This window comes from Ictidomys tridecemlineatus, unplaced genomic scaffold (assembly GCF_052094955.1).
Source record: "Ictidomys tridecemlineatus isolate mIctTri1 unplaced genomic scaffold, mIctTri1.hap1 Scaffold_64, whole genome shotgun sequence".
Lineage (NCBI taxonomy): Eukaryota > Metazoa > Chordata > Mammalia > Rodentia > Sciuridae > Ictidomys > Ictidomys tridecemlineatus.
This window is the reverse complement of record NW_027524440.1, coordinates 574,237-718,415: the sequence shown is the minus strand read 5'-3', so window position 1 is coordinate 718,415 and position 144,179 is coordinate 574,237. Positions and strand designations below refer to the sequence as shown.

At 41.3% G+C, this 144,179-nt stretch overlaps 2 long non-coding RNA genes, 1 other non-coding gene and 2 pseudogenes across 6 annotated transcripts; 3 read left to right on the top strand and 2 right to left on the bottom strand.

Moving 5' to 3' along the window:
- The first annotated feature begins 12,669 nt into the window (after positions 1 to 12,669).
- On the top strand, positions 12,670 to 21,673 carry LOC144374330 (dynein regulatory complex subunit 4-like; annotated as a pseudogene).
- A 5,925-nt stretch (positions 21,674 to 27,598) lies between these two features.
- Positions 27,599 to 29,890, top strand: LOC144374327 (uncharacterized). Its single transcript, XR_013433771.1, has 2 exons — positions 27,599 to 27,752; positions 28,898 to 29,890. It is a non-coding gene; the product is annotated as an uncharacterized LOC144374327 (long non-coding RNA).
- Positions 29,891 to 57,884: 27,994 nt separating this feature from the next.
- Positions 57,885 to 118,436, top strand: LOC144374326 (uncharacterized). Of its 3 annotated transcripts, XR_013433769.1 has the most exons (6): positions 57,885 to 58,188; positions 80,950 to 81,116; positions 107,914 to 107,998; positions 111,334 to 111,384; positions 114,153 to 114,267; positions 115,071 to 118,436. It is a non-coding gene; the product is annotated as an uncharacterized LOC144374326 (long non-coding RNA). The 3 variants fall into 3 exon arrangements; XR_013433768.1 differs by lacking the exon at positions 115,071 to 118,436 and having other exon boundaries at positions 57,899 to 58,188; positions 114,153 to 114,282; XR_013433770.1 differs by lacking the exons at positions 107,914 to 107,998; positions 111,334 to 111,384; positions 114,153 to 114,267; positions 115,071 to 118,436 and adding an exon at positions 89,986 to 90,286 and having other exon boundaries at positions 57,957 to 58,188.
- LOC144374340 (U6 spliceosomal RNA) lies at positions 74,706 to 74,811 on the bottom strand. Its single transcript, XR_013433784.1, has one exon. It is a non-coding gene; the product is annotated as a U6 spliceosomal RNA (small nuclear RNA).
- A 596-nt stretch (positions 118,437 to 119,032) lies between the features above and the next one.
- LOC144374325 (isocitrate dehydrogenase [NADP] cytoplasmic-like) lies at positions 119,033 to 135,997 on the bottom strand (annotated as a pseudogene). The gene is made up of 10 exons (XR_013433767.1): positions 135,840 to 135,997; positions 135,618 to 135,687; positions 133,100 to 133,238; positions 130,389 to 130,680; positions 127,928 to 128,033; positions 126,376 to 126,553; positions 125,087 to 125,238; positions 122,481 to 122,621; positions 121,509 to 121,671; positions 119,033 to 119,959 (listed from the first exon to the last, which is right to left on the bottom strand). The product of XR_013433767.1 is annotated as an isocitrate dehydrogenase [NADP] cytoplasmic-like (transcript).
- Positions 135,998 to 144,179: the final 8,182 nt, after the last annotated feature.

The following is a 144,179-nucleotide window of genomic DNA, read 5'->3' as shown; positions in this document are numbered from 1 at the left end:
AACTCAGAAATAAGTTGTAGAACAGGTCTAAAAATACTAGTCTTTTGTATTGTAAAATAACCATGAATAGCTTTTTCCTTTTTCAAAGGTTATGTTTTGGGGAGCTGTTTGATTTTTTGTTTGTTTTGCTTTGCAACAGCTTAGGAGCTACCTGGAAAATGAAAAATAAAGGGTTAAACAAATTGGAGCAGTAGACCAATATATGGACAATGTCATCAGTGGTAATCTTGCCACGGGGGCCTTTGCCCACACAATTTGAAAACAACCATTGAAACCACATTACTCTTGCTTTTCCTTCAGGAAACTTGGCTGAATCCAGCTTAAAACTGCACTCAGAGAATCCTCTAACATGTTGACTGAGGGGTGACCTGGAGGTCACACTGGGGTCAGGAGTAGGGCAATGTGGTGAAATTTCCAATTCATTGCCAACCATGCATGTGAATGAAGTTCTTTGTTTATAGACAGAGTAAGAGCTAAAGGCCAGTAGGGATACCCTGGGTTGTCAATTACTGAGTGTTTTATGTCTGGAATCATTGGCCCTAAAACCTGAAGAACTCTTTCTGTCTGTTTGTTTGCTAAGAATTGACCCAAGAGCCTCCCTCTCACCCTTGAATAGGCAGTCAACTTCAGGGTCACTATCTATGTTATAATTATGATCACTACTCCCAATGTCATTCTGCTTACATATTGCTTTTAAGATTTTTATCACCCTCACCTCTAATCCATTTGACTTTTCACAATAGTCCTGGGTTGGTCTTTCCATTTGACAGATGAAAAACATACTTGGTGGTTTATTTAAAAAAAAACTGTAAGTCAGACATATTTTTTCTATTTCAGTACAGGAGTTTTCTGTGAGTTCCAGAAAAATTCAACTGTTCTTAATTATATATGCCCCTACTCTACATCTTGCAGACAAATTAAAGGCCTATATTTGGTCAGGTCTGTGTCTGATCACTTTACTCCTAGCTGAACATTAGCACAAGAATGGACTAATGGCAGTGTGGTTGGTTAATAGGCAGTTTTTCCCAGAGAAATTAATATAGTTTATAGCTCATCAGATGGATTCTAGATGATACAGGATTAGGATCCTGAATCAAATTAGAAATTCAGCAAATATCCATCAGGGACTTTTTATGGACAAGGCATTATCCTAGGCACTGGAGAATTTATAATAAATAAGACAGAGCTTTTATATTTGCTATGTTTACAAATCCACTAAAAGAAATGTGTTAGTTTATTAAAGCTCAAATAGGACCTGTTCATTAAGATTCCACTCTAATCTAAGCATTTCCGGGGGAGGAGGGGCAAAAAAGTTCTGTATTCAAAGTTGAACTGAGACTATACAATACCTATATGACACATATATGGAGATAATGATAATTAATATTCTCTGAATTGAATTCAATGGGTGGAAGCTCATAATGTTCTCTAAACATCATTTGGGGAAAACATTAAATCCAAAGCTATATAGTGGAATAAAAATGGTTTACTGAAGAGAATTCCCCGGGTCTAGCTTGGTTCTGTTATAAATTACTTTGATCAAATTACTTAACTTCATCTTTAAAAGTGATGGTGGAGTTGAGGTATGGGGACTTAGGCTTCATAAGTTTAAAACTTATTAAATGTTTATTGACTTATTAATAGCAATCATGAGGAGATCTATGAACACATCCCACCAATGGTAAACAAGGTTCATAGTACCTGGTTTCCACTGTAGGAGGCAAACTGTGAATTGCTGTGCTCAGATTTGCTGAGAGTTTTCTTATAGGCTGATACTGGGCAGGGGTGACCAGCTTTCATTGCCACACACATTAGAATAGGTGATACTAGAAGTGGTAAAAAAAAAAAAACATGGTGGAGGAGAGATGTGAAAGAGCTTCTAGAGAGGTTTTGTTTTTCAGCCCATAATGACATAATTTTAGCCTTTTTCAAACTCCTCAAGTCAAAGCAACAAATACACAGGTGCTAGCTTAACTTTCCTGATAAAAAGAGGGACTGCTACATCATTACATTGAAGTGGAGATATAAAACAGTTAACTGTTCTATAAATTAAAACAGTCTTCACAACAAATATTTGCTAAAGCATCATGAAGTATTGCATTGGTGTCTAAGACAACTCATGGGGATTTTTCAACTTTGCTTGGTTTAGTTCTTTGTTGGAGACAAAAACCAAAACGTAGTGAAATATCAGCAAGAGCACTAAGCCTGAGACCACAAAGGGATCTTTATCTCAATTGCTTTTAAATGGCATTAGGCGTGCCCGGGTAGAGGCACCAAGGTGAAGCATCTTGTGTGGATTGACTGTCGGGCCAGACTGGTAATTCCTACTGAGATACACTTCAATGCCAGCCCACAACACAATGCTGGGATTGGATTTAGAGCCAATGTAAGCTCTAAATGGAGTTTTACTGTGAAACAAAACACCTATCTTTCATCCCAAGCTAAATTGACAAGCAATAATTTAGATGTCTAAACTGAGAGCTTTCAGGATTCCAAACTGCATAATGTCAAAAGACAATGTATAAAGTTGCACTTGGAAGTTCAAAGGTATAGCGCCATGTAGGCAAACATATTAAATGACTGGTCTTACACCTCTCCCTTGAGTTCTTTCTTTCTGTTCCCTCTCCCTCCCAGTTTCTTTTGCTACCTTTGCTTTAGGGGAAAGAGGACAAGGGGAGGAGTAGAGAAAGTTTGTATCTATAAAAATCGAATGAGTGTATGACAAAGGAAACCCTAAAAGTACCCATTTCTTCCCTCACGCACCCTGCAAGGTCAACATTTAGTATAGTTAATGGAATTAATTAGCCATTACATCAACTGCAATATCAATAGGAGAAAGCATGCTTGGGGAGATTGCTAGATTCTTCCACCATCTTCCCCCAGAAATGCAAAATAATATAGCCTATGTTTTGTGGCACTTTTTTTTTCCACACAAATTACTCTGCTTTTTCTAACTTCCACTTCAGTTGTGTTCATTAAATTTGGGTGCCTGGCATCAGAAATGTCAAATGTAGACATCTACCCTTGACTATATCTCACCCACATTTCTAAAGAATACATGTATGCACATTCTCATTTTTTAGGATAAATAGTAAAAATAGCCATGGTCGTTATTTCCCACAAACTTCACAGACACACACACACACACACACACACACACACACACACACAGAATTTCTTTTCTTTCTTCATTTTTTCAATCCTTTCCTCTGTCCTCTTTTCCAAAAGAACAAGTGAGAGAAGCAGGGTCAATTAGCAAAATGAAACAGATGCTCCAAAAGTAGTTAGTTAGTTGTCTGCAGAGATATCTGATTGGACTCTGCCAGCTGTCAATTAGCATTTCCGTGTTTTGTTGATAAAGTGGTATTTACTCTTCTGGACTGCCATTGGCTGAGATAGTTAGTGTAATGAATGCTAAACTGAGCCTAGATCATTCTTTAAGTCATAGCTTGGGGCTTAACAGCACTTTAAATGAATTGTATAAACAAGATAGTTGTTAATTCTCAATCAATTAATCATTAATCATCAAGTAGTATTAAAAAGGAACTGTTTTTTAAAAACTCAATAAATCCTATTAAAGTTACTAAGTTATCCATTCAGGGGCTATTTTTCTCTTTCAAGGGAGTATCACAGTTTTAACAGAGCTATATTTTGAAGGTACATATTTCTGTGGTCTAGTAACTGAGGTGTGTGTGTGTGTGTGTGTGTGTGTGTGTGTGTGTGTGTATTTGTCTTCATAAATTAATATGGCCTCAATAAATTAGGAACTATTATAGCCTTAAATCTGTAATCACTAATATAAATGGAAGTCATATCCCACAGTGAGTTCCATATGTCTTTAGATTATTGAGACCCACTAGCAAGCGTTGCACTAATCACAGGAGAGGAGGCTAAGAATGGCAAGGACTAGACAACTGAAAGCTATTCTTTCCTGTACTCTGTGTTTAAATGCATCTCTGATCCCATAGACTCAATACATGGGAATAATGATTGCAGCTGCCCTATCTCTTCTATTTTAGTGCAACTCTGCCTCACTAGTTCATGAGATCCTAGCAAAGTGCCTGACATACCATACACAGAAAATATTCATTTCATATTGAACAAATACAGGCAGGGGATATCAAGGCAAATGATATTTATTTGTCTTTTTTATTTCTTGCTGTTAAGCTGTATACTTGGTACTCATATGACCCTAGTAACATTTTCATCTAGGTAAAGTTATTTTCCCATGTAATTTAATTTTAGTATATATTTATATATAAGCAAGTACTTATTCTAATATTTATTTATATAAAAATAATTATTTAATATTCTTATTTGTAGTAATTAATTAATATAATCAATTATATATAGTCATATTTCACATATTGTAGCCATAGTCCTCTGCTGTTTTCTTTTTCTCCTCTGGGACATTATTATTACTTTTTTGGGCAGGGGGCCAGGTACCAGGGACTGAAGTCAGGGGCACTCAACCACTGAGCCACATCCCCAGCTTTATTTTGTATTTTTGTTTATAGATAGGGTCTCATTAAGTTACTAATGCCTAGCTTTTTGCAGAGGCTGGCTTTGAATTCTCTATCCTCCCGTCTCAGCCTCCTGAGCTGAAGGAAGATCAAGTTCATACTTTAGGAAGATTTAGCAACATTGTGGAGAATGGATTGGGAAGCCAAGGAATCAGAATCCAGCCCACTGCTTAGGAGGCTGTAACTGCAGTCATCCACAGGACACTCACTGAAGACCTGATTTACAAATATAAACTTATCCTTATCACTGTTGTGACCCTCCCTCAAAAGCCCAACTCTCACCCTATCATTGGCAACTGAATTCCACTTGTGTTCATGCATCCATGTGCTAGTGAGCCCCTCACACCTCCAGTTCAGGGACAGATCCTGATTTAGTCTAAGGCCATCAGAGGAAACCCATTTACTTCATTAGTGACCAGGGAGGCAGGTCATGCATGTAAACCAGTATGGATGATAGGATGTGAGGAGAGTCTTGCAGGGAGATTTGAAATGTTTCTTTCATTTGATAAAATGACACTGAGCTAGACAGCTTGCCTAGTAGATCTTTTCATGTTCAGATGCAATATTTTAAACTGCAGCAAAATGTCTGACCATGTGAGAGTGCAGAAAGAAAGAACCCGGACATTTCATTACATTGTTGTACTACTGTATTAATTCTTATTCTTCCTGTTGTACAAGGTAATAAATTTTACTTTACTCAAATTGGTACACCTTAAATCCTCCCCACTCCCCACCTTCCTCCTCTTCCTTCTTCTTCAAATTACACCATGTGTTTAGGGACTATTACCACGTACCAAGCACCATCTAAATCTAGCCTGTAAAACAGATTCCATGGTTATCCCTATCTACTGATGCAGACACAAGTTCACTAAGGTTAAGTCCTTTTCTGAATGTCACAAAGCTATTGAGGAGTAAGGCCAGCCAGAATTTGAATCCGCATTTATATGCAGACTACCGTGTCACCTCCCAATGGATAAAAGTAGAAAAAGACAGGGTGTAATTTTCAGAAATGTGCAAGAGGTAATATCTAGAAGCTTAGGATAAGAGTTAGGTATCAAAGATAAGAACGATCATTTGTCTTTTAATTAAGTGATATTGGTACATGGTGCCCAGACTGAGGTTGCAAATAGGAGCAAAGGTTTGAGGTTAGGAATTAGAAATGCTATGTAGTTGAGTTTGGAACTTACTAAAAGAAGAGTATCTGGAATATGTTCAATAGATATTTGGGAATGTAGAACCAGGATTTTTATTTACTGCTGCAATGTTTTGTCCATGGTGAGTATATAGCAAATGCTTATTTAATAGAATCAATTAATAAGTAAACTATCTCTGAAGATGTATATAAGTAATCTCTTTTCCTCACTTCAAGTGTCCGCCTCCTCACTCAGATGGATATATAATCAAACATTAATGTAACAAGGAGAGAGGTAGAATATAAAACATCTCTTCTGAAGCAGGCTGTCTTATACATATATAGGTAATAAATAGCAACGATGAAATCCTTTATTTTCTAAAGATTCATTGGTCACACTTTTTACCTGCACATCTTCAAATAGGAATCTGAGGTCAAAAACAAATCATAAATATTTTTATTCCTTTACTAGTAGTTTCTGTTATCCAGCTAACAATTAGATCATCCCACAAAGTAGTTCTTCAAGTGTTTTATAGAATTTTCCCCTGAAAGCATTGACAGCAAGGGTCAGTAGCCCTATGATGCTTTGGGAATGACAGCCAAGTAACTCAAAGCACTGCCTCGATTCATCCAAGCCTTCCTTATGTTTTAGGTGCAAGTGCAGAGGTGTCAGTGCAATTACTAAGCAATGTGCTCTTGAATAGTGAAATGTTTTCTTGAAGTAAGCTAACTTGTTGGAATGGTAGAGTTAAATGGAGGTTTGTTTTTTTTTTTTGTTTTGTTTTTTTTTTGTTTTTTTTTTTTTTAGAAATAAGACACTTACCCAAGTTTTAATGGTGATAACAAAGTGGAAAGTAACTACATTAAAATCCCCAGCTAACTGCTTTGCCCAGGTATTCATATTTCCAGGTATTTGTTTATTCAGGGAAGTCAGATTGACTGAGGCACTCCATATCCTCCAATTGTTTTAAGCTTAACAAACATGTACATAGATAGGGAGCTGAGCTCATTGCAGATAATAAATGGTGCCTGAATAAACAAATAACTGGAAATATGAATACCTGGGCAAAACAGGTATTCATAAAGAGAGACTCAGATGAGATAATGGATGAGGATTGCTAAGCATGACCTGGGTACCAAGCAAGTGCTCCACTGAGGATAGGGCATGCAGTCCTTGTGTGTTGCTGTCACATGGGTGCAGTCTGCCTTAATCCTCATGTACACTGCAGTTGACCAAGGATTCCTGGTGGCTGTTCACTGCCATCTTTGTTATATCTTATCCTTTATGGATAATAACTAATAGTGGTTTTGATTTTTACCATTGCTTTTCAGTTACTATTCTAAATAAGCAAGGACTTTGAAGGAAAAGTTTAGGGCAGTAACTCAAAAATGTCATTAGGATGTAAGGAATTTCATTTCTCAGTGCTTTGTCCTCTTTAATTGGTTTGAGGGATTGTGTCCTATGGTTGCTGTCTTATGATTATAAAGTGGCTACTACAGCTCCAGGCTTTATTTCTGTTTTCCAGGCACAGAAATGACCAAAGATTTAACATTTGCAGCTTTGTGTTTTTATTCCAGGTATGCTAGATCCCTCCTGCACTAACATAGACTCCTTGACAGTCTTTCAATTATATCCTATAGGCCAGAAGTGGGTCAGTCAAATATGCCATTTGCTGATAAAATCAATGAGATTTCAATTATTAAACTAGATAAAGAGGACACTTATCCAGATTTTCACCTCCTACCTGAATTCACAAGGAAGAGAAAGTTCCACATTTCATTTTAAATACTCAAAAGACCTTATGAGAAATTGAGTTTAAAATTAAGGACAACAAAGACATTTTCATGACAAATGGGACAAGTTTGGGCAAGGGACTGAGCCACTGAGAGCATTGGTAGCATAGGAAAAATGAAATCAACCTGAGAGGTTGCCATATTTCTGGCCCAGTCCCTAGCTGATGGTAACTTCTCAATAAATGTCAATCTCTACTGTGATGTTGGCCAAGTTTACTTTAAAATTCAAATCTCAGTTTCTTCATCAGTAATATGGGCACGCTAGTGCTGGGACGGATGATGCTTGTCCCACTTTCAATGGACCTTTGAAAGACTTCAGCTCATGACTGTAACTCAAGGTATGAGAAAATGGCATAGATAATGACCAGATGGTCTACCTGTGTGTTCTCTGAGACACTAAAGAAAAATATGAATTTCTTCATCACATTCTACAGGGGCATTGAAGGTGGGCAGTTTGTTAACTGTTGCTAGCTGACACTCTCAAAGAGATGGGTGAGAAGTGTCCAGGTCTTTCCAGTAACTGTTAATAACTGGGTTGGTAAAGAGAGAGAATATACCTCATCTCTCCCACTCTGATCCCTTCGGCCCAATTGCTGCCCACAGCTACAAGAAAACTCATTTATAGGTGCTCCAGTTCATCAGACGGCTTTGGATCCAACTTTTCTTTTATGATTTTAAGAATTAGTTTCAGTGGCCCAGCAGGACTGGCTTCTGCTTCAGGCTAGACAAGCCCACCCAGAATGGTCACAGGTTAAGCTCTTGCCGGTAAACTCCTGCCAGAGTGGAATTTGGCAACAATGGATAAAAGCTCTGCCTTCCTGAGGGAGTGCCCCAGAGTCTCTGCTTCTCACTTCTGGGGAGTTCTGGAGAGTGTTTGATTTCCTCCCTTCTCCCTGTTCTCTCCTCCTCTCCCAACAGTTATTTCATTGTTGAAATATTCCAAATAAACAGACCCTTTTCATTTGTTTTGGAGACAGACGTCCTTGTCTTCCCATGGGGGAGCTCTGGAAGCCCAGAAGGTGGTGGAGGATGTTTCTAAATAAAATCCACCTGCAGAAGGGAGCCCATCAACTCCAAGCCCAGCTGACCTGACTTCTAACAGTGGGGTCACCGACCCGCTCCCTCCTGCACTCACATAGACCCCAAACCTGCATGGCCTTTGCCTGTGCCTCTTCCTACTCTTCCAGCCAATGTCCTGTTCATAAGCTCCACCTGACTTATGAACCATCTCATTTAAAGTTGTAGTCCTGCTCTGTCCCCACAGTCCAGATTCCCTTACCAGGCTCTACTTTTATTTGTTCTCTATAGCACTTGTCACCCTATAACCTCCTTCATTCATTCTGCCTGTGGCTGGCTGCTTGTCTTCTCCACACACAGCTCAGAGACTATGAGCTCCTTGAGGCTGGGAGTCTGCATGCACTGACTGCAGGTGGGTGAGGGAAGAAGCTAGCTGATTATGTCTTTATTGAACATATACTTCTAGGACCCTGACCACATGCCAGGCAGGCACTATTCCAGACACTTGCCAGCCTCCATTTACTTAATCTTAGCAGTGAACCCATAAGGAAAGTTCTCTTATTAACTCTACTGTGCAGGTGAGGAAATCAGGACATGAAGATGCAAACTGGCCCACCAGGATACCTAGCCAGGAGGCAGATGCCACAGTCTTTACTCTTTACTACTATGCTATGCTGAATGAATATTGGCATGCTAGTGCCAATAAAGGGGTGCTTTTCAAACTGGCCTCCAATTTGAAATTTTTAAAAATATATATATTTATTTTTAACTGATACATAAAAACATAAAATTGTACATATTTATGAAATATCATGTGCTATTCTGATACATAAATATACTGGGTTATATTTAAATTGGGTTAGACACATCCATCTTTTCAAACATTTTTTCATTTCTTAATAGTGACAACATTCAAACTCCTTTCTTCTAGCTTTTTGAAATATGTAGTATGTTATTGCTACCTATATTCATCCTAACTTGCAATAGCCCATGAAACTTCTAAAGCACCCTTCACCACCTTTTCCCATTCAGAGTTAGCTCTTCCTCCTTACTACTTACACTGCATTATTCACCTTCTCCACCTGTAGGCTGTATGTCCTTTGAGAGTGATGGCCTACCTCAGGAACTGGCTGAGCAGATGCCTATCAACATTTGCTGGACCAGTGGGGTTGAAAGAGAACAGACTCATGCACTGTTTGTGATATGAACGTTACAGACTATGGAGTCCAGAATACTCCAAGATCAAGATCAGATATATATATACTTTTTTTTTGAGAGAGAGAGAGAGAGAGAGAGAGAGAGAGAGGGTTTTTTAATATTTATTTTTTAGTTTTCGATGGACACAACATCTTTATTTTATTTTTATGTGGTGCTGAGGATCGAACCCAGAGCCCTGCACATGCCAGGTGAGTGCGCTACCCCTTGGTAGCACTTGAGCCACATCCCCAGCCCCAAGATCAGCTATTTTTAAAGGTAATCTTTTTGCTGGTACCCCCCCAATAGATGTTTCCTTGCTTGTCTGATAATATTTGCAGATATTTTATCACCATAAATACAAGTTTTCTAAAAGTTGGATATGCCTAAATAGTAGAATTGTCACTGATTAAAAAGATAAAGCATAAAAGAGTTAATTTCTTCAGTAGTAAACATCTTAACTTTTCTTCTTGTTGTAAGTCCATATCTATATTAGACATATGTTCAATATTCTCAAGAAACATAGAATGGCCGACCATAAGACACACTGTTATTTCATTTTTTTTCCTATTCAGCCAACCTGTAGGAGGCACTGTGCTGTACACTGTGGGGTTACAGAGAGTCTGGCTGTGTGGCATTACACACAGGATGTTGGCCATCTATAGGGAAGGTGTAACTAATAGGCATCAAAACAGATAGAGGGAATTCAAATAATAATATCAATAACAGTAGTAATGGCCACTATAATAATAGCTAACAGTTTAAAACTCTTCCAACTTATCAGACATTTTGCTAAAGGTTTCATTTTAGTTTGATTTTTTTAAAATTAGTAGACAGTAGAATGCACTTTGATACATCACATATAATAGAGTATAATTTCTCATTCTTCAGGTTGTACATGATGTAGCATCCTACCTGACGTATATAGTTTTATATGTATAGGGTATAGAGGGTAATAATATCTGATTCATTCTACTATCCTTCTTACCCCCATATCCTCCTTCCCTCCCCTCTCCCTAATCTAAAATAATTCTATTCTTCTCTAACCCCCCCCCACCTGGCCTTATTGTGAATTAGCATCCACATATAAAAGAAAACATTTGACATTTGGTTTTGAGGGATTGGCTTATTTTGCTTACTATGATATTCTCCAACTTCATCAATTTACTAGCAAATGCCAACATTATGCTAAAAATTTTATATGCAGTGTTTCTGTTTAATTTTCATAGGGAACCCATAAAGATATTATTTGTGTTCCCATTTTGTGGAGAAAAAGTCTGAGATGTTACACAACGTATGCAATTTACCTGGTTACATAGTTTCAGAGCTGGAAATCGACCCCAGGTTTATTTAACACCCAATTTTATATCCTGAGATTGAATCTAATAATGAAAAACCCAGGACCTAGAAAAGGGAAGGTTGCTAGGCCATGAAATATGTATCAAACCTAGGCAAAGTCACAGTTAAGGAGGTTAATGGGAATATTATTATTGTTGTTATTAATTCTAAACGGTGATGATAATGTTGAAAAAGTGAACCTGCACCTTTTCCATTCCCACTATGTTAAAGGGAAGGTGTTTGGAGTCATAGTCTAGATGATTTCTTTTAGATTCTTTTATTATTCTTTTCCTCTAGCTTTCTTTTTTCCTTCCCTTTTACTGCCTAATATTGATGCATCGTACTTCCATATCAGATCAAAAGCATATGGGATTTTGAACTTATTGACACTGTTCTGTTAAAAATTACATTTAGAAGCATGTTAAAAGGTCACTTCTATGGTTACTTATTTCTTGACACTTTGCTAGCACGGACTGTAGCCTTGGTTCATTAGTCAAGGATATTAACAGCCAGGGTTCGGCTTTCTGAGGTCACGTGGTACAGTCTGGGCCCACACATATTTCTAAGGCTTGTTAGAGTCTTTATTCTTTAAGAATTGCCCATTAATCTCTGCCCAAGAAGTGCAATAATAGGTTAGTTAGTCATCAGATACAAATCAAAATCATTTCTACAAGTACCTTTAATAGCATTCATTAGTTCTGTGCTTATGTTTTAAGGGAAATGAAGGTGGGGGTGGAAAGTGCCCCCTAGCCAACACACAACCTTTTCTTCTTCAAGAGGATCTCATTTTGGAATCACTTAAATTAAGAAAGACAAGTTCTCCCTCCTCATGGAGCTGGAGTTCTAGTGGCGGGGACCAGCGATCAACGAAAGGCGCTAGTTCAGGGGCGTCAGGTAGTCAGGTGTCTCGGGGACACAGCAACCATCCAATTTCCGCCACTCTGGCCACCTGGAACCTTCCCCAGCGCGTTGCTAGGGACGCACTCCCGCCGGGCTGCAGGCATAGTCTCACGAGAGTCTCCGTGCGGGATCTCGCACTGTTGCCGGGAGACTGGGCAGCCTCTGCGGGGCAGGAGGGCTGGGCGGCGGGTGGCGGTGGCTCTGGTCAGCCGGCGCCATGGTGAGGCTGGCGGGGGCCTGGGCCTGGGCCTGGGCCTGGGGGCCTGGGGTCCCGGGCCGACCTGCGCTCAGAGACCCCGGGATGGGCTGTTCCTGGGATCGAGGACTGGATGCCCTCGTAGGGTTCTGGGGAAAGCCCGGGGTGCAGGGGTCTGCGCCCTCGGAGCTGAGAGGCTTGGGTTCTTCAGGATGCCATGCTCCCTGGTGGGCTTAGAATTGCCGAGACCTCAGGCGCGGGGCGCGGGGTGTCCAGAAGACAGAACCTGGGTGTCTCCGATCCTCGGAACCCGTGGTTTCACTTCTTAGGAGTTCTGGGGCACGCAGAGGCCCCATGGAGGAGAGTCGGGGACAGGGGTATCTTAGGACTGTCCCCCACCTGGAGGCTCCTCTCCTCCAGCACGCCCTGATAGAAGGCTGGTGCCCAGGAGTGCCAGGGCATCAGCTGGGGGTTCAGAATCTGTTCCCTTGGAGAGCCTGGTCGGAGCCAGACCCTAGTAGGAGAAGCCATGCGGGACCTCGCTGCTTCATCTGGGCTCTCTCCCTTCTTTTCTCATGGAACAAGACCCGCCCCTTTGTAATTTAGGAGTCGTCAGTAACCGAGTTTTTGGCAGCAGCGTGGTATCAGCTGGTGGGGAGGATGCCTCACCTTGGAAGAGCTCCAGGAGCCCCACTAAGCCCCTTCAGCTGACTGTGAACATCCCAAATGCTAACTGGTGCTGAATCTGCCTCCAAGGCTTATGACCTTCCAGGGAGGTGCCATTCCTAGAGTAGAGAGGAGTACCTTAGGAGTTAAGGTTTCTGCGTGCATCATTTGAAAACCAACTGGGAAGGGGGACCAAAGTACTTATCATGAGGTTGTGGGAATATTTTTTTTTTAAAGAGACAAGGTCTTGCTATGTTGAGTGTTCTGCCTGCCTTGCCTCCCAAGTTGCTGGGACAACAGGCACCTGCACCACTTCATCTGGCTCTTTTTTCCAACTGTTTTTCTAAGATTTTTATGTAAAACTGGTTATCATAACGTGAAAGCATAAACAGGAGAGCGTTGGCAGAAGGATAGGGCTTCGAAAATTGTATCTGTTTGAATGGCATGCATGAAATGAATGGGGTAGAAGCTACCTCTCTCAGCCTTGTAAAAGCTATTAAAATGAAACATGACCCCATGACCAGTCCTTCTGCTGACCCCATTTACAGATCATCCATAGTGGATACCTTTTGATCAATAGTTCTTGGTTAGTGTTCCTTGAAGGAGTTTTATATTTTGAAGAAAAGAATCCTTATATTTTCAGGATTAGTTATTGCTATGTAGTCATTTCTCCCTACATTTATTTAACAGTTTCTTTAAGGGGTGGTTACCAAGCATTTAGGCAACATGATAACTTTTGGCAGAGTGGTATTGTGGGCTTCCTTTCTGACTCAAGTAAATTTTCCATTCTCATCAGTGAAATATGCCATATACCATGGAGTGAATGGATTTGGAACAGATTCCTCCATTCCTTTTATAAAGAGAAAATGTATTTTTCTGGAAAGGGAGATGTCTCCTTTGTGCTTATACAAATGTGTTGACAGGGTTGTGTGTGGTTAATGGTGGGAAAACCCAGTGCAGAGTGATGTGTTCCAGTTGAGTGCTCTTGTGGCGGGGGAGAGGGGGGTTAGAGTGAGCCTTAGGGGTAGAAGTTCCAAACAGATATTCACTTCCTCCTAAAATGCCCCATGGGAGCAGATCAGAGCCAGCAAAAAAGGGAAAGCCATTAGAGTGTCCTTTACTTACCCAATTGTCTCTTCAACCAAAGGCACCCAAAAAGAAATGGAGGAAAGGCAAAGCCAAAGGCACTCCAATTGTCGATGGGCTGGCTCCGGAGGACATGACCAAGGAGCAGGTGAGCAGGCCTGGGCTGTCCAGTCCTGGCTAGGGTGGATACCGCTCCAGGTACCTTGGTGTGCGTTTCATCACTACCCAATTCAATCTTCTCCCCTCAATCTGGATCTTCCATTTCTGTCCATAATTCCCATCAACTCTGCAGTTGCAGGTGCATTACATATTTTAAAACAGTAAAATATAGCCACATTAAGGAACTTTCTAATAGAGTGGTTGGAATTTGGAAGAAAATATTTTTCTGAAATAATAACTTTTAACTCTGTTACCTATCAGTCTTGCACTCTTATGCATCTGATGTTCATAGAGCTATTAGTATGCACGTGTATGCCATTCTCCTTTATTTACCATTAAGCATCATAGCAGAAAGAAAATTTTTGAAAGGAACATGATTTACCTAAAATCACATTTTCTCAATCTTATTAATTATTCGTCTTTTTTTTAGAGAGAGAGATAGAGAGAGAGAGAGAGAGAGAGAGAATTTTTTAATATTTATTTTTTAGTTTTCAGCAGATACAACATCTTTATTTTATTTGTATGTGATGCTGAGGATCGAACCTAGCGCCCCACACATGCCAGGTGAGCACAATACTGCCGGGGTCCTGCCCCAGCGGGGTCCAGGGAGTACTGAAGGATGAGTGGAGTCGGCGAAAAGATGAGACAGGAGTCGTTCCGTTTGAGCAATCTTCAGAGAGAGAGCTAAAGCAGCTTTCTTTGGGTCCCCCTTTTATTACAATTTTTCTCATCATTATAGATTCACAATACGTCATTAATTATATCATTTAAAACTTTGCCAAGACATGACATTTCCTTAACCATGATTGAGGGCACACCAATCTACATCCTTCCAGGATATGACCCCCAGCCATACAATCATCAAAAGTACAGAATCATCAATAAAACATGTCACCAATTTACACCTTCAGATTTTCCCAAGAATTACTGTTTTTCCCAAGATATGTTATTTTCTTATTAACTAATGCCAAACTACGTAATCAGACTCTAAGTCTCCTAACCAATCATTAACCTAAAGTACACTTGTACTTTATTTTTAATCTAAAATTCCCATCTAAAAAAGTCCCTTTAAATCTTATATTTAAAATATCCTAAAGTTTATGAATCATCCTTAAAACATATTAGAAACCTATACAACTAAAGACTTAAGAATTTCTAAACTTAAGAATCTAAATAAAATAATATTTCTAACATTCTAAAACTGTGTTTTATAAAGCTATTTTAATTAATTCCTAAATTTATTCTCATAAAACTGGTTGAGCTGCTGTCTCAAAGAGTTTCTTTGTTTCTCAGTCAAGGTACACTAGTTCTCAAAGAGTTTGTTTCTCAGTCAAGGTGCACTAGTTCTCATGACCTTTCAGAGGATGATTGTTGTCCGTTATTAGGTTTGTCCACAATGTACTAAGATAGAAGAATAGCCTTTTACTTTGTCCTAGATATGCTGAGGGGTATTAGAACAGCCTCCAAGGCATGAACTACCTGTTTTGTTCTAGCCATCTGAAATTTAATTTGTTTGGCATTTAACATACTCATGCCTCCTGTGAGAAACATAAGCATGAAAATGCAAAGTCCCAATTACATAAAAAAGGGTCTCATGGTTTTGGTTACCCACCAACCAGTGTGGCTTTCCCAGCATTCATCCTCACTGTGACCCTGTCAAGACAGTGGGAGAGTGGCTTTGCCAACACTTTTTCTCACTGTGACCCTGTCAAGACAGTGAGTGGGGGATCGCCTTCACCACACTACTGCTTGAGCTACATCCCCAGCCCCTTATTTGTCATTTTTGACAAACATTCGAATAAGGAGTAACAGTGTCAGGGCTTACTTTTTGTTACTGCCTGTGCTTAGTTTGGAGAGGTAGTGAAGTCTTTATAGTTTCTTTGTGGTAATTATTATTTTTTCTTTTATTGGTACATTATAGTTGTATATAAGAGTTGAGTTCATTTTGAGTTAATCAGACATCTAGTAATCATTTTAAGCTACTTGTTTATTTTGATGTAAAGGGCTAGTGAACTTAATTATGTGATGACAATTTCATTTAAAAGGCTCCTGACAACTATAGAATGTGGCAATCATGGTGGACCTGTGGCCTCTGTGTTGATGGATGATGGCCCTGTGAGCATATGACAGGGGACCTGTGTGATAGTATTAATAAACCTTACTTTCTTTTTTAATATTTATTTTTTAGTTTTTTTGGTGGACACAACATCTTTGTATATGGTGCTGAGGATTGAACCCGGGCTGCACGCATGCCAGGCGAGCACGCTACCGCTTGAGCCACATACCCAGCTCCTTACTTTCTTTTGATAGTTTTAAGATTGAAAAATAAAGAGTCATGTGAGCTGAAGTGGTGATATGTGCTGTATTTTAAGTGCAAGGAAACCATTGGCAGTTTAAGCAGAGGTGTGGTGGGATCAACTTGTGTTTTAGAAGGATCAGTGGGGTGATGGGTGGAGAGTGGATTGAATGTTGTATTGCCCCAATGTATAAGTTGTTTCTTGTACCTGTGTATGCCCCTCCCTGTAGAAGTGGAATTTTGATGTAGCACTGGTCCTAACTGGATTGTCTGCAGAGAGCGGGCTGGCCATGTATACTGAACACTTGAGCACAGAAGCCTGCAGGGTCAAGCAGGAGAGTAGAGACTGGGGGGGTGATCTGGAGAATTGTGCCCTCCCCTGGCAGAGAGCATCTGCAGTCACTTCACTGGGTGGTTTCCTTGAGGCATTAGACTTCATTGCTGTTTGTTTTCTGATTTTTCAAGAGAAGCTTGAAATTGGGTATTTACAAGAAATCTAAATATTGAGTGATGGCAAAATCTAGCACCACGTGAGCCCAACAGAGCAGATTGGTTTCGGCTGTTTGAGTGACACTAATGGACTGTGATGGAAGACATTTGGTATTTTGCTGAGTCAGAATCTGTGGGGTCCCAGACTCCTGCCCAGTGTCTTCACCTCAGAGGCCCCTGGTTGGCTCTCTTGAAGTAAGAAGTGTGCTTTCCCTGTGTTTTGGGAGAGAAAAAAAAATGTACAATAAGTAGCCTGGGGTTGTGCTCAAAGATAACCAGTTCTCAAGAGAAATGAGATCCCAAGAAACCTGTAAGCCTGACCAGCTTTTCTCCTTAACCTATTTGCTGATTTGTGATTGGCTCTGGGCCAAAACCTGTTGAGTGTTAGAAATCTACTGGTTTTGTGTATTTCTGCTTAACACTGTGTCTTTAACGGTGAAGTTTTTTCATTTTCTAGACATGTTTACATGCTGCTATATTATTTTCATATGTATTTTGTGTAAAATTGTCCTATCTCATTTTCTTTTTAATATTTTTGTAGTTCTAATAATGGCAAGGCTAATATCTTTGAGCAAAAAGCTTTTATGTTTCTTTTAAGAAATTTCTTTAGTATAAATTCCCAGGAACTGCTGTAAAAATAGAATTATTGTGTGAATACTGACCAAATTTGAGAAACTTTTGCCATGTACTGGATGTACCCTGTCCTGATAGCCCCTAACATCATGGTTTAACTTTTACTGTTAGTGCTTATTATTTTGGTAAGTGGCCCCTCCCTCTTTCTTTCTTGCCCTTCTTCATCCACCTGCCTCTGCTGTGGGTGTGTGCCTGGTCAGGTGGAAGAGCATGTCAACCGTATCCGTGAGGAGCAGGACCATGAGCGGGAAGAGCGCAACTACTTCCAGCTGGAGCGCGATAAGATCCACACATTCTGGGAGATCACATGGAGGCAACTGGAGGAGAAGAAGGCTGAGCTTCGAAACAAAGACTGGGAGATGGAGGAAGCTGAGGAGAGGCACCAGGTGGATATCAAAGTGAGTAAGGCTGGCCTGCCTGTGCCCATTGGGCTCACCTGCAGCAACAGAGCAGCTGAACTAGGTGGTAGGGTGGGGACGTTTTCCCCTTGGCTTTGGGATCTAACTTTTTTATACTGGAAACCTGAAGGTGTCTTTTTCCTAAAAGAGCTTCACTTGAAGAGAAAGAAGCTTCATCCCTCCAGTGGCAGGAGAGGCTCTGCAGAGCCTGTATTTGAATCCCAGCCTCCATAGTGTGGAAGGAGCACAAGCTCTGGGGAAGGTTGACCTCCTTGCAGTTGGTGTTCCCTCTCGGCCCCATGTAAGCTGGCAGGTGTCTCACCACTGGCTGAGGTGGTGTCCTGTTCTGTGCCTCAGAGCACGAGTGAGCAGATGGCCTCCCCCATCCCATAGGTGTACAAGCAGAAGGTGAAGCACCCGCTGTAGGAGCACCAGAACAACCTGACAGAGATGAAAGCTGAGGGCACTGTGGTCATGAAGCTGGCTCAGAAGGGGCACGGCTCGCAAGAGGTTGCTCTGCGCAAGGACATGAGAACATTGAAGGTGGAGTTGAAGGAGCAGGAACTGGCCAATGAGGTGGTGTGAAGAACCTGAGGCTGGTAGGTATGAGGAGCGGGCACCAGAGTTAAAAAGAATGCAGCCCAACAAACCATATTTCAGGGCTGAGTGCAGATTTCTGTCTTAAGCCCAGTCTACAGGTTGTCTTCTCCAAAGGAAAATCCAGCTCAGGATCTAATCCTAGTACTGCTAATCTCTGACACAAAGGGAACAGTATTGGCTGCTTTAGAGAACCAACCCTTATATGCCTGTGATCCAGTGACTGGGGAGACTGAGGTAGGAGGATCTCAAGTTCAAGGCCAATCTGGGCAACTTAGTGAGACCCTCAAAATAAAAGTAAATAAATAAAAAAAGGACTGGGGATGTACATTAATGGTAGAGCATTCCTGGTTGCAATCTCCAGTCTGCAAAAAAAAAAAAAAAACAGAAAAGAAAAAGAAAAATCAACATGCAAGATATCCTGGGCAGCAGTTCTTCAGTAACTGCTGGCCTTTGACTCTTGGGGTTTCCAGGTAGAGACTGAAATTCATTTGCTGAGTGTCCATTAGATGTCAGGCCCTGATCACGATCTCTGTCAGAATGCCTTCCCAAGTGGGGCTAAATGTTCAGGAAAGAGAGAGTCAACACATAGGAGAGAAGACAAAATAAATGTGCGAAGTGCATACAGCAAAGCTGTTAGGGGTGAACATTATAGGAAGAGCAAAGTGGGGTGAGTGTAGGGAGCTAGAGTTGCAGGGAGGCTGCAGTTTTTATAAGAGTTCTAGCATTACCTCATTGAGAAGGTAACATTTGGGTAAAGGCTGGAAGGAGATAGATGTCTGGGCTGGGGGAATTCCATCCTAGAGAAGGGATGGGCCAGAGGGAAGACCCAGAGACTAGAGGAGCAAGGAATAGAAAGGCTGGAGGGATGATCAGGGCTTGTTAGCCTGGAAAGCCCTGGTGAGGATGAGGGCTTTGGTACAGGTCAGTAGGGAGCCCTCTGAGAATTGAGGAGAGGAAGGATGTGTCTGACTTTAGTTTTCAGAGGTTCTTCTGTGTGCTGGGTAGAGGGGCCTTCTTAACACATCTGCCTCATGCTGGGAGCAGCCCAGCTTCCACTGTAGGATGTAACTCAGTGGCATTGCAGGCTGCAGCAAAGCACGGGGAGCTGAGGGCCTCCAGAATTGCATGGTCTTTCCTGAGAACCACAGAGTGGCTGGTTTCAGATCAAGTCAGTGTGCTTAACCTGAAGTGTGGGTATGTGTTACATGTTCAGAATGCTCCTTCATGTAAAAATACTGCCTTAAAAATAATTTAAGTTTGTAATTAAAAATTGTACTATATAATAAATTGTTTTTAAAGAATATTTATTTATGGGCTGGGGATGTGGCTAAAGCAGTAGCGCACTTACCTGGCATGAGTGCGGCCCGGGTTCAATCCTCAGCACCATATACCAACAAAGATGTTGTATCCGCCAAAAAATAAAAAAAAGTAAATTTTAAAAATTCTCTCTCTCTCTCTCTCTCTCTCTCTCTCTCTCTCTCTCTCTCTCTCTCCTCTCTCTCTCTCTCTCTCTCTTTAAAAAAAGATGCTTTAAAATATTTATTTATTTATTTCAATATACTAGTAATTGAATCCAGGGATGCTGTACCATTGAACTACATCCCAGACCTTTTTAGATTTTTTTTTCTTTCAAGACAGGGTCTCACTAAGTTGCTCAGGATAGCCTTGAACTTGTGATTGTCCTACCTTAATCTCCTGAGTCACTGGGATTATAGGTGTGTGCCTCTGTGCCTGGCATAATAATTGTTTATGAAAATAATTTTTGAATGTTGCTCTGAGCAACAGTGAGGTGGGTTTGCAGGAGCTATTTGAGGCTCCTGGGAAGAGCTGTAGCTCTGTGTAGAAGTGGCTGTTCTCCAGCCTATGGGAAGGCACCAGGAGGAAACCAAGCTGTCCAGTACTCAGATCTGTTATATCTTCCAGACTCAGAGGTGATCTTGCTCAGGGAGATGACTTATGAAATATGGAGATTACCAAAACCATGTTATTCTGGGCAGATTCCATGAACGTAGAGGGGAGGGGAACCCAGCAACCAGTAGCATGAGCAGCATGGGGTTTACTGAGCTGAACTTTTCTTAGGGGGGAGGAACAGGGTTGGCCTGAAGGGTATGCACCCCTCTCTGCTTCACTGTCTAGTAACTTGCTATTCTGCACCTGCCAGAAACATGCTGAGGAGATCACCAAGATGCGGAATGACTTTGAGAGGCAAGTTCGAGGTCAGTTCCTAATATGCACATTGGTAAGATGGTGTCAGAGACCTACCTTCATCAGAAAGTAATTTGCCTCCAGAGCTTGTTAATTCAGAGCATGATAAGCAGATTAAAATAGCCCTCCCCCACACACACAGGGAGAGAATGGACCCACTCAGAATCCCAGAACAACTATTTCTGTGTGTTTGGGAGGATGTGGATACCTCACACTTCCCCACTCCTGTCTAAAATCAGTAGTTAACAGCAGGCATGAGTTATTCAGTCTTGTGGGCAGCATTTTTCAAATAGTCTTCTGACCTAGAAGCCTCAGATTTCAGAAGTCCATGAGGTTTACTGAGTAAGCCCTGTAGTCTGTGGCAAGGTGTTGAATGCCCATTGGGGTCAGCTAACAGTGTTGGGAGCCCCAGTGCAGGCATTGATATGCCTGTCACTGGAAAAGGAGGGCCAACAGTGGCCCTTGCACTGAGTGTGTCCCCTTGAGCGTTAGCAGGAAAAGCTCACCTAAGCCTTTCCTGTTCTTTGGCAGAGCTTGTTTACACAACCTTTGTTCTGACCATCATGGCAGTTCTGGGGCCCTATTATCAGGTTTCATCTATTCTTGTAGCCACACGGCATTTGTTTTTCCTTTGTTAAGCTGCTGGATGTGCTGCTTCCTTTCAGAAATTGAGGCCAAGTATGATAAAAAGATGAAGGTGCTAAGGGATGAGCTTGACCTGGGGAGAAAGACTGAGATCCACAAGGTGGAGGAGAGGTAGAACGGCCAGATCAACACACTGATGTGGCATCATGAGGAGGCCTTCACTGACATCAAGAACTACTACAACGATATCACGTTCAACAACCTGGCCCTCATCAACTCCCTCAAGTTGCTCACCTGGGTTGGACTCTTTGCCTGTCCTTGTTGTGGGCTGCAGACTCCAGCTCTCACAGTCCCCTGGACCCAACACTGCTTTCTGTAAATGCACTGGACAGAGCCCCTCTGCTACCCTCAATTGAAATATGTAAGTAATGTAACTTATCTCCACCCATAATTGAGAATAAGCAGGCAAGGTGTAGTGGTGCATGTCTATAATCCTAGCTACTTGCGAGACTAAGGCAGGAAGATCACAAGTTTGAGGCCAGCCTGGACAATTTAGCAAGATCCTATATCAAAATAAAAAATAAAAAGAGCTGGGGATGTAGTACAGTGGTGGAGCACCCCTGGGTTCAATCACCAGCACCACAAATAAACAAACAAAATTCCAGTTTCCCTAACTTCTGTGAAGCAGTAACAGGGTATCCTGACACATCAACACCCAGGCACCATGCCATGGCTGCAGTGTGGCCAGAGTGGGCAGTTGTCATGGTCCCTCAGATGCTGGCAGTGGCAGGGTTTCCATGGTGAAGAGCAGCCCCGGTAGAGTCCTGAACAAAGTGCAGGCTCTCATTTTGTATGGAAGCTGCATTCCTAGAAAATTCAGAATAAGTTTAGACTTTGCAAAATACAGTTTATACACAAAGCAAGCCTAAGTCCCCAGCGTATGTGATACTGGAAGGACATGTGTGGTCAGGAGAGCACCCAGTCTCTGCTCCACAGGCTGAGCCCCTCCTGCACCTGCACCTGAGCCCATAGGAGCAGATGGAGGAAGAAGGAAGAACACCTGGAGAGGGAAATGGCAGAGGTGTCTATGCAGAACAGGTGTCTGGCAGACCCTCTGCAAAAGGCACGGGAGGAGATGAATGAGATGCAGAGGAAGCTTGGGAAGTGTGAGAGGGACAAGCAGATCCTGGTGGTGAGTTCCCTGCTGAGTTCCTCTTTGGCACATGCATTCCTGGCCTCAGGAAAGTGGGCACATCTGGGGGCATCTCCTGAAGGCGGGAAGGGAAAGGGAGGCTGGACTCTTTACTTCCATTGAGGGTGCTAAGAGAGATGAGGCCCTAGTCTTCCACTATCCTACCAGCAAGCCTAGGTGGGGCCCGGCTGTTGGAAGTTTTCCAGCCAATTGTTCCTGGAGATTATTTCTGGCCTTGCTGTATTCCAGAAGCTTGTGGTACATGGATACTTGTGAATCTGAATGCTTTCTGTCCCTACTCCCTGTATTCTCTCTAGAGCACAACAGCATGTTTGAAGGTTACTGAGAAAGAGCTGAAAGACCTGCAGTGGGAGCATGAGGTGCTGGAGCAGCGGTTCATCAAGGTTGGTGAGGCTTGAGGCCCTGGCTGTCTCTGGGACTGGGAGCTGGAGATTCTCTTGCCTACTTCTCAGTCCACTCAGCTTTTATGAGTCAAAAGACTATGGTGGTGTTGGTGTGTGACACTTGTCTGCAACTCTGGAGGCGGCTGAAACAGGTTCAGGTTAGCCTGGACAACTTAGTGAGACTGTGTAAGAATAAAAATAAGAAGGTCTGGGGATGTAGATCAATCATCTCCAGCACCACAGAATACAAAAAGAAAAACAAAAAGCCATCCTGGCATTGTACAAGGCCTGGGGCCTCAAGGGGAGTGCCTCCCTGTCCCTTCAGAAGCTGACTTTGCAGTACATGGAGGAGACCTGGCCCAGGCAGCAACTATTTCCTACTGCATGAGTGTGTTTCTGAGCATTAGCCTGTTACATGCTCGTTGTTCAGAAATACTGGGATCCTGAGGGTAAGTGAACCAGCTGCTCAGTGCTGTCCCCATAAGAGCGGATGGTTTTGTGAGCCACTTTCCAGGCTTCTTCCTGCATCTGTTAGCATAGATGTGGCTCTGTGGTTTACAAAGTGGGAGCATGTCAACAGCAACCTGCATTTTAATCTCACGGTTTGTCCAGGCTGCACACACACAGCAGCCTCATTCTTTGTGATAGCTGCATCTGCTAGTTTATAGTTCCCCTTGAGGAGCTGTTCTTTGTTTCCAGTCTTTTGTTCTTACTACATTGTTGTTGCAATTACCCTTTCCATTTCATTCTGCTCTGTGTGATCAGTCCTTGCAGTGGAGTGCTGGGTCAGAGGGGTCTGTGCTAGAATGCTGATGAGTCACTAAGAGGGCTGCTCTGGGTGATGCTCCTGACAGCACTGCCTGAGGGCCAATTCCTGCCTACTCTAGAGCTGATGAACTTCCTCCTTTGCTGATAGGATTTGGCAGACACTTCTCATGGATAGTGCAGGTATGATGTCTCTTGCAATGTTACTTCCTGCCTCTGTGATTTGAACGTCTGGCCAAGGATCACCCTGCATCACAGGACCCTTATGCTGAGTCTGTGGCTCACGTGGCTGAGCATTTCATCATAAGCCATAGTCACTAGAGAGTTCACAGATGCAGACCAATAATGAATTGGCCCCATCTCCCCATAGCAGACCTCTCAGGAGCCTCGCATCTGTGTCAGATCTTAGTTCACCTTCATAGGTGCTGAGGGTTTCACAGGGTGTGGATCACTGGGCTCTGCCACTGGCAGCCAATGACCTGCACAGACAGTCCCTTGACCCCTAGGTTTGTCTGAGTACTGCTATTTCCTTCTTCCTTCCTGTGAATTTGGTGGCCAGCATTAATGGGAGGTACAGAGCAGAAACATGTCTGGGTTGCATCCTATTCTCTGCTGCATCTTGCACATGAATATGGCTCATGATGTGTGCCAGTCAGTGTCTCAGAGAAGCAGGAATTCAGATTTGTTGGCAAAATCTAGAGGCTAATGATCCACAGGTTTCTGACAGGGAATTGAATATAGGCAGATCCATGGGACTCGGCACAGTAGTTGGGGAGGATATGGTATTCTCTGCTTAGAAGGCTGTAGGGTATGCTGCTATGTGGAAAGTTGCAATGATGTAGCATGATCCTCCTTTACTAACAGTGATGAGAACATTCTGGAAGGAGTCATACCAAATGATCACACTTGTGGCCTCTGGGAATTGGGGTTAAACAAGTGTTTACTGGGGCTGGGGTTGTGGCTTAGCGGTAGAACGCTCACCTAGCATGTGCGAGGCCCTGGGTTTGATCCTCAGCACCACATAATAATAAATAAATAAAATGAAGGTCCATTAATAACTAAAAAATACCCAAAAAAAGTGCTGGTGATGTGGCTCAGTGTTTAAGTAACCTTAGGTTCAATTCCTGGTACCAAAGAAAAAAAAAGAAATAGAAGGGGAGAAGAGACATTTTTACTTATTGGTTGACAGACTGCTGCTGCAAGGCTTGCTTTAGACCTGTCTTGTAGGACATATTAATGGCAAGGAATCAATATGTCAATATGTAGGAAACTCCAAGGGCTGTCCTGCAAATATTGCCTACTTACAGATGGACAGGCTCTCACATGGGGGCAATCAGGGGTACATCTCCTCTGAGCCCACAGCCCTAACTCAGGCAAAGCTGGGCCTGACCCACCTATGGAGCAGATTTTAGAGTGGGGCTATTCCTGCTGTTAGCACACCCCATTACTTCTGCTGCTTCTGCCTCCTCCTCCTTCCTCTTCCCTCTCTTCCCCCTCCTTCCCCTTTTTGACTCCTTTTTTTGCAGTCCTAGGGATTAAACTCAGGGTGCTCTACCACTGAGGCACATCCCTAACACTTTTTATTTTTATATTTTGAGACAGAGTCCTGTTAAGCTGCTGAGGCTGGCCTCAAATTTGTGAACCTCCTGCCTCAGCCTCTGGTTACAGGTGTGCACCACTGTGCCCAGCCCCATTGCTTCTTGAGGGGGTTCATGCTGCTATTTCTCTCTTGCATTCCTCTGTGTAGATAGTTGCATACCTTTAACTCTGCACAGAAGATGGGGTTTTAGGCAGTGGATGGCACATAGACCATGTATTCTAGGTGTGGTCACCAGTGTAAGTGAACTTTTGTAGTAACAGTGTGCTCCACAAAGGGGCAGGGTAGGAGGTGGCTTCTCCCCAGTGAGATGTCCCAGTGGGGGACTTTGTTGCTCACCCCAGTCTCCTTGCAGGTACAGCAAGAGTGGGATGAGCTCTACCAGAAGTTCACTGCAGCCATCCAGGAAGTGCAGCAGAAGACAGGCTTCAAGAACCTGGTGCTGGAATGCAAGCTGCAGACATTGAATGCTGCCATGGAGAAGAGGGAGGAGCAGTTCAATGAGGTGCTGGCGGCCTCCAACCTGGACCCTCCAGCATTGACACTGTGTCCCGCAAACTTGAGGTAGGCCCAGGGGATCCAGGGGCAGGGCTGGTGGCTGCCCCAACTCTTACCTACAGTGGGCAGCCTAGTCTCCTGTGGTGGGACCCTTTGGTCTTGCACTGTGCCTCCTGAGCCAGAGGCAACGTCAATTACCCACGGGGAGGGGGAGTGGGGCGGGTTTCCTGCAGGTGTCTGTGCCTCAGGCCTGCATGGGCCTGCAGTTTCCTTTGAGGGGTTTTGCTTATGTTGCTGTTGGCTCTTGCTTGACCCTCCTTAACCGCATGGCACCTCATAACTTCTGAGCCTTGCCATTCCAGTTCTCCTGTGGCTCATCATGATGCACCAAGTAGAACTGAGGATATTCTAGAAACAGAAAAGCTGCTCTGGGAATCTGCAGGACTGAGTCCCTCAGTCACTTGACAGTGGACTCAGAGACAGGCCTGGGGACAGCCTGGGAGTGGAAAAGCCATGTTCAGCACCCATGCGCCTGTATTATAGGCAGCTCTTCTACGATGGCTCATCACAGTTTAAAACTCTAGGCCCAAAGAATGAGCTTTGTGTCTAGGCACCTCATCTCTATTTATGACACTCCATCCTGGTTTGCTTCACTGCCTGTCTCCCCTCCCATCCTGACCTGATGCTGCATGCAATACTAGGCCTCACACTGAGCACCCCAAGCTGCCTAGGGAGCAGGAGACCCAGAACACCCAGGGTTTGTTGGAAACCCAGGACTAAGGGCAACTGCAGGCTGTCAGCTGTCAGTGTAGGGTTGGTCAGGAACCACAACTCTGTTCTGGGCACAGAGGCCTGATCACAGAGAGGCCCATCTGCCTCAGATGGAGAATGCATGGCCAGAGATAGCAGATAATGTCAGTGCAAGACAAGGAACAGAGATTCAAGAGCTACTAAAGACCAGCTCCACAGGACTTATCCTGATTTAGGAGGGGCTGGGAGGATCCAAGGTGACAGGCTGTTTCTGGACAGGGAGACCGAGTGTTTACAGGAGAGCAGCAGGGCCCTGGTTGTACCTGTGGGACCAGGATACTGGGAGAGGCCAGATCTTGGGCCTGGGGTGGTGTAACAACACAAAAGGGGAGGGGCCATGTTGGGACTGGCAATAACCTGTCTCTGGGATTGGAGGCTCACCTGCAACATGGGTAGGTGTGAGAAGTGAAGTCCTGCTGTTTGGACACAGAAAAGGGACAGTTCCACCTCTGTGGATGGGTAAGCCTGAGATGGCAATGATAAGAATCAGTCCTGTCCACCACAATCAGGTGAATACTAACTAACTGTGGGTTACAGTTGGTACTAAATGTGGGTTAGCTCTTGTTTTCCCTGGTTATTCTTATCCCAATTTATAGCAAGTAGCCTTGCAGTGAAGTGACAGCCGTGCCCATAGGATCTCTCTTAAGAGAGGCGAGAGAGGGTTTGGGGAGCTTCTCTGAGCCAGGCTAGGTCCAACTCTTAGTCTGGCACCTTACAGCGCTCCTCAGGTGGGAGCATCCCAAGGGGCTTGGGTCCTGCAGATCTGGGCCCATTATTTTTGGTTCAACACTTAAGGTTTTAAAAGTTACACAGACTACTCTTTGTGTTTAAAAATTGGATAATAATGCCACATGATTCAAGAAGTTTAAAAGTGTAAGTTTTTTTGTTTAGTGCCAGGCTGTTGCAAAGTGAGATCTTTGGTGTCCCTGGTAACCCATGTTTATTACTTACCATCAAGACAGTTTCTCCATGGGGTGTGGATGGCACCGGGACATACTCCGGTTCTCCCCTTCCTCCCATTCTGTTTTCTCTCAACCCGTGGGGACCTTCTCCTGCTGATATACCCTTGTCTAGATGCATACATATATTGAGCCAGGACTTTATTCCCTTATCTTCTTGGGACCCCCAAGGGAGCTCCCAGACCATCATCCACCTCCTTCACCTTGGCCAAAAGACCTGTCCTAAATTCACCTCTGCCTCTGTCCTCAGGATGTTCTGGAGTCAAAGAATAGTACCATCAAGGACCTGCAGTATGAGCTGGCCCGAGTCTGTAAGGTATGCACCTGCCTCCCTGCCTCCTCCCTTGGCTATGACCTGGCATCTGGCTTCAGCCTGTAGACAGTGTGACTGCTGACCATCTCTGAGGACCCATCCATTTCCCATTCACATGTCATTTGATGAGGCTGGTGGACCATCCCCATGTGAGGGGCAGACACGGCATGAGGTCATCTGTACCTGCCTAGGACTGAGCCGACTGCTCTGTCTGCAGAGGAATTCACCAAGAGCAGCTGCCCCACCAGTGCAACTCAGTTACACCCTTAACTCTGAGGGGTGGATATCACTTCTTGGTTCTGTTGTTTGGGGACAAGTCCAGATGTTTCTGTCATCCTGTTTCTTTAAGACCCCTGGGTGCAGGCACTGTCCTCCACAGTTCCCAGGTTCCATGGCACCCACATGATCCTGGTTTCCTGACCCTCCCAGCCCCTTGCCTGCTTTCTCTGCACATGCTGGTATTTGTCTGTGCAGAGCTAGGGCCATTTGCTGTAAACCTCAAGGGTCTACACCCCAGTTCTCTCTAGAGCCTATCTTTGCCCACACTGGAGTCATTTCTGAGCCATAGTGAGGACAGCTGCCCTTTTGAGCATTTGCAGAGTCAGGCCAGGCCTGAAGCATTTCACATATATCAATTCATTGAGCTTTTAAAACCACCCAGTGAAATATGAACCCTTCTAAAAATGTGCACTTTCTACAGTTGGAAGCAGGCACCTCTGGCATGGTAGCTGTGTTAGGCCCACCAGCATTGTCTCCCAGGCCTTGTCTCTTGGGACAGATCAGGGGTGACCAGGACTCTTCTCCAGGCAGGCCCTGCCCCTGGTGAAGATGCAGAGTTCCTAGGAGATGCAGGGTGCTGTGCCCATGAGAGCAGAGAATAGAGGCCATTGACAAGGGTAGGAGGGAACAGTGGACCTCACTGAGACATGCTTGCTGAGGAGCTGGGGGGCACACTCAGGCCACAGTTCTGCTGAGTTCCTCCCTTTGCCTCAGCATACCTTCACGTGTTAACACAGCTGCAGCTGTGTTAGCACGGGGCTGGCCTAAAGTGACCACTAACAGATGCTGGCCCTGCCCTCTATGGAGTAGGGGTCAGCTCTGGGTGGGTCAACTCCTTGTTCCTCCCTGACACTGCCTTGTTCCTACAGGCTCATAATGACCTCCTGCGCACATACGAGGCAAAGCTGCTGGCCTTTGAAATCCCTCTGGACAATGTGGGCTTCAAGCCTCTGGAGGCAGCGGTGATTGGGCAGATGCTGGGTCAGGTCCCTGTAGGACTTGTGGATACCCTAACCTAGCTACATGCTTGGGGCTGCAGCCCACAGAACTGATTAGGGACACTCCCCAGGTGACCCCCTCTTTCCAGGCAGTAAGTTTTTAAATTTTAGATTATCATCAGTGAATGAAAATTTTTCCACATTTCCTTTGTGTCCTCTTGCTGGGCTCTGTAGGGGAGAACCACCTGCAGGAGAATCTCCTTCCCTGGGGCATGTCCAGCTTGTGCCACACCACACCTGAGTCCTCCAACTTCAGCAGCACTTTCTCTGACAGCCCCCTTGTTCACCTGGGGGCCATGGTGGCAGAGATCTAGCCACCCATAAATTGCTCCTGTCCCAAAGATGGGAGCAGTTCTGCAGATGCAGCGCTGTCATTAGAGACCTGAGTGATTCATAGCTGCCCACTTCTGCAGATGTAGCACTGATTTTATTGACCCAAGTCATAGCTGCCCACTGAGAAACTCCAGAGGGGGGCCAGAAGGAGTTGGTGACCCCAAGGAAGTGGGTGACCACTGAGTGTGGCTGGGCAGGCATCCCAGCCAGAGCAAGGGTAGGTAAATAGCTCCTCCAGCCAGGCTGGGCTCTAGCTACCTCTGTAGGTGGTGTAGGACCACGGGCTCAGCAGCAGAGGCACATGGAACTTCTGGGTCTCCTTTGTGATGGTGAAAACAACCTGAGAGAAGCAGAGAAAGCACCAGAAGACAGTGAGGGACCACAACCCGGGAGCTACCTGACCCCATGACTCCCTGGGAAAGCAGCCCAAATGGTGGGGCAGGGTCAGCTGGAGCCAAGTGGTGGACTGCAACCTCCCTGAGGGCTGAGGATGGGCAGAAATCCTCCTCTGGGCATGCTGGATGTGGAAAAGGCCAGATGATTGGAGAGAGGGGGAGCAGTCAGAGAAGGCCCAGGAGTTGGAGGGGGGGCAGATGAAAAACTGTCTATGAAGAGGAGATGAGTCACCCAAAGCCTGCCTCCCCCAAGCCTGACTGGGACAGTTCATGGATGGGCATATCAACACGGAGTCTCATGACACCCGAGGTCCTAGGGTCCCCTTTCTTGTGGGAGCTCAAAGCAGGCAAGCTCAGGTGCCTGCCACCTCCCTGAGAGAGGTGGGACCAGTCTGTCCTTGAGGCCAGGCCGAAGACCTGGCCTGCAGGTCAGTGAGTCAGGGTCTCCAACCTCTCCATCCCCCATGGCAATCATCTCTATGTATGGATAGAAGCTCTCCTGACCCCTCTCCTTCCAGTAGCCCTGGGTTTCAAAGGATAGCTTATAGGTGCCAGGCTTCATCTGGCCTGTCCTCAGGAGCCCAGGGCAGCAGCCATCTAGGTCTGTGTAGCTGGGGAGAGGATGGGCTGAGATCAGATGCAGAGCCAGCTTCCCTCAGCCCTCCTGGGTCAGACCCCCGTGGGGGTCAGACACTCCACAGCCTGACTCAGACATGGCTGAGCAGGTAGTGGGGCAATTGTAGGGACGCTGCTACACTGCCTATTTAGGAAATCAACACAGAAGCAAAAAGGGAAAACTTCTTCCATAGTCTACCACTTTGTATTTGACATATGTTTCTAGATTTTATTCTATGTTTATATGTTTGTTTACACGTTTTGTTTTGTTTTGTTTTCAAATGCACCATAGATTATGATTCATGAAGTTTTCTGTGTTTTTAATATAGTTTACTGATCATGGCTTTCTGGGTCAATAACAATACATCTATGTGGTGGCCTGTTTCCAACTGGATGGAAGGTCCATGTTGAGCGGGCTGATCCCTCATGGAGTGTTTTGAAGGCCTGAACTTTTGCCTTATCACCTCTAATTTCCCCACATTCTACATACCAGCTGGACCTAAAGAGTGTCCCACAGCGTTTAGGAAAGGAACTGCAAGTATGGCGTGCATGGTTCCCTCTAACCCTGCAGTAGCTCCTGGCCAGAGCTTTTCACAAGATATTTCTCAGAAATATTCATTTTCTTGACATCCATATTCATTTCTGAATACTCAAAATGAACTTCAGTGAATATTGAGTACTAACCCTCATGTTTCCATAGTAAGTGACCCAGTTTAACATCAATGAAAGTATATTCATATGGGACATGATGTGTATTTTGAAGTAAATTTCCATTCAAAATTGTTAAATTCCTATTTCTTCAAAAATGATACTTCTTAAAATGTATCATTTCATCCAATATTCACAAATTGATATGAATATGATTCACTTACATTTACTCCCTGTATCAGAACCCATGTATTTCTCCATGTTGCTTTCCTTGCTTTTTCATGAGATTTCTTTTATAACACATTACTTTTGAATTCCATCATCATTTTCGAAGCAAAACTCAAACAGAGTTTGGTATAATTAGCAACTTAATATTACCACTAGATGTATAACTACATGGATTGAATGTTTGTATGTGAATAACAGATTTCATGTATTTTTTAAAATATCAATTCAATCCATTACTTAAAATAGTAAACTGTTATATTTTTTATACACTGTATGGTCTATTCTTGCATCATCTCTATATACGTAGACCCAGGGTACACCAATTTTAATCCCCAAACTCTAAATGATAGGGTTTCAAAACAAGCTCCCAGAAATGGTGGAAGAAATACACATGTCACCTGCTCCATGTATTCCTTCCATCACATCATCTTCTGGACACAAAATACAAAACTCACACTTATGATTCTTCCAAAGCCTAATTTTAATGAGAGCATGGATTACTAAAATCATCTACGTCTGCATTGCCTATTGTTTTTAAATTTCAATCCTATGGTGAGTATACACTTGTTTCTTTCTAGGATAGTGTATTCAACCACCCCCCTGTTGAAAATATCCCTGATCTTATCACTCATTTTGTACTTTGCCCTATCTCCTAACATCCCTCTTGATATCTATTTCTCTAAGTGCCTTGTTGTGACTGACTCTTCATGTCTACTGACATTCCCATTTACACTCTAATAGAAATTCATTCGATTGTGAAAGGGGCCTTTTGCCCAAATCCTAAACTCACTCTTCTTCCTTACCCTACACTGGAATCCTGCCTACTATCTCAATTTCACTGGAAATTTTCTTTTACATTCAGTAGTCCCAGGTACAAGATCTTATGCCATTGTATATGGATTTAGAGGATTCATCTCTGCAGAACATAATTCAAAACTATGTATCCAAATCAGGGGCCCAACATCCTTGTGTGCTTCAGATCTTACCTAGGTTTCTATTTTCATACTTACATTTCACCTTAGATTCTTATAAATATCCCAGTTGCCCAATACCCGTATTCATCCAGCAGAATGACTGCTAACCCAAATCAAACCTGATATGACCCTTAACCATACTCTGTTCCCTCCATCTATTTTCACAGAACAGCAGGTCCTGAGTTGGTCTTGCCATACAGGTATGTAGGGAATCCTACAGCTGCTGAGAAGCTCAAAGGTAGTTGCAGAAATGATCCGTGGAGCAAATGTAGGCAGCTAGGTAGGACCTGTGAGGTCTAAAGTCATCTTCCATGGCCAACAACCCAGTCAGGATGAAGGGATGTGGCTGAATCAGCCTCTCTCTTCTCAATGCAGGGAAGATGGACAGAAGCAGGCCTGTGTGGGTTGCTGATCCTGGGCTCCTAGGGTATATAGACCTTTATGTCTTGTGAAAATGTCACAGGAAGGTGGGGCATCCTCCATCTCATGGGACCCTTGGAAACAACTGTTAGGACAAAGTGGTTACCAAGGCAGTGACCTCATTCACTTCCCTGAAGGAAGTGACCTCACTTCACTTCCTTGGTGATGGAACTCTCTGAACTTGGGATCTAGGAGGCGAGGCACCCAGAGGCAGTTCCGGTCCCAGTGGGCTCACTTGTTTGTCCGAACCAAGGCCAGAGTCATTCGTTCTTGGCACCTAGTGATGTGTGGATAGCCAAATGCCTTGAATGGTCTGAACAGGGGCCTTTCCTGAGAAGTGTTGTCTCATTGCTGGCTCCTGACAACTACACAGAGATGGCCAAGGAGACCAGAGCTGAGACAGGACAGGCCACTGCTGGGGAACATATTTTCACCCAACAGTCAGAGGACAGAGTGGATAGATGCAGACCAAATACAGGGGTGGTTTGTGTGTCTTAGTGGGTGTGTTTCAATTGGTCATTTTGTTTCAGGTTCTGAGAACATGAAGGAAAATCGTTTTGTTGTGGTTGTTGTTGTTGTTGCTGCTGGTTTGAAATGGACTGTTAACTAGTGAGTCTTTCTATGTCAGTGTATCCCACTAGGTTTGTGGTTAAAAAGAGTAGAGAGAAGAATGCCACCATGAATGTGTCCTGTCTAGTGAAAATCTTTGCAGGACTCCTCATGGCCAATTGAGGAATGGACTGCTGTTTGCCTTGCAGATGGGCAACACCTACCAAGATCCTAAGTTCCTGAATTCTTCCTGAATTTTGGCCACTCTCTGAAGGGGTTCGTGTATTTGTGTCCAAGATGTATACCACCTTCAAGCTCTGTGACATGGCCATGGACTGGATTCCTGATGGGAATGCCAAGCATCTCAGAAAAGTCAACAAGTAGCATGACTGCTAAGGATCTCTCTGGAGAATCCCTGCTTGCATAGATAGCCACCCAAGTTGCAGGATTAGGAGCTGTCAGTGCCACAGTGTTCAATTAAAGAAAAGTTTTTCTCCAGGCTTCTTTCCTCCATATTGTTCTGTTCCCCTGAATGTCAGGGAGGTGTTTGCCTTGGGGCACTCCATTGAAAATCCACAAGAAAACAGTTTCAAATGGAAATGAAGAGGCCCAATCTGTGCCTTTTAGGTAAATTGCTTTGTAAACTCTGTGTCTGAATCAGACTCTTGGCCCTGTGTGTGGCTGTGAGTGACATTCTCAGCACCCCAGGAAACTCAAGAAAAATCCCATGTGTCCATCCAAGTCTAAAAGGATGAAAAAGAAGTGTAATATTGGATGAAGTCTCTTGCCTTCCTCTGGTCAGGCTCATGACCCCTATGAAGTAAGAACAGGGATCCTCTGGGTCAAATGAGTTGTTGCAAGCCCTCCAGAAACTAGCACACAGGTGTTTGGGTTTTTCATGAGTCCAGTACGCATCAAGAATCTACCCCTGGCAGGCAGAAGGCCTCTAATTTGAGAAGCAGAGCAGTATTAACAACAGGCCCATTTTATCTATCCTGTTTCTCAGGAAGGGTGTCCAGGCCACCATGACATTGGGCATATGATGGGCATGAGAGCTTACTTTGCACACCATCTTAGACTGCTCCCCCTATGGAAACCCCCAGCCAGAAGGTTATGATGCGTGTCTGTATGGAAGAAGATGAGGGCCATGTGGGAGTGTTTTTGTTAGAATAGTGGTCTTTTGTGTGGTGGTTGGAAAAGATGACTGGGTCCACCTCAGCTTGAACTTTGGTGTGATGCCATTAGAGACTGAGTTCTGGAACTGATCTCAGAGAACTCTTGCCATGAATTGTGTTGGGATTTTACAAGGCCAGGCATCAGAGGAGCCTTTGGAAACTGAGATCTGGGCCGAGGGTGGCTTTCTCCACAGCACTGGGAATTTCTGCCAGGATTTCACATGATTTTGCTGTTAAAGCCTTTTCAGCTCTAGTTGAGAGCCAAAACTCACATGAACCTCATAGTTTATACCCCAATGGGCCTGGATTCCAGTGACCTTTCGCCACTTCTTGAAAAGCCATGCCTGCATGCCATCTCCAGAGCTTTTACTGACAGGAGATTCCTCAACACTTAATGGCTCCTGAATGAATCAAAACCCACAGTGCCCATTTCTTCATTCTTGAAATATAGCTAGGCCAGTACCATGAAGTTTTTGAGAATTCCATGACCAGAAATCCCTGGAGAACCTTTAGATCTCCTGTTGCTCATCATGACTGAATCAGCGAGTGCCCTCTTTGACTGAGTGGAATTCATGACCATGGTGAAGAACAGAGATGCCAGTGAGTAGGAGCCAGCAGGGAACTGGGCCTGGAGCAATGGAGTGCAGGTGTGTGACCAACATCTGTGGTGGGCCCCTGTGCTTCTGTCATTGGCTTCCAAATGACATGTGACTGACAAGGTGCAGCCAGCAGACCCTAAACTATAAAGGCATGTTGTTGTGGGAGTGGATTTGGTGCGATGCTCAGAATCAAGTTGCTATGCTCAAGTGGGAAAGAGATATGGGGTAGCAGCCCAGTTTGTGTTTTCTCCTTCAGACCTTGACTCACCCCACGTGACAGAGCTCCCTCTAGCACTGTGTCCCGCTTGACATTTATGTATTTCAAAAACAAACACCAATTTTCCAGGGAAGCTGCAAGAAATGCCATTAAAACTGGAGGGTGAACCAAAGGCTTCACAACCCACCCAGGGCGACATTCATACCCCAATGGCCACAGTTACCTACAAAGAGAGGATTCAGCTCTGCTGCCTCCTGTTCGTATTGGAAAATATGAAACCATGTCCTCCTGTTCACATAGACTGAGACCAAGCTTTCATGGTCTCACTGCAAAGGAAGCTAAAGCACAAAGCTATATTTCTAGAGCACAAATGTCAGAGGCAGATAGTCAAGAAGTCATTAGGCCAGCAAAGTTCCATGTTTGCAGAATGTTTACCCTGTCCCCTACTTTGGGGATCTCTTCTGCCACACCCGAGTTTGTGAGCTCCTCAGAATTTCCAATTTGAGATATGTATTCTCAGATTTTTTTTCCTCTTCTCCTCTCATTGTGTCTTATTTGGGGTGATAGTAATTTCAAGGGATTGTGGTGGATGACAATGGAAGATTTTTATGTGGCACCTGTTTGCATATATATTAGACTCATTTTCCATTTTGCCATTTGAAATATTGAATCTCTGACACAAACCCATAACCTACTGGACTCTGACTATTTATCATAACATCGATAAAATAATCCTAAAGTAATAGAAGTAGAGGCATTTGATAGGAAGCATGGTGTATACTTGGACTTGCCTTACGCTTCATCAGAGATACATGTTATAAAACCTGTCACACATTTTTCTCCTTTTATTTCTTTATGAATTTTCAAAATTAACAAATATGTAACTTCCTGACTCCATGTCTCTGTCACCTGGGTCACAATGTATATTTTTATATACACATATATAATCCTACTGCCATCACAGGTATATTCTTGAGAGGACTCTGATTTTGGAAAATACAAATTTCATGAAGAGGTCACTGCCCCCCAATACACTGAGGTAACTGAAAATTCAATCTGTGGTGTGCTTATTCTGCAACAGGTTTATACATCAAACAACATAGAGAAAAATGAATATTTTGGGTACATATGTGAAGGATATACGTCCCCTTAGGAATTTCAATTGGCATTCGTACTATTACATTTCAATATATTAAATATATAGTATGGATTTGCAAACATGAAATATATGTGTCATATACTACCTTGAATCTTTCATGTCCATCTGTGTGGATTTATAATCAACTTTTCACAAGATATTTCTCAGAAATATTAATTTTCTTGAAATCCATATTCATTTCTGAATACTCAAAATGAACTTCAGTGAATATTGAGTACTAACCCTCATATTTCTACAGTAAGTGACCCAGTTTAACATCAATGAAAGTATATTCAAATGGGACATGATGTGTATTTTGAAGTAAATTTTCATTCAAAATTGTTAAATTTTTATTTCAGAAATGATATTTCATATGGTGTATCATTTCATCCAATATTCACAAATTGATATGCATGTGATTCACTTACATTCACTCCTTGTATCAGAACCCATGTGTTTCTCCATGTTGCTTTACTTGTTTTTTATGAGATTTCTTTTATAACCAATTACTTTTGAATTCCATCATCATATTCAAAGCAAAACTCAAACACAGTTTGGTATAATTAGCAACCTAATATTACCACTAGATGTATAACTACTTGGGTTGAATGTTTCTATGTGAATACCAGATTTCATGTATTTTTTAAAATATCAATTCAATCCATTATTTAAAATAGTAACCTGTTATAGTTTTTATTCATTGTATGGTCTATTCATGCATCATCTGTATATAGGTAGACCCAGGGTCCACCTCTTTTTCTCCCAAAACTCTAAATGATAGGGTTTCAAAACATGCTCCCAGAAATGGTGGAAGAAATACACATGTCACCTGCTCCATGTATTCCTCTCATCATATCATCTTTTGGACACAAAATGCAAAACTCACACTAATCTTATGATTCTTCCAAATCCTAATTTTAATGAGAGCATGGATTACTAAAATCATCTACGTCTGCATTGCCTATTGTTTTCAAATTTCAATCCTATGGTGAGTATACACTTGTTTCTTTCTAGGATAGTGTATTCAACCAACCCCCTGTTGAAAATATCCCTGATCTTATCACTCATTTTGTACTTTGCCCTATCTCCTAACATCCCTCTTGATATCTATTTCCCCAAGTGCCTTGTTGTGACTGACTCTTCATGTCTGCTGACATTCCCATTTACACTCTAATAGAAATTCATTTGATTGTGAAAGGGCCTTTTGCCCAAATCCTAAACTCACTCTTCTTCCTTACCCTACTCTGGAATCCTCCCTACTATCTCAATTTCACTGGAAGTTCTCTTTTACATTCAGTAGTCCCAGGTACAAAATCTTATGCCATTGTATAAGGATTTAGAGGATTCACCTCTGCAGAACATAATTCAAAACTATGTATCCAAATCAGGGGCCCAACATCCTTGTGTGCTTCAGATCTTACCTAGGTTTCTATTTTCATACTTACATTTCACCTTAGATTCTTATAAATATCCCAGTTGCCCAATACCCGTATTCATTCAGCAGAATGACTCCTAACCCAAATCGAACCTGATATGACCCTTAACCAGGCTCTGTTTCCTCAATCTGTTTTCACATAACAACAGGTCCTGAGTTGATCTTGCCATACAGGTATGTAGGGAATCCTACAGCTGCTGAGAAGCTCAAAGGTAGATGCAGAAATGATCCGTGGAGCAAATGTAGGCAGCTAGGTAGGACCTGTGAGGTCTAAAGTCATCTTCCATGGCCAACAACCCAGTCAGGATGAAGGGATGTGGCTGAATCAGCCTCTCTCTTCTCAATGCAGGGAAGATGGACAGAAGCAGGCCTGTGTGGGTTGCTGATCCCGGGCTCCTAGGGTATATAGACCTTTATGTCTTGTGAAAATGTTACAGGAAGGTGGGGCAGTCTCCATCTCGTGGGACCCTTGGAAACAACTGTTAGGACAAAGTGGTTGCCAAGGCAGTGACCTCATTCACTTCCCTGAAGGAAGTGACCTCACCTCACTTCTTTGGTGATGGAATTCTCTGAACTTGAGATTTAGGAGGCTAGGCACCCAGAGGCATTTCCAGTCCCAGTGGGCTCACTTGTTTGTCCGAACCAAGGCCAGAGTCATTCTTTCTTGGCACCTAGTGATGTGTGAAATGCCAAATGCCTTGAATGGTCTCAACAGGAGCCTTTCCAGAGAAAGAATTGTTGGCTCATTGCTGGCTCCTGACAACTACACAGAGATGGCCAAAGAAACCAGAGCTGAGACAGGAGAGGCCACTGCTGGGGAACATATTTTCACCCAACAGTCAGAGGACAGAGTGGATAGTTGCAGACCAAATACAGGGGTGGTTTTTGTGTCTTAGTGGTTGTGTGTTTCAATTGGTCGTTTTGTCTCATGTTATGAGAACATGAAGGAAAAACGTTTGGGTTTTTTTGTTGTTGTTGCTGGTTTGAAATGGACTGTTAACTAGTTAGTCTTTCTATGTCAGTGGATCCCACTGGGTTTGTGGTTAAAGGGAGTAGAGAGAAGAATGCAGCCGTGAATGTGTCCTGTCTAGTGGAAATGTTTGCAGGACTCCTCATGGCCAATTGATAAATCCACTGCTGCTATCCTTGAAGATGGGCAACACCTACAAAGATCCTAATTCCTGTATTCTTCCTGAATTTTGGCCACTCTCTGAAGGGGTTCGTGGTTTTGTGTCCAAGATGGGTACCACCTTCAAGCTCTGTGACATGGCCATTGACTGGATTTCTGATTGGAATGCCAAGCATCTCAGAAAAGTCAAAAACTAGCATGACTGGTAAGGATCTCTCTGGAGAATCCCTGCTTGCATAGATAGCCACCCAAGTTGCAGGATTAGGAGCTGTCAGTGCCACAGTGTTCAATTAAAGAAAAGTTTTTCTCCAGGCTTCTATCCTCCCTATTGTTCTGTTCCCCTGAATGTCAGGGAGGTGTTTGCCTTGGGGCACTCCTTTGGGAATCCACAAGAAAACAGTTTCAAATAAAAATGAAGAGGCCCAATCTGTGCCTTTTAGGTAAATTGCTTTGTAAACTCTGTGTCTGAATCAGACTCTTGGCCCTGTGTGTGGCTGTGAATTACATTCTCAGCACCCCAGGGAACTCATGAAAAATCTTATGTGTCCATCCAAATCTTAAAAGGATGAAAAAGAAGTGTAATATTGGATGAAGTCTCTTGCCTTCCTTAGGTCAGGCTCCTGACCCCGATGAAGTAATGTTGAGAGCCACAACCAAAGGGGCCCCAGCAAACTTCCAGCTACCAGCAAACTTCCAGGTGCCGGCTGATGATTGGCTCACAGCGGCCCCAGCAACATCTTGCTGATTGGCTCCTCTGTGGTGATGTTCATTGGGCTGTTTCCCTGCCCTTCAGACTGCCAGCTGATGATTGGCTCACAGTGGCCCCAGCAACATCTAGCTGATTGGCTCCTTCTCGGAGCTGCTCATTGGGCTGTTTCTCTGCCCTTTCAGACCACGGAACTGCTCATTGGGGGAATTCTTTGTCTCTGCCCACGCGACCCAGCCAATCATCCTCAAGAGCAGGAGGATTGTGGGAGGTGGTGAGGTGTGTGTGGGATAGAGGCTTGTGGAAGCCGGTGGTGGCACTTGGGCTTTGAGGGGTTTTTTTCCCTGAGGAGCTGTTTTGCTTGGCGTTTGTAGTTCCAAAAATAAAGTTAGTTTCTTTTGACAAGTGGCTCCTGAATTGTGCCCAGCCAGATTGCGGCATTTGGTGGCTCGCACGGGGAGCGACTGTGGGTAAGTAAACTGCTCGCCCCTGAGGGAAGGGTGAGAGGATGGGTAGCCATTCTAAGTTTTCTCTTTTGTTTTGCTTCATTTTTGTTTTAGGTCGCCTCTCCCTGGAGATGAGTGAGTCGGAAGAAAAACCGCTCACATCTGAGAAAAAAACTATTTGAGTCTGAGGAACAGATAGGGAGAAAGGACGGATGCACATGTCAGGAGTTTAGAAAGGGTATAATGAATTTTTGTTGTTCCATTTTTATTGGATTCTGTCTCGGCTTGGTTTGGTGTTATCTTGTTGGGTTGTATTATAGTAGAAATACGGGATCAGCAATTAGTAAAAAACAAACCAAAAGAGTGTTAAGTAAATTGTTAGAGGAAGGAGGCATTTTAGTAAAATCAAGAACAGTCAGGGCATACGTTGATACAATACAAAAATATAGCCCATTGCTTTTTAAGGAAGAGTTGTTAGATAATCACAATGGAAGCATCATGGTGAAGATTTAAAAAGAATAGAAAAGAACAACCCAAAGACTCTGCCAGTTGGCATATTGATATTGTGGGCACTGGTATCTGGTTTGCTTAGTCCAATGCCTTCAGTTCAGACAAAGGTAGAGGAAGGAGAAGACATAAAGATTTAAGTAAAAGAGAAGGTCTTTTGAGCTAGTGAGACAGAGGAAGGAAGTTTAGAGCATAAAAAGCCATCAGGGGAAAAGTTACAACAGGAGACTGCTAATAACACCTTTCTATCAGAGAGCGTAAGTGTCCAACCAACAGCACCACCTCTACAGGAGACTGCTACTAACAGCATTCTATCACCAGAGGGCATAAGTGTCCAATCAACAGCACCACCTCCATATGCTAGGAGACTCCCAACCCCCGCAGTTGATAGTTGGGATCCTGAGACAGAATCTCAAGTATGCCCTGTATTTGAGGTAGGAGGGCAGCGAATTTACCAGGGTTTAAATTTCAAATCAGTGAAGGAGCTAAAAGAGGCTGTAACAACCTATGGTCCTCAAGCACCCTTCACTGTAAGCTTGGTCGAATCCATTACCAACTTAAACATGACGCCAGCAGATTGGGCTAATATTTGTAAAGCTGTGCTAACTGGAGGACAATACCTGTTATGGAAGGTTGCCAATGAGGAATTTTGCAAGGAGACGGCTAGGCGAAATGCAACAGCTGGTTATCCTCAGAGAAATCTAGATATGTTGTTAGGAAAGGGACCTTATGAGGATCAGCAGCAAAAAATTACATATGATCCTAGTGTATATTTACAAATTGCTGTAGATGCAGTTAAGGCATGGAAGACTTTACAAGGACATGGAGGTTTACAAGGTCAATTATCTAAGATAATACAAGGAGCTAATGAACCTTATGCTGAATTTGTAGATAGGCTTATTCAAACAGCTACCAGAGTTTTTGGGAATACAGAACAAGCAATGCCATTAATAAAACAACTGGCTTATGACCAAGCGAATTGTTGGTGCAGAGATATCATTAGACCATGGAAACAGGAAGATTTAAACACATATATTAAATTATGTAGAGACATTAATGAACAAGAGCAAGTCATGGCAGCTGCAGTAAAACAGGCTTTAGATGCCAGAGACATTAATGAACAAGGGCAAATTGTGGCAGCTGCAGTAAAACAGGCTTTATATGCCAGGCCAAGAACATGCTACAATTGTCAACAAACAGGACATTTTAAAAGGAATTGCCCCATAGGAAGAGGGTTTAACAAAACTAGGTATCAAACGAGTAGAATACTGGGTATTTGCCCACGATGCCATAGAGGAAGACATTGGGCTAACGAATGCCGTTCTCAAACCACCATAGAGGGTACTCCATTACATTGGGCTAATGAATGCCATTCTCAAGCCACCATAGAGGGTACTCCATTATCAAAAAAAGAACAAGGACAAGGTGTTTATCCACAATATCATGGACAAAGGCATCGGGCTCCGTTGCCAAAAAATGGACAGGGGGCCCCAATGCTCCGGGGCCCCAAACCACAATTATATGGAGCACTGGAGGAACCCAGCAACCCCAGCAACCCCATCAGGGTAGTGCCCAGGACATCAGATCCCTCATCAGACAAACCAGAGGGAGCGCAGGGTTGGACATCTGCACCTCTGCCAAATCAGTACTAACTCCAGAGATGGGAGTTCACCCACAGGGGAAAAAGGACCTCTTCCCAAAGGAACAGTAGGCTTATTATTGGGACACAGCTCTTCTACTCTAAAAGGACTTTTGATAAGTCCTGGGGTAATTGATCCCGATTATGAAGGTGAAATAAAAATTATAGCCAGTTCTCCAAAGGGTATATCAGTAATTTCACCAGGAGATAGAATAGCACAGTTACTAATAATACCAATCCTACATGATAAATTTTCCAGTCATGCTGTAGAAAGAGGTTCCAATGGATTAGGCTCCACAGGTGTAGATTGAGCTATGCTTTCTTTAAATTTAGATTCTCACCCCATGCTAAAACTAAATATTCAAGGACATGAATTTAATGGGCTACTGGATACAGGTGCAGACCTTAGCATCATCTCTCGTCAAGAATGGCCAAAACATTGGCCATGACATCAAGCCACTCAAATGCTTCGAGGCCTAGGAGTGGCGACTAATCCCGATAGAAGTGCAATGGTATTTTTGGTGTGTATATACACAGCAAATAATCAGGGGATATTGTTATTTTCCAAATGAGAAATCTAGGAATTTACCATCTCTCCCAAGAGAGTAAGGTGGGAAAAATACTTTTTCTCTTCAGTTTTCTTACAGAGGCATCAAAGTTTAGTTCCTCATGTTTGAATAGTTCATTGTCATACTTGAATTGTAGATAGTTCCTCTCTATGTGTACAGTAATGAAAATCAAGTATTATTAATGATATGTAATTAGGAAAGTAAAGTTTTCAAAGCCAAATAAAAATGATATTTTTGGATTATTCTCATTTGGTATAGGTAATAATGATAAATTTAAGAATTGAATTAATTCTCTAAAATTCCTATAATGTCTCATTTGTTCAATAAACCAGTCACTACACTAGTTATGTCAGTTTAGTAGAAAATACCGAGTAGACATCCTGCCACTTTTTATGATTTGGTCAAGTAAAGACCAAGATGAGTAGAAGTAGGGTTGGTAGCCATTTGAGAGTTCAGGAAGGAATAATGATGATTTTCTTAACTGTCTCTTTTCTCTCCTTTTATAAAATAATCATAAGAGCAGTACAGATTAAAATGAATATGATATATATATGTATATATATATATATCTGTCCCAAAAAAGCTCAAAGTTCAGTATATGAATAATTATAACAATAATACACAATTTGATTTTATTCTTTATTGTAAGACTGACCAAATAATTCAAAATGATAATGAAGATAACCTTAAAAACATTCCAAGTTGGTAGGAGATATAGACTTACAAATAAGTTGACAGCAAAAGATTATGGTTAGCTGCTTTTATCAGGTATGTATATAATACTGTAGTGACAGAAAAAAGGAGTAGTCAGTTAGTATTCAGTTAGTTTTAGGGACACAAAGTGTTTTACAGAGAACAGGCTTGAATTGGACCTCGAAAAATGAGTCAAAGTCTCTCAGGGTTACTTCATTTCATTCTATACTATTATTATCTTCCATAGACATATATAGTGGGAGAAGCAATTTTAAATGTCTACTTACAAGTTTTAAGTTCCAGAGCCACATTTCTGACTCTTGCTAGATATCTCCACTTTTCATGATCCTAAGCACCTGGAACTTACTCTGTTCAAAATTGTAGAGAATCAAATGTGACTGCGTTACTATTACTGTCCTTGATGGAGTTTGCCTGCAAACAGGATATTCTGTCAATATATAGAAAGGCAACAGCGGACATGCTTAAAAACGAGATGTTTGCTGTCCCTGGGAGAGTCTGCTCGCAAACGAGAGGCTTCTACAAGGTTTAGATAGGTAACAACAGACATGCTTGAAAACGAGGTGTCTGCTGACCTTGGGAGAACTTGCCTGCAAACGGGATGTTCTGCCGAGTGGGCTTGGAGGGCGCTAAGAAAAAATTTTCATCTGTTCTAAACAAAGAGCAAAGCTCAGCATACTCCAGGCCGAGAGTAGATTAGCCATGAGAGGCGGGTCACTTCTGATTAGAAAGTAAAACTTCTGTGTGCTATGTTTAATTAGCTGAAAGACCTGATTTATTGATGTTGGAAGGCTGCCTTCTTTGTTCACAATACTATAAAAAGATTGCTTGTACACAATAAAGGACTTTTTTTCTGCTGCTGCTTTGCTTGCTCTGCTTCTTCTTTTTCTTTCTTTTCCCATGCTGACCTGCAAGTGAATTACTGCAACAAAAATGAAACTAATTACCTTCTTCTAGTAGTTTTCCTTTCATTATCTCACAATCTATTAATGATATCTAACTTCTATACTAGAAATCTTTATTTGTTTATATCTCTTTTATTTCCCTTTTATTCTCCAAACAATTGACCCTCAAATTATATTGATTTACCCTCAAAAATTATCTTTGTTCCATCCTAACTTTTGATTTTAACATTTGCTATACCATATTCAGGCCTTTGATATCTCTTTCTGAGGCTATTGCTACAGTGTCCTAAATGATTTTTCTTCCTCTAATACTTCTAGTACATTCTCTCCCTTTACTGTATTAAAAAATGGTACTCAAACTTATTGGACTTAGGAATTTTAACACAAATTACTGAACATCTTAAGTAGCTTGAACTTTTTTATTGTATTCATCATTATTGTCAGACTAGAAATTAAGCATAAATTTCAAAAATTATTAATTTTAAAAAGTGACAATAAAGCCATTACATATTTCTATAGGCTGCATTGTGTTCCCAAAATTCATATGTTGAAACTCCAACTTCCAATGTAATAGTATTTGGAGATAGAAATTTTAGGAAGTAATTAAGATTAAATAAGGTCATAAGGGTGGGTTCTTAATCTGATAAAATTGTCAGCCTTACAAGATAGGATGGTGTCCACCACACAAGAGCAGAGCATAAATGCTACTGTCTGCAAGCTAGGAAGAGAATCATCACCAGAATCCAACCATACTAGCACCTTGGTCTTGGACTTCCATCTCCATATTATGAGAAAATCAATTTCTGTTGTTTAAGCTACCTAGTATATGATATATTTTTTTATGGCATCCTGAATTGAATTGATATTTTGATACTAAGAAGTATGGTACCACTGTAACAAATTCCTCAATATGTATAAGTGACTTTGGAACTGGGTAATGGGCAGAGGCTAGGAGGGTTTTTAGGTGAAAGTCCAGAAATATGGACATTCAAGGCAATTCTGGTGCTATCTTAGAAGAAATTGAGGAACATGTTATTGGAAACCAGAAGAAAAGTGATTCTTGTTATACAGTAGAAAAGAATTTGACTGAACTGTGTTTAGCATTTTATGAAAGGTAAAATTTGACACTGTGAAATTGGATATTTAGCTGAGAATATTTCTAAACAAGGTATTGATGGAGTAGCTCATTTCCTCCTGCTTTATAGTGAAACGTAAAAGAGGAGAGATGAATTCAAGAAGGAATTCCTAAGCAAAAACTGAAGCAGAACCAGAATTTGAAGATTTGGAAAATTCTCAGCCTATCTGTATTGTCAAAAATGAGAAAACTTATTCTAAAAAGAACTCCAAAGACGTGACTGAACAGCCTTTTGAGATAATATGTCCAACTCATGGACTTGATCAACTATCAGCAGAATTCAGGAATAGAAGTGGATTTATTCCACAAAGACATTGCCAGTTTGTACTAATGGAGACAAAAAAAAATGAAGGACAATGTTAGACTGCTTGGATTCTGCAGGATTGTAACATAAAACTACATAGCTGCAAGATACTGCCTTCAAAAAAGATCAACCCCTCAAGGGGGTTTATTTTCATATGTTTCTGCACTGTCTGTTGTGATGTTTTAATTAAAACATATGAAGAAAATCTAGGCTTGCACAGGTATGGAGTTGGAAAGGGGGAAAATATTTTAATACATGTTTCAGAAAATTGTAGATATTCTTTTTTTGGGTACTACATTAAAACTTGCTGAAGGGTGCTTTCTGAAATTGTAGTTTAATATGGAATTTGAACATTGTATTCTCTGTTAAAATCTGTTCATTTTGAATGGATCTTTTTCCCATAGTTTTAAAATATTACATGTGTTATTTGGAAAATCCTTGTTCTCTGTGTTATGCTTATTTTAAATGTTAAAACATTTTATTGCATAACATAAGAAAAATCACATTTGTTAATATCAGTACTAATTCTTACAAAAAAGTCTTTAGTATCATGAAATTACCAAACTCACATTTGGAGATACAAATTTCTCAAGCTTTTAACGTTACTTGAAAAATTTTATCTTTTGCAGCCAATACTGTTAGTTTTCTTCCTTGAGGTTGACATCCTCACTTTTTCATTTTTAAGAAAATGTCTTTTAGGTACCAATTTGAATAATCACCAATTTGTCTTCTTGTGGATTTTTCAAGTAAAAGTATTATATGACAAAAGTGACCAGTTCAACTTACAAAATAATTGATTTTATTGGAGCTAACAGTCATAGCTGATATAATGTTTAAAAAGTTGCCTTGGTTCCCCAACACTGAAAAGAGAAGGTTGAGGAGGGGAAGGAAGGAAATAAATTTGCCAGTGGGGATGCTTCTCAGTGTTAAGAGTACTTGCGTAGCAGGCATGAGGCCCTGGGTTCATAGCAATGTGGAGGTCACCTTGCCTGGCAGGGAAAGGCACCATTTGATTTCTGCTTCCCAAGGTCATTTTGGCCAGGATATAGAGGTATGGGTAGCAAGGAAAGGAGATCAGTTAGAAGAAAAATATAATGGTCCTGGGGAGGGATAATAAGTCTATAATGAAGTCAGTGACATCAGCAATGAAGAAGTCTTCAACAGCAGAAAATAAAATGGGCAGGAATTTCTGGCTACCCAAAGGAGAAAAATTATATTTTATAGTATCACACAGGCCTAAATTTGAGCACTAGTCATGTCACTTACTAAGCTTGAACACATGGTCCTTTGGTGGTCTCCCATCTATAGAGTGGAGAAAATAATATAAGAGATGGTCCTGCTAGGCTATGTAATGCTCCATCATAATGTTCCAATGACTGTGAGCTCCTTGAAGGCAGGCACTGGGCCTGACTATTCCTTGTATTGCCAGCACCCAGCACTGAGCCTGGAGCACATATGTGCTCAACGCTGTGCCTTTGAATGAACACTAGATGGTTAAGGTTGAGGAAGGGGAAGAATCGAGGATGAGCTCAGGCTCTGCCTTTGGCTAACTGATTTACTATTCACCAAAACTACAAGTATGGAAGGAAGGGGGCACATTTGAGGGGGCAAGATCTGCAGCTTTGTTTTAAATAGAGATAAATAACAGCAATCACTGGATGAGAGAGTTCAGGGAATTGCTGTAGGAGTGAGTGGGTGATTGTGGGTGATTAAGGAAGTGAAACTTTAACGTGTTGAAAAAGTTGTCCACACAAATGTTAAACAGACTTTTTTTTTTACCACTGAGTTACATCCCCAACCCTGTTTAATTTTTATTTTGAGAATGGATCACAGTTATTTAGGGTATTGCTAACTGGTTGAGGCTGGCCTCAAACTTGTGATCTTCTTGGGTCAGTCTTCCTGTCCCTGGAATTAGAGATGGGCATCACTGTGCCTTGCTAGAAGCTGAACTTTTCAAAATCATACATTCCTGTCTCACCTGGACCTGTGACTTTCTTTCTAATAGCCTCTTTGATTTGCTGCCTCCAATTCAGCCTCTATACTGCTGCCCAATAGATCCTAAAAAACAGAAATCAGATCATGCCAGATTCATGTAGACTCTACAAGGCACTGAAGAGCAAGAAAAATACAATACTATTTTGTATAAAAACAGCAATGTGTGTTGTGCATTGAATTGTGTCCCTCAAAAAAGATATGTTCATGTCCTTATTTGGAGATAGAGTTTTTGTACATATAATAAAGTTAAAATGAGGTCATGCTGGACTAGAATGGGCCCTGAATCCAATGATTTATAATTCCTTATAAGAAGAGGAAAATTTAGACACAGAAACTATGTCAAAGGCCATGGAATGATGGAAGCAGAGATTGGGATAATTGAGTTACAAACCAAGATGGTTTCCAGCAACCACCAGAAACTAAGAAAAGGCAAGCAATGATTCTTCCTGGAGCCTTCATAGAGAATGTGATGTGTCAACACCTACCAATTCTGGACTTCAAGCCTCCAGAACAGTGAAATAACAAATTTCTGTTTTTTCAAGCCAATTTGTTTGTGGTACTTCATTACCACTATCCTAGGAATATAATAGACAGGGAAATAGGAATATATACATAGGATTGCTTATGTTCTAAATACTAACAAAAGAAGGAACAACTAGATGATGGGTGATCTCAGTTAGTCTTGCTGGAATGACTGGCGGAGGGTTACTCTCTCTCTCCTTCTTTATATATATATATATATATATATATATATATATATATATATATATCTTCTTCTTTATATATATATATATATATATATCTTCTTCTATATATATATATATATATATATATATATATATATATATATATATATATAAAGGAGAGAGAGAGAGAGCAGTTTTTTTTTTGATCACCCAGTAAATGGGTCAGAGCAACACATCCAAATGAAGAATCCGATATCTTTCAAGTGCAGAGGTGCCCACTAGGCACCATGCTGCTTTCTTGGATGTAGGGGTACCAGATGGAGCAACTATAGAAGGGTATCTCAGCAAACCCACACTGCTGGACCCCTAGATATTTTGCTGAGGTAGAAGGCTCTGAATTCCAGCTGGACTTCCTCCCCCTACCCCTCACATGCACGTGGATCACCGAGTGTAGGACAGTCACCACTTCAGCGTGACATTGTCCATGGTCCATGTAATTGGCCAGGTGGTACCTCGTGGAAGAGGAAGGTCATCGAGATCTCTGTGAACTAAGTTGGGACGTTGGCCTAGAGAGTTGATACACTCCTGAGGCAGGACAATGAAGGTGTCTTGCTGTCTTTTCCAGATCTAAGAAAGTCCCTTGTGATGGCCATGATGGACAGGGAAGGGGAAGGAAGGCAATTTGCAGATCAGTAGCTGCGTGCCAGAATTGGGGATTGGAGTGTGTCATTTGATGGTGTAGGATGGAGGTGAGCATGTCACATGGTGGCTTACGATGGGTTTGAGTGTGTCACATGATGGTTTGGGACCGTGGGACCAGATCATGACACTGTATCTAGATGGTGGCTGCAATAGAGTCACTGACCTTATAATAACCCACACTCATCCCCCTGAGCCTTCTGTACAGACCAAACAGATGGGAGGGGGATGGTATGTGGTGGGAATCACCACTCCTGTGTCTTTCAAGTCCTGACGGTGACAGTGACCTCTGAAATCCCTCTGGAAATGCAGTGTGCTTTTGGTTTATGAATTTTTAAGGTAGAGGTGTCCTAGTGGCTTGAATAAGGCACTGGGTTCAATCCTCAGCACCATATAAAAATAAATAAAACAAAGGTATTGTGTCCATCTACAATTAAAAATTTTTTAAAAGAAGATTTCATAGAGTACAGGTCTGGTAGTAATGAATTCTCTCAGCTTTTATTAATCTGAAGAAGTCTTTGTTTGACCACATTTTTAGAAATTTATGTATGATAATATTGACTTTTTGTATGTACAGTTTAATGAGTTTTGAGACGTGTATAGAATCATGTAACCACAATCAGGATACAGAAAAATTGTGCTTTCATTTTAAAGAATCCTTATTTTAAAATAATTATAGTGTGCATGTATGAACGTGTAACAATAAATCCCACTATTATGTATGATTATAATGCACCAATAGACAAATTTTAAAAAATAAAATAATTATAGACTCATAGGAAGTTGAAGAAACTTGCATAAAGATTCCTATGTACCCTTTACCTATCCTGCATAAATATAGCCAATGTCAAAACTGGATATAATCACCTCAAAAAACTGTACCAGTATAATGCTGTTAAGCAGAATACAGACATTATTCAGATGTCACTAGTTTTTGTATGCATTCTTTTTTTTTAATAGCCTTATAGTAAGGTTTTTATTTTTATTTATTTGTTTTGTTAAGCACTAGGAATTGAACCCAGGAACACTTAACCACTGAGCAACATCCCCAGCCCTTTTTTTATTTTTTATTTTGAGACAGGGTCTTGCTAAGTGGCTTAGGGACCTGTTAAATTACTGAGGCTGGCTTTGAACTTTTGATCCTCCTACCTCAGCTTCTCATAACACTGGGATTACATGCATGATTCACCATGCCCAGCAATGGATGCATTACGATTTTTGTTGTTGTTGTTGGTTGGTTGGTTTTTGTACCAGGGTTTGGATTGAACCAAGATGCGCTTAACCACTGAGTCATATCTCCAACCATTTTTTATGTTTTATGTTGAGACAGGGTCTCGCTAAATTGCTTAAGGCCTCAATAAATTGCCGAGGCTGGCTTTGAACTTGCAATCCTCCTGCCTCAACTTCCCAAATTTCTGTGAATACAGGCGTGTGCCACAGTGCCTGGTCAGGCTCAAATGATCCTCCTGCCTCAATCCTCTGATTGGCTGAAACTACAGGAACGTGTCATTATGCCCCACCAGTTTAAAATTTCAGAGTCTGTTTCTGCACCTGTAAGATGAAGCTAATAATGGCCATGTCATAGCTCATGTGAGGTAATGGTTATAAGGGCTTTTCTTTTGGCACAGTGGCTTGTGCCTGTAATCCCAGTGACTCAGGAGGCTGAGGCAGAAGGATCACTTGTTCAAAGCCAGCCTGGGCAACTTATAGAGACCCTGACTCAAAAAAAGAGGGGCGTTCTGGGGATGCAGGTCAGTGGTAGAGCACCCCTGGGTTCATTCCCCAGTTGTGTGTGCACGCGCGCGTACACACACACACACATACACACACACATAATTTAGAGTACTTTGTGGTATATAGAGCTTACTAAGTATCAGGTTTTTCCTTTGCTTAATTTTAATCCATTAATTAATTTAACAAATATTGAGAAGCTACATGTCTAGGAATTGTGCCTGGTGCTGGGTGTGCCCCATTGAGTGAGATTGAGTGAGATGGGGTTCTTGTTAACTACAATAAAGGCAGTCATTGCATAAGTAACTGCAAGTCCAAAAAGCACTCTGGGAGTGGCATTGCAGGGGAATATAAAAGTGCATTCTTGGGCTGGGGGTGCAGTTCAGGGTAGAGTACTTGCCTAGCAAGGGTCAGGCCGAGGTTCAAAACAGTGCGTCTCTGAGGCAGTCGTCTTTCAGCTTCACAAGCAGAAACTTAGCAATTTTCCAGGTACAGGGTAGGGAATTGGCTAGGTGTGGGGATGTGTGTATAAAGGCTGACTTAGGAAGTGGCTCAGACAGACACAAGCAATTGGAAGAAGATGAGGAGGCTGAAGATCAGAGAGAGACAGGGTGGAGGCAGGGAGAGAGAGAGGTGGGGACCATTGACTGTGTCCTGCAGTCCATAAGGAGGATGGACTTCATCCTCAGAAAATGGACTCTAGAGAGAGTATAGGGGCTGAGGATATAGCTGGTTGGTAAAGCACTTGCCTTACATGCACTAGGCCGTGAGTTCAATCCCCAGCACCACCACCAAAAAAAAAAAAAAAAAACACTATGGGGAGTATAAGCAGGGAGTGGAGTGAATAACATGGTTCATTTTGGGTTCTCTGGCTGGTTATGCAGAGAACAGACTGGAGGAGGCTGGAATGGAGTCAGGGAGGCCAGTCAGGAAGCTGAGAAAAAAGAGAGTGTGGCACATCCGTTCAGGACAGCAAGGAGCCTATGCTTGGACCTAAGCACCAGTTCTATTTCCTTCCAGAGAACTAGAGCAAACAACTGGTTCCAAAGAGGGCTTGGGCTGGTTCATTAGTTAGGTCTGATGCAGTTTAGGATATTACCACTAGGAGGCGCAAGAACCCAAAGAGACACTTAGAATCAGCAGAGCACTTGGGGGAACTGAGTCCTGGGAGGCAAAGACAGCCAGAAGGGGGTCCCCTTCCTTTGCCCAGTCAGATGGCTGACTCTCGAAAGCAGGAAGGAAACTGGAAGGAATCCTGGACTGTGTGTCCGAAAATGTGAGTTCAAGTCCTTCCTACACAGCTTCCTGTCTTAGGCGAGTTATTTTGGAGCCCTCAACATCTGCAAGAAGGCAGCTAATTATCCTTGGCAGTGGATTTAGAGAGAGGTCCTGAGTTTAATTTCCCCCTTCGACTGCATACTGACTCTATAACTTGGTGTCAAGTGATGTCACCTCTTGGATAAACAGTTTGCATCTATGTTAAATGCATTTTGTGTGTGTGTGTGTGTGTGTGTGTGTGTGTGCCAGGGATTGGACCCAAGGGCACTTCTACTATTGAGCCACATCCCCAGCCTTTTTGTATTTTATTTAGAGAAAGAGTCTGCTAAGTTGCTTAGGGCCTTGCTAAGTTGCTAAGACTGGCTTTGAACTTCTGATTCCTTTGCCTCAGCCTCCTGAGCTGCTGGGATTATAGGCATGCACCACCACCCCTGGCTTCAATGGGAATTTTAACCTATCCCTTGGGTGGGTGCAAATTTTAAATGAGATACTGTCTGCATGTAGTTAATGCAGGGCTGACAGATAATAATTGTTCAATACATGTGTATTATTATAGAAATTTAACTCATATTTATTAAGTATATCATGAATTTCTAGGCCTGGGTCTATGCTACTATCCTCTGCCAATAATTCTGTTGGGGCAGAAGAGAGGAAGAATCCTTCTTTTCTGAGCCTCAGTTTCTCCAACAGAAACACAGGGAGTAAGATGGGATTGGATACTCAGTAGGAGCCTTCCCAGCCCTGATATTCCAGGCTTTTCTTCTCCCTCCCTCCCTCCTTCCTTTTCTTTTCTTCCATTTATCCATCATTTATTCATTCCTTCAACAATTATTTATTGACAATCTACTATATTCTGGGTGCAGGAACCAAAACAGACCCACATTAAAACAGTTGGGCATCACTGGGAGCCAGTCCACTGGAAAAATCTTGGTTCAAAAAGCTTTGTTCTCCCTTCCAGCCATCAATCCTTGCGAGTTATTTTGTGTCTGGAATAGGAAAAAATCATGCCAAGAGTTTATTTCCGTGCCTCTCTGTGTGGCTATGTACACACACAGGAGCGCACAGACTCATTTATATAGAACATTTGCAGCCCGTTGTCATGGGAACCATTTTTTTTTTCAGTGTCTCTGGGCATGAGGGCTGCCTGTGAGTAGAGGAGCTTTTATGGAACACTCCCTGCATGCACTTTTGTGTGGTGTGAGATCCTGCTGCGAGAGCTGCCTCCAGAGCCAGTGTGGGCCCTTTTGATCATTGCTGCCTGCTTCCCTTATTGATCTTGTCAGATATGAGTGAATTTGACTGAGGGAACCGAATGTCTAACTCAGTGACTAGTGGTCAAGATCCTCTGGGACATTTGCCAACTTGGTGGGACACAGAGGTCAGAGTTTGAGGTTTTTTTTTTTTTGTGTGTGTGTGTGTGTGTGTGTTTTGAAACCTCCAATTTGAGACTGTTTAAGGATTTGGGAAAGACTTGGATGAAAAGACAGAAAGCAGCCAGGGAATGTATTTTCAGAAACGACAGCTGCAGCAGCCACTTTTGAACTCAGTGGGCAGTGCCAGAGCCAGGAAGGGGCAGACCGCCAGCCCAGAAGGTGGGGCAGGGAACCACTCTCCCCTGAGCCTCCACTCTGGGGGGGGGGCTGGCTCCTTTGTCAGGGCTTTGCATGTGGGATCCTCTGTAATCCTCAAATCAGCTCTGTGAGAGGGACATTGTCATTCCTAGTGGGAAACTGGGATCTGGAGGGTAAAGGAGCCAGGAAGTGGTGGAACAGACTCAGACCTACTTTGAGTCTGACCTCACAGTCCACTGTCCTGGTCCATTTTCTATTGCTGCAACTGAGTGCCACCGACTGGGTAATTTATAAGAAAAATAAATGTATTTCTTATAGTCCAAGAGCCTGGCACTGGCATCTGGTGAGGGCCTCCTGCTGCAGGAGAACATGGCGGAGTGCCTTACACAGTAAGGCAGAGCAAGCAGGCTAACTCCAGTCTCTGTTCCTCTTTTAATAAAGCTATTACTGCCATCCTAGGGGCCCCACCCTTGTGACCTCATCTAATTCTAATCACTGCAAGACAAGGGATCTTCATATATTGATCTCCACCTCTAATTACCATTATCAAGATTTCTGGAGATGAAATTTCCAGAACATTGGAGGCTTATTTAAACCATGGTACCCAGTACACTGAGCCACCTCTGCAGTCAGGTTTCTCCTCACCTCCAGGCCAGGAGTGGAGTGAGGGTCAGCCAGGAATGGTAATCAGAGATTCTAGTCCTTACAGACCTCAAGTCATGGTGGCAGGTCCTGTCATGGGGCAGCTATGAGGCTGACCAGACCAAGTATAGCAGGAGACTTCTTGAACACAAGAGCTGGCTTGCATTCTAGTCTCTTGAGAGCTTCCTATCTATCGGGAACTCTGATTTATTTTGGTGCTGGGGGTGGAACACAGGGCCTCATGCAGTCTAAGCACACACTCTACCACTGACCTTTACCCCCAATGGGTGCTTTCCACTTTTTCATTTATAAAGTCTTAGGAGATCAAGGCTGGTATCATCATGACTACACCACAGATAGAAGCTGAAGTTCAGATCACACCGCTAGTAAGCTGAGATGGGAACCCAAGTAACCTAGCCCCCGAGGCCGGGACTCTTAACCACTGTGCCCTTCTGGCCCATGATTTAGAGCTCCGCGCTGCTACCACAGAGCCGTGTGGCATTTCCCCTCCCCAAAGAGCTTCAGCTGTATGAGAGATCAGGAAGAGCTGAAGAGGTAGGGGGATCCCCATTGATTGAGAGTCTCCTGTGTGTCCAGAACTGTGCTGGATCTTTCCACCTTGCAACTTCCTGGGAACATTGGAACTATCATCATGTCCTACGCACAGAGGAGAGGAATTGAGGTCCAGAGGGTGAAGCAATTCAACTAAGGTCTCGATCAGTCTGGGAGGCCCGTCCTGACTGCCCTGAGCAGGGGCCAGTTGGTCTGAAGCCGGTGCCCTCCCCTGCCAGCCTCTTCGTGGACTCCTCCTCATGTCTTCCTGACTACGTCCTCTCAGCCAAGCTAGTGCCAGTCCCTGGACAGTCCAGTGATTTCCCCAGGAGCCCTTGACTATAGTTTCATTTAAGTTATGAAAACAAAAAATTAAAATCTCCTCTGCGTCTCACTCTGCCTGCACACCTTGGGCTGCCCAGGTTGGCCAGGAGATGACTGACTTGGCACACATGTGGCATCGGTTAAAAAAAAATCAGCCAACCAAAAGGGAGGCCTTGAGGACCCACTGTGTACTACAGTCCCAAGCACCTATTTCGTACAGGGTAACAGAGGCCAAGCAGAGTTAGAATGATACCAATATCAGCTGTCACCACGTACTGACCAGTAAGCCTCTTTGCAAATTCTTGGGCTATTCCTTATGGATCCTGGTGAGTGTTAAGGCTGGGAAAGCTAGAAACTGGACCCCAACCAGAGCACGGGCTAGGTCACCTCAGACGGTCCGACTCTGAGTGGTCTGACCTATCAGAACCCTTGGTCCTGGTGATTGACCAAAGAACTGACACATGTCTCAATGAGAGCCAATGAGTCTTGGATTGGGGAATGTGGTTGAAACTATTGGGAACAATGAATCCGTATTTCTGTTGGAGGTGCTGAGGCAGTAGGGTGTGAGCCTGGTATTGCTGGCAGCCACCTTGTCATCATGAGGCGAGAACTGCCAAAAACAGGCCAGGAGAAAAGGAAACTGTTCTGAGAGATGGAGTGAAGGATATTGAATCCTAATGGCATTGTCTGAGCTCCTCAAGGAGCCATGCCTAAAGCTAGCTTTCCCCCTGTACTTTGTAGTTATATAGGCAAAAGAGTTCTTTGTTTTTGGTTGGCCAGATTAAATTGGCTTTTCTGCCACTTTGAGCCCTGATGTTCTATGACTGAGCAATCGCTGTGATCAGAGGCTGGAGTAGCTCTCCATCTCTAGGAGTCTAACCAGGGAAACATGTTCTCCCAACCACAATCACCATGTGTCAGTCAGAGAGGGCATGAATGTTGTGCAGAAGCAGGAGGCCAGTAGATGAGAATCCCTTCAGAATAGCTGTGCCTCCTGGAGCAAATAACTTTCCCTCTCTGAATACTGATTTTCCCACCCTCAGTGTGGACGTGGGTGGCCATGGGATATTACGGGAATCATAACATCTGTAATATAGAATTGTCAGAATTACTAAGAAAATGCCGCAAAGCACCTACCAAATGATAAATGTCTGGCACACATTAAATGACCAGTGCTTACTACAGCTGGTGTTCCCAGAGAGCTTGGGAGAGATGACCTCTGAGGATCCCAAGGAGACAGAGGTAAGCATTGGAGTTGGCAGCAAACTTCAAGTGCTTCCCCTTGAGCCGCGTAAGACCAGGGGCTGCGTCTCCCAGGGCAGTCTGGGGGATGGAAGAGACTTGGCTTGGTGTTGGGAGGCCCTGGTTCTGCTGCCAGCCCAGTGAGTGGCTTGGGTGGCCCTCTGCTCTTCACCTTGCTCCCTACCTGTGGCACTCCACACGCCTCCTGGCCATCCTCCCTATGTCCCTCCCTCTACAGTGAAGAATTCTGAGCACTGTCAAACAAAGGGGGCCAGTGCTGCAGAGAGTTATTTGCTCAGAGCCCCTCCCCACCCTCCGGGTCCTCATACCAGCTTCCCAGGACTCTGCACCTAGCTCTTCTCTCCCTGGTATTCCCAGGGTCACTCTGAGCTAGTTCCTGGACAAGGGTCCAGCCAACTGCTTCTACTGTTCCCTCCCAGTGGTAGGTTCTCTTTTCTCCTCAGTCCATTGTCATCCCCAGCCAGTTCAACCCTTTGTCCCCTGTGGGGAGTAGGCAAGACTTCCCAGGTCTTTCCTTGGGAGCTCACAAACTCTTAGTCATGCTTCAAAACCCAAGTCCCAATTCCTCCAGGCTGCCTTTGCTTTCCTTAACAGGTACTCATCATGCCAGCTCCACATTAGTTCCTTAACCCAAACATAGAGGATGGTGAAACAGACACAATAAATGCTCAACGCTTTCACGGCACACACAGTGCTTTTCTCCCTCTGTCTCACAAATTGGGCCACACACAAAGTTGTAGCAAATCCTAACCACATCCCTCTCCTGTGCACACATACACACATGCACAAGAGACACCAAAAAAACCCCACAGGGATTTGCTCTCTTCTTGATTATAAAAGAGACACAAAGTCTCTTTCCACCACACCCTCGTGCATACACAACATAAATGCAAATGTACAAATTACACATCATAAAAACATACAGAGAGGCATGTTTTCTGTTTTATTTTTCCTGCTTCACCCGCACCTCCACAATATACATGTAGAGACAGTTTCTCTGCTGAATCTACCAATGCACACGCCTGGAGATCCCGCGCTCCTCTCTGCTTCCCTCCCACACCCACTCGTCCCTCTCTCTCTCTCTCTCTCTCTCTCTCACACACACACACACACACACACACACACACACACATACACACATACACACACACACACACGCAGCTGCAGAGCCCTGGGTCATACTCCAGTGCAGGCGCCAGGCAGGAAACAAAGTTCGCCAAGACTCCCGCGCCCCGCACCGGACACCACACAGCCTCTCCCGACTCCTCCTACCCTCAAAGCCAGTCTTGGCAGGTCTGGACTCTGCACCCCGAAGCCCGAGGCTGGAGACCGCCCGCACCGGCCCCTCCGAGGTCCCCAGGCAGCCCTGGCCTCGAGCTCCCGGCGTGTGATTGGCTGCGCCGCCAGGGCCCGGGCTCCCGCGCCCCGCCATTGGCTCGCGGCGGACCCCGCCTTCCTGGGAGTGGGCGCCAGAGCTGCACGCTCGCCGTCGGGGAGCTAGGCGCACGCGGCTGGGGTCAGCCAGCCGCGCTGTCCAGCTGCACAGAGCGCTGGGAGCCAGAGCCCGAGTCGGAGCCGGAGCCGCCAGCCGGAAGCCGCGAGCCTGGAGCTCGAGCCGGGCCGGAGCCGAGCACGCGCGCTATGGTGAGTGCGGTTCTAGCCTGCGCACTGTTCCGGTCCAGCCTCCGCGGTCTCTGCCGGCCGCCGCGGTTGGCACCCGGGCCCGCCCGACTCGCGGGGGCTGGGCGCCCGCTGCAGTGCAGCCCCCGCTCGGCCCTCGGGAGCGTGGAGCGGAGGGGCGCCCGGGCAGGGCTCGGCTCGCCCCGGTCCCCACGCCCCGCGCTGGCTTCATGGCCTGAGGCCGGTCGTGCGGAGCTTGGTTCTGGGCAGTTGGGCCGGGCTGGGTGGGGAGGACTCGCGGTGGCCGGTTCGGCTTGGGGACCGTTGGTGCGGCCTGATTTGGGGCATCTGGAGGTCCTTTCACCCTGCTTGGCGTACAGACCCTTGGCAGCGGGCTGGGTCGGGTTTGAGGGTGGTGGTGATTCCGAGGCTCTGAATCCACCTGGACCTGAGTGTCTGGAAAGCTGGGGGCGTTCTGGGGCTCCATTGGGAAGTGGTGTGTGGCTGCACCGTGAGATTCGCAGGGCTAGACTGGGACACTCCGAGACTGCTGATCCCGCTGTGGCATAAGGGTTGGTGATTGTGGCCAGGCCAGGATGGAGGCTGCCAGAGACCAGGGGCACTTGGAGGCTCCACGTCCAGAGGTCTGGTCTCCCCAGCGTCTCCCAGCAAGTCTTCAGAGGAGGGGCCAGGTGCTGGCAGGGATGGGCAGAGGCACCAGAGAAAAGGGGGACCCAGGGGAGGAAGTTTCATGGGGGTCTCTGAAGCCCTCAGGGAAATCCTTTTGGTCCAGGCTGATCCAACATGGTCCTTGACTGGAGGGAGTTGGCTCCGCCCAGAGCCAAGGCCTCTGGTCACCTCTCCAGGGCCTGGAGATTTCCTCTCCATTACCAGGAAGAGGCCACCTACTTCTCTTTGGCCCTTTTCCAATGGACAAGTCCCTCTGATTCTGTCGCCTACCAGTAGATTCTGTGCCTTCTGCAGTAGTCACAAGGCAACAGATCAGGCCCCAGGAGAGCAGGTGCCAGTGATGATGGATGCCAGTCCCAGGGATGCAGCTCTTCTATTTCTCTTGTGATGCTGCTGCCAAGACTGAGGGGCACATTGGGAATAGCTGAAGAGCCCCCAGTTACTACCCAGGACCACTCCCTGCTCTGCTCAGCTCCAAGAGACTCCTTACAAACTCCCTTTCCCTGTCAGTCACTTCTAGAATTTTCTTCCTTATGCACCAACTAGAATCTTCCTCCTGTGTACCACCACCTACCTCTTTAGAGAACTGTGGCTTTATTCTACCTGCCAGAGCACCCAGACACGGTCTTGGACTCCACGTACCTCTGATTTAAGATTCCCACAGGAATGCTCTGCTTGGTCAGTTTCACTGTTAGGGTGCATTACCCGGGGACCAGCACTTGATTCAAAGTCTTAAAATATGAGTCATAAAAGAGGGTAAGTCTGTGAGATCATGTCACCCATTGTGCCTTCAAGCCCACTCTGACCTAAGTTACATGGAAGGAAGTCTTTTTTCCTCCTTAAAAACCATCATAAAGAGGAAGAGGGAGAGGTCCCCACCTTATCTTGGTGACACTTTCTAGAACCTCACATCTGAGAAGCCTCCCAGCCCATCAGGAAGATTCCAGATTCTGGCATCAAACAGTTCTGGGTTCGAGTTCCAGCTCCTCTACTTCCCCACAGGGACTTTGGTCAAGTTGCACCATTTTCCCTGGGTTACAACTTGGCTCATCAATGACACGAGATGATAAGTCTTATCTTCTAGGGATGACTTGGAAATTGGTTGAGATAACCCAAGTGAGAATGTTTTGCTTGGATATAGCTTAGTTTCCTTACTTTTACAACCTTGAGCTCAGGTTGGGAAGTTCTACCTAATGTCTGACCTGTTTGAAAGTCTGGAAGAAGGATTAATGTTTATCATGATATGAGGAGAAGAGTACAGTGATATGTAGATAATATTTTGTGTGTCATTCAACAGAGATTTATTGAGCACTTATTATATACCAAACCTTGTGCAGGGGAAGAAAAAACTGAAATACCATGTTAAGAGAGCGTCCACGAGTCCTTCAATGTCTATCTGGTCCTCAGGCTATGTGGCATGTCCTTAGGAGAGGTGGCAGTATCACACCAGGAGAGGGCTGACTTCTGGCTGGAGAGATGAGAGAAGGCATCACTGAGCAGGTGGCATGTGAATTGGAAAATTCATCCCAGTTCAGGGACCTGGGTGACATAGGAGCTGAGTGACATGGAACTCTGAAAGCCCAGGATGGAGCTGGCCTGGCAAGTGTGTGAGGGAGCCGGGAAGAGGGGGGGAAACAGGTAGAGGGGCACAGGGGCAGAGAGCAGGCTGCAGCAGGCTGAGTGGAGGCCCCAGGGTGGATCCTTGACACACCACCTGTGATTGGGGTGGGGCTGATGCCAGGCTTCCTTGGCCCCTGTCATTTAGCTTTCCCCCAAACAGGGGTCCCTGGGCCGTCATTCCTGAGGTGGGGGCAATTCAGGACTGCCAGAGCGTTTGCCCCTGATCTCCTGCTCTGTGGACACTGAAGTCTACTGCCCTTCCCCTCCAGTGTGGCCAAGGTCCCCCTGGCCCCTGGGTCCTGATGGGGCTCCTTGGCAGACCGTGTGGGCTGCTTCCTGCTCTGCTGCCCGACTCCCCCAAGCTCCGCTCCCCACCAGATCTCTCCCCCGTGGCAGGGAGTCAGCACTGATCTTAAAACTCAGTGGAGGGCCTGGGCTGGGGCTCCCCGGGTTCCAGCCTCAGCACCACCTAAAAATAAATAAAATACAGGCATAAAAATATAATAACAGTATTAAAAAGGAAAAAAAACCAGTGGACCCACCTCACCTCCGTGCAGGCTGGGGATGAGGTGGCTTTTTGTACCCCCTGCCTCTTGCTGTCCTCAGACCACCCAACATCAGGCACAGAGAGGTGTGTGAGGCTGCCAGGGCACAGTGCCAGGACAGGCACCCATCGCCTGGATGTTTGAGACGTGAGCCAGACAGGCAGGCTCTGGGGAAGGAGACCAGCCCAGCTTCCCCTCTGCCCGCACGGTGCCTTCCCGTTCCCAGCGGGAGCCTGAGAGCTGCAGGTCATCTTTACTCCCAGTGGTGGAATTGAGGACAGGTCCAGGTCCCAAGTTTGAATCCTGTTGAACTACCAACTTGCTGTGTGACCTTGGGTCAGCCACCCTCCCTGTCTGTGCACCTTCCCTACCAAGGGGGGCAGATTGCTCCATTTCTTGGGGTACCATTGTGAGGACACAATGGGTGCGGACACCATTAAAAACACGAGGGGCAAGGTTATCATTTGCAGGTAGGAGGACGGCTGCACGCCAGGCCACAGTCGCGCCTCAGCCACTTGGATGGCCAGCACCTGTCTGGTAACCGGGTTACTCATGTTTCCTTGCATTGCTAGGTTTGGGGTAAGTAAGGATGTTGTCGCTTTGTGTCGAGGGGTGAGCCCTCGTTTCCTGCCAGCAGCCGAGGGCTCACCCCTGGCAGACGAGGAGCAGGGCTCCGGTGCGAAGCCCTGGGGTCAGCGGCAGTGCCCTGGCCTGAGCTGAGATCGTGGCTTAGCTGAAGTCCACGCTCTGGGGTTTATAGGGAGGGGGACCTTCAGCAAATGGTGACGACCTTTTGTGCCTCTGCTCAGTGTCTTTTCAGCTGGGAAGGCCAGTGCCCGGGCCACGGCCAAGGAGCTTTGTTCCTATATATACCCAACAAGTGCCTGGCTCAAATGGCGCTGGGGCCGGGGTCAGCATGGAGGGCAGCAGGGTCTCTCTGCCACAGCTGGGGACAGGCCGATGTGGGCAGGAAATGACCAGTGTAGTTACAGTTGCCAAGGAGACATGCGGAGCCAGGGGAGCAGAGAGGGTACCTGAAGGCAGGAATGGTAGGGGGCAGTTAGGAGGCCACGAGAGGGGCCTGGGGGGACACCGGTGGTCGGTCGCTGGGCACTGCCCTGCACCCCCAGGCCACTCCATCACGCTGCCTAGAGGGTCACGAAGACGAGGAGCTGAGGGCCCCTGCAGCCCCTTCCCCTGTGGGCCCCGGCCTCCCCCCCCCCCAACCTTCCTCCCACCAGGACAACACCAAGCGCCAACCAGGGTGTGATGCAGGCCTCCTGCCAGGGTGCGCGCATCAGGGAAGCCATCCCGGGGAGGTGGCGGCTGGCGGCAGTGCCCCTAGGTGCTTCACTCATCCACAGATAAGAATGGGGGGCTGTCCGTCCTTCCAGAGCCATGTCAGCAGGCAGTGAGGAGTGGCACCAGTCTCCGCCTGGGCTGCCACCCTGTCTCGGGGCCCTGCAGGTCAGGGTGGCTGGGGTGTCTGCAGGCCTGTCCTGGCCCCTGACAAGCTTAGGAATGGCTCCCCCCCCAGGGCTTGGGGGGATAATATACAGAGGAGCAGATTTCTGGAGAAAATTCAGGGAATCAGCTGAGGGAGGGGCTGCCATCAGGGCCCAAGAGGGAGCTAAGCCCAGAATGCTTCTGCTAAAGGGGGATTGGGAGCCATGGGATGTGTATGGGGGAAGACTGAGGCGTGAAATGAGCACCTACTACACGCCTGCCTGGCACCTGAATGTGCCCTTTGCTGGGCGTGGTGGTGCACTCTATCATCCTGGTGACTTGGGAAGCTGAAGTAGGAGGATCGCAAGTTTGAGGCCAGCTTCTGCAACTAAGCAAGGAACTGTCTCAAAATAAAAACTGAAAAGGGCTGGGATGAGGATCAGCAGTAGAGGGGCCCTGGGTTGGATTCTCAATCCCTCAAAACAAACAAACAAACAAACGTAATCTCCCTGATCTTTGCACCACCCCCAGGCAGCAGCCACTTTTTGAGTTGTGGAAGCCAAAGGCAAGGCTCAGGAGCCTCTCAGGAGCCAGGGGCTGGCGTGAGGCAGCGCCTGCCACCCCATTCTTCAGAGCTGTGGCCTCACCCCAGGGTGCCACTAGATTTAGTGAAACTCCACTTTCCTGGGAAAGCCCCCCACCCCCACCAGGGGTGAAGCTCTCAGAAGCTAACGGGGTGGACAGGGTGGACGCTGGCCATGCTGAGCTGCTGATTATTTATCTTTGACCTTTGTGCTTGTGACAGTTAGAAAGCCCTTTCGTCTCCATTCACTAAGTGTCTTGGAACCCACTAGCAGGGCCAGGACTCAAACCCAGGCCTGTGACCCCCATCTCCCGGACTCCAGGCCCCCCCAGCTGTGGATGTCCCGGGCTTTCTGACCCCATGACCCTGGCCCACAAGCCTCCTCTCCCCACAGACTCCTTCCCTCCTTGGCTGGGAGAAAGGAGGCGGCAGCCAGGAGGAGTCCAGTTACCGTGTAAACACAGTCATATCAATATTTACCTCTGGCTGGAACCCCAGCCTCCCACCTCCCTGCTGCCTCCCACACCCAGCCAGGTGCACGTGGCCTGCTCCTGGCTCAGGTCTGGCCACTGAGAGTGAGGCCAAGGGTGGGGACCTGCCTTCCAGCCCAAGATGGGCCACTCACCTTTGATGTGACCCTGAACCAAGCACTCTCCCTTCCCGGGCCTCAGTCTTCCCATCTGTAAAATGACACAGCTGGGACGGACCAACGCAAGGGCTGTTTTCAGCAGTGACATGTAGGGGGACGAGCCCAGTGCTGTGGCACAGACTCGAAGCTACGCAGACTGGAGTTGGCCTCGGACCCTGCTGCTTCCTTGCGCTGAGGCTGCGCGCACGCGCTTGACCCCTGGAGACTCGGTGTTCTCATCTGTAAGTGGGATCCCGACGGCACCTGCTTTGGAGGCTGTCGGCTACTTGCCGTACCCAGCAGAGCTCTTGGCACAGGAGAGGAGAGGGACAAATGGTCGTGGTGGTAGTTGTTATTCCAAATAAACATTTTATGACTCTCTGAATCCAGACGCTGGGTTGCGTCACTTGGGAATCAGAGCCAAGGGTGGGGACTCTAACCTCAAGCCCTCCTGCCTCTCTGGGACCACAGGCTGGGCTAGGGGATCCCAGGGGTGGAGAAAGACCCCTAGTCAGCACCGCCCCTTTCCCCAGCTGCCCTGTGTTTGGAGTTCCTTCTTATCGGGCTGAGGTCCAGGGCTGAAATGACCTCAGAGATGTGCCCTGAGAGGAGCGAGGGAGGGTGGAGGGAGCGGGAAGGGGAGGAAGGATGCATTTCCTAAGCTGCTATTTCGCGCAAGCTCCTGTTCCCAGGCCTGGAGCGGAGGGTAGCTGTGGGGAGGGACTGGCAGCCCAGAGTGTGGACAGGGCAGGATGGGGACAGGGGACTGCCGAGGTAGTAGGAGTGGGCCTTGGAGGTCTTTTGCAATGGGCCCAAATTCAAACCTGGCTGCGTCACTTTTTGCTGTGTCACTTGGGAAAAACGTGTCCCCTCTCTGAATGGTTGCCGCCTGTTTTGTTGGGAGGGTTTCATCTGAAGTGCTTCAGAAGAGCCAGGCTCTGGCTGGCACACGGAGGCTCCATGGCAGTCTGCTGCTGTGGCTGGCGGCCTGCACCTTCCCCAGGGTGGAGTGGTGCGTTCTGCCGGAGAGAGAGGGTACGTCGCAGGCAGCTTGACTGTCCCAAGGGCACACCTGCACGCCACTGGACCAAAGTGCAGATCATGTCCCCAATCCCCACGTGGCCCTTCGCCAGTCCCCTGCCCTTGCTGTCCCCTTGGCTGGCCTGGTTTGAAGCGCTGTCTGCCTGGTCCATGCAGCGCACCGTTTGTGCCTGGTTTCCTTCGGCGGCAGGTGGCACTGTTTCTGAGGCCCATCCCGGGGGTGTGGGCTCCGGCCTCTGGTCTCTTTAGGCTGAGTGTGTTGGGGGATGGACGTGGCAGTGTCCATGGATGACATTGGGTTGGCCCAGTCTGGTGCTGCTGTGGCCTTCTCGGAGGTCTCCACAGACCTGTAACCCCCGTCTCCTGGCACATAGCCAGGAGCAGAAACTGGCCGTTGTGCGAGTGGCCTGAGTCTGACCCTCCCAGGAGCTGCCCAGGATCCCAAGGGGCCATCCATTCTCAGAGCATATGGGTCTCCTCTCTCCTCAGCTAAGTGGGTGCTTGGAGGCAGGCGGGACTCTGAGGGCCTTCCCTGCCCCAGGGCCTCAACCCCACTCCGGCCTTCCTGTCCCCAGTGCCTGGCAGCTCCCAGCTGCATTCTGTCCCATGCTGAGCCTCTGCTTCACCTGGCGCTCTCAGGGGTCCTGGCGCTAGAGTCCCCAGCATGGGGCCTACCACTGTTAGGCTCTGTGGCCTTGGGCTGTCCTTCCCCCTCCCCATCCTTGGTCTCCTCCCACCAGGAGGCTGAGGAGTCCCTGGTGTCTGGTGGCCTCCCTCCCTTGGTGCCGATGGCTCCTGCTGACTGCATTCTTCCGCCGCAGGCTGGAGCAGGTGGCAGGTCCTTAGGAAGTGTGAGCAGTGGACCTGCGGCCTCCCGGGACGCAGCCTGGTGAATGGCTGCCTCCTCACTGTGCTGCTGCTAGGCCTGCGGAGCCCGGGAGGTGAGGGTGGAGCCAGCCAGTCTCTTCAGGAGGACCGCTGGGACAGTGGGGCGGGGCTCAAATCCTGGTACCCTCCCTGAGAGCGTCATTGTGGGCCAGTGTCCTGTGGGCAAGAGCCCCCGGATGTGGACACTGCCTTGTGAGGCTCTCCGGAGACCGCCTGGGCACCAGGCCACCTTGGGTTTGAATCCTGCCACCCTCTTGGCCGGGCCCAAGCAGTCCTCTCCACTTCCCTGAGCGACAGCATCCCCTTCTGCCAGGCTGTGGGGACCCAACAAGGCCGCGACTCATTGCTGAGACCAGCAAGTGGGCAGCCAGGTCCCTGCCCCTGGGGAGCTCCATTCCAGGGGAGGAAGCAGGAGGTTAAACGGGAACATCGGCCAGCCAGAAAGAGCACGTCGGAGAGGACAGGACGGTGCCTAGTGAGTTGCAGTGAGGGACGGAGCTGCTCCAGGCGGTGCCAGGGCAGGAGCCAGCGCCTAAGCTGAGAGCCAAGGTCGTGGGACTTCCCAGCAGGAAAAACAGCAAGTGCAGAAGGACGGACTGGGAGCCTGGGTGTTATGGGCGGCAGGAAGGCCCACACAACCAGGCAGAAGAAGTGAGGGGCAGGGAGTGGGAAGAGGTGGGCATGGCGGGGGACCATCAGGGAGGGCCTTCCTTGGAATTGGGGGCGGTGGCATTTTGTTCTGAGTGATGGGAAATCACTGGAGGGCGCCAGGGAGATGACTCAGTGTGGACTGTTCCGAGGCCCTGGCTGCCGTGTGGAGCGTGGACTTCAGGGGGCAGCAGTGAGGCGGGGAGGCTGGTGGAGTGAGGGGTGAGCCTGACCTCCACTGTGCACCTGTCTCCAGGGCCAGGAGGCTCCAGCATCTGGGATTTTAGCTACTTCAGGGACAGGAGTGAGGGGACAGGGCCTCCCTCCCAGATGCCTCCAGACATTCCCAGCAACAGGGCAGAGTGGGCAGAAGTTCCCTCCAGAGCCACAGACCTGTCCCCAGACCTCCCCTTGAACTCAGCCTCAGGACTCTTCTAGAGTGACCTCCATCCCACCCTCTCAGCCCCCAGAGACCCGGAGAGCACAGAGCCTGATCCTGCCTCCTCTGCTCCTGTGCACCCTGCCTGCTGGGAAGTGGGGAGAGGAAGTCCTGACTGCATGGGGTGGCTGTCCCCTCTGCTCTCTGGGCTACTACTCCCATGACCAGGGGCAAGGAAATCCTTTGGTTTTGTGGTTCCTGGTGTCCTGGGCTGGTTTGGGCAAAAACCAGTACTTCGTCTTTCCTTGCCTCTGAGTGTCCGGGGTGGTGACTTGGTGTCCTGCTGGGCTTTGGAGAGCAGTGGGCAGGGGAGGGTGGCAGGGGCCACAAGGGCTCACAGGCCTGAGTGGAAATGAGCTTTGGCATCACCCACACTAACTTACTCCTGGAGAGGCTGAGACTCAAAAGGAGAAAGGGACTCTGTCTGAGGCCACATGGCAGGTTAGATGCAGCCAGAAAGTGCCACTTAGTCCCAGCTGGCTGAAGCAGGTGTCCATCTCTGACCCTCAGTTTCCTCCTCTGTGGCCAAGATGAAGCTAAAGCCCTCCTCAGGGTGGCGCTGTGAGCAGTGGCGGGTGGCTTGTGTGGAGTTGAGAAGCTCATGGGCTGGTATGTGCAGCAGGTGCTCAGTGAATGGGAGCTGAGAATACCAGGGAGGGTCTGTCACCTGAAGCCTGGGAAGAGCTGGGAGGGTGGCTGCCTGCTCGCTCTCCAGTCCCGAGGAGCGCAGGGAGGGCGGGAGGGAGTGAGATCTCTGTCCCTGGCCCATCTGCAGCAGTTTGTTCTGTTTGCTTCCCCGTTATAGGGGGCAGGCCCTTTGCCCAGGCCCTTGACTGCCTCCGTCACCCAGAACATGCACACACGCTCATGTGAGCTGGAGCTATACCCTCAGCGTGAGGCAGACAGGCAAAACTGTCACCCCAGGTAAAGACCGGGTGGCTCTTCTCTTTCTGCATTGGTCCCTCCCTCTTGTCCCCAGTACCCGTTTGTGATCAAGTGGTTAAGATCAGGGACCATGGGGCCAACTTGAACTTCAGCCCTAGATTCCCACTTATCAGCGGGCAGGTGAGTCTCCCTCTGAGCCTGCGGTTTCCCGTCTGTGAAGTGAGGTTGATGGCTTCCCTTGGGGATTGCAAATGTTAAATGAGAAAATATGCCCAGACAGGCCTGGTGCGCTTGGACTCAAAAAAGTGGGCGGCACTAATGACAGATTGGATCCTAAACTCCCTAGGCCCATTCTTCTTTCCATAGCTGCTCTCCCAAGCTTTCTGGGTCACCTCCTGGACCCTCGTGCATTTCTGCACCGCCCCAGCCTGTCTCCTCCCAGCTCTTTCGCATTCTCTGTGCTCTGGCAGATGAGGAGCTGGAGCTCTGGCCCAGCAGCCCCCGTCTGAACTCCCAGATCCCGGGTACCTGAGCAGCCATCGGCAAATTGCTTAAGCCTTGGCCTCTGTTGCTGCATGAACAAAATAGGATCAAACTCAGAGTTGTTTAAATAAGTGATCGAAATCTTGTAAGGTGCTAGGATGGGTGCCTGCCCTACAACAAGTGCCTAATAAATGTTAAGTTATTTGACACTAGGCAGTTTTTCGCTGGACAGAGCCCCTTGCCTTTTTACTCTGATCCCCAGCACCTGGGAAGGGTGGTATCGGCTCACTAGGGATCTGCACTGTGGGCAGTGGAGAATCCATTCCAATAAGACTATGTTTGAGACTTTGGTCAAGGTCACACTGTGAACTTATCTAGTGGGTGGATTGACAGGCTTTTCCCACAACCCTGCACCACTGTGTGCTGGGGACAGGCAGGGGAGGGTGCTGCCCTTACTAAGCTCATATTCTGTGGAGGGATGTAGGGCAGAATGGCCCTGACACCGTTAGAAATGACCAGCCCAGAGTGGGTCAGGTTGCTTCAGATTGGTCTTCCTAGGACCAGTGACACTTGATTCCTAGGTGACACCAACTCTGACTACACTGGGTTTTCCTGCCTCTAGTGTTTATTGGTCTTGGCAGTAATAGAATGGTGTCTGTTCAGTGTTTGCCAAGTACAGAGATAAATATTCTGTAATAAAGTCACTTAATCTTCCCATCAGTCCTACAAGGTGTTTTTTATTATCCTTCCTTTCTTGGTGGGAAACTGAGGGACAGAGCAATTAGTAGAACCTTCTGTCTGTGGGCAGCAGACCCAGACAGGTCCTTAACCCCATGCTCCCACGCCTTCTCTGCAACTGAGCTTTTCATCGTCCCTGATGACGGCCTCGCAGGGACTCTAGAGAGCACTTCACCTGGAGAGATTCCACAGGGTCTTTCTGAGGCCTCCATCTCGGCTCTGTGGTGAGCTGACGTAGAACTCAGGAAAGGGAGTCTGACATTCAAACACTGGAAGATAGAGAGAGGGTGCAAAGCGCCTAGCTGGGGGAAGGGGAGCTCAGAAGGGGAACGGCTGGGATTCCAGTTGAACCAATACCAGGCACGGGGGTGCCTGGGTCCCCCAGGAAGGCCCAGCCTGTGGGAGAGGTGAACAAGTCAGGGGGGGCATTGCCAAATGGTATTTGGTAAGCAGTGGACAGGAGCCCTCGTGAGGCCCAGTGAGACTGGACAACTAACTGGCGCAGGGAGTCCACGAGTTGGGTCTTGAAGGATGAATAGGGGTTTACCATTCAGGGCAGTTTATCCCAGGGGACTCTGGTCTGTGTTCCTACTCACAGCGGGTGCTCCGCTCCACTGCCCTGCAATGTCTGATCTTGGGAAATGTGACTTCTGTGTCACTCAGTGGGAGCCAAAAGCAGTCCCTGTTCTGTGCCTCATGAATTCCACTCCCAGCGCCGTCTGGCTCACAGGTGTGAGGCACTGGGTTCAATCCTCAGCACAACCTAAAAATAAAAAAATAAACATAAAAAACATTTTTTAAAAGTTAAAAAAAAAATACCCAAGACTGAGGTGTCCCGAGCACACAGGGCCCTCACCCCTGACGTGCCTGTGGCAGGGAGACCCCAGAGCATTGAGAAATCACTGGTGGCATAGCAAAAGCCTATTTTCTGTGAGTACTAATTATTTAGACAAGAATTTGAACAATATATGAATCTCTTGAAAGAAAGATTTAGAAAAGTGGTAATTTTTAGCTTATTGACATAAGAAATGTTCATATTATGGGGTACCATGTAAAGTTTCAGTATATTCAACACTGTATCATATTACCATCAGGACAGATTTTGAAGCATATTGACCTTATGTCATGACTTGGATCTATATTGTCCCCTAAGACTAATGTGTTGAAGGCTTGGTTCCTAATGCAGCAATGACCAGAGGTAGGCATTTAAAAAGTGATTGGATCATGAGGACTTTGACCTCCTCATTGATGGATTCATAATTTGATGGCATTTTCTGGGAAGTGGTGGACACCTTAGGAGGTGAGGCCTTGTCGGAGGAAGTGGGTCACTAGGTGTGTCCTTAAAGAGTATACCCTGTCCCTCTCTTACTCTTGTTTTATTTGCTTCCCCATGACTGTAAGACAAGCAGTTATGAACTATCACATTCTCTCTGTTATGACATTCAGTCTTGCCTCCCGTCAAAGAGGTGGGACCAAGTGACCAGGGACTGAAATGTCTGAAACCATGATCCAAAAGGAATCGTTAGTTGTTTTTCTCAGTCATGTTGTCACAGTGATGAAAACCTCCCCAGCACAGCTGAATTTTAAATAAAAGAAATCAAATAAAAGATGTCTGATTTCCCCAAATATTAAAGCAGGTTTTCTGTTCAGTAGCAGATAACATTTAACTTATAAATCATTGTTGGATATTCCTGTTTCAGGTGCTAATTAAATTTGAATCCCAATACAAATTCATAATATAATAAAAGGTAGTTAGAAAAAGTAAAATGAATCTTAACATGATGCTAATATTTTGAAGCATTGGAAACTTTTGCTGCAAACAGAAGCTTGATGTATATAAAATAAATCTGACTTGGTATCCTGACTATGATGCCAGTGGATCAAGAGCTTAAATACCTTAACACTGATGATGAAGATAATAACTGGTTGGTTGTCTTTAAAAAAGAAAGGGTCCTGAGTGTGGCCAGTTACCCTTCCAACTATGAACTGGCATCCTTTCCTTGTTATGGAGGAAGAACAAACAATTGGTTCTCTTAAGTTGGTTCTCTTTGGCATTTGGGACTGGTAATGTCAATGTAAGTCTATTTTCAGATTTAATTTGCCCCAACCACATGTTATTAGAGTGGTAAATAGTGGCGGTTAGTAAATTAACTTCTTTCAGTATAGATAAACACAATCTGATTTCAGTTAACGCCTTTCCAATGGAAAAATCTGTTTAAAAGTCATGGTATTTCCTCCATGCTGTGCCATAAAAGGAGAAAGTATTGGCTTTCTTTGATGGCTTCAGTTCCAGTCCTGCTTCATTTGGGACAAATAGAGATCATTCCCTAGTTCTTTATCCATTAAGTGAGAGGAATCAAAATGTTCTGTCTGATTTCATGTCTTCAGAGTGAACTTATCACTGGATGCTCACATAGCAGAAGCTAAACAGTCCCAGTTAATTTGATCTGTCTTTCAGGCTCCCTACCTGCCCTGTTACACAGTTCTCCTCTCATTGACCCTTTAAAATTTATTATGATCTTTAACCCAGTCTGGTCAATGGCTCCCCTGATTTAATCCATGCACTGTGTCTTTGCTCTCTCCCTGAGTCCTTGCTCCAGTAACTACTTGTATCAATAAGACCACTTACCTATCAATGACAAAATTATTTCAAATTGTTCTAATGAAAAAAAAAATCAGGGAATATTGGTCAATAAGATTTTAAATTTCAAAAGCAATGTTCACTGCAGGACTACTGAGATCCAGCAGCTCAACAATGTCAGTAAGTCTCCTATTGTCTTCTCTTCCTCATTTTCATCTCTGTCATATTAACAATATAAACCCAGGGCTTCCTAAGTTGTAGAGGAGATGGCCACTGTCTGCTCCAGGTGTGTAAACTACTAGCTTACTAGCTCCTTATAGTTCCAACAAAGTTGTAGGCTGGAGGATCATTGGTTCTTATTGGCTTAGTTAAATCACACGATGCTACTTAAAGCACATAGATCATTACTGTCGTATATCAGATACAATTAGGTTGTTCTAACCATAAAAGGCAAACTGGATTCTAGATAATCATAAACATCTACCTACCATCCACCACATGCCTTGTAGGAGAGAGTGTCCTACTCAGCATAGACACTAGATGTGCTCAGTGTTCCTGGGTGTCAATATTTTCAGCTTGAAGAACAAGGAAAAGTGTGTATACTAATGTATGTAGAGACACAGATCTATAAACTTTTTTATATAACTGTATATAAATTAAGCTAAATGTGAGTTCATATCGTTGTCTTCTACTCTAATTAATTAATTCATGGGACATTACAGTGACTTCCTTTTGCTTACCTGGCACTGAAAAATGTAACCCCCAAATCCACCATCCATATACTTATTTGTTGAATTCCAGCTTTTATATATGATAACATCACAGTCATTAATACATGCACTATATTGGACTGCAGTGCTTATATACAGTTCCTCTTTTCTTTGGTCTTATAGACTTTATTCATTTCCACAGTTACATAGGATAGCACATTTCCCTCACATCAATGAGTTGTTTCATATATTTATGCCACAGTTAGCTTGTTAATTTATAATTTCATCCTGGATCTCTTTTCCTCCCAAATGATTTTTTTTGTACCAGAAATTGAATCCTGGGGCACTGAGCCACTGATCTACATCCCCAGTCCCCAGGCACTTTTTTGTAGCACCACTGAGCCCAGCCCTCCCTAGTGATTTTTGGATTTGCATACATTAAGGTTTGCTCTTTCCTTTTTTTTTTTTTTTGATATTAGGGATTGAACCTAGAGGCACTTTAAAACTGAGCCATATCCCCAGCCATTTTTATTTTATCTTTTTTATTTTGAAGTGAGAGTAGGATTTCACTAATTTGCTGAGTATCTCTCCAAATTAGCCAGGTGGCCTGGAACTTGTGATCCCCCTGCCTTTCAACCGCATAGTGCCATGTGTGTGCAACTGCAGTATCATACAGACTACATTCATTGCCATAAAACTTTGCCCGTAGGCAGCCTATTCATCCATCCTCTGAATGCTTGGCAATCCATAGTTTTTATTATCTTCGCAATAGTTTTGTCTTTTCTGAGAGGTTTCAAATTGTCTTTCTAGACAGGCATCTTTCACTTAGCAATATACATTTAGGATTGATACATGTATTTAATTTTTGTTTCCTTGTCACTTTAAAGATTTCTACTTTTTTTCTATTTATCTCAAATGAGATTTAGCATCTTGAGTATGTGTCTAGGTGATAATTTGGAAGCTTTTCCTGACCAGATTTTACTCAACTTCCTGAACATGTAGGGTAATATTTTGTGATGAAAATATTTTGGGATATTTTCTCACTATTATCTTTTTCAATAATTGTATGTACTTCCTCTATATCTTTTTGGACTCCAATTATATGTACGTTGTGGTGTTTAATATTATCCTATGTGTCTCTGAGGCTTTCCATTTTTTATCAATATTTCTATTATTTGAACTATAATTTTCTCTTATTCTTAATTTGATTTCCTACTTTTTCTTCTCTATTAAATATGCCCTCGAGTTCATCTGATATATTTTTCAATTTAATTACTGCATTTTTTAGATCTAATTTTTCCATTGTTGTCTTTTTTTGTAGTTTTCATTTCTCTCTCACAATTTTTCATTCATTCATTATTTGAATGTATCTCTTAGATTACCTTAACATGTTCCTTGTAACATATCTGTATCATGTGCACAGAAATATTTGCTCTAGCTAATATGTGGTCCCCCTTAGAACCATTTTCTATTGCTTTCTTATTTCTAAAGCAGATAAAACATTTTCCTGCATCTCTAAATTCTCAAAAATTTTTGGTTTTGAACTATGCATTACAGAGAGCACATTGTTACAACTTTGCATTCTGTCTTAAAAAAAGTACTTTTCCTATCTATGAAAAATTTTCATTTATTTTCTTGTTTGTTTATTATTTCCTTAGTTTTTCTATATAATTAGTAGTCAACCAATGATTTGAAGTTAAGTATTTTACACTTTTGTTGCTTGAATTTTGTGGAAGTTGAAGAATACATGTAGATGTATAGGGGATTCATGTTTCCTAGTGCATTCAATATTGCCAGACTCTTTTCCCCTGCATACATGTAATTTAGAAGTCAGATAGAAATGTGTGAAGAGTATATGGCCAGAGCTCTTCTGCAGATCTCCTCTCTCCATGTCCGTGATTTAAGTTTCTTACTGTTCTACTACCTGACCCAAACTGAGTCCACCACCTCTTGCTAGCAAATATTTTGAGTTTTTATTGCTCAAGCTGAGAGAGAGACATTCATCAGACAAGAAAGTTATAAATCTGCTATTCCTGTTTAGAATAACAATGACACAATGTGTAGTAAAGACATAAACCAATATGTTTATGTCAGTAAATTACTTATCTTTCTAAAAACATTTTATGTATGTACACACACATTTTGCTTAACAACGTGGATACACTCTGAGACGTGTTGTTAAGTGAACTTGTCCACACATGGACATGATATTCTGCACTTTCCAAAACCTAAATGGTGTGGCCTACTACATGCCTAAGCTAATTAGTCTGTATGGCATGGCCTACTGTTCCTAGGGCCATGATGAACAAAACAACATGAGATTGTATAAAGCACAAGAGAAAGTGATGCCATCAAGAGATGCAATACACATGGAATGTATAAGGCACCACCATCAGAGCTTGCAGAATGTCTTACAGTACACATTTTTTTAAAAAAATGTTTCTATTAGTGCATAATATTTACCCATAATAGTGTTTTGACCTACTCATATATGCATGGAACGTGATTTGCTCCACTTCAGTCCCCAGTGCTTCCTCTCCTTCCCTCCTTCTTCCCCCTATTCCCCTTTCTCTACACTACTAGTATTTTTTCTATTTATTTATTGTTTCTTTAATTAAAAACGTGGAATACTTTACAAATTTGCATGTCATCCTTGTGCAGGGCCCATGTAATCTTCTCTGTATCATTTCAATTTTAGTATATGTGCTGCCAAAGTGAGGATGATGGTCGACATTTTAATGTAAGCAGAAGAGGTACTCTCTAAAATAATGACAACATGCATAGTAAATACATTAGCCAGTAGCATAGTTATTTGTTGTCATTATCAAGTGTTTTTTTTATTATGCTTTATGTATTGTGCTCTTGTATGACTGACAGCACAGTAGGTCTGTTACCTTGAGCACTACCACAACATGAGCAATGTTTTGTGCTGTGACCTTGTGATGGCTACAGAGTCACTAGGTGACAGAAATTTTACAGTTCCATGATGATCTTATGGCCCTACCTGGATCATGATTGACCCAGACATTGCAATGTGGCACATGATCATAATAGCAGTGTGGACATGTTAATTTCAATCTGCAAATTTTTCTGCATCTTTCTTTTTCTGTAAGAAATATTTTACACGCACAAAGACAATTCTAAATTTCTTTGTGTATTTATTTTATCCAATAAATATTAATTAAATTTATGTATTTGATACTTACATATTTAATATTTTTAAAATATTTTGTTATCAAGAAAAATGCCACAACTAGCAACTCACCCCCAATTTTAGCAGCAGTTTTTGAATCAAAAGTTCATAAGTAGTTTGGCTGTTGGTTCTAAGAAGCTGTAGAAGTAATTAGTTCTCCATCCATTCCAAGTCAGGCAGGCCTTCAGTTTTAGTGTCTGGCTTCTTTTACTTTTAATTATGTTTTTGAGTTTCTTTTATATTCTTATGCAAGCATGTATTATCACTTTTTTTCTTCTTAGGGCTGAGTGACATCACATCACATGGAAGTACCAGTTTTGTTTATTGCTTCATCAGCTGATCGGTGTTGGTTTATAAATCATATTGCTGCGAACATTGTGTGTATGTGTGTGTGTGTGTGTTTGTGTGTGTGCACTTCCAACTTTTGGATATATACCTAGAATGGAATTGCTAGGTTGTATAGTCACTATTGCTAATCTTATGAGCAATACCATTGATTTCTGTATCTTGATGTATTGACATTACCAAACCATACTTTCAAAATGAAAGCTATTAGCAATGTTACAGGAGTTTTTGTGGAGCAAGCACATTGTTTTTCTTTTTCCCACAATTTATTTATTTAGTTTACCCAATAAATGGTCAAGAAACAGAACTGGAAAGAAACAAAAACTAATTACCAATTAAGAAAGTGTATCATTATAGACTCTGATAAGTACCTGAGAAGAAATACTTGCTCCTCCACCTTCAAATCCATTTCTGGGAATAGGGCATTTGATGACTCATTTTCTACCCATTATAGGTAATAGGCGCCTTCTCTGGGGTGTTTTAAGGTTGTGTCAGCTTAAATGAGTTCTGTTGTTTTTGACAATGGTGACAATGTATCTTGTTGTGAGAGTAAACCAAACATCTCTTGGAATAAGAAAACCAAAGAACATTGCATTCGATATTATTTTCCTTGATTTCTATGATTTTTCTCACTGGCTGTAAACTAAAGAAAAACATTGCTTTTCTATCTGAAGAACTTTGCTACTTTGCATCAAAGACAATCAGAACTTCATTAAACAATTCAGAATTGTGTACAAAACAACAATGATTTTATACTGTGATTTTGGCAGCAGTTTTGTGTTGAAATATTTCATCTTTATTTTGATTCAGAGCTTTTGTGCTTTTTGGTTTTGTTCCTTCAAATATGCAGTTTAGGTACAAATGTTTGCAGATGTTCCAAACTTGATTTATTAAAATAGTTTCAGTACAAATCCCCTATGCAATTAAATGCCTATTCATGTGTTCTTTTCAGAATGAAATGTTGTTAACAAATAGCTCTAATATAATAGCATAACAGTTAAGGGAAAACTTGGGTGCAAGTGGCTAATAGGTATGAGCTGGTTTGACTTTTTTTAAAAAGTAGCATAGTTTTGTTTACTCTGATTAAAAAGCACTCTGTGCACACTGTGGAAAATTTAGAAAGGACAGAATAGTACAAAGACTACATGTGGCATTTAATCCCAAACTCAGAAATGAGCATTCTCCTTTGCTATTTGTAGTTTCCAGCATTCTCCTTATTCTTATCTTGAGATTTAGGAATTCAGGGATTTTATTTGGATTCATTTCAATAACCATCTCTTTTATGAATTTTGCCAGAAGAGAATATATGTCACACTGCTTTGGGCTTGATTGTCTTCCTTGAAGCACTTCTTCCTATCCCACTAGGAAAAGAGTCCCACGTGCTTGCTACAGCTGAGCCAGCATGCCCATATCCAGCCTTCTCCTGCTCTGGTTCACCCTCCCTCTCCAACCTCATCACCACTGAATTCTCATCAATCCGTGTTTTAGATGTGAGGACTCAAGGAATTACTGCTCTCTTTTTAGTTTAGAAAATGTATTTGTACTTTTACTTTAGTTATTGCTTGTTTACTTTTTTCCTCTCCTGAAATTTGTGATGTGTATTATTTTCATGTGTGAAGCCTATTTTAGATTGCACATATAGTAAGTCAGAGTGAGCAGTATGTTTCTTGCTGTGTGCTGTTTATTTCACTCAGCATGAAGGTTCTCCACGTTGTCATAAATGGCAGCTTCTTGTTAAAGGCTGGTGATGTTACATTGTGTATATATACCAATCTTTCTTTATCTAATCATCTGTGGATGGACACTTGGGTTATTTCCCTTCTTGACATATTAGGGCTGATGCTTCAATGAACATAGGGGTGCAGATTATCCCTGTGAGGCACTAATCTCATGTATGTAGAGTACACATATAGAAGACAGACAGCTGGATTATATGGTAGTTATTGTTTTCCTTTTATTTTTGAGGAACCTGTGTATCATTCTTCATTAATAGCTTTACCAGTGCACACTTCCACCAACAGGGTACCATGGCTTTCCTTTCCTGTACCTTCGCCAATACATGTTACTTTTTGTCTTTGGCAGTAGCTAATCCAAGGGTTGTGAGCTGATACTCATTTTGGTTTTGACTTACATTTTCCTCAAATGCAAAATACTAGCCTCATTGAGTTCTTTTTCATTCATCTTTTGGCCATTTGTATGTCTTTATTGGAAAAAAAAATAGTTCCTCAGGTTTTTGTCCATTTTGTAATTATTTTATTTATTTGTTCATTTACTTATGTTATATTGAGTTGTGTGAGTTTGCTATGTGTTTTGGATATTAACCCTTTATCAGATGTATGATTTGTAAATATTTTCTTCTAATCATATGTTGCCTTTTCATTTTCTAGATTGTTTTCTCTGCTGTGCAGAAAAGTTGTAGTCTTGTTTATTTTAGCTTCCATTGATTAAACTTTTGGTGTCATACCCAACAAGTTTTGCAGAGACCTATTCCATGAAAATGATCTCCTGTGTTTTCTTCTAGGAGTTTTATTAAATTTTACTTGTTAGTGTTAATCTAGTTTTACTTGATTTTTAGGTGTGATCTAAGTGTCCAATTTCATTCTTTTCCATATGGGTATTCAGTTTTCCAAGAATCATGCATCAAAGAGTCTGTCCTTTTTCCATTGTGTATTCTTGGTGTCCTTATGAAATCTTCATTGGCCGTGCAGGCCTGGATTCATTTCTGAACTCTGCACTCTGTCTCATTGGCCTGTAGGTCTGAATCATGATGCTTCAGTTCTATGTTTTGTAATGTAATTTGAAATCGAGAAATGTTTTTCTTCATTTCTTTTTCTCTTGATGGAGATTGTGTTAAATGTGTACATTGCTTTGAGTATTATAGATATTTTAACAATATTGACTTCTCATTCATGAATAAGAATATATTTTCATTAATGTTTCTCTCATTTATTTTCTTTCATAAATATTTCATAGTTTTCAGTGTGTGGATCTTTCACTTCCTCAAATATTCATAATTTTCTGTGTTTAGTCATATAGCATTATTCTTTAGCTTATAAGTATTTTATCATTGTTAATGCTATCATAAGTGGGTTGGTTTTCTTGATTACCCTGTTAGATAAATCACTGTTAATGTATAGAAACAACTGATTTCTATGATGGGGTTTTTAGCATGCAACTATATCAATTCTGTTAATTAACTCTAATTTTTTTGTTAAATATTTAGGGTTTCCTATGTATAAGGATGTGTCATCTGCAAATAGATAATTTTCCTTCCTCAGTCTCCGTTTGCATGCTTTCTATTTCTTTTTCTTATCAGATTCCTCTTTCTGGTACTTTTGCTACTATGTTGAACAGAAGTGTTGGGCACCCTTGCCTTGTACCAGGTCTTAGAGAAAATAACTTTCATTTTTTCCCATTGACTATGATGTTAATTGTGAGTTTTTTATAAATGTTCTGTATTGTGTGAAGAAATTTTCTGTTTAAAGTCCTATTTTGAGTTTTTATCATGAGTGGATGCTTAGCTTTGCAAAATGCTTTTTCTGCATCTATTGAGATGATCAGGTAGTTTTGATCTCCCATTCTGTTAATGTGATATGTCACATAGTTTGATTTGCATATGTTAAACTACCCTTGCATAATAGAGATAAATCTCACTTGATCCTGATGCATAACCTTTTAGATTAGTTCCTGCATTTGGTTTGTCAGCATTTATTTAGGGTTTTCTGCAGGTGTGTTTATTCAGGGACTGGTTCTCTTTCCTCATTCCCCACACCCCCAGCTTTGGTACTGGGGCAATTCTGGCCTCTTAAAATGAGTTTGGAAATATTTCCCCCATGGAGAGATCTTTTCTCAATTTGTTTTTATTACTGCAAAATTTACAGCATGACAGTGCTTTAGCTTGCCTACTCCTTGTCTCTCTTTTTTTCTTTTTTTCTAGTCTGAGCTAGAAAGACTGCACTGCAAGTGAATAGTTATACGCTTAGCATTTAAATGAACACAAACAATTAGCTTTGCTAATGACAATTATGCTGAAAGTGCACTTCCATTATTTTCTCATCTGTTTAATGGCAATTTTCAAAATCTAAATATGTTTAAGGGGCATTTACATAGCACGTTTGATTAATTTTAATAGCAATTATCATAAGTAAAACAAATTTGTGAATCTGAGCTAGATGCCCTTCCAGGAGCTTTTCAGGAGCTCTTTACACACAAGATTACACAGATTTTATGCTAGTTGAGAGTCAGTCTTTTATCATTTTGATGTAGTGTCCATATATGTTAGTACTGGTCATTTCTGTGTCCTCTCCAAACTCCTCTATTTTTTTACTGATTTGACCTTTAACTTTGCAGCAATAGCCTGTGTTCATTAATCAGTCAATGAACTGATACCTTACACCATAGCTTTGCATGTTAGTAATTTCAGTGCATAATCTCTTTGATTAATCCAGTCAACTGGTGTGGCAAGCCTGTGACAATGTGCCAGGCACTGAAGTAGGTCCCAGAGATGACATGACCCCTTGCCTTTGCAGATCTTCAGCTCTGTTAACAGACATGAATAATGTACAAAAGGTAGCCTCATCTGGTCCCAGTGAAAACATAGGACTTGAGTGCACACTTAGAGCCACTTATTCCAGACCTGGGGAATAAGAAGAATTGACCTAGAAACTGCTATGCCACTGGTATGTGGAAGAAAATTAGGCAGAGGGGTCCTAAGGAGATGGCAGTGAGTAAGAATAGGAGTTTGGAATGACAAATGGGCAGAGTGCAAAAGACACAAGCTAGTGAGACATTTGGTGACTGAGAAAGCAAAAGAGGGTGGTGGCCTAATCCAAGTTCCTTTAGTGGGGTGAAAACTGGATGGAATCAAGAGTTATTCAGATATCAGAATACTATACAATTTTGCAATTGATTTAATTGGGAGGAATGAAGAAAGGCATTTGTCTGAACTGTTCAATCATAAAGACCAAGTGAAAAAGGCTTTAATTCACTGATTCTTACCCAGCCTCAAATTTGTTAAATAAGAAGATAAGCAAAATGTACATTTAGTACATAGTACTGGTAGTGCTGATAATCTCAAAAGCTTGGAAACACTGGGATAAAGGACAATGTTCCTGTTGTTCACTTAAGTGACTGAGTAGATCAAATACATTGACTCTGATAAGGACACCAGAAGAGAGGATGGGTGTGGAGAATGTGGAATGGAGAAAACAGTGAAACTGATTTTTGAAACATTGGGGGTCAGCACCTGTTTAGATTTGGAGAGGTGGTTTGCAAGCACCCAGACAGGGAGGATTGATGCTCATGGACACCATCTAATTACAGGTGCAGCCTCGAGAAGCAAGCGGGTGGTGGACTTTGTGTCTAAGAAGGATGATGTTAACAAAAGTCTGAGCAGGAGAGGAGAAGAGGCCTACAGCCATTCAGGTGCCTATGGAAAGAACTTCCTGCAAAGAAGTCTCAGCAAGAGCAGACAGATATTCCTGAAAAAAGTGAGTGACCAGTATGCTATCCATGGTGACAACTCTCCAGAAAATTGAATGAAACATTGAATAGACATTAAATCTTTGCATTTAGCAATAAGATGTTTATGGATAGTGAGCTACATGTGGTAACACATGCCTGTAACCCCAGCTACTTGACAGACTGAGGCAGTAGGCTCCATTGCAAATTCAAGGCCAACTTTGCAACTTTAGGAGACTGTGTCTCCAAATAAAATAAAAATGGATGGGGATGTCACTCAATGTAGAACACCCCTGGATTTGATCCCTATAGCATGGAAAAAAATTTCAGAAGTTTACTTGTGGCAATAATTCAGTTGAGTTTTGGGTAATACAGTCAATTTTAAATGGCTTAAAAGGCTTTATTTTTTTATAAAGTGTATCATAAAAGAGTTGTTTATATTAAATATATAAATATATTTATATTATAAAAGATAATATAACTCAAAAGCAAATCTCTATTGTGTATATTTCAATGGGATCCATGTCTCACCTGTATTTGTACTGAAGTTTTATGACTTGTGCCAGTAATATTAGGGATTCTTTGGTTATTCTTGTTTAACTAGTTGAATAAACAATATCTTAAGATAATAGAATTTTACCCTGCATGTAAGTTCAATTTCCATTGGATGTTTTGGTGTCCAAGGACTGGTTACTCTCTTCCCCACTAAGTTGCCTCCCAGCCATTAATCACTGCTGATCTTTGATAAATGGGGTTTGCAATCTTTCCTCTTGTAAGAATCCCTCTAAATTAAAATCACCCACAGAAAGCCAATAAGGCTAGTGAATCCCTAAATAAACTGCTTCACTCTCAGTCTCTCTGAAGAGTTAAAATTGTCGGACTAACTTCTGTAAGGCATTTCCTAACAATTTTAGTGTCTGGGCAAGCAAATTCAAATGATCCCAGGTTTGTCTGCAGTTCCAATATTATTATGTTGGAAATAAAACAGGAGTTGTTTCTATAGTGCACTACCTTTATATTCATAGATTAATGTTGCCCTAGAGTCAACCAAAATTGAAATAAAAATGAAACTATTGAAAAAACAACTTTTTATCTGATTTTTTAACAGCTTTAATGTTTTACCTGATTTGTGGAGTAATTATTAATTAAATGAGTACTATAAATATTTTTAAATGCCCAACAGTGTATATGTATAGTAAAATATTCTATTGTCTTTTGTTTGCTTGTTTGTTTGATTTTCAGTCTAGTCTTCAAATCCTTGGTCCTGTTCTCAAAGCAAGTTATTATTGCCACATTCTCTCCATAGCATACATAAAGTTAAGTATGTGTGCATCATGAGTCTTAACACAAACAGGAATAAATTTTCATGTGCTTCAATTTCAAGGAGATTAGACTTCATTTAATATCTTCACATTTTTAAAAGTGTTATAGCCTATGAGTTTATTGTTATTGAATAAATTCTAACATCATAGAAAGATACTAACATACTTGGTCTATGTTAATGACAGCATGGTCATGACAATTACTATTTAGCCATGACATATTATATGTCCAACCCACTGCATTTAATGCTTAATTTGATCTTTACATCTTCTCTACATGGTAAAGATCATTTGCATTTTTCTATGACAAAACCATGAGATAATTTCCTCAAACTTAATTACCAGTAGCAAACCCTCAAGTCTTTGACTCAAATACATGTTGGTTTCAGGTAATAGAAAATATCTCCTAAAAGAATCTGGGATTAAGGGACTCTATCCAGCAAGAACTACAAGGTATTATGAGCAGGACAGATCATAGACAAAAATCACTTCACATACAGTCAAAAAAATGGACAGACAGTAATTTTAAAATCAAAATAAAGGGGAGTAAATAATGTAAAACATATGATCAATGACCAGACTGAACATACCATCAGAATGGCAAGGGCCTCAATCTAGTGAGAGTGGGTACATTCCAATCTGAGTCCACAACTTTGGACCTAGCACTTACTTTCTTTAGGCCTCCTTTCTTCATCAGTTCTTTTATTCTTTTTTTTTTTTTTTTTTTTTTTTGGTATGGAAGGTTAAACCCTGCGGTACTTAAACACTGAGCCACATCCCCAGCCCTTATTTTTTTAATTTTTTTCTTTTTTTGCATTTCAAATATTTATTCGAATTTGTTATACATGATGGCAGAATGCAATTCATTTCACATTACACATATAGAGCACAATTTTTCCAGTCACTGATTATACACAAAGTATTTTCACACCATTCGTGTCTTATACATGTACTTAGGGTAATGATGTCTAACTCATTCCACCATCGTACCCCTTGTTCCCTCCTTTTACCTCCTTCCCCTTTGCCCTATCTAAAGTTCCTGCACTCTTCCTATGCCCCCCAGCCCCATTATGAGTCAGCATCCTCATATCAAAGAAAACATTTGGCCCCTTACTTCACTTAGCATTGTATTCTCCAACATCATCCATTTACCTGCAAATGCCATGATTTTATTCTCTTTTAATGCTGAGTAATGTTCCATTGTCTTCACATTTCTTTACCTCATTATTCTTAGTGTTTTATGTGTATTAAGAATTTTAATAAAAAAACAAGTACATGTATAATGGCATAAATTGACGAACATACTTTATTTACAGAGATATGAAAAATTGTGCTTCATATGTGTAATAAGGATTGTAATGCATTCCACTGTTGTCGTGTATTTAAAAAAATAATAAAATCAATAAAAAAAGACAAGCCAGGAATATTCAATAACTCATGTCATTCTTCTATTGGAGAATATTTAAACTATCTTCAGGATTTTGTAATTGTAAACCATAACCCAATAAACATACATGCAAAAAAAGTTTTCATAAACACAGGTGAGTGAATCTATATCTCTAGGAGACATTTTTGAGCAAAAGTTATTTTTAATACTTGAGAAAGCCAACAAAAGTTTTTCTATATTTATATATATTTTATGTAACCATTGCAGATTCTACTGAAACAAAATCACAGTGGTGAATGTGAAACTATAAATGTAGGGATGCTTGGAACAATTCTGATTTTTATGTTTTAATCCTTTTAACTCTGTCAGTGAGCATAGCCACTGGTCTACACAAATTCTGACACAGGCCAAGCCCTATGCTAAGCATCTGTGAAGTCGAAGGCTGACATGGTACATCAGTTAATCTAAACCTCACAGTATCCTAGGATGTAAGCAGTATTATTATCTCCATTGAATAGATAAGAAGACTGAGTCTTTAGAGAATCAAATTCCAAAGTTTGGCAGCTTTGTGACTTAGAAACTCTTTACTTTTATATTAAAATTAATGATGGCCTAGGATGCTAGTAAATACAAGATTTGAAGTTATACAGGAATCACATCAGCTGTTTTATATAACCCATTGAAAGCTAAAAATCATGTTTTTTTTAACCAGCTAATCTAGAACAAGAGATGGGGATTCACCTTGGGATATCATTAATTAATGACTTAATTAATTAGTACCCAATTAATTAATATCATTAATTGGACAACCTTGAGACCTGGTCATTATGACCTTATCACTGCATGGTTGCCTAGAGCCACGAGGCTACGTTTTCATTCTCCCTGTTTGATGCTATTGTACAGAACTTATTTCACTGGGTCTCATAACTTTGCATAAGTGATATCCTCCTTTAAATTTATTATTTATTCTTTCTTTTCTTCATCCATTCATCCCTCTTATTCACTTATCATTCAATTATCCATCCAATATTTATTAAACAGGAGAGATTCAGGACCATAAGAAAATTATAAACTGAATATTTGTAAGAGAAATGAGCTTTCTGGTTAGTTTTCCACTAAGCGATTGGGGAATATGTAATTACAGAATGTTATAAATGGTAGGGTAGATATCAAAGTGTGGTTTGTGCCTGGATCTGTGCATAGACATGCCATGGGTGCTTGCTGAAGGCACGCTGTAGTTGAGCAATGGGAGTTTTATTTTCCTCAGCTTCAGTTAATTGAAAAGCATGTCTGTTAACAGCAAATGTCCAGTACATGGTGGACCTTATTTATAGCACTGAAAAGTTTCCCATGCTGTACTCCTGCTTCTGTGCCCAGGACATTTCGGACGTTATTTCTCGCTTTCACCCTTGCTCTCCCCATGGGCTTTGTCCTGCCCCCACCCCCAGCCCAGGGGCCTTCCTGTCTAGGGACTTGAATTTTGCTTTTTGCTCATTCTAAAAAGCCCATGTCCCTTGATTCCATGTGGTTCTTTATTCACTCTTTCAGGTCTCTGTTCTTTTGCATTGTTCTGTTTGGGGCCAGGGATTGAACCCAGTGCCTTCTATATGCTAAGCAGCTCTATCACTAAAGGACGTCCCAGTACCCACATTATTTTTTGAGACAGGTTATCACCATGTTGCCCAGGCTGACCTTGAACTTCTAGACTCAAATCATTGTCCTGCCTCAGCCTCCCGAATAGCAGGGACTACAGGTGTGCATGGCCTCCCCAGACCAGGTCTCTATTCTTCTTCGTGTTATCCAAGGAGCTTTTCACACCACGTCATGTAAAGGAGGAGGTGGGTGCCCTGCATGTCTCACCAGCTGGCATCATTTCTCACTCTATCTTCCCACTTGGTTTTTTATTTGTTTTCTCATGTAAGTCTCACTGTTAATAATCAAGTTCCTAAAGTGAGGCACCTTTGTTGTTCTTAGACTTTGTGAGGACACTATCTAGAGCTGTGCGTCCAGTGGGTACTTCAATCAATATTTGATGGTTGAGTGAGTTGCTTAGTTATTTTGACCACAGACAATGAATGAGTCCTATTCTAGACCCTGACATTCCTAGTAATTGAAGAAGAAAAACTGAAGGAAAAGTTTGGAACATGGCGTGCTTAGCTTAAAGACCACCCAAGGTTTTCATCTCCTGGTTGTTCACTCAAACATGGAACTTCTGTATCTCCAGGAAGGGGCTTCATAGAATTAGACCTTAACACATGAGGACTAGTCTCCTGAATTACCCTGTTAAGTCCAGTGTAACCTGGAGTCATTAAAGGCATTGAATCCTTAAAAGCAGAAAAATTTCTCAGGCTGGAGTCGGAGATACGAGAGGAGAGTAGAAGGGATAAGGCAAAGAGATCCAGAGTAAGAGAATGGCACCCATTTTGGAGGGGGTTGAAGATGGAGAAAGGGGGGTCTCGAGTGGGGGGATGGCACAGCTGAGAACTGCCTCTGCCCCCAGCCAGCAAGGACAAGGTAGCTCAGGTCACCAGGCATGGATCCTGCCAACAGCCTGAGTGGGTGCAGACCTGAACCCTCCCCCACGACCTCCAGAACTCTTCACTTGGGGCTGAAGCATCATCAGCAGAGATCCAGCCAAACTCACTGGACTTCTGAACAACAGAACTTGAAGATAATAAACAGGGATTGTTCTAAAGTGTGGATTTTTGTAGGAAGTTGTTTTAGCAGCACAGAAAATTATTATGTGTATTGAAATTATACTCTTTGTTCTCAGATAAACACCATGGTAGTAAGCAATCTGTACATAAAGTAAAGGGAGAAAAATCATAATGATCTAGGCAGAATATGTTTCCAGCTTCTTAATATTTTGCTTTTTATTCAGCAACTGGAGACTGATAATAGAAATCATTGAGGTGAACTGCGTTTTACTAATATAATTATGATTCTGTACTGCTGATCTGAGGAGGAGTATGTATTTTACTTGTCAGTGCCTAAAAAGGGGGTTTCTTTTACTTGACAATGAACTTGGGACATTCCTTGTGCCGTCTACAGGTAGTGCAAGGGAACAACCCACCATGTCAAACTTCTCCCAGAGCTTCAATGGCAAATCCCAGCATTTTATTTAAAATAAATAAATGGAAATACGCTCACATGCTACTCTGAAAAATCACTTCCATTTTAGTAGTTAAAGGCCAGTACAATTAATCAATTATCTGCAGGATTTTTAGCAAATCACTTACCCGCTGTTCTTTGAAGATTCTCCTTCTGCCTGCAGGGATTGATCTAAGAGGGCAGAACAAGTGCAAAAAGCCTTTCATGAAAGTTTGCCCATTAAGCCTGTGTTTGGATAATAGTTACAATCAGTCTTCTGTTAAATTTCTATTTCCTTTTGTTGCACTATTTTTTAAATATACCTTCCTAGAAATTCCTTATTCTTTTGAAAATTATTGGGGTAAATCTTCCTCTTGAGGGCCATTTTTGAACTCCTCCAGTTTTCCCTCTCATCACTCCTCCTTCCCTTTCTTCTCCATTTCTCTATCACTTGTGTCCAAACTACGTCTTTCCCAGGAATCTTCCCCTAGAATGGTCCTCCCTGAAATGCACAATGGCCTGTCTCAATCAGAGGAGCTGGGCTATATCCAGAAGTTCACCATGTACTAATATTTGCCCTGGAAAACACTTCCACAACCCCAAGCCAGAACCAAGAATGAAAACAGAAAAGTGGTTCAGAGAAGGCTATTCAAGGCAGAATTACTGTTGATAAAAAATGAGTGGAGATATACATATGTTCATTAATGGAAAACTTGTTAGATAATTTACAGTGTATCCACAAAATGGAATGTTTTGGGGAAAAAAAGAGAAAGATCTCTTTTAGACTATCTAAGATAACCAAATAGTTAATGACGAAAAATTCTCTTTAGGAATGTTTTGGTTAATCAATGAAAAAGAATGATGGAATTAGAATACCATTATTTTACAAAACCTGAGAAATTAATGGATTTAGGCAAGAATCAGTAAGAAGCAGCCAGATGTGTTCTTCTAAATGTGACTTAATCTTGCACACACACACACACACACACACACACACACACACATGAGAGAAAAAAACACACCATGTATACACACAATTGAATTTGAATCTAATCAAGCCTGGAGATTTAAATGTCAATTTTCAGAAAATCCTTGGAACTTTCAGACCTGTGAAACCCCACCAGAAGGACACAATCAGCTAAATTCAAACAATTTAAAATCAAACAAGATACTTCTAAATATCCATTGATCAAATAGGACTCATAGGAGAAAAAAATTACATAGAACTGAGTAGAAATAAAAATACAATATGTCAAAATATGTGGGCTGCAACTAATGCATCTCTGAGAGGGAAACTTGTGGAACTAAAGTGCCATCATTGGAAGAGAAAAATAAAGCTCCAATTAACGTTCTAAATATCTAGTTTAAAAAAAAAACTTGAAAAAGAAGATAAAAATAAACCAGAAGCTAGAAAAAGGAAAGAGATAATAAAGAGCAGGTATTAAAATTTTTAAAAAAGAAGATAACAAATATAATTAATCAAATTCTGATTCTTTAATACAAACTACCCTGGGGAAAAATAAATCATTGCTAAATCTCTAGTATAACTAACAAAAATAAAAAGTAAAGATAGCAATCTCCTGTATCCAGGATGTAAAGGGTAGCTGCAGACCTCACAGCCATTGGGAAGGCAGGTATGCTGCCGCAACAGGCGGACTTCACAGCTTAGATGAAATGGAGCCTTTCCTTACATGACAGAGACCATGACAACTCATCCAACAGGAAATAGATCACTTAAATTGTCCTATAATTATTAAGGACATTTAATTCATAATTTTAAAACTCAAGTAAAAGAAATTTTCAAGCCATTGTAGTATCAGTGGGGAATTCAACCTAACATTTTAAATAGATTTAACACAAATTATACACAATCTCCTTCAGAAAATGGAAAAGGCAGAGATATTTCTGATTCCTTTTGAAAGAATGATCAAGGCTTGCCATCAGAGAAAATGCCTGTTTATTGAGGAATATCTCTGCATGTTATAGAGCCAGGGGTGGTTTGACAGTTGGCATGGGGTGCTTTTTGATTGGTGGGTAAGGATCAGGTGAGCCAGCAGGGCTAGTCAGTTTGATGGGTAAGGATCAGGTGAGCCAGCAGGGCTAGTCTGATTGGTGGGTAAGAATCATGTGGCAGGATTATGTGAGCCAGCAGGGCTCACCATTGGACAGTTCTTCTTGGGGGAAGTTAGTCTTTGGAGCTGAGATGACTTCCAACACCTTTTATGAGTCTACTCTTCTCACTGGGGCCTCACATGGCCATTCCTTTGTGTGCATGAGAGAAGGAGAGAGGAAGATAAGGAGAGAGAGGAAGAGAGGGGGAGAGGGAAAGAGTGAGGGGAGAGAGGAGGAGAGAGAGAGAAAGCATATCAGGTAGGAGAATGAGCTCACTAGAGCAGATTCTCTTTGTCTCTTCTCACAAGGGCAATAATGCAGTCTATTCTCAGGCCTCACCTTCCAAATATAACCACATTAATCTTTAACATATGACTTTTGGGTCAAATAAACATTTAATTCAAAACAGCACTACATAAAGAATATTTTTTAAAAAATATCCTCAAAATTTAGCACTGAAACTTCAATTAGAAACCAAGCAAAAGATATGAGCAGAATAGTTGTTGCTTATACAAACAGGCATGTGAAAAGATGTTCAATGTAATTAGCCTTTAAAGAAATAAAAATTAAATCCACAATGAGATATCATTACAAACTATGATTAAAATGTTAAAATAAACATGAAATTTACAAACAAGAACTCCCTACGTGCCCTGCTGCTACTCAGTGTCCCTCTCTTGGAAGTTTGCACATGAGGTACAGAGCCTGGCTCTCTAGGGGGCGCTCTGGAGCTGGGCTCTGTGTGGCTTTGCATTGGGAGGCTCATTTGTCTATGGTCAAATGAAACATCTGTCTGCAGATTGAAGCAAAGGCAAGAGCTAATCATTTCCCTTGGGCTGGGGAAGGGGAGGGTGGGGCAGTGCTGTTACCTTGGCCCCTGCCACCATTCTGCTTCATGGATCCAGTATCTGGTTCACCCAGTAGCACTTGGAGTACTTGTGATGAATCTCCCTTCCCTTGGCGTGACTGCTTTTGTTTCTCTCACAGGGTCTTCCTGACTCAGAGGGCCCATTTAACAACCTCTTGGATCTTCATCTTCTTCCTTTCTTGCTTCTACTGCTTTATTCTGGATCCTTCTCTTCAAGATACTGAATATCAGAGCACTGGAGATCAACACCTTGGAGCTGGCAAACTTGCTTCAAGTACAGCTTGACGGTTTTGTGAGATGGTGAAATGACTAAAGTTACCTATTTTCCAATGAAAATACACTCCAATTCCACCGGGTAATGTCACTCCTAAACCCAGGAATGGAACAAATGTAAAGTTTTAAAATAAATTTGAGACACTATACCCAGTGCCTACATCCATTGCTTGTCTGTGAGGATGTGGACATATTTTGATCACATTGAACAGTTGAAAATTTTAAATATTATAAAATGGCAATTAAAATTAAATCACTAAAAATCCTGTGTTGATCAACTAAACTTATAGTAAAACCAAAGCCTATATTCTTGTTTATTACATACTCTACTATACTAAACCAATACATTGGCACTGTTCTTTGTTTTATTTATCTAACTAGACCTGGTAGCTTAGATGGGAGAAAAAAATAGCCGTTAAACCAATTTATTGGTGTTTCATGTCTTTGATATCTAGGTTTGATCTCAATTTCTTACTTTTCCTCTCATGATTTGTACTGAGGCAATAATTTCTAAATATATTTTCTGAAGAACTTTAAAGCTTTCATAAAAGTAGAATAATTTTTTAAAGTATTTTCCATTCAGGTAATACCATAATTATGATGAGATTTGGAATATTCTCTTCTCATGGAAATGAAAATTTTGATGGATAGAAATAGTTTACATAAAGAATTAAATGCAACAGCTTTTTAAAGGTCTATTTGGCAATTTATTTATTTACTTAGCATTTCATTTGTTAGACTGGAAGTAGTCAAATAAACTCTCTCAAAATAACAGTTGAATTTCTTCACTTAATATGATGTTAAATGCACATGGAAGCAAGTTGAATGCAAAGCTGTCTGCACCCAAACACTTTAATAGTTGAGAAATGAGCCTCCACAATATCTCCAGTAAATTAATACATCTGTAGACTTTGGGACATGATGGTGTGGCTTAGTTTAATTTCACTTCAAAAGTCCATTAGAAGTAAAATAGCTGATCTTTCTGAGTGTTTTTATGAATATGACATAAACAAATAAGGAAAGTCTAAGCTAAAAGTCTAAATTTTAAATGGTGTGTGGAGATTTTTAGACAGAAGCAGGATAAGTCTTAGTTTACTTTGGTTTGCTCTGTAGATCTGTTATGTCATCTGAATGTAAGAGATTTCTCAGTAATAACAAGCAATAAATTCAATAACCACCAGGTACTTTTCTCACACACTGAGGCTGTAACCTTATAAAACAAAGGAAATTTAATTATTAGCCTTTGAAAATGAAAACCAACACTCAAATGTTATGTACAATTTTAATTTGTGTTTATTCTAAAGAAAATCACATTAGTAGAAACCACTTCCTGGGCAGGAAAGAGAAAGCTTAAATAATTTCAGCACAGCTAAAGCACCCAAAGATATGGATTCTAGCGGAAAATAACAAAAACATAAATCTGGAATTTCAACAGGCTAGCTTTCAGAGCCCTCCTGGGAGAAGATGAAGGCAAATGCGTCACTTCCTGATTAGTTAGAGCTGAACGTCCAATTTATATATTACATGGCTCAGGCCTGGGGCGTGAAGCTCTAAATTGCTTTGGATGAAACCCCAGTTGTCAGTCTTTTTATACAGCAAAATCAGTTTGCTATAGAAATCAAAGACATGTACTATGTACCAGACCCTGTTCTAGGCTGAGTGGATATTGCAACAAAGAAAGAAAGGGTGGGTATCTGTAGCTGGTAGGGCAAGATGAACATTAAATAAGACAAAGGAGTGGCATAGATAACATGTCAGAACAAGAGGGCAATTGCCAAAGAGAAAAAGAATCAGGAAATGTGGACTGGCAATTTTGTAGTGAAGAAAGGTACAAATTTAAATAGAATGGCCAGGGCAGAGTTCAATGAGATGTTTTTTGACTAAAGACCTGGAGAATGACAGGGAGGAAACGAAGAAGGGAACTCCGTGGACCTGAGGCAAAGCATGCTAGAGTGGCCCAGAAGAAAGAGGGGGCCAGTGATGCGGCTCAGCACCTAGTGAACCTGGTGAGGAAAGTAAGAGGTGAGGTTATGAGGAGTAGGGTGGGCTTCCTGATATGGGAAGGTGCTGGAAGATAAGTGAAGGGCTGACTTGATGGGATTGAAATGGCCACCGTCTGTTGTGCTGGAAGTAGACTGGGGTGTCTAGTTGGACAGTTGTAGAAGCTTCGAGAACAGCCCTGCCATTTTCAGGCAAATTACCCGCCACCAACACACACACGCTTTAGTTTCTTCATCTTCGAATTGAAGATGATCATACCTCTCCCTCAGGGTTGTGAAAGCAAAATAAATTGTTATCTATGAAATACACAGACTAGTGCCTGGTACCTACTGCACTGTCACCTTTTGCCAACATTGCTGTCATTACTGTAACAATGTAGCAACAGATGAAGGCTGTTTTCCCTAGACTGGTTGGTAAAGGGAGCTCTGAGTTTATCTTCTGAAGGTAAAGCCAACAGGATTGGCTGCTCAGCTGGAGGGGAGGCGAGCACAGGAGAAAGATGGTGATGTCAACATCTGAGCAGTGGGGAGTACACAGGTCGAGGGCCCTCTAGATGAGTAGCTCTGGGGGCAAAAGACTGTATCAGGATCTCAGTGTCAGCCCAATTCTTGAGATGCCTTTTATTTCATCCAAACAGGGACCCTACTTGAGTGAGCACCTGTATATAGAAATTTGTCCATATAGAAGGCCTCAGCTCAGTTGATTGAAAGTACATATAAGATTATGATTCCCTTATTTTCCTACTTAGCATTAGTTTTATATAGATTTTCTGCTATGTTCCAATGACCAGCATTTTTACATCAAAATAATCTGTTTGATATGAAAAAATCACATTTAGCACACAATTGCAAAACAATCGAGAATTATCACTTCCAAATCCAAGACACAATGAAGAGGGCTGATGTCACTTGCAGCTGCTATCAGAATCCTAGTTACTTTCAGGATTTTGTATGCTATTAATATAATAACATCATTTGCATTTACTGTTAGCATGCAATTATGAGCACATATTGACAGTTTACCAGCTTGATACTTGAACTCACTTTGCAATACTGGAAATATTTCTTCTTTTCTAAAGTCATTAGAATGGGAGTTAATGGTAGCTTTTACACATATCCTTTTGTGGGAGACAATTCTAGAATTGTTGATGTGCTTTTAGTGGTAAATAAGGAAAGCCACTTGTCTCTATCTATAGCTAGAAGTAGAGAAAAATGTATAAACAGTGCAGATGTATAGAGAGTCTCTTGTGTCTCATGTGCTGTGCTATGCATTTTAAATGCATCCCCATTTTCACATACAGGTAAAGAAACCCAGGTACAAAAGGGTTTAGAATTTTGCCTCTGGTGACATTCTACAGAATGGAGCTGGGGTTTGAGACCCAGACACCTAACTCAAGCCCACACTCTTTACCCTACAGTAGACTGTTCCGAGCTCCAGTTCGCCTGCTTTTCCTATCCCAGACCCTTAGGGTTTTATCCTTGGTGTGTGCTCTAACTTAACCTAGGTTTCTACTTTCTTTCTCTACCTGACTATCCTACTTCCCAATTGTCATTTCCAGAAGGGATAAAGAGTGTACAGAGAAGCTGAGAAAACAAACTAGTAAAGTTTTTCTAGTTGAGATATACTTAGATGGTTCAACTTGGAGCCATTGCTGTCTAAAGGCAGAGTGCAGGGGATGGGGTGGGGCACAGGATAAATGTAATAGACAGAATGAGGTCTGTGGATTAGTTCTGGATTTTAATTTCCTGGTCACTCTATTCAGTAAGGAGTATTCTTTCTAGTGGCCAGAAGAAAAGAATTGCACAAAGCTCCCTAATTCCTTCTTATAAATACTTTGTTTCATGGATGTCACTACCTATTACCTCTCACAAAAACCAAATACCTAAAGACCAGAATTGGAGATGAGAACTGAAAATGTGAAAAGTGCTGACACAGGCTAAATCTATTTGGAAAAAAAAAGATTAAGAAACTCCTTTCCCTTTGGATTAAGTGCAGGTTATGTATTTTTATCTGGGAATAAGTCCTATTACTGACATTCAGAGGCCGAGCTTCAGCAGCTTTTAAATATCTTCAGGAGTGAGGAAGACTATTTCTCAGCATTGCTTGGCATTATGTATTAAATGATTTGCCTTAGCTCCTTTCAGAGAAAGAGAAACAAAAGATTTGCAATTCCTTTGGCTGCCCTTCTTGATAAAACTCACTCCGCCAGACAGAAGTGCACATTGTGTTCATCCACAGCAAAGAGCAATTTTTTTTTGTCTTGAATGTCATCATGACCACTGGGATCTGAATTAAATTAATGTTAAAAACAAATTCTGACATTCAGAGTTAATGGTTTCTTAGAAATATATCTGCAAGGGGCCACTGCTATTAGATCATATGCATTATTGTGTGTGTAGTTATAGATGATAAACTGGTACTATTTTTGATTACAGAATCATAGAATCATTATGGTTATTTTTTTAAGATGAGATTCTCCGATGCTATTACATAAAATTTCACAAATGTAGTTGTGTACCATGATGAGAATATTACTTCAGAGAAAAACATTTTTTTTTTGGTTGCTGGTATCTAAACCCCCTTCCCATTTTGGGGAACTTCTTCATTAGGAGGGGTTTGATGGGAGGAAAGACCCAGCAACCCTCAACCTCACTTCATACCTGAGAAGCACCAAAGGATCATGTATATTTTCTCCCCCTCACAGATGTGCAGCTGTGGGCATGTAAATTATGCTCAAGCAAATGGAGTTTCTTTTTGACATATTGAATTTGAGCAATAATGCAAATATGACAGAATATATATACTACTTTAGGATCATAAAGCTTAGGGGTTATGTCTAAGGTGAGTCCAGTGGCACAGCCTCTGTGGGACCAGTAGCCATAGCTGATGAGGATGAGCATGCTTGACCTTGGCCAGAGACACAGATGCTTCCTGTTTTCTGCTCTTTATCAAGGCCTATTCTCAAGGCCCCTCTCACTTCAGTGACCCAGTCAAAGGCCAATCAATATATACTGTATACATAGGTAATCAAGAAGTGGTTTCTCCAACCCATAACTCAGAAACTTGCCTGGTAAAAAAAAGCATTTGTAGATATTTACTTTAAAATTCATTTTTGATTCTCAAAATGGTTCATACTAAAAATGCAGAGAAGAAAAAAAATATAACTGAAGAAGCCCATTACAGTCTGGACTCTCTATAAACCACTTCTTCTTAAGGTGCTAAGCTTTATGGTCTCTTTTCCTCATTCTATTTTTTATTGGCGTCATGCAGGTAAATTTCTTTTTCTAATTATTTATCTGTAAGAAGGTGAGCTCTTTTACTGAAGTATAATTAACAAACAAGAGACCATTTCTATTGCTCTTGAGTTTACCCACTGACAACTCTAACAGGGTTGCTTTTAAATGTTTTTTTTTTCTGAAAGACATATTTGAGAATAAGACTTGTGTAATCATATCCAAGCAACAAATTGTCCAAGTACCACCTACTGCTTTTATGAAGAAAAGGGACACGGGGCTTACTGCAAAACAGGTCCTGCAAGCCTACTGCTCAACAACAAAACAGACCTTCAAAACCTGGAGAAATCCTTTATGTGTGTAGATGTTTTTTCAACCCAGTGTCCAGTAGATATTGACTTTATATGTTAACTGGGGGCTGATTTTTTTTTCCATTTCTACTACAAACCAGCAGAATGTTAACAAAAGTAATCTCCCATTACATGTGTTTATAACCCAAATGTTTAATCTCCTGATGTGAAGTATCTTACCAGGCAAAACCAGCTCCAGAGTCTGCTCATGCCCTTTTATAGGATCAATTCAAAGCAGGTAGTCTGTTGGCTGATTGAAACCTGAGTTCAAATCCATGAGTTTTTTTTTTTTTTTTTTTTTTTTGTGTATGTGTGTGTGTGTGTGTGTGTGTGGTCTCATTAGCCACCATGGTAGCTGGGGCTCATTCTCATAGTGGAAGCAAGGTTCCAAAAGGAAGCAGAAGTACAGGACCTTGAATACTGGGCTTAGAGCTAGAATTTGGTCATTTTGCCACATTCTTTTGGTAAATCAAGTCAAAAGGTAAATCAAGTCAAGAGGTCCTGCCAAGTTCAAAAGCAAGGTAAATAGCTCTCTTTTGGGGAGAGCTACACAGTTCACCACTAAGAACTGGAGGCCTCTTATGCAACATTCTACCATAAATTATTATAAGACAAGTGCTGCTTTACAAGCTTTATTCTTATTTTAATGTACAATATACAGAGCCACTATATTATTAGTGTATCTATTTGATGATAAATAACATGGAAGAAAAGGGAATAGTGTCCCAACATGGAAAAAATACAGTATCTTATCAGAGGTCAGCAAGGGGGCTTCTCTTCCCCTTCCTCCTCCTCCTCCTTCTTCTATACTTTGTACTTTTAAATCAGAGGAAGACAACAGAGGAGAAAATAATGCAACTTTTATGATGACAAGTTTCTTAAATATTAAATGTTTATTAGAAATTATGCAATGTATCTCTATGTTAAATATATCTAGTTGATGAAAATTAATAAAAAATCCTGTCCAGTAGCTGTGGTAAAAGCTATGGTTGGAATGGTCTATGTGCATTTATTTCTGAGTTATAAGCATTTTGGTATAAGTTTGGAGTAGGCTGGCATTGACACCGTCTGTCTACTGGAAACAGGAGGCTCTATTTCTCTGAAATAGATCTCAGCCTTGGCTACCATACAATTCAGTCCATACCACATCAACTAAGCCAAGCTGAATGACTAGGGGGGCTGACTCCAAACAGTTCTTGATAGAATTTTTAATATTTTTCTTAGATTTAGGCACATACTACCTTTCTAGTAATTCTACCCATTAGTCATTTCTGTGATTAACCTACCTAGTAGAACCTTCCCTAACATTTCCTATTTACTTACATTGGTTTATCTTTATTGTTGTGCTTCCAGTCACTTCATTTTGGAATTTTTGGTTTGGCTTGCTTTGTATATCACTATTTTTCCCACCAGCATATTCACATTGAACCCTGAAGTTAAGGACTTGGTTTTGTCCACTGTTATTATCTGCCAGACATAGGACACTGTTGAGCACATGGGCAATTAGTAAACTTTGCTGGATATATGTGTGTCCCCCTTACTAGACAATAAACTCTATCACTACTTAGCATGGGAAGTCCAGAAATCTGAGAATACTGCTTTTTTTTTGTACCAGGGGTTGAACCCAGGGGTGCTTAATCACTGAGCCACATCCCCAGCCCTTTTTATGTTTTATTTTAAGGAAGGGTCTCACTAAGTTGCTTAGGGCCTCCCTCGCTAAGTTGCTAAATCATTTGAACTTGTAATCATCCTTTCCTCAGCCTCCCAAGCATCAGGAATTACAGGCATGCATCACCTGCCTGCCTTTTATATGTTTATCAAAATTCCTGAAAGAATGTTTAAAAATGGAAGCTGTGTAAAAAATAAGGTGGAAGGCACAGAGATATTACTGAGATATGGGCAAAATTAACATTGTTTGGATCATTATTCAAAGTTACGAATCCCCTACTGGTGCTTTAATCCAGGTTATATTTCTCCATGACTTTAAAGATATGAAAACGACATCTAAGTCAACCAATGTGTGATTGAAGGTAATAAGATATACAAAGAAGGAATAGGTCAATTTAAAAGAGTCATAAAGAACAATCATATTTTTAAAATAGGACAGTCACAAGGGAAAATTACAGATATCCATCCCAGGGAGAGAGTTAGAATTATCCTTCTGTCTGAAGAGAGCTGTCTCACTGAGAAAGTCTACCACCAGTGGACAGAACCAGTCCTCCCATCTAATGCTACAAAACCAGACCTTTTTCTATATTTGGATTTGGGCACAGCATGTCAATAGAGAAAGGATGTATTGCTTATCTGATGCCAGTATCTTATTTCACTTTTGTTTCTCATTTGAATTCAGAAGTTTTCTGCCATTCTAGAAAAGCCTGTTAATCTCTAAGCCTTGTTGCTATGATTCAGGATCAACAAGTCGCGTCAGCTGCAGGACAATGACAGGAGCATGTGTCTGAGTTTGGAAAGTGGAAAGACTCAGGATTGGGTTGAATCCATCTTTTTGAGAGCCAGGGGCCTTCCAAGGCCTGGAGGCACCAGCCCTGTTGCTGGTGTGCAATGCTTTGAGTATCTCTTGCATTCAAATCAGAAATCATTCATGTGTGTTCCCAAAGTAGACCACTGAGACATTTTCATCAAGCAGTGTGACTATATTATTGTCCCCCAAATCAAATACATGAAAAAAAAGTAATTGAAAGAGTATACTCCTTGCTCTCAGGATCACCTCCCAATTTATTTTCCCAAATTATCTAAAACCATTATAGGAGGGGACATTAATATTTACTTATGATTTTTTTCTGCATTTGTATTTACTCCAGATTGTTTTTTTTTAATTCAGAAGCATAATTCTCTAACTAGTGAACATAGCATAAGACTTATCTTTAGGTAGCATTCTTCATGCTGTTGTGAGATCTGGCTTCCAGATCCTTGGTGCAGATTTTTATTGCCAAAACTATTTTGTTTCTTCCTTTCTTTTTCTTTTTTCCTCTTGTATTAAGTGACACAAAAGAGTTGTGATATGCTCTGGGGAAATGAACATGTTACTTGCTGGATGCAATGCACGAGCTTCAACTATAATGGATTCTGTAAGAAAGACCAGTTCACAGCTAGAATTCTTTTATCCCACAGTGGTGACAGGGTAAGAGGAGCCAGGGATTTTCATCAGTGAAGAATAAGAAATATGGGAACTTTTCAAAGGATATCATGATGTACAAGTTCTAAAAATATTCCATTTGCATTTAAAACATGCTCTTATAGTTGACAAAGAATTTTTTTTTTAGATTTTAGATAATTATACTGACACATTGGTGCTTTTTAAAGTCACTGGCTATCTATTAGTTAGAAGAAAATAGAGTAGATTTAGGTATAAATAAAAAGTTTGTATGTATTTTGTGTACTGAGAAATATTAGTTTTTTTCCCCTTAGGCATCAAGTTGAATAATAGGAACACATTAGACGATTTTTGAAACTTGTTTATTTCAAAATGTGTGTTTCTAATGCCAAAGTCAAGTTTTCCTCTCTTTAGGGTTCTGTAGTTTTCATTGTATAAGTCTTTCACCTCTTTTGTTAGGTTGATTCCCAAGTATTTTATTATTTTTGAGGATATTGTGAACGGAGTGGTTGTCCTCATTTCCATTTCAGAGGATTTGTCGCTGATATACAGGAATGCCTTTGATTTATGCAATTCACAATAGCAAGACTGTGGAAGCAACCTAGATGCCCTTCAATAGACGAATGGATAAAATAAATGTGGCATTTATACACAATGGAGTATTACTCTGCATTAAAAAATGACAAAATCATAGAATTTGGAAGGAAATGGATGGCTTTAGAGCAGATTATGCTAAGTGAAGCCAGCCAAGCCCTAAAAAACAAATGCCAAATATCTTCTTTGATATAAGGAGAGTAACTAAGAACAGACTAGGGAAGAAGAGCACGAGAAGATCAACATTAAACAAGGATGAGAGGTGGGAGGGAAAGGGAGAGAGAAGGAAAATTGCATAGAAATGGAAGAAGACCCTCAGGGTTATACAAAATTACATACAAGAGGAAGAGAGGGGAAAGGGAAAAATAATACAAGGGGGAGGAATGAATTACAGTAGAGGGGGTAGAGAGAGAAGAGGGGAGGGGAAGGGAGGGGAAGGGAGGGAGGATAGCAGAGGATAGGAAAGGCAGCAGAATACAACAGACATGAGTATGTCAATATGTAAATCAATGGAAGTGTAACTGATGTGATTCTGCAAGCTGTATACGGGGTAAAAATGGGAGTTCATAACCCACTTGAATCAAAGTGTGAAATATGATATATCAAGAACTATGTAATGTTTTGAACAACCAACAATTAAAATAAATAAATAAATAAATAAATAAATCTATTTGTTCTTTTTTAGTTATACATAACAGTAGAGAGTATCCCCAGCCTATTCAGGCCTCCACAGTTTCTCTTAGAATTTATACTGCATTCTGAATAATGTGTTTTACGGGGCCCCTTTTGAGAGTGGGATCCTATAAAGAACTTCATTCAGAAAGAAACGATAAATACTCCACTGTAAATCTCTTCATCACAGAATCTAGAATAAAAGAACACAGTATTTTAACCAGTACAACATAGTACTACTATGCAGATTAATCTGAGGGAAAATTCAAGGAAGTTAGTGACAGTTTTTTTTTTTTCTCGTCATTTCTCATTCTTTAAGTTTCTGATGAAAGATTCTCTAACTTATTATTACTTGATTGTTTTGTTTTTGTTTTTGTTTCTGTTTGCAGCACTACAGATTGAACCCAAGATGCTGTAAAGTGAGCTATATCCCCAACTCCCATTTTATTTTCAGTTTTGAGATAGGGAGGGTCTTACTCAGTTTCCCAGTCTGGTCTTGCACTTAGGATTCTCCTGCACAGCCTTCTGAACAGCTGGGAAGTGGGATTATAGGTGTGTGCCACTGCACTGACTAAATTTGACTTTTTCTTTTCTTTTTTTAAATTTTGATTTGTTATATATGATAACAGAATGTATTACAATTCATATTACACATATAGAGCACAATTTTTCATATCTCTGGTTGTACACAAAGTAGAGCCACATTGTTCTTGTCTTCTTACATGTATTTAGGGTAATGATGACCTGGATAGGGTGAAGAGGAAAAGTGAAGGGAGGAGCCATAGGGGTAGGAAAGATGATGAAATGCGATAGTCATTATTTCCCTAAATTTGTCTTTTTATATCCATCTTTGAACAGGGATTAGTCTCATTCTTGACCAAGTTCTAACTTGGTGAAAGGGTGGGGGCAGGGGGGCAGGGAGTTGTCGGTTAGTTTAAGAGTACTTTGTCTTTTGCAGAGAGACTGATGCAGCTCAGTGAGGAGCACGAGCCCTGAAATAACAGTCTCAAATTCTTATTCTAGGCCCACCTTTTAGCACCCTATGGTGGTCAGAGAGATCAACCACTTCTTTATTCAGCTCAGAAGTGTCCTGCTGCAATTTGGCTGGGCAAAATAACCGGTGGGGGGGGTGACAAGCAACTTGTGAAGGTTGATACAGCGGGAGCCGCTTTATTACGGGACAGTAGAGGTATATATACTTAACTAATTACACACAGCTTAACTTAATTAACATCATCTAGATACAGCAGTCAGTCATTAAGGAATCATCATCATCTTAATGACTCGCTGGCATTGCTTCACAAACCACTCCTCCTGGCAAAGTGCCAGGCGCCATCTTGACTTGATTGTGGCCCTCAACAGTGTCCCTAAGTGGAAAAGATTTCACTGTTTCCAACTATTTTCCTTGTTTCCACTGTTTCCCTTGAGACCTTCAGATAGGCAAGTGGCCTGTCTCCCTGGTTCTTTATCTGTACATCATGGGTAATAGTTGAAGTTAGTCTTGCCTAAACTTTCAGGATCTACTTTCAGCTTTCATTTGATATGATCAAACATGCTGGGTTTTAAGGAAATGCTAGCAAACCCTGTTTTGTCTATATGGTTGCAAAGACACCGTTTTGGTGAGTTACTTGTGCATAAACACTTTTCTTCTGTGTAGACAACGTGGAGATTTCTTTGCAGCTTTTTCTCAGTTCTGAGAAAACACTGTCAGAATGCTTATGGAAGATAAATAAACACTAGAGCAACAAGTAAAAGTGCAGGTTTAGAAGTGTCAGATTACAGAAAACTCACTCTTACATAGCATAAGAGTGCCAATTTTTCATTTTTGTCTGTCTTAGGATAGTAACATGATACCCTAGGAATTTGGTTATTTCCCACACTGGACCTCCCATTTCATGGGGGTTCAGAATAAGCTCCACTTTGATGTTTCCTCAGGCATTTCATTTTAAACAAAGCCCAAGCTGAAATCATCATCACCCCCTAAAATTACGTGTGTGTGTGTGTGTGTGTGTGTGTGTGTGTGTTTTCAGTGTGTGGCACCACAGCTTACTCAGTTGCTCCAGCCTAGAGATTTGGGGATCTTCTTTAATTCCTAGCTCTATCTCAACTCCCTCATCTAGTTCCAAATCTCGGGAGCTTTGCTTTCTCATTTCCTTTCATCCCCACTGCCACTAATATAGTTTTGGACCTTCTTTCCTTCTATTTTTGCAACAGTCTCCTCATTGGACTTGCTGACCCTAATATGGCTCAGTCATCTCTTATCCTCTTGCACCTACTCTTTATTAAATAAATTAAAAATTTTCAACAATACTTGTTAAAGCATGGTCAGGAAGACTTTATCCTGGACCACTTCAACAGATACAGGGAGCACTGCAAACAGGTCTAGCAATGATTGGAGAAGATTGGGTTCAGCCCCAAATACAGCATGGGCAACTGGGAATTTACAGCCAAAGAGAAGACTGGGGTTAGTGAGTGGAGAAATTTTTAAAAGGAAACCTCAGAGGTAAGGGGATTGTGGCTAAACTGACCTAAGAGGATTATTGTTGAAGGCAGGCCAGTGTGATCAGACAATCCCTAGGGAAAGATGGAGGATGAGGAATCTGATGGTAAATTGAGGAGGAAGACATATTGAGGTTGGGGGATTCTTGCTAAATTGACTTATCAGGGTTCTTGCTAAAGCCACGTTTTACAAGGATGGGCACATATGGGTCTAGTAGAAGATTTAGAAAGCTGAATAAAAGTTGGTCAAGTAGAGAATCTTTTGTCACCTTGTAAAACAATTTGTTCTCTATACTGCTGTTAGAGCAAAGTTTCCAGAATGACCAATCACATACTTCCTTAATGAACACATACTTCCTTAATGGTTTAGATCTGTTGTTGACAAAGACTCAGTTCCCTGCTGTGCTGCCTTGCTCTGGGCCCAGTTTAACCCAGCAGCTTCATCTGCTGAGGGGATTATAGTGGGTTGTATTGTAATCTCCCCAAACTCAAGTGCAAATTATATCCTCTGATACCTGTGAATGGGGCTTATTTAGTCAAAGGATCTTTATAGATGAAATTATGAAAAGGGCCTCTAAGTGAGATCATTCTAGATTCATGAGGGTGGTCCTAATCCAATGACAAGTCTATTTATAAAAAAAAAAGAAAAAGTACAGCAGGGAAGAGAAAAACACTGAATATTTCCTCATGTAAAGAAGGAGGCAAAGCCCTGGAAAGCCAGAAGCCAGAAGAGAAACAGCAAGTTGATTCTCCCCCTAGCCCTTCCAGAAGGAACCAGTTCTTCTGACATCTCAATTTCAGACTGGTGGCTTACAGAATTTTTCCTGTATTTTGATCCACTAAGTTTACAGTAATTTATTATGGCAGCCCTGGAAAATGAATACAGCTTCATTTTCTTTGGGGGTGGGAAAAAGGAAACATTTTCTCTACATTACACAGAAATCTTTGCAGAGCTAGCTGTGGCTCTGAGCCCTCCATTATGTGATTGCTGCCCATGCCCAGGATCATTGGTTGGCATTGCTACCTCTATTCCCTGGGCTAAGTCCCATTTTCCAGGACTTAAAATGCAGCTCAGGAGATGCATTCTTTGGGGCGCCTTTCCTAAAAGCCATTTCCCTGCCCCTAGTCTAGGTTTTGCCTCCCATGCTTTGTCATGGATTTATGGCATTATGTCATGTCCTCTGCTTACTTCATGGCTTCTCATAAAGTCTTTGAAGTTCCTGAGGTGGGGGGTATGAATGTTTCTAGCACCTGGAAAAGTTCTTGGCTTATGGTAGGCACTGAAATGTTTATGGAATCAATGGGGGAAAAATGGTAAGTGGCAGAGCTGTCAAAAATCATTTTGGGTTGAGTACTTGTGAGCACAACCAAGGCCAGGCCATGATATCTGGTTCTATCTGCCCAAAGAAAGCTTGTCTTTTTCTAATTCATACAAATGTGCCATTGGCTAGTGATGACCTTGGGGTTGGCAGGACTGACCTATTTGTGTTTAGTAGAAATGTTGTGCTTCCAGAATTTTTCTGGAAAACCCATCTGGCAGAAGATAGGACCATTTGGGTTGTCTAGGATAAAAGTGTGGTTCCAATTTTAGTGAGGAAGAAGCGCTTCCTAGGTGGTTGACATTCACAGAGTACATCCAGTAAGCAGGAAGTTTGGAGGTCAGAAGTTCTGTAGAATAGAAAATGAATTGTATCTGTCTTTTTGACTTTCAGGCTACTCACTTGTTTCTTCCTATCATTTGCCCTCAATAAACATGTAGGATTTTGATCTTGCCAAGCCTTTATGTCCTCAAATTCTTTACTTAAAAAATTAGTACTTGCTTGGCATGGTGGTGCACATCTGTAATCCCAGTGGCTTGGGAGGCTGAGGCAAGAGGATTGTGAGTTCAAAGCCAGCCTTAGCAAAAGTGAGGCTCTAAGTAACTCAGAGAGACCCTGTCTCTAAATAAAATGCAAAATAGGGCTGGGGATGTGGCTCAGTGATTGAGTGCCCCTGATTTCAATCCCCTGTATCATCTCACACAAAAAAAATTAGTGCTGTATATTTAGCATGTTTATATACCTTATTTCTTAATGAAGTTCTCAATAAGTTTATTCCCACTGGGATAGGAAGATTGACAAGTTGACACTGTAAAAATAAGGACTCTTGAGTCAAACTGCCTGGGTTCAAATGCCACCCCTGCCACTCTCTGTCTGTGGTAGATCATATGTGGTAGAGCATCATCAGAACAGTTCTCCTTCGGCTTTTCTTACAAACTGACATTGATACTACTGTCATCAAGGTGTGGACGGGCTTGTGTTCCCTTCTCTTGGAAATTCACAAATCTGTTTTATGAAAGTGCAATTGTGTGACTTGCAAAGCTAGGACTTAAAAGGTGATATGTGGGATATTATTTATCAGTAAAAGGAACTATTGACACTTGTGTAGTTGGCAGATCCCAAAGGCTTAGTGGAAAAAAGCCTGTCTCAAAAGGTCATGTACTATATGTTTCTACTTATACAACACTCTTGAAATGACAAAACCATAGGAATGGAGAGCAGATTAGTGGTTGCCAGTGTACAGGTATGGGGACAGGCAGGGGTGGATGTGACTATGAAGGGTCAGCATAAGGACTCCAACTAAGTGCCTGTAAAAGCTGGCATAACACATGATCATCCAGCCCGTCCCACTGGTGGGCGAGTGCTACTCTTCCCCCATTGGCAGTACACTTGCCCTCTGTGTTTTTGCTCTGTGCTCTGACATTTCATGCCAAAAGCAGGCCTGTAAATCCTTGTGGAAATGCTTTTTCCCTTTTCTTTTCTTTTCTTTTTTTTTCTTTTTTTTATTGGTTGTTCACAACATTACAAAGCTCTTGACATATAATATTTCATACATTAGATTGAAGTGGGTTATGAACTCCCAATTTTACCCCAAATGCAGATTGCAGAATCATGTCGGATACACATCCACAATTTTACATAATGCCCTATTAGTAATTGTTGTATTCTGCTACCTTTCCTATCCCCTACTATCCCCCTCCCCTTCCCTCACATGTTCTCTCTCTACCCCATCTACTGTAATTCATTTCTCTCATTGTTTATTTTCCCATTTCCCTCACAACCTCTTATATGTAATTTTGTATAGCAATGAGGGTCTCCCTTCATTTCCATGCAATTTCCCTTTTCTCTCCCTTTCCCACCCATCTCATGTCTCTGTTTAATGTTAATCTTTTCTTCCTGCTTTTACTCCTTGCTCTGTTCATAGTTGTTCTCATTATATCAAAGAAGACATTTGGTATTTGTTTTTTAGGGATTGGCTAGCTTCACTAAGCATAATCTGCTCTAGTGCCATCCATTTCTCTGCAAATTCCATGATTTTGTCATTTTTAAGTGCTGCGTAATATTCCATGGTGTATAAATGCCACATTTTTTTAATCTATTCATCTATTGATGGGCATCTGGGTTGGTTCCACAGTCTAGCTATTGTGAATTGTGCTTCTATGAACATCGATGTGGCAGTATCCCTGTAGCATGCTCTTTTAAGGTCTTCAGGGAATAGTCCGAGAAGGGCAATAGCAGGGTCAAATGGTGGTTCCATTCCCAGCTTTCCCAGGAATCTCCATACTGCTTTCTAAATTGGCTGCACTAATTTGCAGTCCCACCAGCAATGTACAAGTGTACCTACCCCTTTCTCCACATCCTTGCCAGCACTTGTTGTTTGACTTCATGGTGGCTGCCAATCTTACTGGAGTGAGATGGTATCTTAGGGTGGTTTTGATTTGCATTTATCTGACTGCTAGAGATGGTGAGCATTTTTTCATGTACTTGTTGATTGTATATCCTCCTCTGAGAAGTGTCTGTTCAGGTCCTTGGCCCACTTTTTCCCTTTTCTATATAGTTTTTCAAATATTCTAGGATGCTTTCGTGGCCAAAGGTGAGCCTTATCTATTCTGTTTTGTCAAAAATTTGCCTGGGCTACAGTATAGCGCTAGAATGAGTGCCCTGCATTCAGGAGGTTCTTGTTGAATAGCCATCACAAAAGAAGAAAAGAAAAAGAAAGGAAGAAAAAAAGGAAAAATAATAAGAAAGAAATTACTCCAAATCTGTTATCTTTTTTTGGTTTGTAAGTATCTTCCTTTAAAACTAGTCCCAGTATTAAATGTATGTTTCAAATAGATATGGAATGTGTAATAATAATTATCAAATTGAATTAAAATGAGGTAGAGTTAGGATACTAGCAACTAGCAGGACATTTTTTTTTTTTTTTTGGTAATGGGGATTGATTAAACTCAGGAGCATTTAGCCACTGAGCCACATCCCTAACCCTATTTTTTATTTAGAGACAGGGTCTCTCTGAGTTGCTTAGTGCCTCACTTTTGCTGAGGCTGGCTTTGAACTGACAATCCTTTTGTCTCAGCCTCCCCAGCCACTGGGATTCAGGCATATGCCACCATGCCTGGCACCATTCTCTCTCTCTCTCTTTTTTTTTTTTTTTTTTTTGGTACTGGGGAAATCTCTAGTACCATCGCCAGCACACAAAAAAGAGAAAAGAAAAAAAAAAGACAAAAAATAAACCCCCAAATTGGCAAAACAGAATAAGTTCTGTCATTTTGCAAATGCTAATTTCCTAGTTATGATATTATTTTATAAAAACAGAAGATCTCATCATTGGGAGGAGCCAAGTAAAGAGTACACTGAATTCCATTGCTATATTTGTAATTCCTGGTTAACCTATAATACTTCAAAGTTTAAGAAATTAGGAAGGCAACACAACTTTTACCTGTCCCATTGGGATGCTGGCTTTTAGAGACTAGCATCAATCCTGTGGGGAAGTTCAGGCCACATAGACCATAAGTAGGGTTCTGAATGAGCAGCCTATCTAAGGTCCCAGCCATAGCCACCATCTAACTTCAACTCCATGGAAGACCCTAAGTGAGAATTGCCTCCCTGAGCCCAGTCAACCCCCAGGACCAGCGGAGGTAAAAAGAAAGTGATTATTGTTGTAAGCCACTACATTTTGAGATAATTTATTTTGCCATAAAGGATGAACAGAATACCATAAATATCACCTGAACATCTCTGTACCTCAACTTTTTAAATTTATGAAGTGAAGTAACACACAAGTTTACTATAAGCATGAAATAAATAACCAAATAAAGAACCTAAGGAGTGATTAAATGAGATTTATAAATGAGATAATAAATTATTGATTAATAAATGTCATTATCCTAGGGTATTCAAAGTATAAAAAAAGGACAAGAAAGATATGAAATAGCTCACATAACTTAAGTCAATACCAAATGACACCGAATGACTTTTTGCTTTTTGTCCCCAGGGATTGAAACTACGCCACAAGAACTTGGCAACAGAATGGATTCTATCTTGGGCACATCCTTAGATGACCTCTATCTCTTTGGTTGGTGTGTACCGTAAACATACATTCTAAATATAAATGATGATTCTATTGAGATGTCCACTCCTCCTGAACCCCAGCAATAGTAACTTTTTTTTTTCTTTGTCGGTAAAGGCCTGTAGAGTCAAAAGTACCTGAGATTGTTAATATGCCCCTGGGGTCAAAGGATATTCTTTCATGGATATTCTATTGCCTTTGCTATTTTGGAATCCCATTATTGTAATACACAGCATTATAAAAGGTCTTAATTCTCTTTTTCCAATGTATCATACTGTGTTAAATCAAGGTATTTTTAAAGGTTCATTTTTACTACAATCATTTATGGAAAAAAATTATAATTACCATAATTTCCATTATGCTTTTACTTCCTGAAAAAATAGTTATTGTCAGTGTCTTTATCAGTAAGATCAGCAGACAGCCTTTGGAGGGAAGGAAAGGCAGAAGGAAAGGCAGAATTAATGAAGAGCTAGGGGTCCAGAGACCACCCTTAGGGCTAGTGCCTGGTCAGAAATCAGGATGGCCCATTTCCCCTAAAGATGCTGACTATGGCTCTCTGGAAGGGCAGGCATGCACATTTGCTATAGAAGCCCTCAGGCAGCATTTGGAAAAGTACCTAAAATTTCAGACTCTGGAAAATACCAAATCATTAACTATTAGATTCTGGCCTATGCCCCTGGTCTATTATGTTTTTTGGAGATTGACTAGGAATCTAGATTCACCATGGCTGACTCAGCTCAAGCCAGTCTTGCCAGTAATATTTAATCCCTAGACAGAAAGAAACAGAGAAAAAATTGATAATTGGTGTCTGGACAGGGGGAAAGTTAAAGAGAGATGCTAGGGAAAGCAGAGATCTAAATACACACACACACACACACACACACACACACACACACACACACACACTGCAATAAACTGAGCACTGCTGCAGGGAGACATTGTTATATTTCCTGATTTATTTGTGGTTAATGGCCTTCATGGTTTTTATATGCAAAATGGCTTTGGATGTGAATAAGCATATTACCCAGAAGATTCTAGGGAAGATGTCACAGACTTGCCTGAAGACTACCAAATATCTTGGCAGCTGCAGAATCCAAAACTCCTGACAACAAATCAAAGGATTCTGTTTTAACAAAGGGTCACAGCAAGCCCTGCCACTCCCTGAACTCACTAGTGGAATTCTTAAAGGAATAACAATGACACCAAACCCAGATTAACCATTTGAGGTTCTGAAATGGAAGAAAAGCAGTTGAAATAAATAGCTTAGAATAGTGGGCCTAAGAAAAAGTCTTCTACAAACAGAAAGTTGCTGATGTTAGCAAGGAACAAATTAATAATACAGCTTATTGGATGGTCTTAGATTATATACAATAGAGAGATTCCTGCAATTCATCATCATCATTGTGTTTGTCTGCTTCACTGTGACCAAAATACCTGACAAGAACAACTTACAGGAGGGAACGTTTACTTTGGGTTCACAGTTCAGAGGTTTAATTCCGGGGTGGGAAGATCCCATGGTTCTGGGCCTGAAGGTTAGGCAGAACTTGCTGGTGGAAGGGCATGGCAGGGAAAAACTGCTCAGCTCAAGGCAGCAGGGAAAGAGAGAGAGATTAGGGTGCCAGAAACAAGATATATAATCCCCAAGGGCACACCTCTAGTTACCTACTTCCTCCAGCCACACCTCTCCTGCCTACAGTTACCACCCAGTAATCCATTCATTATTCATCCATCAAATGGATTAATCCACTGACTAAGTTACAGCCCTCAAAACCTAATCATTTACCTCTGAACTTTCTTACATTTTCTCAGACAGGAACCTATTGGGGGACACCTCATATTTCAGTCATAATAATCATCCTCTTTTTAAAACAGCTGATATTAGCCCATCAGGACTTTATGAAAATTTATTACATCTGGTAACTTCACCTTTCATGGTTCTCAAACTTTACCTTTCCTAAAAATCACTTGGGGATCTTGTTAAATGGGTGATTCCTGGAGCTCTGCCCTCAGAGGGATTTAGTAGATGGAATTCAGGAATCTGCATTTGAATATCCAATTGGAGGTTTCCAATTGAATTCTCTAATTGAGTGCTCTGCTTATCCCTGGTAAGTCTCCTGTAGGTAGCCTTGGTTCATATTTTGGAAAGATTTATCTAAGATGCATAGAGAAAATGGCAGCTTGACCTTTGTTTAGCTACTTAACTGATCCTGAGTAAAACATTTCTATTCTCTGAGTCTGTTTCCTCCTGTGTAAATTGTAGTGATGGATTGTGGAAATTAAGTGAAAATATCTGTAAAGGACTGCATGCCTACATGTGGTTTCCCTCAACCTTTACTTAGAAACTGAAGACTTTCTACATTGCTTTTCTAAGAAATTATGTATAAGCGCTGAATAACTGAAGTCTCTGAACTTTGGAAACAGTTTAAAAGTTTGCACCTTTAATCTGTATAAGGCTAACCTTATTTACAGATAATTTGTCCCCAAACCAATTTACATTCTAATGCTATAGACTGTCTGCACAAATGCTAAGGTCCTTAATTTTACAGAACTCAGACTGTACTTTTCCATAACTTTAGTTTACTTAGTATAATCCCACAGAACTCAGTCTGTACATTTCCATAACTCCAGTTTACTTAGTCTAATCCCAGTTGTATATCCCCACCGCTCCAATCTATATCTAGAGTTTGTCACCCTTTCTCCATCTCAGCACTCTGTAGGCACTTATTCTTCCCTTCTCTTCCTGTTTCTCTCCTTGTTGACCCTCCCCCCACAGAATATTATTAGCTAACTTATTTTCTATGAGATTTAAATAGATCTGATTAAGAAAACAATGCTGAGGACATTGATGGTTCCTCAAGGTTTATACATAGCAGATGAAGAAAATAATTTTAAATATATTACCGTTTGAAAGTAAAATTTTAAAAGTTCCTACACACATTACATCTGAATAAAACTGAGTCTCTTGGGAATAACTGATATAATTGTTGAAGTAGTGGATTTCATTTGATTTACAAATGTTGCCTGTATAATTTATGTACATGGTCCCTGAGTGCTGATCCAGAATGACTGCAACCTTGCTAGTCTGCTTCTCTTTTTGGTGATATATAAAAGGTATAATATTTAACTTTGAAGGATAGAAGCCAAGACTGATTTATCACAATGTGCCAATTGGCTAGGCCACTGCCCAGCACATATGGACCACGCCCATTCCAAATATTTGTTGAGTAAATGCATAGGTTTGAAGTTTCAGTAAGAGATAAATTTCTCTTAGATCTTAATCAATTGTCTACATGATACTCTGTATTTTGTTTTTTCACTGATAATGATTTTATTGCTTTTGTTCAGGGTGATTCCTAATCAAAGACGGTGAAGAGGATCACTCTAGGAGATGGGAAGGTGACTAGCTTCATATAAATGAGTCAAACATTTATTTTTAAAACTTACAATTTTAATATAGTGTCCCCTGTCACATTTCTTCAATGTCTGATAGTGTGCTCCACCTAGTCCTCTCTGTCTCTTCCAGTGTGTCATGTTTGATCACCACCTTTTGGCCACTCATGGTCACCATGGAGCAAGGCTGGCCCATTACAATCGTCTCATATTGAAAGTGCACTCTTTCTTTTATTTTGAACATAAACAATGAAATCTGCTGAGTAGACAATGTAGAAGCTACCATACTGTCATTTTAAAGACATCCTGATTCTTAAATCCCTCCCCTGTGCCATGAAGAGAGTTTATGAGGCTGCCACATTGGGCCAGATATTTCCCAGTAACTTCCTGAGGAAACATAAGTGCATTCATGATAAGGCACCTACACCACTGAACTTCGCCAGTTAGTCAAGAATTAAAGCATTCGTAGTACTGAAAAAGATATTGCTTAGCCTGCTTTAGGACATTTGAAGAATGCGTTCATGGAAAACATAGACCCATGCTAATTCCAAATACATTTTGAAAGGCATTCCCACTCTAAAAATAATCACACTCAAGCCCAACAACGGCCCCACTGACTCGGAATCCATAACTGTTTGGAACTCAGCACTGGTTCAACTAAGAGCACCTGCTATGGTCTGACCTGAAAGACAAGAGTGTAGGTTCTATGGGACACTGATTTCCCATGAGAGTGTCATGATGAGAAGACATACTCAAAACTATTTGTTGGATGATTTGGATTCAAAGACATAAGAAAGGAAAAACCCTCTCCCATAAAGATGGAAAAAAACATACTCAAAAGTTTGGCTGAGATCCAAGTTATAAGTCTTCATGGAATAGTACAAGGATAGGGCAACTAATTTGCAGGAAATAAGTCACCAAATGTCCAGGTAAATACAAATAGAAATATGACCAAAAGAAACACGAACTCACTGAGTAATTCTACTAAAAGGAGTTGCAACTGGAAACCATGGAAATTTTTAAATAGGCAAGAGCTGCTCTAGGACATCAGAACAAAAATGCAAATTATCAGTTTCTATCATATAGTTTAGACATTTTGTAGTGTACCTGGGACATTTTTAGCATTGAAACCATGTAGGACTCAAAAATTCTTGCAGTAGGAAAAGCAGGAGAAAAATTTGGAATCTAAAAATTTCATGTTTTGAAAAATAGGAAAATTCAGTTCAGTTAGAATATATCTTAAAGCTTAACCTCTGAACATATAGATAATGTTCAAGACATTTTTTTTCCAGACAAAACAAAGCAAGGCCAACCAGGAAAACAATTATTTTTATTCAGAAACCAAACGAAAGATTTAACCCCTAATGTTTCTAACAAGAAAGCATCAAGGCTTCCCCAAGGTGAGGAAACCAAGGTCCATAAAACCAACTAAGAAGCCCCAGAGGTCCCTAGAAATAATAATTGGTGTATGGTCCAATCAAGATTAGGGAATTTTCCAGTTGGATGGCAGAACATTTTCTTAGAGAGCAACTTTCTGACTTATGTTTGAAAAGATTGAGGATGATGTGACTGAAATAAATGATGCCACTTTCTCGATAGCAAAATAAAGGTTTGTCAGGAAGGTAAGCCAGCACTGGGGCGAAGGTTCTGGGCTTTATTCCAGGAGAACATGATCATATGCCAGTTAACTCAAAGGGATTCAGAATAGGTTTCCTGGTACATTTTTAAAAACTTTTCATGTTCAAAAGAAAGAGATACAGTAAACCACACAAAATAAAGGTAGAACTTAGTAAATTACTACAAGGCACTCCAGGAATCATGACCCTTGTCAAGAAATAGAACACTGCTAGCTGCCCTGAAGCCCTCCAGGGCCCGTGCCAATCCTACTTTGCCCTGCTCCATGGATTATTATCTAATCATGTAGCCCACAGATGTTAGTTGTTTCTTCTTTTTCTTCTTCTTTTTCTTCTTCTTCTTCTTCTTCTTCTTCTTCTTCTTCTTTGTTTTCCTCTTCTTATTTTTAAATATTTTTAGTTGTCAATTGACCTTTATTTTATTTATTTATCTGCAGTGCTGAGAATCAAATCCAGTGCCTCACACATGGTAGGCAAGTGCTCTGCCACTGAGCCACAACTCTAGCTCCTCTAATTCATTCTTAAAAATAGAACTTTCAAAGTGGATTCCAAGCCTGGCATGGTGGTGCACACCTGTAATACCAGGGGCTTGGGAAGCTGAGGTAGGAGAATCACGCCACCCTCAGCAACTTAGCAAAGCACTTAGCAACTCAATGAGACCCTGTCTCTAAATAAAATATAAAAAGGACTGGAGATATAATTTAGTGGTTAAGCACTCCTGGGTTTAATTCTCAGTACCAACAACAACCACAAAAAGTAGATTCCACATCTCTCCAAAGGGTAGGAACTGGTGGTCCCAGCACCCTAGTATCCTCTTATGTTTCTAATCCAGACCTGACTTTTAATGCTACCTTTAAGTTTTTAAATAAGTCTGTAGTCTGGAGATCCCATCTTGAAAATGGCAATCTCCCAACAACAATTTTTGCTGAGCCACTGGGGTGGGGCTGGTGGGAGGTCAGATCTAGAAAGAAGGCAAGGACAAAGACATTTTACTGGTAGAAAAAGAAGATTGTGTGTGATAGCCCCTTTCAGAAGAAGTGTCAATTAAGAAAGTGGGTGGTGATGTTAGGTGCCCTAATATATACAGAAAGTATTTTTCTCTTGTCAAATTAACTGCTTACAAAAAACTTAATGTTACAGTTCTCTCAGGACCCTACTTGATGAAATTCACACCTGGCCAACTCTGAGGCAATTGAAACATCAAAATATATAGTGATGGTGATGGATTATAGTCCATGGAATAAAATAAGAATCTGTGAGTACACACTAATGTCAATGAAGGAATAAATGGATAAATAGAGGAAGAAAAATCTGTTCATTACAGTGGAATATAAACACTGATTATAATTATATCATATGTAAATTATGAGTGAAGTTTGATGATGCATGCATGGCATCTCTGCCTACTATGTGTTTACAAAGGGGAAAACAGTCCATCCACAGTGGAGGAAACAAGAACTACCTTAACCAATCGAGCAAAGATAACTTTACCAGTATTGGTGCAAACCAACACCATCCACACTTCCCCCTTCCTCCCCACTATTACACACTAAGGGTGCAATATTGCTTTGGTGCACTCTGAAAGTTCCTTTATCTACCTCACCTGAACTTCCAAAAGAAGAGCACAATAATTGTCTTTAGTCCTTTTACAGAAATATCATTAACCAGAGAAAACTAAACACATATGGTGGGTATAAAGATTAAAGTCTGTCAACACACTTGGGCAGACTTCTGTCACATTGCATTGTCCTCTACTTTGGACCCACAGAGAATCATTTACAACACATTGTCTGTTCTGCAGGGCCAAGGGACTAGGTCCCAGGATATTGCATGTTCTCTAAGCCAATGGATTTTTAAAAATGTTTCACTATCACCCATTCTTCACCTCCATCACCTTATATACCAGAACAAGGGGAGTATATAAGTTTCTGAATAATGGAAAGTTTCTGAATAATGGACAAGTTGTTTATCTCATTCCTGTGGTTTTTCTCCTTTTGTACGTTAACAAGTTTGCATGCCTTTTCTCCTATTTAATCTGTCTTTTTCTGTTTATTTCAGTGAAATTTCAAAGAGGAGAGAGAAAATTTTCCTTCACCTTACACTAGCCTATGTTATTAAAAAAATATCAAGGTTTAGGAAGACAAAGAAAGGCTGAGGACCTATTTAAGACAAGTGGAGTGTGAAAATAAAAAGGAAAATCAGGTGAAAGCAACACCAGAAGAGTTTTTGAAAATGGAGTGGAGGGAAGGCTGGGGTTGTAGCTTGGTAGTAGAGCTTGCCTAGCATGGGAAGTCCAGGGTTCAGTCCAAAGTACTGCAAAACACACGCATTTGCACACACCATTAAGGAAGTAGCACTCATGTGCATCTCCAGATTATGTCTGAGAACCTGGGAATGTGAATTTTGGCCACCTCCACTCTTTGAGTGCAGGCATCTGAAATGACCAGATAATTATATCATGTTCAGAGACTTAAGATGTGGGTCAAAAGGTTATTGAGCTCTAGTTTCACAGATATTCTTACTAAGCACATATATTCTTTTCTCTATCTTCTACCCACCTAACAGTGCCCGTGCTTTCCCAGTATTCAATAGAAGTTTCCTGTGTAAAATTTTTTTGCCATTTTGTCATAATTCAGAACTGCTTGCCCAGGAAAGCTCCTTGCTTCCCCTACTTCTTTGAAACCATGATTTAGAACTGTCTGAGCTGTTTTCCAAATTGCAGATTCTAAGATCCAAAATAAAGTATTCTTTAGTTTCTGGTTTTTAATTGATAGACTGGAAGCATGACAACTACATGCAACGTATGATCCTGAAGGTGAACAGGGGAAGCCAGAAATATCACTGGGGCAGTTGTTGAGATTTTAGTAGAGACTGTATTGCATTGTATTAATGTTAGATTTCCCAATTTGGATAATTTCACTGTGTTTGTATAAGAGAATATCCTTGTGTTTTTAAAGAAAATACACACTGAAGTATTTAGGAGCAAAGGATTAAAATATCTTCAAACTACTCTAAAGTAGCTCAGGGAGTGTGGGGGAGGAGGGGGAGAGCATATTTGCATGCATGGGGCAGTGGAGAGAATATGATCTATCAAATGGTGGAATAGTAAAAATGTCCTCATACTATTCTTGGAATTTTTCTGTAAGTTTGGAACAGCATCAAAACTAAAAGTTATAAACAATGCTACAATGCCTGCAAATTTCTACTCCTGCAGAGCCTGAGATATCATGGAAATTCAAAGTTGTTTCTTTTTCCAGAGCAATCAGCAATTCAAAAGTTATTTTCCTTAACATTAAAAAATAGGGACTGTGGAATAAAACCTCCAATATGAGAGAAGTGATAGGACTACAGCAATTTTACTGAGTGTTGACATAATATCAAGATTTCATTATTATTTTTAGATTAGCTTCTAATCCTCTCTCTTTAACCAAACTCTTAATTTCAGGGAAATTTTTATTATATAAAAATGTTGATGGGGCTGGGGATGTGGCTCAAGCGGTAGCGCACTCGCCTGGCATGTGTGCGGCCCAGGTTCGATCCTCAGCATCAGATACCAACAAAGATGTTGTGTCCGCCGAGAACTAAAAAAAATAAATATTAAAAAAATTCTCTCTCTCTCCTCTCTCACTCTCTCTTTTAAAAAAAGATGTTTAAGTGGGAGATAGGAAGTCATGAGTTGGTGTCTTAGAAAAATTTCATGTAGAACACAGGGGATAGCTGTGATTCTAATTGTTAAGATTAACACTTAAATATTTTCAGTAAAAAATTCCTCCTATGGAACAGTATCTGCAACATTTAGAGAATTTCAAAGTCTGGAACTCTCTTCATTTCTGTCCCTGGATCTTCCTACCATCAATGTTTTGCTAAAGAGCACATTTTCCAGGTCAACTATTTGGACTCTCTAGTTGTTTCAGAATAAACCATTACCCTGTGGAGGTATTGGTCAGCATCTGCTCATCTGATTATTTTAGAACATTAAGTATTTTTGGAAGATGCTGATTCTGGTGGCCAGTGGAGCAGCACTCATGAACTCCCAGGATCTGTGAGTGATAGAGGGACTTAAAGATCATCCAATCCCATGATATCATTTGTTGGCAAAAGAAAACATTCGATATTTTCTTCTTTTACCCAAACCTGAAACAGGCAGATGGTGGAAAGAGCCTGATCTGTTATAGATTCCTGAGCACTAGTGGCTATCAATGTATTTTGCAATCTTGATCAAAGGCCCCATTTACCTTCCCCATGAAACGCTGAACAAACATGAGCTGCTATGTAGAGCAAAGGGATAATAGAGGATCAAACCCAAGCCTCATGCAAGCTAGGCAACCTCTGTACCATTAAGTTGCATCCCCAGTCCTGCTTTTTAAATTAATTCAAATAATATCAGTGGAAGGGGAACTGGGTCCTCTAATAGTTATGATGGCTTAGATGAGGAGAGTGAAAATATATTTTATTTGACAATTTTTTTAGATGTAAACTTTAAATGTTGAAGTAATTTGAAAGGCCAAAGGTTCAATAATATGAAGGAACTTAAGTTTCACCAGTTTGTTGGACATCAAGGGGCTTTAAGGGAATATCAGCTCCAACTCTAAGTTAATCAGTCTAATTTTCTGGTTTCTAATTAAAAACAGTTGTACAATCTCTTAAGACTTCAGTGAGAATTAAATGCAAGTAGAGAATTATGTAAAAGAACTGATGTTCCTTGTCCTTCTAATCCAAATCTATACTATTAAACAAAAAAGATTTAGAAGCGTTAATGTTAAAATTGATTTGTTGGTATATCTTTATATTGGAACAAATACTAGCCAAAAAATAACTTACCAGTTTACAATGCTCTCAAAGCCAAACAAAATATCATGGCATGTTAATTCTAAATTTTGTAGAATCTTATTCATAACTATAGTTATATAAACTTAAAAAAATCTGTATGGGAGATGAAAAAATTTATTGCCTATTTTTTGAATAGTTTTATCTGGATGCAATGTTTTTTTTTTCCTATTGCCTGAGTGACATAGTTGATTGTATGAGAAGAATGGATATCCCATTCCCTCATCCCTCAAGAGAGCTCATGTGCCTTGCCTTCTAACTTCAGTTTGACTGGAGATAAATTGCCCAAGACATAGGGCCTTGCCTGCTTAATGATATTCTTCTGTGTGGGGCTGTTCAAGGTTCTAGAGCTTAGACTGGGGTGTACCTCAAGGGTCGCACTGAGGAAATGGTCAAATGTACATCTTGAGTTAGCTCTACCCCACAGGAGTCTGAAAAACTCCATGTGTTATTGGGCCTACGGTATGCTAAGGAAGTGTCTGTGGCCTGACTCTAAGCTTGTCAGGAAATAGCCAAGAGATATCCACCCCAGCTTACTGAATTCTGAGGCATGAGAGTGCAAAACCTCACAGGGCCTCCCTCTCAAAGATGCTAGGATATGGACAGCCTTTCTCTAAGTATGGTAAGCTAGGGAAGCCTCCTCAACTTGTTTTTCTCCCTCAGCCCCCATGTGCCCTGCCAGTACTCATTCATTAACTTATCTCAGGGATTCATCCAGTTCTCAGTGCCACTGCTCCAGCTGGGTCTTAACTGTTTCCTGCCTGCAGTAATCCAACAGCCTCCTAGAAGGTTTTCCTCTCTCTATGTGCCCACCATTCTACCCCTCATCACCTATTTATTTAAAAGAGCTGCCCTAAGTGCTACTTTTAAAAATGAAAATATAATCATGTCTCTTCCTTCTTAAAAGGCTTCATTGGCCCCCTACTAACCTTTAAGATAATGCCTGAACTCCTCAGCGGTGCGTGGACAGAATCTATTGTCTAATTACTCCTTTAGTAATGACCTTTGGCCATTCTCATTCCTCTCGATGTAGTGGGATCCACCTCTCACTGTTTACTTATCCATCCCCCCTCCCCCCCAGTTAATTCTTGAGAGCAGAGATTTTCCCCGCCCCCCAACCCCAGATCAAATCCCTATGGCAAGGAGCCAGAATAAGGCATAAGGCATAAGCATAAATAAAAACCCAGAAAAGAGTCATTAGCACTTGATTTTAATTAAAATTAACAGTTCAGATGAAGACTGGACTAGAATAGTGTTTAATATCAACCTCTGAGAAATCATATTTATATAAAACAAATGAAACAGGCCAGGAGAAGTCCAAAAAAGGTACAGTTTACATTATTGCACATGGATAAAATGCTATTTAGGGTAGCAAAATCCTCAGGCCAGAGGAGGAGGAAGAAAAGACAAATACAGAAGATAAACCTCTAGGAAGTATTTATTTTGCATTCTGAACTCTCCAGTGTCCTCAAAAGTATTTAGCACTTTGGACACATTCACTATGCTCTTGAAATAAAATGACTGCAGTGACTTCAACATGTTTTAGTTACACTTGCATTCTTTGTTCTAGTCATGTGCAAGTTCAATGTGTAGCTACCTCACATACTGGGACATCTGTAACACCAAAATTCCCAGTGCCCACAGTCATGGACAACAGGGAAAGGGAGTAAAGTACTATATTATACAGATTTTAGGGAACAAATACTGTGGCTATTGTTAACCCTTTTGAGCACTCTTGATTTTGGTCATTTATATTGGAACATGTGAAGGAATAACATTGAATATGAAAGTAACTCCTAGGCTGCTTCTAGAAAATAAAACACAATTTAAAAAGAGTTCCCTTCCATGTTCAGGAAGGTGGCAATTACTGTATATATAAGAAAAAGGGTGTAAACTTATAGAAAAGATCAACGCCAGCTTACAAATTATAAAATTGATTTTGTTTTAACCTGTGAGTGTAATACAAAAAAATGTAAACTTGTGGACCTAGTTACCAAGACCACTTATCCTCCTAAGCCCAGACATGAAATTAAAGTTTGGCTTGAGCTAGTTTTATCTTCAAGTTTTCTCCAAGTTTGTCCATGAACTCAAAGGTATTCAAGTAGTCAGAACGCTGTACGCTAAAAGGAGAGAAAAAAGGAAAGATGGAAATTTAGTTTGTTTCTAATATTGTAGGAGGTAGAGAAAAAAATCCTAAAAACACTACTTAACAGTATTCTATCTATTTCTAGAAGTCAACTGATTAATGTTACCAAGCTACAAGAATACAGACAATGACTATGTTTCCAGTTCATAGGGCTGACCCAGTCTTGGGCATCCTGCAGTGGAGGCTGAAGCACAAACATTCACAGTAGGTTCCATGCCATGTAGCTTTGAGGTTGAAACTATCAAAAGTTTCAGTTTAGACTAATCCAATGAGAGCAGACTCATCCTACTCCTTAATTCTTAGAAATAACAAAACCTGTTGAGAGTATAGCCATGCTTTACCTACATTCTCATTCACCGTTACATGTTCTTAAAAAAGCTTAAATGCTCTTGATTTCATCAGTGTTTTATTTAAGAAAAACAAAAAAGAATGGGCTAACTGACATAATCATGCTGGTACATGCCCATCAAATAGGCTGCAAAGATCCTATAGATACTACATATACTATACAGATTGGAACATTTCAAACATTGTATTCTCGATGGAAATTCAAGTTAAGAAATTTGCAGTGATTGAGTATATGCACTTTATTGGGGTGTACTGAAATCTCTGAGGATATACCAGTTGGGACTTGGTATTAGTGTTAATTTTTTCTAAAATTTCTTAAGATGAGTCCTGGGAACCAACTCTGACTTTGAGAGAGTTATCTGATTAGCAGCTAATGCAATGGAATACTGGTTACCATGTCCTCAGAAAAGCCCAAGGCAATCAATGCACAGTAAGTTCCACTGTACCGAAGGTTAGTGGAACTTAAGGAAGTGATAGTAATCAATGAACATCTTATACTTGCGCTACTTATTTGTCTCATTTGTAAATTAAAGAAAATAATGGGATGGAATTAGCTAGACTCTGAGTTCCCTTTTTTCCTAATTGACTATCATTTTCTTAAATTAAATAAGTTGTTCATTCAATTATTGTTAACTAGATCAGCAAATTATAGCCCAGCCATAGAATAAATTTAGCCTGTAGTCTGGTTTTGTACACAAAAGTATAATTGGCAAGTTGCTGTATCTATGCATCTTTGTATTATCTATGACCACCTTCCTGCCACAACAGTAGATGCCAAGTTTAGTATTTGCATAGTTTTCAAAAGACTGTATGTCCCACAAACTAAAATGTAGCTGGGCTTGGTGGCATATGCTTGTAAGCCCAGCTACCAGAAGATTGAGGCAGGAGGATCACAAATTCAAGGCTAGCCTGGGCAACTTAGTAAGACCCTGCCAAAAAAAAAATCCTAAAGATATAGCTCAATGATGGAGCATTCTTGAGTTAAATCACCAGAACCCCCCCCACATACACATACACAATCTGAAATGTTTACTGTCTGACACTACATAATGTCTACTGACCCCTAAAAAGGATGATGGATATCAATTTACATAATTACAAAAAACACTGGTGTTTTGAGGCTGGTGAGGGTAAATGGCAATCTGACCACAGAGTTCAGGGCATCTTATACTTACTTGGGTAGACCTTTAATGCAAGCAGCCAAGTTTTTGGTCATAAAGCCAGCCTCAATGGTCTCAATGCAGACTTCTTCCAAAGCCTTTGCAAAGATGCCAAGTTCATTATTGTTATCCAGCTTTGCTCTGTGGGCTAACCCTCTGGTCCAGGCAAAAATGGAAGCTAAAAAAGAGAAACAGTCATCCCAGGTCTAAGAATTCCCAAATCTTTCACAATTCTCCCAAACAAAACATTTTAAAAAATTTAGGTTGTGGGCTTTATTAGATGATATCCATATAGGACAGAAGTTTTAGGAAAGCTGGAAATAATTTCCCAAATAGAAACTACCCCCCCAATACCCCAAAACCCCAGAGGAAAGGGACCAGGGGGTGGTGGGAGGAGGGAGGGGGAATGTGCTATGAAGTGATATTGGCCAAGTTTTGTTGTTATATTTTGCGCACAGACAATATGTAACAACAAACCCCACTGTTATGCAACTATAATGCACTAAGAAAAAGTGTGGGAAAAAAACCTACATTTTAATGGTATGGTACTAGAGCTTGATGTTTAAGGTATTTCTCTTAGAAAAGGTCTCTATATCTTTTGTCTACATGTCTACATTGGTCTCCTCTTTTTAGGCTGCTATCTCTTTTTAAAGTGCTGTCCTTGACACCTTGTTGGAGGCATCTATCCATGTGACTTTAGATGTGTAGCCTCCAGTGACATTTCACTGCTCTAGGGACAGTTGATACACTTGTTGATAATATTCTTTTCTGTAATGTATACTCTTCTACAAAATAGAAAAGCACATTTTGAGAACATTATTAAGCATGTTAAAATAGCTCCTATTAGTAGAATTCATTAGCTACTTGCTGATGACTTTTCACACAAAACACTGAGTAGCCTAAGGAATGTGCCTGAGTTCCTCTGGAGATCTCCTTTGGAGAACACTCTCTTGTCAGAAATCGATGTAGGAGTAGACACCATCTTACCAATAGGATTGGTGGACGTCTCCTGTCCTTTCTGGTACAAGCGGTAGTGGCGTGTTACTGTCCCATGGGCAGCCTCTGCTTCTACTGTCTTGCCATCTGGACAAATCAGCACACTAGTCATCATGCCAAGGGAGCCATAACCTGTAGGTGGCAGAGCATTAAGTACTGGTCCATCTGCGAGAAGACTGGTCTCTCAGCATTGAGAGCAAAAGACTCAATCTTGTCAGGTCTTGGTAAGCAAAGTAAGCATGAGCACATGGAGTCATTGGTAGCTCCTCTGCCTTTCAGAAAATGAAGTATCCAGATCTCAGAGTCAAAGGATCTGGAGAAGCTGAGCTGTTTCTCATTTATCCCTGGTACCTGCTCCATGATGGAGGGTTTGGGGTCTGACTGCCTGTTTTTCACCCTATTCTGTGACTTCATATCTGCTGTGACTCAGTTTTCCTACCTGTAAAATGAGAATAATAAAAGGACCTACTTTACTGTGTTGTTGTGGGATTAGATGAATATACATATAATTTGTGAATATATATTCATATTTCTTAGAAAAATATCTGCACAGTAAGAGCTCAATATCTTGTTGTTATTATATGCAGATACTCTGCTATTCTGAGGAAATAAGGATTAAAGAGTTGTCTCCTGCCTTCAATTTACTATAAACTCATGGGGATGGGAAAAAGGCTCATAAATACAGGATGGGTTAGATCCAAGAACATTCTAATTGCTCTTCCTTGTTCTCTGTAATACCCTCAACAAAACAATTCTCTTCCATGGTTTCCTATTCAAATAACCATATTCTAAGTTAAGTTAATTCACTTATTTTTTTATGTACACTTTTTCACTTGAATTCAAGGGACCCTTTCTCCATTTGTGCCACCACCTATGAGTTCTCATTAAGTTAATAATGTAAACTTCCAATAAATAAACAAATGGCTACTTTTGTGTGGGCAGAGATCAAGTGGATCTACTCTAATTTCATTTTAGTTTTTGGTCATCTTTAAGCCCAGTTAAGAAATTTCTGTGTGGAATTAATAGTTCCTTCCATATCACTGTATTTCTTTGAGGCTTCATAGATACTCAAATTAAGTTGATTAGAGAATTCAGGACCCTACCATGGTGAATTTGTCTATTTATTAATATTAGGATATAAGCTTATGTCATTATCAAAACTGAGGACATAAATGAAATGGCCTGAGTCTGAAGTAGTTTGTGTCTCTAGAGTTGAATGAACAAAAAGATAGCTGGGCTGGTTTTCATCTATTTAGCTGAGATCACCCGATCTACCAGACTCTGGTCTTGAGTAGGTCTCTTATCAGGGCCCATGGTACTTAGATCTCTTGCTTCATAGTCCTTTAAACTTTTATAACTGGACATTTACATCTGAAATATTTCTTTTGATACTCTCTTCTTATTGCCATGAGAACCTTTAAACATGGAATAACTTTGGGTCCCTCTCCCAGAACTCCAATGACAAGGAATAGCTCTCCTCATCTTCTGTGGAGTCACCACTAAGCAGTGCACCTTTCTGTATGTATTTAGTACCAACCACCAAGGATCTGGAGACAGAGGAGGTGGGAGTGGTGTTGGTAAAAAGTTGTGTAATTCAGTTATCTGATATAAAAGTAATCTTGGGGCTGGTCTACTGATTTTCAAACTGATTAGAGATGTTTAACTTTCAAAGAGAAAAAGTAGTACTTCCTGGGAGAAAATAAACATAATTAAAGCCTATGCAAACATTCATCTGGGGAGAGTCAAGTTCCTACAGCTACCAGGAGTAACTGAAACTGAGCAGCAACTTGGTGCTGAGGAAAACAGGAAAAGGAGAATTTCTGTTGATTTGGCCAATTCCCCTGGCATGAAGTACCTGGTTCCTGGAATTTCTGTGAATGGCCCTGGACTTCTTTTCTCAATATTTCTTTGTACAATCCCCTTTGTTAAAAGCTAAGCAGTAAGCTTAAATTAAAATATATATATTATAATTATATTAAATTAAAATGTACATATATATATACACACACACACAGACATAAACACATACACATATATATTTATATATATATACACACACACACACACACACAGTAACAAAGCAGCCTGATTCAAGGCTGGCAGTAGGGGCATGATCAGGACCTGTTGCCAGGTGAATGAGCTCCTGGAGATACTGCTCACAGTTGCCTGACAACCCAGGCCACTCACTTTATTGCTCCTCCTTGCCTGAGTACACTTGGTTTTCATAATATCACCAGAGGGAAAATGAATGCAGGAAAAGGTGGTGACTTCTGGACCAGGTAGTTGGCTACCTGCTGGACATTTTAAAACTTCAAGGAAAAAAAGGATGAGGTGAGTTTAACATAAGACTGGAGCCAGCAGTGTTAAACCCCTGCTTATTTCCTCTGTGACCTTGAATAATTCACTTCCCCATCTAAACTTAATTTCTTTATGTGTCAGAAAATGAATGATGGATCTGGGTGTTTTGTAGCACTAGCATTTCATAGTTTTACAACTAAGGACTATGAAATCCCTCTTCCCAAACTATAGATCTACCATGGAATGACCTCAGGGCTAACAGGCTCCATCTACCTCCACCTGCTGCTCTGGCTCCTTACCTTGGGCCATGGAGTCTGACTGCACATCACCATCATAGTTTTTACAGGCCCAGATGAAGCCTCCCTCTGATTTCATAGCTTGAGGCACCATGTCATCGATGAGCCTATGCTCATACCAGATCTTTTGGGCTTCAAATTGGGATTTGTACTGCCTAAGAAACAAGAGAAAAATTAGAACAATTAAAAAAGAAGTTGGCTTTTCAGGGCTGTCATCTGCTTCTCCCAAAGGCTTGGAAGAGGACAGGGAGCAGACTTTTTCAGTAGACAGAGCACAAATGTGGGACTCTAACACAGGCTAAATCTCTGCTCAAGCATTCTCTGGCTATTAAACCCCAATTTGGCCACCTGTCACACCTTGCAGGAAAGGTGTGATACAGTAGGCTGACCCAACTATTTCTTTAATTTCTAATTTTCAATATAGTACTGATCATATTCTTGAGACTCAGAGTCTTTTAAGAATGTAGCAAAGGAAGCTGAGTATAGTGGTCTATTCCTATAATTCTAGCAACCCAGGAGGCTTAGGCAGGAGGATTGCAATTTCTCAGCAATTTAGCAAGACCCTCAGCAACTTAGCAAGACCTTGTCTCAAAATAAAAAATAAAAAGGGCTGGGGTATAGGTTATTAGTAAAGCACCCTTGGGTTCAATCTTGGTGTTGAAAAGAAAAAATAATATAAAAAAGGGAATAAAAGATATTCCAATGACATGATATCATTCAGGAAACTAGATATACTATGGGACAGTTTCTAGGCTTAGTACAGATGGATGGTTGGAAGAGGGAATCAAAATGCCTTTGAAAAGATTTTTTTATCCAGAAAAACTGCATCTGAACTGAAGAGTTAACACAGGCTCACCTCACAGGTTGTTGGGCGCGAGGTTGTTATAAATTTATACTTAAGTTCAAAAGACCATGTAAGGTAGAGTTTCAATCATTACAATGATTTTTAGAAAGAAGAAAATGGGCCTGACTCATAAACTGACATATTTGACAAATCAGAACTTTCTATCACTAACAGGGTACTTTAGTCAAATACTAAACAATCCTGGCTCTGTGAAAAATTAAGGATGGACCCTTTTTTAGAACATGTTTATTTTCCAAAAGCAATTCAGAGTGGTTTTATTTCACTCCTGCTAAATCTTAGTTTTGCTCTTATGTAATTTAAGGATTATTGAAGATTTTCACTTGATTTGTCACAGAATCAAAGGGATAAGGAAATGCAAATTCTATACCATAAATGCCAGCTTACTTGGAAACAAAAGAAAGAAAAAGGAATAAAGAATGGCAGTTACTTGTCATATATCTCCTGAAAGATGTCTTTAAAGCGCCCATCATATTTCTTCAGAATAGTGTTTTTGGTGCTCAGATACAAAGGCCAACCCTTAGACAGAGCCATTTGGAAGGAACTGTGTGCAAAATCTTCAATTTACTTGTCTTCATTGTACATTTCCATGGCAACTCCACCACCCACTGCAGGGAGCAATGAGAGAAAAAAAGAAAGTAAATGTGGGATAGCTGGAACGAGGTTAAAGGAATCTCCACAACCAAAATACCAATTCTTGGCTCCCCTGGCTGAGCCTAGACTTCAATTCCCTGGCAGTCTTCCAAAATGAACAGTTCAGAAGTTTTCAAGGGACAGGATAGGATGAAAATAAGTTCTAGATAAGAATAGTCTAACTTGTTTTGGAAGGGCCACGGAAATAAGAAAAGCATATGGTCTTCAGGATCCCAAAGATACTGAAATACCAAAAACTACTAATATGGGGGCTGTGGCTGTGGCTCAGCGGTAGCACACTTGCCTGGCATGTGTGAGGCACTGGGTTCGATTCTCAACACTGCATATAAAAATAAATAAAATAAAAGTCTAACAACAATTAAAAAATATTTTAAAAAACCTGCTAATGTGACAGAAATATACTCACAAATGGGCAAATAATTTTGAATTTGTTTTTTATGTACTTTAACAATTTCCAACATGTATTTTGAACTTAAGGGTGTACTCAGCCCATAATTATTGAGAGAGATTTGCATTTTAAATACTAAATGAAAATTCTTGTAATTTCCAGAAGGATACTGAGCATGTCTACTGCAATTGGTGGAAATAATTATGCTACATGTAATCATTCATGTTTCACAACTTTTATTAGTTGAACTCTGAAACTTGAACCCATACCAACTCCCAGGGTGCTGAAACTCACAGAAGTAGATTCTATTAAGATGACATTATTTAAAGGAGGTAAGGAAAAAAAAGATATATAGGTGTTATCTTTTTTTAAAATTTGTTTGTTTAAATTTTTAAAATTTGTTTGTTTAAATGAGTACTATCAACAACTTTTGGGTGGGATTGCCCTAATGAAACTTTGAAGCTGCCAGGGAAGAAAAATCAAAAAAACAAATGTTTCACTTTCACAGGATAAATTCCCAGAAGGGTAAGGAGAAAATCTTAGCAAATAATGCAACCATTTCTAAATACAAACCCCACCAGAGCAAAGGGTAGGATTGCATGACAGATGATTTGGGGCTATTAATTTTTAATTTATACCATTTGTGCATAAGATATTCCTGCAAATCTTCCCTCCATATTTTAAGACAAATGCATAAATGTCTCCTTGTCATTGCCTATATGCATTTCCAGTTAAGTGACTAATCCCTTCATGCTTTATTCATGCCATGGGAGGGTATGGAACCAACTACTTTTTAAGTTAGATTTTAGGTCCTGTAGAAGTGTAGAATTGGGTTATATTTTTAGGCAGTCACTAATTTTGAAAAAAAAACAGTAATAATGTTTCTAAATCATTTGTTTTAAAAAAAAGAAGATGTAGCTTATGATGGACTCATACATACCTTCAAAGTTATGTACCAGGTATGTCACCTTCTGGGTTCCATCACTTGGTGTGTAGGTTATCTCTACTTTTCCAGGCCCAGGAACGACAAAATCAGTTGCTCTGTACTATATAAGTAGGAAAAAGGTATTAAGAAAAGAAAAATATCCCAATAGGAATTATAAGGAAATATATGTATATATATATATATCTGAGAGAGAGAGAGGGAGACAGAGAAACACACATGAGCACAAGAAGACACCAAGATAAACAAGAGAATATAGCTTGTCCTTTTTTTTGTTATTAGGGATTGAATTCATGGGTGCATAACCACTGAACTACATTCCCAGTCTTTTTTATTTAATTAATCTGAGACAGGGTCTCCCCAGTTGCTGAGGCTGGCCTTGAACTTGGGATCCTCCTGCCTTAGCCTCCTGAGTTGCTGGGATTACAGGCTACCACATCTGGCAGATCTTTAAAGAGATAGAAACCAAGATAGTCCAGAGTTCCTCTAGTTAGTGGTAATGCACATTAAAAAGTCAGTCAGTATTTATTAGAAGGCTACCATGTATGTGACAGTTTTATGGGCACTGATACAGAGAACACAGAGAATCACACAAGATACTTTCTTTAGGAAGCTTACCAACCTAATAAAGACAATACTAAGTGAGAAGTGACAGAGAGTTTTCAAATGTCAGAAAGAGTCATAAGCCAATAAATCAATAAAAATGCTGCAAGGTGATGAAGAGATACAACCTGGCCCATGGGCTGAGAAAGCTGTCCCGCAGGGAGGATTATAATACTACTTGTGCTGAAAATGATGATAGAGCTGATGCTTTGTCCTTACTATGTATCAAATGCTTTAAGATGATCTCATTTGATTCTCACATCAATCTTACAAAGATGTCAGTGTGATATAATGAAAATAATGCATCCTGAGTCCAGAGACTTGGGATCATTACTTAGAGTTTCAGGGCTCAGTCGTTCCAGTTATCACTTGTCCACATGAAAAAAATCATCTGGAAGCTGCTGTGACAGTTGATGAACCCCCCCCCCCAAATCCTGCTCACCTCCCTCATGAGCATAAGCCATTCCAGTGGAGAAATGTGCCTGGTACACATGAGGTATTCACAAGTCATTCGTGCACTGAAACTTACTCAAAGACTTGGGTTAATTGGGAGACTTGGAGTTAGGAATTAACAAGCACCAGCCACACCTATAGGTTGATAGTAATACTAACAGTAGGTAAAAGAGTATTCAGATAACAAAAAAGATTAAATATCTACTCTACAAAGAACACTTATGACATATAAAGTCATTAACTATGGGTTGCTGATTTGTTTCCATTTCTCAAAAGGAAGAACTGAGACATCAAGGCACTGTAAATGCTTTGCATAGGGTTTATGCACATTTACACAGCAAATCAACCTGGCATTTGAAAATTTTAATCTTGACTTTAAACAACAGAATGTCCATTATTACAAATGACTGATGCTACAATTAAAAAAAAAAGACAGACTGAATTGGTAAGAACTGCCACCTATGCATCCTTGCCTGGGACTCTGGTACCTGTGAGGGGCCTGGCCAGGATGAAGGGACAGTATGAACCACAGGGTGGAACAAAGTTAACCAACTCCTTGGGGACTGAGCTGGCAACCCTGTCCCCAGAAACATCTTCCCTGGCCACACCATTTAAAGGGATGACTACATAGAAATGCAGATTTTGGATTTTAGCATTAGGGAATTCCTGTTTTTAAGGTTCTTGTAAGACATAAGCTTCTTTCTATGAAAATCTGAAACCTGCCTCAACACAATTTGGAATTTGTTTAATTGGCAGCTTTTCTGCTTAACTTGGCAATGAGTCTATTTGTATACAGAATCCATTTTTGGTTTTCAAGTAGGAAAAAATGTTCTAACTAGATTGCTTTTAAATACTAAGCCAGTTATCATGTTTAATATCATATTTTGTGGTTTTCAACCCTATCTGTACATTAGAATCACTTGTGGAACTGATTCAAAAGCCTGAATTCAGATTTCAGCTGGTGGAGATGGGACTCAGATATTAGACAAAAACCAAAAAGGTAAAGCTAAACCTAACCAAACCAATGAATCATTCATAAGTGGATCTTATTATGCAGCCAGCATTGAAAACCACTGACCTGGTTGGATCATATGATACTACTAAAAAATAAAAAAAATAAAAAATAATTGGGCATTTGTGTGATATAACTAACAAAAGGATAAAGAAAGAAAAAAACATGTTTGGCAAAAATCATGTGTTGAGATGGGTATCTACAGTAAGTTTATCTGTATTTACCTCTACCTAAATGTGGGTAAATATACAGCTATACATACTAGAATTTCTAAATTTTGCAACTTTGCTTAATGGGTGTAGAAACCAAAAGATAAGGATAAAAACCCATATAAATCAGAATTGCTGGGTCATGTAAAAATATATGGAAAATTATGCCCAAATGACTTACTTGGTCCCCATAAGCATGATGGCCTATGATGATGGGTTTTATCCATCCATTCACAAGTCGTGGGATATTTTTGCAGATAATTGCTTCTCTAAAGACAGTGCCACCCAGAATATTTCGGATAGTGCCATTTGGTGATTTCTACATTTGCTTCAACTTGAACTCCTCAACCCTCTTCTCGTCAGGGGTGATAGTAGCACATTTGATGCCAACATTATACTTCTTTATAGCTTCTGCAGCATCCTTGGTGACCTGGTCATTGGTGGCATCACTATTCTCTATGCCTAAGTCATAGCTAGAAAGGGAAAAAAGTATCAATACTTCAGGAAAATAAATAAGTTATAATCCATGACCCCACTGGTGACACGCAGAGGTTGCTATGCAGAAGATAAAGGACTCAAAGACACCTAAATCTGTCAAGTTTTAGCACTGATGTATTCTAAACATAGAAGATGACTGACAATTCAAGAAGGAAGTAAAGAGTCAAGAGAACTAGGCTAGTGGGCAGTTGTCTATCTGGAAATTGAATGGAAAACAATGAACTCTGCCAAATTGCCCCCTATTTTTTACCATCTTGAGGCAATAACAACACATGAACAACCCTTTGGCATGGCTTCCCTCTATATAATTAGCATACAAGTTAAACCTAAGCACTACCTAATTTTCCCTTAGTAAATATTGTGCTTGAAAAATAAAGGTGTGGAAGTCTTAAAGGATGTTTTGTATTCTGACATTAAAGTGATGAAGGGTATAGAGATTACTGTTGTGCAAAAAATACTAATGACTGCTTCATTTGTGCCAGTTAGTCATAAGGTGAACCTTCCCCTAATTCTTGGGCAAGTCCCTATGTTCTGGAAACAAGCCTGCAGTTTATTGGATAAGTAGTAGAACCCATCATCAGTTTCATATGCACCAGAAAGTTTTAGCTCAACGTACACCAACACCCATACTGCAGGTCATTCAGAGCTGAATGAATGTTGGCTGTTCATGGAACACAAAAACATGATTTTATGGAAAGTAGTAAAAATAAAATAATAGAATAACTTATTTTGTTCTCTAAGAATTTAAAGTTTTTCAGCTCTCAAAAAAATTGCTAAACCAAATAGTCTCTAGATTTCTGTTCTTAGTTTTCACATCTTCTTTCCTTAGATATCCCAACTGCTGATGCAAACACAGAAATAGCAATCTTGATTGATTCACAAATAAAAAAAAGTCTAATGCTTCAACTTTAGATAATTCACATAAATCTAACAAAGCCATATACTTTCTTATCTTCCTGCATAGAAAATGCTGAATATAGACAACGTCTAATCCCAACTCCACAAGAAGGATGGCCACAGTTTTCATGTTCCTAGGTATGATTCTCATCAGAAGAATCTACCAGAAAATTAGTGGATTTTCTGCTTCCCTTAACATTTCTAAAAGAAAAGAAGAAATAAATAGCCAGGACCACTACTGAGTCTTAATAAAAACAACAACAACAAAAACAAAATAAAAAATCAAAAAACAAAATCAAAAACAATCAATCACTACATTTCTTTCAAAAAGAAGCAGAAATAACAGCAAATTTGGAACAACTTAAAACTTATTTGAACTTGCAAGAATTCTTTAGTTTGTAGCCACTGACTTTTTTTTTCTGCCTAGGCATAAAGACACCCCTTTAAAAGGCCTTATGAGTCTATACTACAGAGGCTAGCATTATTATTCTGGACCCTGTAAACCCCTGCAAGTTCACATAATGTCATGCAAAGTTCTGAAAAAGGAGAGAGTTTGTGAAATGCTTCTTCAACCCACTTGGAAACTGTTTTTATGCTCTGTTTCCTGTATGTTTGGTGGATTCCTACAAGCACAGTCTTTACACCACATGGTGGCTGCAATACAGATATTATCAGCAGCTTAATTTTAGAACAATTAAAAAGGGCATCTAATGACAGCATGAGAACTGAATGTCTAAACCAAAGCAAGTTAACGGGTCCTCAGGACACATTCTGAATACTTCTGGATGGAGACAGACACTTAATAGTTGCCAACAATTTGACTGAAACGTGTTGTACTATACCAGGCTTTAGCTACTTCACCTTTTTAAACATTCTGCCTCTACTTAGTTTGAATGTTCAAAAACAAGAGCTGCTTATAAAAGACACAAGGAAAAAATGAGAGAATTACGAACATACTTTCACATCTGCCCCCAAACACTGTAAAGACTGGGCAAAGAGACAAAGATGACCTAAGGGAACTGGGGCTTGAGGTGGGTGTCTCAGAGAACCATGAGGGTTCTTTCAGTGCAGCAGCTGTATGAAAGGGTGAAAGGTCAAGAATGAAAAGGAAACATCCACTGACTGATTAAGAGAATGATAGAAAATTGAGATTGAAAGGATAAAATTTACTTTACTATTTTTTACACCCTCTCGTTTTTTTCTCTTCCACAAGTAATACATTGTGCTACTTGTGGGCACTGATTTATTACAAATAAAACCATCACTGGAATCAAGGTAAGAAAGCCCTCAAAATTTGTTCCCCTTATGATTCTTGAGTTCTAGATAATGATAAATCCAGTTTTTTTACTAGAATGTTAAATTAGAAGGTTCATTAGGTATATTTAAGCCTGTTCACAAAACATGGCTACATCTATTTTTAAAAGCCAATTGCACCCTGAAATAACTTAGATTAAACTTTCTGAATCTGCTAGCTTCATGGACGAATAATTCATTTACCTATGCAGATCCAATTCCACATAAGGAAAAATGAGTTTTTCTTTAATCAGTTCCCAAATGATTCGTGTCATTTCATCTCCTTGCATCTCTACCACAGAACCGCCATGGATTTTTTTGGGACATTTTTACTTCAATAAATCTAAAAAGAAGAACAGATTGGATATATGCCTTGTCATTATTTCATTATAAAGTGGAAATGAAATATAAACAATCTCGTGACTACTAAAAAAACAGTTCATAATAGTTCTTACATGCAAAGCAAATAACAATTATATTTACCATCAGAATCGAGAATTTTCTCTGTATAAAGCATTGTGTTGTGTTCTTTATATGTGGTTTGTGTCAGCCCTATTAGCCCTATAAGATGGAAATTGTTTAACCATTTTACCTTTAGAGAAAACTAGCTTTGCCCAAGGCCACCTTGCTAAAGGGTAGGGGTGTCTGACCTTGTACATGTCCTTAATAATGCAATCACTATTCTCAACTATTGGTTTGTCTTATGAAATGAGATTATTTTCACAATATCATCCTATTTGAACATATTTATCCAATTCAATTCCTCATTTTATTGGGCCCATAAGATGAGCAGAACGGCAAGTGCTAGTATTTGTCCTAAAAAGCTGTTTTGGTGAAAATAACTACCATTGAGGAGATTCAACTGGTTATGACCCATATTCCAGATAACTTCAGAAGTGCAAGACAAAGAATTCCTGGTGGAACTGTGCAAGATAAAGAATTCCTGGTAGAACTGTGCTTTCCTAGAGACAACACAGGCTTCAGAGATGTGAAGCTAAATAGAAAAGTGACTTCTCAATTAGAGAAATCTGAATAGGAAAGGTCCCCTGCCCAGGACCCAAGCATGTCCCTGTCTTGTTCTTTAGTATCCTAACTCCTCCATGGTTCCTCTGGCCCTTCACAGGTGAGGATAAGCTACCAGTGGGTGGGATGGGGGAAACAGCATTGTTTTAGGGAGGCATGGCCCTTTAAAAAATGGCATGTGGGGGTACAAAATACCAATTAATCTAATCCCATAAAGAACAAAGCTGGATCCTTTGGAAGAAATGAAACTGTGAGCCTTCAAAGAAGACCATGGTTTATGCTTATTCTCGAAGAGACACAGGCCTTGAGCCTGCTAAAAGAATCTGTTCCTTCTCATGACACTTTAATAGAAATTTTGCCCAGCAACACAACTGCAAATTACTTTTAACCCCTTAAGTTAGAGTGAGGACTGAAAAGTCAAGAGAAATCAATTGAAAAAAATAAATACAAAAATAAATAAGAAGATTAGATCAGAAGCTGAAAAACAGTCTCTCTTGAACAGTTGAGCTAAAGCATTCTGGCCTTTAAATAAAAAAGTATAAGTAAGCTGTAAACCTTAGTTTCTTGTGATAAATGAGGATATAATCCCAACCCCAGGCGCACTTTCACTCCTCAAATTTGTAGTTCTAGATTCCTGCTTATTAGTATTCAGGAGGCTCCCTATATCTTACCAGGGAACTTAGAACTCAACTAGAATAAAAGAAATGAGCAAACTTGTGGATGAGTTAATTACTTCTATCAGTAATTTCAAGAACATTTTATAGTATAGCTTTAAGTGTATGAATCTGTCATGCTTAATCCTACTTTCATACCTGTCTTTGCTTTAAAACATAACAAATAAAAGCAGCGGCAAGCTTATTTTGGTTTTGATAGTACATTTTCATGGCCATGTTCTTACACAGTATTATGCAATAGTTATGACTGGGCTATTTTTCCTTGATGGCAAATACAGTTAATAGATCAGACTCTGTATTTAAAATGGCAAAACTAAGGAACAGTTTTTTTTTAGTTTCCTTCTCAGTGAATGCAAACATACTCTCTGCAATAATTTTTCTATGTGTTATAATGCATTACTGAACATTTTAAGTTTTCCCTGCATTAATTATGTATTAAATTTTCTTCTTTCAACAACAACAACAAAGAATTATTGTTACTACAATGTAAGGCATTAGTGTGTTTCTTCTAGATTTGATTTTAATGCCCTGGGCTTTAGATCTCAATGGATTTATTGAATTCTTATACCTCTCTGGTTTTCTATCTCCATCCAACCCCAACTTCTGAAAGAAGGGCTGTTTCAAGCCCAATAAATGAACAGCCACCAGTTCATTTATTGAATCTGAAGGTAGTTAAATTCCAATCTCCTGACATACTAGTGTAATTCCAGAAAACAAACTTAGAATAATAATACAGGGTAGTTCAAGTAAAAAGAGCCACTTGCTCTATTTTATTTTTGTTAACCTCAAATTTTTAGCCAATTTTTAAAGGCTATGTTTAAGAACTACAATAATTGCTGGCCAAATATAGTCTCTTGCAGATCAGAGAAGACGCTAGGCTAAAAGAAATAAAGCGGTTTTAATTTATCATTGGAAATATTCTTGACTCATTTCATTGCAGTATCTTAGCTTGCCCTCAAAACTAATTAAAGGCAGGATGGCCACATCAAAGAAAGTACAGAAGAAGAGAAATTATGAATTCTCACCTTTACAGTGAACGGACTTCTAGTCACACCAACTCCTCTCAATCTTGTGGACTCAACTGCAGTTTATCTCCTAAAACACAACAAAACCGGGAATAGAAAGTCTTAAAACAAACACACACACACACACACACACACACACAAACAACACAAACACACATACACACACACACACACACACACACACACACACACACGTCAGGAGGATTTAACTGTTTTTAATACCAGTCAGGCTGCCTGATTTATCTGGTTTAAAGTACAGTGCTGAGTATCCAGAGGAGCAAAGGGCAGCTTTGGGTCCACGTCCACCTTCCAAATAAAGGTCGAGGGAGTACAAATCTTTCTACCTGCACACATCTAAGGGTGCGTCCCTGGTCCGTAGTCTGTTAGCTGGCCTAGGGGTTTGTACGTCCTCGGGTGACGCTGTAAGCTTGCAGATGTCCCTGTGGACGTTGTGCAAGAGGGCTCCAACGGAATCTGGACGGGTTCCTCTTTCCAGATTTCCACTCTTGATGTTCCCTATTGGGTGCCGGGACCTTTAACACCCAGACACTTGGAGCTGGCAGAGTAACGCCCTCCTAGAACTTGAAATCCCATCTCAAGGGAGGAATGCTTTCCCGACCCCCACCGCGCCCAGGGTGACCTAGGGAACAGTCTTCGGATCCAAACCAGAGCTCCGCCCCCTCGCGCCCCCAGGCGAACGCAGCCTATGTGCCACTGCCAGTCCCTCGCAGCCTGAGTTCGCTGTCCACGCCCAAGTCCTCAGCTTACACCCTTCTTTGCACCCAGTTCCCCACTGTCACATGTGAAACCTCCTACAGCAAGATTTTCCTTTCCGTATGCAGATCTGGTCTTCCACTTGTCAATGCATCCAACTTCCTCAGCGCCCAATTTCTTCCTCCCATGCCCAAGAGCAGGTTTCCCTACCTCCAGCACCCTCTTCTTCCTTTTTTTCCCTTTCCCATGCTGAATACCTGGATTTGTCCCTGCTTGAACTTAGGCCTTGCCGCTAAGTTCCTGCCTCCATAGCCAAGACCAGAGCTTTCTTTCTTTTCCACATTCCAGCCTTTTATGAATTAAAGCCTCCCACAACAGCCAGGGACCTGGGCCGCCCCTCAAAGCCTGAGGTTACCTGCAGGGGAAGGTACGTTGGCGAGCAGCCCGAGGCGCCACAGTTATTCACACGCTCAAACTCACACTCACACACAGGCAATCCTCACTGGGCCCAGCTGTTTCAGCCTGTGACACCATCTCTACAGATCCAGGGACCAGTGGGCGGGTCAGGGCTTTTTCCTCTTCCCGGCTTTTGTCCCCTCCCAAGCCCCACCTCCTCAGCCCACCTCCCGGCCCCGCCCCTGTCTCCAATCGCTGCCTGCCGACTCCTCGGGTTGGGCGGGGCCAGGGCCTAGGGGCGGGCCCAGAGAAGCTGGGGCTCAGTACTTGGGGCGACCTCCGTGTCCTCCGGGTGGAGGAAGGGGCTTCCTTGCAGCTGGGATTCCTCTCCAAGCCCAGCTGCCGAGGAACGTGAATGCCACTTGCAGGCCGGGGAGCTGGCCGAGCTGAGGCTGCAGCAGCCCGGCCATGTACCAATCTAGAGCACTGTGAAGCGTGTTTTCAGGTCCGCAGTAAAGGCACCCAGACCAGCACCTCGGCGGGTTCCCTACCCGCTGCTGCCGGTTGGTCTGTAGATTGTAATGTGCCTTTGGAAGGAGAGTGTTCCAGCCAACATGGGGTTGCTTTGGGGCTGCCAGAATGCAAAGTATGCAACAGATATAAATGCAACCCTGCCTGCCTCAGTAAATAATTTCCATCACAACCAATAACAAGATCTTTAGGGTTTTATGCACCTATAATTCCAGTTATTACCATATACTATAATAAGCCCCATTTACAATTTGCATTAAAACATAATGAAAAAGATGATTATCCGGGTTCCAAGGTAGCTGCACTAAAGATGTGAAGCCTTAGAAAACAGTGGATTTTTTTTAAAATTCCATTTCCTCCAGAGATTCATTTTTGTATGTGTATTTCTTAGTCTAGCAAACATGGGAAAACAGTATTTTATATTGCTATTTGTAGGATAATAGCATGATCAAGAGTCAATGTTCGAAATTTTATTTTTTAAAATAATCTTTCATTGGATTATAATTGACAAGCAGGGCAAAATGCTCAAGGTGCATTTTGGACGCTAGAGGGCACTAGCGGAGAAGAAAGCAAAAACCCAGCCAATTTATTAGTTTTTAATATGGATTAACGGATATTAGCATCCACGTCTACTTATTCCTGAAAAAATGGTTATAGAAGAGTGTAAGGGTGTATCTGCATCTCAAATCTCAGGTCTTTGGTCACCTGAGATTGTAAATTTTACTCCATATCACATCTGGTTCACGTGGTTTATTATCCCTTGCTGATTATTAAAAGTAAGCAATCATACCCATTCTTATTCAGGGCATCCTTCAAGTTACCTAAAATATAGTTTCATAAAAAATGTTGGTAACGGGCTGGGGTTGTGGCTTAGTGGTAGAGTGCTTGCCTCTCGCGCATGAAGCCCTGGGTTCCATCCTCAGCACCACATAAAAAAAATTAAATGTGTCCACGGAAAACTGAAAAATAAATATTAAAAAATCCTCTTTCTCTCTCTTTAAAATAAATAATACAAATAAAGGTATCTAAAAAAATGTTGGTAATATATGAGAAAAATGAGGTAAAAATAAAATAAATATAGGATATTATTCAAAACCACGGTGAGTTTAATCATAAAAATATTCCATCAAATCATAAACATTTGCTAGAGAAGGGCTGCAAATTTGTCTCAAAGTCAATGTGATAGGAAAGATGACATGGGAATCTCATAAAACAGTGTTTCTTAGGCCACTAATATAGGAATGAGTAGATTTCAGGTTGACTTTAAATATTATTTTCTTGTAGATTTCACATTGACTTACATTAAAATATTATTAAATATATATTGAAAAAATTAAATGTAATGTACCATATGCTGATAATTCTTACACAACTTTAAAATAATAAATCTATAGACAAAATGGTTAGAAATAAAACTATGAAACAATAAATTACCATTAATAAAATCAATTAAATTTAACAATTGATGTTTGACTGAAATTAGATTGCTGATAGAAATGTGAATATGAAGCTCCCTGCTTACATGCAGGCTCTTTTGAATTGAACTGGCCTATTCTATTGGATGCCACATTATGATTAATTTAACCCACCACTTTCCCCAATTTGGTTAATATTGCATACTTTGTCATTATTTGCCTTTCATTTGATCAATAAAAGAATCTAAATATTTTAATAATATCTAACGCCAAATACTGTCATAAATACAAACTGAAATCTGGGTCATGAAATCTCTGTTAGAATTTGGTTATGAGACTATCATTAAGATAATGAGATTCTCCTAAGTATTCAAAAGCTGTTATATTTTCATTTTGCTGATCTTAGAGAATCTGCATATGAGTAGGGCTTGATCACTGCTTATTCATGAAGATTAAGGGAGAGACAACAGTGAAGGTGACTTCTTGATTTAGAGTTTGGGTGACAGGATACCCTTCAACAAGGAAGAAATAAAGATAGAGTTACAGATTTGATGACCAATATAATGAGTTAAGTTTAAAGTTTGTTGAATTTGAAATGCCTGTGGGACAGCAACATGTTGATGTCTAGGAGGCAGTCATCTGTATCTGGAGTTCAGGAGGGATGTCTGAGTTGAAGAGGGAAGGAAATCTGGTAATCTTTAGCATATACTGATAATAGCTGAAAACAGCATATGAGATCATTCAGGAGTACAGAATCAGAAGAAATCCTATCTCAGTGAGAACTGTGAGTAATACTCACATTTTTAAGGGCCATATAGAAGAAAAGGAGTTCCCAAAGTAAATGGGAAGAAAAATCTGGGGGGCAGTAAGAGAATCAGCAGAGTTTTCATGTCATGCAATGTTTTCAAAAAGCAGGAAATACCACAAAGAGATAAGAAAGACAGTCTGAGAATAATTCTGGCAAGCAGAAGGACCTCATGAATGCACATTTAGTAGAATGATTCTAAGAGTAATTTTGAAAGAAATAATAATAAAAGAGTTTAAAGTATGAATGGGAGGTATAAAAAAGGAGACACAAAAAACTTTTCAAAAAAGTTGATTGTGCCACTTCTATTCAAAATGCTTTATAAAGTTTTAGTAAACATAATTTTCTGTTATCTATATTACTTACCTATCATTTGTCTTGGTTAGAACAGATTAGATCATCTTAATTTCTTGTCATTTATGTTAGTTGTGTTGTTTCCTTTTATTTTTTCATTTTATTGTTTAAATAACTATGACAGATATCTTTAACTTACCTTTTTAAAAACGGTTGAATCATTTCTTTAGGCTACATTGCTAGAATTGGAATGAATGGATAAAGGAATTTTTAAGGCTTGTTAGATCTACCAAATCATTCTATAGCAGGGATATAACAATTTATATAGTTATATAAAGGGTAAAGGGGAGCTAATTTTATTATATCCTAGCCAGAACTGAATTTCATAATTTTAAAAAACATCTTTGCAGCTAGGTGCCATGGTGCATGCCTGTAATCCCAGTGACTTGGGAGGCTGAGGAAGGAGGATCCCAAGTTTGAGATCAGTCTGTGCAATTTATGGAGACCCTATATCAAAATTTAAAAAAAATAAAAAGAGACAGGGTCCCATTGAATTGCTTAATGCCTTGCTTTTTGCTGAGGCTGGGTTTGAACTTGCAATTCTTCTTTCTCAACCCTCCCCAAAACAAACAAACAAACAAACAAATAAATATTATAAATAGAGCTGGGGATGTAGCCCAATGATTGCACTTCCCTGGCATGCACAAGGCTCCAGGTTCAACCCCTAGTACTGCAAAAAACCAACAAAAACATCTTTGCATTACCTATTGAAGTGAGTTAGAGCTCTTTGTACAGAACTGACCGACTCCAGGCCACTGAACAGGGAAGTTCAAGATAAGCCTACTGGTCAAAAATTAGGAAGTGCTTTCAATGACAAACAACACCTGACATCATACTCAATGGTGGAAAGTTCAAAGCTTTTCTTCTAAGATCAGGCAAGAATGCCTACTCTTGCCACTTCTATTCAACATAATATGATAGAGCAATTAGGCATGACAAAGGAATAAAAGGCACCCAAATTGGAAATGAAAACTTAAATTGTCCTTCTTTGCGGATGACTTGATTTTACATGTAGAAAACCCTAAAGATGACACAAAAAAACTGTTAGGAATTATGAACAAATTTGACAATATTGTAGGATACATCAACATACAATGATCATTAGCATTTCTATTTACTAACAACAAACCCTCCTGAAAAGAAAATTTAAATAGTCTCATTTATGACAGCTACAAAAAATTAAATACTTAGGAATGAATTTACTTAAGAAGATGAAGGGCCTGCACACTGAAAACTACAAAACATTGATGAAAGAAATTAAAGAAGACACAAATAAATGAAAAGACATTCCATGTTCATGGATTGAAAGATTTTAATATTGTTAAAATGTGCATATTACTTAAAGTGATCTATAGAGTCAATCTATATCAGTCAAAATTTTGATGACTTTTTTTTAAAAAACAAAAATAGAAAAACAAAGCAATGCTAAAATTTGTATAGAACATGGAACAATAAAGGCTCTGAATAGCCAGTCATCTTGAGCAAAAAGAACAAAACTGGAAGCTTCACACTACCTGACTTCAAAATACACTACAGAGTTGCAGTAACAAAACAGCATAATACTGGCAAAGGAGCAGACACAAGACCAATGGAACAGAATAGGTACCAGAAATATATGACTTTGGATGTTTAGTATTATTTATGGTAAATGGGTTATTCAGAAAGTTGCCAAGAACACACTATGGGAAAAGGGCAGTGTCTTCAATAAATGGTATTGGGAAAACTGGAGGTCCATATGCATAAGAATGAAAGTAGGCCAAGTGGATTAAATATCCAAATATAAGATCTGAAAATGTAAAACTACTAGCAGTAAATGTATGGGAAAAGGTCCATGTCATTGGCCTGGGCAATAATTTTTTTGGTTATGACCCCAAACTTTAGGCAACAAAAGCAACATAGACAAATGAGCAACACATGAAACCAAAATGCTTCTGCAAAGCTAGGCAAACAATCAACAGAACAAAAAGACAAGCTACGGAATGAGAGGATATTTGCAACCTTGCATCCGATAAGGTGCTATTATCCAAAATATACAAGGAACTTAAACAACTTAATAATAAAAAAATGAAAAACACAACTATAAAATGGGGAATGTATGTGAATAGAATTTTCCTAAGATAGCATACAAATGGCCCATAGATATGAAAAATGCTCAATATTGGGGTTGGGGATGTGGCTCAGTGGTAGAGCACTTGCCTATCATGTGTAAGGCACTAGGTTTGATTCTCAGCACCACATAAAAATAAATAAAGGGCCATCAACAACTAATAAAATATCTTTTAAAAAATGCTTAATATAACTAGCTATCAGAAAAAATACAAATTATAACCACAGTGAAAGATACCACCTCACACCTGTTAGAATGACTATTATCAAAAGATAAGAAGCATTGCAGAGTATGAGTAAAAAAGGGAAGCTTGCATATTACTAATGTGAATATAAATTAGTACACTCATTATGGAAAACAGTATGGAAGTACTTCAAAAAATTTAACATAGAACTACCATATGATTCAGCAACCCCACTTTTGGGTATATGAAATCAGTGTATCAAAGATATATCTGCATTCCTATGTTAACTGTAGCATGATTTACAATGACCCAAATTGAAATCAATCCAAGTGTTCATCAGGCAGGGATGGATAAAGAAAAAATGTGGTATATATGGATAATGGAATATCAGTGAGTCTTAAAAAATCTTTGTGATAATAAAGATGAACCTGGAGGACATTAAGTGGAATGAGTCAGGCACAGAAAATTGATTAGCATCCATATTGATAGTAATCAATATAAAGAAAAAGCTATTTTCAGCAAAATGCAACTAATATATGGGGAGAAATATAAATATAGTACTATAACAATAGTCAATTTAGCAAGAATTATAAATGGAGGCTCAGATGAGTTTTCCGGGAGGATATTTACACAAATCATCTCTCTACAGATAAAATTCATCTGGAATGACTTTGGATGTTTAGTATGAGGTCAGAATCTAAACTGATTTCTCTCCCCACCACCAAATGGTAACCAGTTTTTCATCTTTTTTCCCCACAGATTATACTGTAAGTGAATACAGATATTGGACTGAAAAACTTATTGAGGACATGGACTATAATCATGTTCATAGTTTGATCCCTAGAGTAGTGCCTACTTAACACACATTGTTGGTGACTCAAAAATGTTTGTTACAGGGTCTGGAGGCACATGCCTAGAATTCTAGGTATTTGGGAGGCTGAGGTGGAAGGATGGAAAATGAGTCCAGCCTGGGCAACTTAGTGAGCTATCAATTTAAAAAAAAAAAACATTAAAAGACTGGGGATGTAGCTCAGCGGTAAAGCACCCCTATGCTGGGGAAAAATAGTTTGTTGAATAGATGTTTTATTATTATTTTTTTAATCATACATGGAGTTTCTATATACATTAAGGTGTTCTTGTCTAGTATGACTACTTTATTCATATGCTCTCTGGGTCTATTTTGTACTTTATTTTAGGTTTATGAAATATTAATATATGGTGGACTGATTTAAGAAAGGGTTTTTTTTTTGGTTTTTCTTCCTAGAAGGCAGAGACTTGAGCATGTTCATAGGCTGAGAACAAAGAGTCACTGGGAAAAGATTGGTTGAAGATACAGTGCAAGATACCAGGAACAGGAGAGTAGATTGGGTGCCAGGAGGATTGAACTGGGAAAGAGCAGACCTCTCTCTACCAGAGGAGGGATCCAGGTAGGCCAGGGTAGAAGTGGATATGTGGATGCAGGAAAAAGCTGTGGCAGGGGAGGTTAGGTTGTTAAGGATTGCACCCAAAGTAACCTTGGCTTTTTCACTTGGTTAGATAAGATTCTCTAGAGAATGCTAGTCAAGGTAATGTGTGTGTGTGTGTGTGTGTGTGTGTGTGTGTGTGTGTGTGTGTGGCACCGCAGTAATGAAGAATGACAAGGGGAAGCTGAATACACTCTCTAGAATGATTGCTGAAGGGCCCAGTTGAGGGTAGTGACCAGGTTTTGTACTAGGACAGATTTCTGTGGTACTCTCTAGCAGATGAAAAGATCATCTCAAAGAAAGCTTGAATGAGGATTTGCCAAAACTCTCTGAGGAAAAGAATCCCCAGAATTGAATTAAAATAGAACCTCCCTTTATATTTCTTTCCTTTCTGTGCTCCTCTGCCAAGCCCCACAATTTCAGTCAGCAGGTTTTGGTATGTTTTCTACCGAATCAAAGTGATGATCCAGCTAGCCTTAGCATCTGAAACTCAAAACCTGAATGAAAAGCTTAGAGCCAACATCACTAACTCTGGGTCAGGCACTCTGCCAACCGCTTTTCATGAACTGTTTTACGTAATCTTAAAAAAAAAG